The 134,914-nt window shown below is 58.6% G+C and overlaps 7 protein-coding genes and 2 long non-coding RNA genes across 20 annotated transcripts in view; 1 reads left to right on the forward strand and 8 right to left on the reverse strand.

The window, feature by feature from the left end:
* Nucleotides 1-550: 550 nt before the first annotated feature.
* On the reverse strand, nt 551-20,708 carry LIN28A (lin-28 homolog A). Its single transcript, XM_006270206.4, has 4 exons — nt 20,678-20,708; nt 19,638-19,822; nt 2,735-2,919; nt 551-879 (listed from the first exon to the last, which is right to left on the reverse strand). The coding sequence occupies exons 1-4, from the start codon at nt 20,706-20,708 to the stop codon at nt 666-668; spliced, it is 615 nt and encodes a 204-aa protein (XP_006270268.2). The 3' UTR covers nt 551-665.
* Nucleotides 20,709-34,642: 13,934 nt separating this feature from the next.
* On the reverse strand, nt 34,643-57,017 carry CRYBG2 (crystallin beta-gamma domain containing 2). The gene is made up of 22 exons (XM_059730320.1): nt 56,791-57,017; nt 55,770-55,857; nt 52,801-53,819; nt 44,998-48,115; nt 44,203-44,250; nt 43,993-44,111; nt 43,355-43,511; nt 41,777-41,916; nt 41,482-41,608; nt 41,207-41,242; nt 40,843-40,979; nt 40,533-40,659; nt 39,956-40,098; nt 39,569-39,695; nt 39,100-39,132; nt 38,728-38,840; nt 38,241-38,370; nt 37,935-38,074; nt 36,639-36,762; nt 36,201-36,359; nt 35,588-35,747; nt 34,643-35,173 (listed from the first exon to the last, which is right to left on the reverse strand). Exons 1-22 carry the CDS (start codon nt 57,015-57,017, stop codon nt 35,085-35,087), a joined length of 6,561 nt encoding a protein of 2,186 aa, XP_059586303.1. The 3' UTR covers nt 34,643-35,084.
* A 2,217-nt stretch (nt 57,018-59,234) lies between these two features.
* ZNF683 (zinc finger protein 683) lies at nt 59,235-64,799 on the reverse strand. The gene is made up of 5 exons (XM_019494886.2): nt 64,611-64,799; nt 62,620-62,863; nt 61,575-62,449; nt 61,005-61,133; nt 59,235-60,749 (listed from the first exon to the last, which is right to left on the reverse strand). The coding sequence occupies exons 1-5, from the start codon at nt 64,770-64,772 to the stop codon at nt 60,318-60,320; spliced, it is 1,842 nt and encodes a 613-aa protein (XP_019350431.1). The 5' UTR covers nt 64,773-64,799; the 3' UTR covers nt 59,235-60,317.
* A 20,757-nt stretch (nt 64,800-85,556) lies between these two features.
* On the reverse strand, nt 85,557-90,574 carry LOC106738326 (uncharacterized). Of its 3 annotated transcripts, none has more exons than XR_009462914.1 (3): nt 89,694-90,574; nt 88,948-89,103; nt 85,557-86,112 (listed from the first exon to the last, which is right to left on the reverse strand). It is a non-coding gene; the product is annotated as an uncharacterized LOC106738326 (long non-coding RNA). The 3 variants fall into 3 exon arrangements; XR_002092626.2 differs by having other exon boundaries at nt 88,948-89,106; nt 89,694-90,565; XR_009462913.1 differs by having other exon boundaries at nt 88,948-90,030.
* A 1,077-nt stretch (nt 90,575-91,651) lies between these two features.
* UBXN11 (UBX domain protein 11) lies at nt 91,652-106,526 on the forward strand. 3 transcript variants are annotated; one of them, XM_059729514.1, is made up of 14 exons: nt 91,652-91,968; nt 92,585-92,706; nt 93,953-94,060; nt 94,469-94,569; nt 95,037-95,091; nt 95,948-96,027; nt 97,669-97,783; nt 99,322-99,539; nt 99,921-99,998; nt 101,049-101,169; nt 102,217-102,320; nt 102,997-103,067; nt 103,848-103,994; nt 104,733-106,526. In XM_059729514.1, the coding sequence occupies exons 1-14, from the start codon at nt 91,904-91,906 to the stop codon at nt 104,890-104,892; spliced, it is 1,545 nt and encodes a 514-aa protein (XP_059585497.1). In that variant the 5' UTR covers nt 91,652-91,903; the 3' UTR covers nt 104,893-106,526. The 3 variants fall into 3 exon arrangements, with proteins under 3 accessions (XP_059585497.1, XP_019350435.1, XP_059585498.1); XM_019494890.2 differs by having other exon boundaries at nt 92,669-92,706; XM_059729515.1 differs by lacking the exons at nt 102,217-102,320; nt 102,997-103,067; nt 103,848-103,994; nt 104,733-106,526 and adding an exon at nt 101,410-102,210.
* On the reverse strand, nt 96,021-98,797 carry LOC109284973 (uncharacterized). The gene is made up of 3 exons (XR_002092627.2): nt 97,891-98,797; nt 97,460-97,694; nt 96,021-96,566 (listed from the first exon to the last, which is right to left on the reverse strand). It is a non-coding gene; the product is annotated as an uncharacterized LOC109284973 (long non-coding RNA).
* Nucleotides 106,524-107,715, reverse strand: SH3BGRL3 (SH3 domain binding glutamate rich protein like 3). The gene is made up of 3 exons (XM_006276786.4): nt 107,595-107,715; nt 107,344-107,511; nt 106,524-107,251 (listed from the first exon to the last, which is right to left on the reverse strand). The coding sequence occupies exons 1-3, from the start codon at nt 107,712-107,714 to the stop codon at nt 107,186-107,188; spliced, it is 354 nt and encodes a 117-aa protein (XP_006276848.2). The 5' UTR covers nt 107,715; the 3' UTR covers nt 106,524-107,185.
* A 147-nt stretch (nt 107,716-107,862) lies between these two features.
* CEP85 (centrosomal protein 85) lies at nt 107,863-123,618 on the reverse strand. 6 transcript variants are annotated; one of them, XM_014605649.3, is made up of 14 exons: nt 123,564-123,618; nt 122,753-122,825; nt 121,379-121,531; nt 117,408-118,141; nt 116,353-116,486; nt 115,379-115,496; nt 114,786-114,971; nt 113,279-113,431; nt 112,882-113,036; nt 112,297-112,417; nt 111,788-111,838; nt 111,375-111,482; nt 110,305-110,530; nt 107,863-109,994 (listed from the first exon to the last, which is right to left on the reverse strand). In XM_014605649.3, the coding sequence occupies exons 2-14, from the start codon at nt 122,805-122,807 to the stop codon at nt 109,831-109,833; spliced, it is 2,358 nt and encodes a 785-aa protein (XP_014461135.1). In that variant the 5' UTR covers nt 122,808-122,825; nt 123,564-123,618; the 3' UTR covers nt 107,863-109,830. The 6 variants fall into 6 exon arrangements, with proteins under 6 accessions (XP_014461135.1, XP_059585495.1, XP_019350432.1 ...); XM_059729512.1 differs by lacking the exon at nt 123,564-123,618 and adding an exon at nt 123,398-123,552; XM_019494887.2 differs by lacking the exon at nt 123,564-123,618 and adding an exon at nt 123,220-123,552.
* Nucleotides 123,619-127,804: 4,186 nt separating this feature from the next.
* CNKSR1 (connector enhancer of kinase suppressor of Ras 1) overlaps nt 127,805-134,914 on the reverse strand; it is an 18,475-nt gene continuing 11,365 nt past the window's right edge. For 2 of the 3 annotated variants that reach the window (XM_059729516.1, XM_059729518.1), the window contains 11 exons: nt 134,868-134,914; nt 134,086-134,249; nt 133,540-133,570; nt 132,868-133,040; nt 132,327-132,400; nt 131,277-131,348; nt 130,814-130,887; nt 130,413-130,477; nt 130,082-130,217; nt 129,417-129,625; nt 127,805-128,817 (listed from right to left, as the gene is read on the reverse strand). The exon at nt 134,868-134,914 is cut by the window's right edge and continues 81 nt beyond it. In XM_059729516.1, coding sequence (XP_059585499.1) covers nt 128,614-128,817; nt 129,417-129,625; nt 130,082-130,217; nt 130,413-130,477; nt 130,814-130,887; nt 131,277-131,348; nt 132,327-132,400; nt 132,868-133,040; nt 133,540-133,570; nt 134,086-134,249; nt 134,868-134,914 — 1,249 coding nt within the window. In that variant the 3' untranslated portion in view covers nt 127,805-128,613. The remainder of the gene's footprint in view (nt 128,818-129,416; nt 129,626-130,081; nt 130,218-130,412; nt 130,478-130,813; nt 130,888-131,276; nt 131,349-132,326; nt 132,401-132,867; nt 133,041-133,539; nt 133,571-134,085; nt 134,250-134,867) is intronic. The other variant, XM_059729517.1, reaches the window with a different exon arrangement.

Below are 134,914 nucleotides of genomic sequence, written 5' to 3' on the forward strand. Positions count from 1 at the left end.
AAGCCAAAGGTCGTAAAGCAGGAGCGGGTCTCAGCCTCTGCCACCACCCCTCCATCCAGCATGGAAAGCCTCAAAGGAAGAGGCGCTTCCCAAAGCCAGCTACGGTCAGAGGAGCAGCGTCCTGTGCTGCCGTGATTCCGAGGGGCTCGAGATGTCGGACGTTCCCCGGGAAAGCAGCAATGCAGAGCTGGATACTGGCAAGATCTACAAGGCTCACCCATGCCCAGCCCTGGAAAAGGTGGCGTGGCAGCTCTGGCTTACTGTGTATTAGTCCCTTCTGTGCTTCTCTGGTTCAGATGCTGCTGCTCTGCCTCCACAAAGGGTTCCCAAACCCTCCTGACCAGAGGGAGTAACTTGGAGTGGCTTTCAGTGAGGGGAGGTACAGGGTGATGGCGCTGCCTGCTCTCCCGCAAGGCATCTGGACAGAGGTTTCACAGGGCTCGGGAGAGGCTGGGATTTTGGAGCCAGCACCCCCCCTCTCTTCCCTCTGTCCCGATGCCAGCGCTGTCACCCCGCAGGCATCCCCTGCCCTTCCAAGCCGCTGCCCTCCTGCCCCATGTTCTTATCCCCAACCCCCTCGTGATGGCAGAGCCTGCTCACTGCGCTTGCTTTGAAGACTGATGCCATGTTGAAGCCTTTGGATCCTGGCGGAAGTCTCCCCCCCATCATTCCCTGGTTTCAGGAAGAAGGGGCGAGCTGTGCATTTCTTCCTCCTCCCGAAAATAGGCCGGCTTTCCCTGAGAGCTGGGCGACTGCTGGGCTTTGATGGGGCAGTTGGCGACCATGTGGGTGATGCTTTGGCAGAAGTGGCATTTCTTTGGCTGCGGAGGGAGCTTGCACTCTTTGGCATGATGGTCCAGCCCGCCACAGTTGTAGCATCTAGGATGAGAGCGAGATCCAGGGAGGGAATTAGTTGGATTGACTGTACCCAGCCGATGCCTTCCCCAGGGCCTCACCTCCACACGCTTTGGGGAAATGGGGAGAAGAAGGCGGTGGGAGAGAAGCAGCCCTATCACTGCTGTGACAAATCAGGAGCTACTTGGGACTTAATAGCATCGGTCAGGGACGGGAATACTGGAATTCCTGCTCCAGGAAGGCAGGAGACTGCTGTATTTTCCTCACATACAAGACACATTTTCCCCCAAAGACTGCTGCTAGAAATTGGAGTGTGCGTTATATACAAAAAGTCCCCAGGCAAAAGCAAAAGTAAAAGTAACATTTTGGAAGGAAAACAAAGAGCAGACTTTGCCCCAGAGCAGCAGCTACTTGGTCTCCTGCTATGAGGCAAGATTGCTTTTTTTCCTTCACTCTGCCTTTCAAAAACAGCAGGAGTATCGTATTCCCAGGTGTGTTGTACGTGAAACAGTATGGTCACCGCATAGCCCCCACCGCACACAGCGGCGTGGCTCCCTGCATTCACCGGGGAGCAGCAGACACGTAACAACACCATCTCCAGCCTGCCTCTATGGCAGTGACAGTGAAGGTGTGACGGGCTTCCCTCGCCTGAGTCCAGTGCAGCTAGCCCAGGTGAGGGTAGCAAGGGCAAGACGGCAGCCAGACCATAGCAGCAGCTCAGGGACCCAGCGTGGCCCAAGCTGACACCCACATTGCTGCCCCTTTGCAGGTCTGCCCACATCAAATCCTGCACCCTCCTGATCAAAACTACCACAGCCAGAAAGCTGGGGGGGAATGAAGGTTTTTTGTCTCAAATGCTTCAAATGGAGCTTCTTAGGGAGGCCACAAGGGGGTAGCCTTGCCGTGCCATGGCATCGCGGATGCAGTGGAAGAATATCCAAGGAAGCCCCTGGCAAGGCCCAGGCAGCAGGGACAGCAGGGTAGGGATGAAGCACTAACCGGAGCCTCGCCCCCAGGCTGCAGGGGAGACTTTGCTAGGATGTCCAGCCATTTCCTGAGCAGTCACAAGGAGGAGCTTGTACTAGAGAAGATGCCCCCCCAGCCCCCCACCGATCGGCTGCGTGGCTACAAGGCTCCATCTCAGGCGCAGAGAAAGGGAGCATCGGCCCATGCCATTCGGCCCTGGGTGTTTCTGACCTCTGGCCTTTCACTTCTGGTTTTCTGCCCTTTCCCCCGAAATCTGCATCTGCCACTCATTAAAGGCTGAAGGAAGCATCTTTCACAGAGGAAGGGCCGCTGCCCACCCCCGCCCCTGGGAGCCCCGTGGCAAGAGCCCTCCTGTCCCCAACGGCTCCACGGTGCTCAGCCTCACGCCTTCCCAGCTGTGTCCTCATGGCACGGCAGCCAGATGGGCTTTCTCCAGCCTGGCTCCTTTCTACCTTTTGTGGAGCAGGATGGGGTAACCTGCCCTTCTTTTCGAGGGTGGGGTTCCCCCCCCCCGGCAAAAGCAGATGCTTTGGCTCTGGGCGAACTGCCAGTCCTCTATCCCAGCTGTGTGGGTGCCAAAACCTGCATCGTTCCTTGTTCCTAAATGCATCCTGGGATGCATTTAGGAACAAGGAGGCCCTGAGTGACCCGAGGCAGGAGTGACCCTGGCAGGGTAGGTGGCACCTGGCATGGCAGCCTGGTGCTGGGGTGAGAAGGGAGTCAGCAGATCAGAGCTGAGTCCACAGAGAAGCTTTCGACGCCGTCTCCTCCCACCGCAGCAGCGAGCCCAGCCCCTCGCTGTCCCCACTCAGGCCTCCCACCCGTCTGCGGGCAGAGCCTGGGAGACGGGCCTGCGCACGGCACCTGGCCCCCATCCTTGCAGCCCTGGTACCTGTCTCCCTTGGATCTGCGTTTCTGGAGGTTCTTCCCCTTCGGTCTCCGCTCGCTCCCGATGCAGAAGACGCCGCCGGGGCCCGTCACGCGGATGGACTCCAGGCCTTTGGACGACTTCTTGAAGGTGAACTCCACGGCTTCTCCTTCCTTCAGGCTGCGGAAGCCCTCCATGTGCAGCTTGCTCTGCGGGCCAGAGAAGGGACAAGGCGTTTGGGGACCAGGAGACCCCCCAGTGCCCGCTTGGGAACTGCAGATGCATCCCAGCAAACATATGGGGGCATTCTCCTCCTCCCTCAGGTACACTGAGGCAGACAGGTGCAGATAGCGGAGCGTGACCCCCCCCCCAGAGAACAGCTGGCTGATCTGTTGGCCCAAAGAGACACTTGCCTGAATCTAAATGCCCCGGGTGTATGGGAAGGCTAGGAAAGGGGCCTCCGGGCTCTTACTCATTGCCCCTTTGGGCCTGCCCCCATCTGATGCAGTGCCCAGGCTCCGTCCAGGTCCCAGCGAACAAGGATGGAAGTCACAAGGCCTCCCCTGCCAGCAGCCAGGGCTCATCAGGTCTCAGAGCCCGAGCTGCCCATCTTGAGGCTGAGGATGGAGGCACAGCAGTGGTGTGGCGGACACGGAGGGATGCTGGGGCTGCCTAGGCTCTACTGCTCCGTGGAGTCTAGTTCCCAGGGCTGTCAGCATCAAAGCCTGGAGCCCTGGATAAATCTGGGTGCCCCCAGAGCCACACAGGACCTGCCAGCTTGGTAGACAAGGACCCACCAAAGCCTGCGCAGGCAAGAGCTGGAAGGAGATGCTTTCACTGCAAGTGAGGGACTCTGCGAGCCGAGCAGAGCTCCTGGCCCTTGCGCTCAATGCCTCTCCACACACTGCCCCTCCCTGGGGGAATTATGCCTGCAAGGTCCTGAGCACCCACGACCTCAGCTGGGTGCAGCTTGCAGGATTGGGACCCTAGCAGGAGGCCTATGGGGAAGCACTGAACAAGCATGTGTTGCCCCTCAGCACGGGGCTCCAGCGCTTTCTTTTGTGCCACGCGAGGTGGCCCATGGGACTCGGCTGCCTTGCTTTCTGAAACAAACCCGTGAGCGGAAGAGACGTGGTTGACACCCCCGCTCCGCTCCCCCACCACGGCGCTGCGCGGCAGCGTCTGCAGGAGTCAGGCCCTGTGTTTCCCTGAGCAGCTTCTCCGGGAACACAGCAATGCAAAGCCCTTTGCTGTCCCAATAAGCATTGGCAGGAATAGGGGGTGTAAACTAGTGGAGAGTGGATTTAGGTTAGATATTAGGAAGACATTTTTCACAGTAAGGGTGGCCAGGATCTGGAACGGGCTCCCAAGAGAGGTGGTGCTATCACCTAGCTTGGCGGTCTTCAAGAGGAGGATATAGTCACCTGGCTGGGGTCGTCTGACCTCAGTCCTCTTTCCTGCCAGGGGCAGGGGTTGGACACGATGATCCATTGTGGTCCCTTCCGACTCTACAATCTATGAATCTATGAATCTATGGCAGGATTTGTTAACCCCCTCCTCCCAGCTCTGAATTCAGTTTATCCCATTTGGGAATCCATCCCAAGTACTTTCTAGAGGCACCAACGGAAAGAAACCGGCCCGGATCACAGCGTGACCAAAGCGGCGCGAGTTGTTTTCACCCTGCTCCTCGAGCCAGTTTAATGACATGGCCATCAAACACCCACGAGACGCGCACACCGTTCGCCCAGGACGGTTCCACACTGGTTTGGAGATCAAACCCATCCTTTTTCCTAGGGACTCTGCGAATCACGAGATTGTTTCCCAACCGGCTGGAATCTGAAGAGACTCCGTTTCAGGGACCTGCGCAGCACTCCAGGCAAATGTAATACAGCGCAGAAATGCCCCATTCTGCTGCAGTAGGTTTCAGCCCTCCTGACACACCGGACCCAGGAGGCATTTTGGCTATAGACAGCCAGGCATTTCTGCGCCTTCCACCTCCGCAGCATCCAAGCCCCTGGCGTTCACCTTCCCGTACCCCTCCCACCAGCTGGTCCGGGCCAGAGAGATTAGCAGGCAACACAAAGCCACTGGTCTCGCAGAATCCAGCTGGGATGGGTTAGGTCTGGTTAGAGCCAGTGGGATCCGTTGGCCCGCCCGGGTCTGCTTTGTGGAGGGGAAGGGCGAGGAAAGAGTTAACTCGCAATCTGGCTGGGGTGGGCATTAAAACAATTTTCTTCTCTTTTAGCAACTCCCCTCCCCTGGCCCAGTGACATGCTGGGGATTTCCCTGCAGCCGCAGAGGCTCCAGCTCCCTGCCCATCTGGTCCACACGCTGCACTATTTTTTCTTCCCTTTCTTTTTTTTTTTTATGAATGGAGAATTCCCACCATTCATCTGTTACTCAGTAACCCGGGTCACGTGACCTCACACAGCCCATTCTTTGAAGCCTGCAGGAAAATGCCCAGATCTAGGCTTTCAGGGTGTGTGGTGTGCGTGCGGGGAGGGGGGGATTATATCTGTCCTTCTCCCCCCCCACGCCTTCAAGACCCCCCTCTCCACCTGATGGGAGGGTCCTGAATACAGCAGGATCAGGGGAGGGGGTGATGATGGATCCTGACGGATGGATGTTCCCAGCAGGACGCGAGTGTTTGTGGGGGGGAGGTCCGGGTGGGATTCAGAGCTGGCAGGAGGATCTCCAAGTTCAAAGGAGGACGCGGCGCTTCTCATCTCCCCATGCCAACAATATCGCCCCTTTCTCAGCGCTGCCCCCCGCTCCGCTCCCTCCTCACTGGGGGTGACGCTGGGGAACCCCCATGGCACTAAGCAGCCTGATCCATGGAGCATCCTCGGTCACGCGGCTCCAAGGAGAGCTGGGCCTGGCCCCCGCAGCCAGGTGCCTGCAGGGGTGGAGTGGGGCTGGCGAGCGGGCCGCTCAGCTCCATCCAGTTCATGGGGCTGCCATCTTAGAGGGGAGGTCCGGGCAGCAGAAACCAGCACGACAAACCCCACGGGCCCTCGGGGGCATGCACACGGTCTGCAGAGGCTTCCAATGCGCTGGTGTTCAGAGCGACAGCGGTGACGCAGCGCAGCCTCCCCCAGCCCCTTCCACATTCCCCCTGCCCCGAGCCTCGGGGCTTCGGGCCGATGGTGCGAGGGCCTTTGCTCCCCCACAAGCCCAGCTCCACGGATGGCCAGGGGCAGGGGTTCGCTTGGCCTATGTTACCAGGCCAGTGCCCCGCGGCAGAAACCCCCTCAGAAGCAATAGGGTGTCACCTCCCCCCCACGCTTCCAAAATATCCCTCACCCCTCTTTGCTCCTAAAATGTTTCCCCCCAGAGAGGTGAGAGAGGGGAAGGCCGGCGGGTGCCCCAGCGAGACTCCCTTTGCCTCGGCTGTCTCCAATGCCAGGGCTGTGGCGGTGCCCGTTCCTTTTAGAGTTAGCTGCATCGCGACGCTCTACATTCGGGGAGGGAAGGACACCCCTCGCTTCCTGTCCCAACCCATGCAGGGGCTGCGGCCGAGCAGATGCTCCACACCAGAAGCAGCCGCCTTTCCCTGCCAGGGGAGCCGACCTGTGCCAGCCTGCAACGATCACAAGGCGCCTCTGCCCGGCTGGGGCCGGAAGGTGCCAGGCAACTCTCTCGGGAGGCTCCCAGGACACCAGCGGGTTTACCTCTGCCCAGGTGCTCCAGGACAGAAGCTGATCAAGAGCTGGGGCCAGAAAGCTCGCCCCGTGTATCTGTTGCTTCCCAACACCCCTTCCCACACCGTTTCTGGGCGGTTGGCACTACAACACAGCGTGGCAAGGGGACTGCAGAGCCCACGGCAGGGAGGGGAACAGCCTCCCTCTCCGCAGGGATAGGAAAGATCCCACTGCTCCTCTGGTCAGAGGGCTCACCCCCAGCTTGGCCCCCCTGTGCCGAGGTGCACGGTGCACCTCCCTCCACCCCAGAGGTGGCTGCATTTCAGCAGCCGCCATGTGCTGCAGCAGAACCATGACATATTGCTATTTGTTTTCCGGGAGAGATAAGGAGACACCCCAACAAAAGGCCGAAGGAAACCCCTCTCCCTGGGGAGTTGGGGAGGGGGTGGGGGGCAGAGAAAGAAACCCGGGCAGGAGCCTAGCAGCTCTCCCCCTCTGCTCCCCCCCACCCAGGGCCTTTTGAAGTGAGCTGCTGAGAAGCTGGTGGTCCCCAGAGCCCCTCCCTCCCCCCTTCCCAAAACACACACATTGTTGGCATTCCTCTGTTATCAGATAGGTAATCAAACTGAAGCCCATTGAATTAGCTGCATACCTCCTGCATCTGAAAGGAAGAGGCCCAAAGCCCCCTCCCCCTCCGGCCCGCCCCACACCACACACAAAGCAGGAACATTCCCAGGCCTTCTCCACCCCCCCAAAAAAAGAGAGAGAGAAGAGGGGGGAAAGAGCAAGAGCCTAGAGAGATACTGGAAGGGGGGAGGGGAGGGGCTCTGCTTTTAGTCACCAAGGCTGGACACAGAGAACAAAGAGATGTCCCTGTCCACTGCTCCCCGGTCGAATTCCAGGAGTTCCAGGGTCTCCATGGGGGGAGGGCAGCTGGACTGGACACTGCGGATCTGCATGTGAAAGGCCGCGCTGCCCCCAGCTGCCCCGCAAGGGAGACAGCCCGCCGGAGCCAGCGCCGTTGCCATTTCCCCTCAAATCGTTTCTTGGCCTCCTGGGCTGAGACCAAGCGAACCCCAAAGCCTCTGGACGTAGGATGCCCGCCTGGATGTGGGGAGCATCCGAAGCCCCAGCTGGACGGGCCCAGGAGGAAGAGACTCGCCGGGTGGTAGTGCCGCACAGACGTGACGACTGAACTCTGCTCGGTCACGTTTTGGAACCAGTGTTGGGCTTTGCTCAGTTGAATTCAGAGCTGATCTGGCTTTGGACGAGATAGGGAAAAAAAATATCTCCTCAACTAGCTCCATGCTCCCCACTCTTCAACCCCCCATGCAGGTCTGGCGCAACACAGGCCCCCTGCACCCTGGTCTCCCCTGGACCAGGGCCACAAATCCAGCCCTTCGAGCCTGTTCCCCTGCTACATCCCCCAGCCCCTTCTTCCACAGCCTAGGGGAATGAACAACCCAAACCCGCCCCGATACATCCTGCCGGGAGAGTGCCAGGTGGCCTCCTCCCCTGGCACGGAGGGTTGAAGGGTGATGGTTTCCCTTCTACCTCTTTCTTTTTTTATAAATCTGGTGCCTTCAGAGGGTGTCCCAGCGCTGGTGACAGGGCACCAGTGCTCTGCTGTAGCCCTCGGTCAGGCTAACTCGGACATGGAGGCTGGCAGCATTAGACTTCAGAGTCAACGGGCGGGAGGGGGCCAGGGCTCAGGCTTGCCCAAGCTCCTGTCCCAGGCTCTGGGCAGATTCAGGCAGGTTTTGCCTCATTGTGTTTGTTTTACCACCTGAGCAGAAAGGCTGGGGGAGCAGGATCATTTCAGGGCCTCTGCGCTTCTAGGGCTAAGGACCTCTTGTCCTAGCGTGGCCCAACCCAAGCCCCAGTTGTCTCTGGACACATGGCCTGGCCTGCTTCTCCCCCCTGCACCCTGGGGGCAGCCCCCTGCTCCCTGCCCCGGGCTCTGATATACCCTCAAGTGCCCCCGTGGTCTCAGTCTCCCCTGCTTCTGTGCCCTGCCTGGGCACCCGTGTAACAAACTCTTCCACAGGCCAAGGACCTCAGCCCCACCACCTTGCATGGACCCGTTCGCTGCTCTCTCTGCCCTCCTACCCCCATTGCTCCTGTCTTCCTCACTCTGGGGAACAGGCACCCAGTTTTGTCCACCCTGTGTCTGCCCCCCGCCCGGGTCCCCTTCCTTGTAGGACATGCATTGCTCTTTGCAGCCTCCTTGTAGGCGCCTTCCCCCAGCAGTCGTCTCAGCTCCTGGGAGGGGAGACACGACCTGCCCTGCTCCTGCTTTCTCCCCAGCTGCATGCATTTCTAGTGGGACTCCCTTCCACAGCCAGCACCCTGCTCATGTCACTGGAAGGTCCCTTCTGGTGGGGGGGAAGCATCCTCTGCAGGTCCCAGCTGGGGTGGACATACTAAGACCAGCTGGGGGCTGAACAGTCCCCATGGCTTTCCCCACGCATTTTCAGCAGCGTCACCTGCCATCCCAGAGGGGTCCTTATTACCAAATGGTGCCCCCATGCTCTCCGTGAGGGCTGGGCTGCTCTGCGCAAAGAGCCCAACTAAGCAGAAGCTTCCCTCCCCTCCAAAGGAAAAGATTCCCTGAAGTTTTTCACTGTGGCAGAGAAACCTTCGTGAGCCAGGGCAGACTAACCCAGGAGCTGTTGCTTTCCAGCAGCGCAGGGTCCGGGCAGAGCCCCTTGGGTTGCAGACAAAGAGAAGAGGTGACTCCAATGGTCCCGAAGGCACAGATGTGGAGCCTGCCCCAGCTGGAGTGCGCTGGTCCTGGGACCAACCTACCACACGGCAAAATCACATGGGGAAGCCGGTCGCTTGGGCTCCACGGGGGGCTGCCCGGTGTCTGCAACCGCACAGCAGATCCCCCTTCACAGAGCACATCCTATGCACCCGTCTGGCAGAGCAGCCACGTGGAAACCACTTGGCACAGCAGGGATGGGACACGGATCCTCCCCAATGAGCTGGCGGAGAATCCCAACACCCTGGAAGCAGTGCGGGGCTCATGACACACGTGCTCTTGAGCAGCTCTGAGCGGTTCAGCAGGGCTCCGGGGTGTCTACACCCTGCTCCCCGAGGGGGTACAATGCAAGTCAGAAAGAGGGGATGGGTCAGGAGGCACGAAGGAGCAGAGAGGGGTGTGTTCAGGAGAGGGAGACACAGGCGCAGCATGGGATGGATACGGCAGCAGCTTTGTCCCAACCCAGGGTAGGGGACACTGCATGGAGGGACAGAGGAGAGGTTGGGGATGGGGGAGAGACAAGGGCCATGAGCCCAGCAGGAGGGAGCTGGCATCTGGTTTCAAAAGCTAAGGATGGCAGTTGTGAACCTGCCGTGGAGGGGAGGGAAGGTGCCCGACCCCCCACCTCTGCTCCCTCAAGAAACAGCAGCCCCTGCGTGCACAGCCCCGTGGCTCACGCACCCCCTGGCATTTATCTTGCGGAGGTGAGGTCCCCATCCCAAGAGCCTCCCCTCTCGGTCCCCCACAACAGCCCCACACCCCATCACGGGTGGCAGGAGGGCATCTCCGCTCCAGAAGCACCGGGCAGTTGCCTTCTTTGGAGCAGTTTGCCCAGTGGAAAGGCAGAGAGGGAGGCCTGCTCTTCCACAGCTCCTTTTGCCGGGGCTCTCGGATCCGATCCACAGAACACCCAAGAAGCAGGGTCTGGGGAAAGTGAAGGTAAGGGACTTGCCCGGGGCTGCAAAACAAGGCAGTGGCAGGGCTGGGAATTTGCTTCCAGAGCCCCCACCCTGTGCTCCGATCCAGCCAGCGGACAGAGATGCATTCAGGAGAGGCCTCTGAGCCCGGCTGAGGGTCATCTTTGTTCGCGGCCTCCCACCCAGGATACAGTGCTCTTGTCCCCCAAGGGCATGGAGCCAGCTCCACACAAGGGGACATTCTTGGCGGCACTGGTCAGCGAGTCGAGCCAGCCTTGCATCTGGAAGGGGCCTTTGGCAGATGCCCCGAGCCTGGGCTCCTCCAGGGTGCAACCTCAAGCTGCTTGGAAGCACGTGTCACACAAAGTAGCTGCGTTCTGCCTCGTGGGCTCAGCCACAGCTGCAAGAGAAGCCCCCGTGGAACTGAAACAAAGACATTTCCACAGGGTTTCGCATGCATTCGCATCCAGGGCTGCATTGCACTTTGCTGCTGGGCTGCGAGGGCCTGTGTTCCCCAAAATCTCCCTGTATGGCTGCAATGGCACCATTAGCTTGGCTCTAACGGGCCAGCTGTGCTGCCACAGGAAGGCTGGTCATGTTCTGGGTTTAAGTTCACCCTTGTTTCAGTGACAGCCTGTGCCTTGTTCAAAGCCCAGGCCAAACCCTTCCAATCCTGCCACCACAAAGAGGCACCAATGCTTCATGACTGTGGGTCATGACAGCTGGTCTTGGTGCTTGGGTATAGGAGATAATTCTTCCCCCCATACTTGGGAAGCATTTAGCAGGCCCAGTTCTCGGAGTGGGGGAGATCACCAGCAAAACCCACTGCGTGGGCAGGAGCAGGCATCTCTGGAGAAGGTGGGCACTTTTTCTGATTTCCCTGCAAAGTCTCATGAGTGATTTGTGCTCCCCAGATCCCACCCCATGCTCAGAGCCCCTCAGCCCATCCTCCCTGGGCACCCCCATACTCAGGGCATCCTCCCATGCTCCACTTGACTATGCACTGGCTGAGCCGTCCTCCTGCACTGGCCACACAGGCCGCAATGGACTGTGCTCGCCCGCGCCCGGAGAGGCCTTTCCTGGCCTCAGAGCAAGGCAGGGGACCAGAGCAGGACGGGGGGACCAGCACAACTGAGCTGCCCGGATCCCAGCCCAGCAGCAGGCTGATGGTTAGCCAGGTCTGTCACTTCTGTGCCTCAGTTTCCCCTTTTACAAACAAGGATAACGCCTCCCCCCTTTGCTGAACCACTGGGGGGGTGGGGAGGTGCCTTGGTAAAGAGCTGGGAGGACTCAAAGGTGAGGCTAGAGACAACAATCAAGCCGGGTCTCAAATCTAACATGGAGCCATTAGGGGACTGCAAAACCCACCAAGCTGCAACCATCTGTTAGCCGAGGCATTGCAAAGAGCCGTGCTAATAAAGCTTGCTGCCCACAGCTGCCAGCGCAGCCATCCACCCCATCCCAGCAAAACGGGCCCCGTGCTGGGCCCAGACATAGAGGCCCAGTTCATGGAGACGGGGTGTCACGGGTCTCTGCTGTAATAGGGGCAAGGGCTGTGCTCTGCACCCAGCAGTCACACAATCTGATGGTAGGTGAGAAGGGAACAGGACCCTGATCCTTATCGACACCCCTCTGTGCATCGTCCATCAAACCCTGGGTCCTACGTGGGTGGGATCTGAGAGCCATCTGACCTGCCCCCCATGCCAGAACCCACCAGGACAGCAGATGCCCCCTGTGGACAGGGTCACCGACCTCAACCTACTGAGCATGGAGGGAGCTGGCAAAGGCAAGGCAGAGGCCTGGGCTTGTGCCAGCAGGGGCCGGGAGGGCAAGAGGCCACATGGTGCAGCCAGCGAGTGGAGGTGGACAGCAAGCTGCTCGGCCCTGAGACAGGGTAGCTCCGGCAGGCCCTGGAGGGAGCTTGGCTGTGGGTCCCAGCTCAGTGGGGCAGTCGTAGTTGGAGTGGCAGGAGGGAGGGAAGGAGAGGTAAAGCAGGAGGAGGGGTAAAGCAGGACATCTTGGGGCACAGATTACACACGCACACACTCTGCAGGGAAGGGAGAGCAACATGGAGATGGATGGCCAGGAAGAAGGCTTTAAGAAAACCCACTCGAAGAAGGGCTTGGTGGAAAGGGAACGGACACAGTCAGGAGCGGGAAAGGGAATGAAATGCCCCTTTCAAGTCAGGGTTGAGGCTAGTCTGGAGTAGCCCAGCCTAAAATGAAAAGCCTCATGTTGAGACATCCCTGGAAGGGAGGAAAACAGATCCATGTGCTCAGTTGGCAGCTGGAGCCCAGTCGGTGACTGGAGTCCCTTGGTGCTACCCAACACACCTGGCACGTTTCAGAGATGGCTGGTCTCTACCATCCATGTCTGAGAGCAGATGAGATGATCATAGCATCTGTCCTGACCTCCTTGGTATCACAGGTCCTTATGACCCATCCAGATACCCCTACACCAAGTCCAAAGACCTAAGTCAGATTAATGCATCTCAGACTGGGGGTTTTGATGTTGTTAACCCAACGTCAAGCACTCAGACTGCACCAGAGAACAGGAAAGACCCAGAAACCACCTACACCCCAGATGTGTGCCACAGCAGGGAATCGGTTGGGTAAGACACACGCGGTCCCTGCCAGTCTGACCTGCCCCATCCTCAGGCTCACAAAGGAAGAGAGCAGGGAGGGCAAGGCCAGCTGGACCCCAGCTCCCACGTGCAGTGTAGGGGCCTCTCCAAAGCCTGCTCAGGGAAGAGCTGGGACACCCTGAAACCGTCTCCCAGCGAACCCTGGACACCGCATCCCCCAAGCAGACACATGCTCCAGTCGGGCGAGGTGGACCAAGCATCGTCAGCCTCACACAGACCCGATCTGCGTATGGGATAACCCCTCCGGCCTGGGACACTTGCCTTTTCATCCCCACCACCAGCTGCTGAAATTTGTCTTCCGTGGCTGCTTTTCCACTTCTCCAGTACCTCAGAGAGTACATCCCTTTGTCAGCCAGATGGATACCCCAGCCAACACAAAATCAGCAATACTCCCCCCTCCCCCCCAAACTGGTTAGAAGCAAGGGAAGGATAACCTCGCTCTTGAGAGCTGGGCCTTGCAGGGAAAGCATTTGAATTTGCTGATGCAGCCATGCAGATGGAGGGAACATTTGAATGAATAGAATTCCTGGCCTCTCCCTGAATCACTTGGCTAATTTCTCCATTGCTGGAGGGCATTTACAACTGGGGAGAGAGAGAGAGAAAGAGAAGCCTGCTTCCTCCTTGCTCATCTACACACAAACCAGGACAGAAATAACAACATCCTTTTCAGTTCTCACTGGAAGTTATTTTGGTTGCCAGGCTGCGTGTGGATGCTTATTTTGCAATAAGCATCTATTTTATTTAAATCCCGGGTTTGCCTGCCTGGAGAAGTTGTCCGGACTAGGTAGTCCAGAAAAAAATCCACATATAGATATTCCAGAAGAGCTGAAGGTATAGGGTGAAGAAGGGTGTTTGGGCCTGAATGCTTGCAAAGAACAGTTTTTCCAATTATTTAGTCGGGCTAATAAAAGATATCACATCTCCCCAAAAAACCTTGTCTGCCTGCGTCCTTAGACCAACACAGCTACAACCAACACTCCAGAAGAGCTGCGCATCTTAAACTTCCCAACCGACCATCTTCTAAAATAGCTTTCCCCATCTTCCCCTACTTTGTCTTTGCACTGACTCGAGCTAGATCTCTCTCCTGCTGAAATAAAGGCTCTTCAGCACATACAGATCTATTTCTTATTCACTCTGCCTTGAAATTCCCCTTGCGGGTGCTCTTATTCCCCAGCAAGGGTGCTCTCTTCCGTAGTTTTAACTTGCTTTTCAAAGAGGAGCTGCCTAATTGTTAATCAAAGGAGGGGGTGACTGCATTTTACAATCCCCCACCCCAACTGAAATCACATTCACTTAGGCTGTGGATAAGCTCCTAGGGTACAAGGGCACCAAAACCAAAAGCACAAGTTATTGTTGAATTAGCTCTTTCATCCACAGTTTGGGTCCAGACCTACCCCACTCATAAGTCACCATTTGAGAGCAAATTCATGGTGGAAACAGTAGCACATGGTGAAACCTGCTCTTCTGACCCAGAGGCCCAGTCTAGATTTCAAATGCAGCCAGGCTTTCCCAGGTTAGATGTGAGGCTTGCTTTCCCTGCAGCAGGGGAGAGATTTCCATTCATTTGGAGTCACTTTATCTTGGAGACGACTTAAGGGTGTTTTCTCTCTCCAAGCCCCAGGGTGGGGGAAGGGAGATGCCTGCAGTGATCAGTTAATCTTTAGACAGAGACAGGAGCTCAGAGCCCCTTTTTAAGTGTGCTGAGGGATGGGACAAGCCCGCTCTTTTTTCACACCAGGCAGTCTGAATCCAACCTGGGCTTTGGGGTTGCAGCATGCTCTCCGATTTACTCCTGCAAAACTGCACGGCTAGAGCTATCTTTATGCAGCCTTGTTCAGGTGGGAGGGTCAGTCCCCAGGTATAAATGGGGAGCAAATCCCGGTGGACTCTGCACAAGAGTTGGGCAGAAATTCACCTCTGAATTCAGATGCCTGATGGCGAACGGTCCTCTCCATGCACCAACCAAGGACTGCCCAAGGTGCAGAACCTCTCTGCATCCTCAGAGTCCTTAGGCGGACCGGAAAAGATGGAAAACCCTAGTGGTAAAACCTCCACAGGTTCACACAGCCTCCCACGCTCCTTTTCACTGGCCAGTGCCTGGCTCTCAGGGGTAGGGGGTCTCTCCCCTTTCTGGGCTGGCCATGGGGCAGCTGTACTGGATGTTAAAACTAGCGTGGCCTTTTAAAGTAACAGAGTGGGATTCATCTGAGTTGGGTTTAGCTCCTGGCCCTGCCAGGGCCCCCTGTGACCTGGGAGAAGTCACTCATCTCCCACTGGGCAGATCTAGCTGTTGAGGGCCTGGCACAAGGGAGCCCCAGTCTCTTGGGTTTCTGCCACTGTAATATGAACAATAGGAAGATGCGCAGAGCCTCACACACTCCAGCAGAGCTGCACCCTTTAGGGATTATAAAACCTGCAGGGGGAACTGTATCCAGGAGAGGCAGCTTTGAACTCAAGAGAGTTGAGCAGAGTGGCAGCAGGTCGGACTTTTATGTGAAGTGAGTGCAAGTGCATTAGCAGCTGGGCACTTCCTTAGCAATCGGAGACCCATCAGAGCAGTGTGTACATGCATGTACCCCTGTGTGCATGCACAGACAGACAGGCACACAGCCCTTACCAACCTCACCAGCTTTCACCAGGACTCGATTTGCTGTGGGCCTGACCCATTGGTTTGTCCACACTCTTTTTTTTTTATGTCAGGGAACAGTGTTTTAACCAAAGTGCTCTGGACCTGCCTGTTTCTAGTGCCCTCAAAGCCAACAAATGCAATGAAGTGTGATAAAAACCCATGGCCTTTCACTCTCCAGCAATGATAGCAGCTCTGGTCTCCAATGCAGAACTAAAAAGCCCAGCTTCCCTGGCTGAGATGCAGTCCATGGTTGCATCTATACCCAGAGATATGAGCAGAGATGTCCCTCTATTGCACTCTCATTGGGGGAAGCTGCTTTTACCACAGATATTGGCTGCAAACATCAAGCGCGCCCTTACCACCGGTTGTCATACTAGCAGTCCCACTGTGCCACACCCCAGTCTGGTTTCTACCAACTCCTTCCTCGTAGACTTGGAGCAGGTCACAAAGAGCATAGTTCTCCACGCGTATGGAGCAAAATTATCCTTTTAAAAGGGTGTTGGGAAAGGCAGGTGCGTTGGGTTGGGAAAGGCAAAACTGCATGTGGCTTCTGCCAGGACGGGCTTGTCACCAAGGGGCCAGGCTGGGACCCAGGAGAGCCTTATCTCTGCAGGGATGCCCTGCACCTTAGCTCAGTCCCTGCAGGACCTCCTCCATGTCACCAAAGCAGCACACCCCAGTCCAGCAAAGGTGTTCAGCTCTGTGGCTCTCTGCTGAAGGCACCACTCATTGTGTCAGCCACGGCACTTCCTTTTAATGGGAGCTTATGTTCCCTTCAGCCCGGGGGAGGAGGACGACGGGGGTTAATTCCTGGACCACACAGGGGCAACTTTTCACGTGTTTTTATATTATTCCATTGCTCAAAAGCCCCTTTTGTGGCTGTCTCTGCTGGCCTCTCAGTGATCCTCTGGGATCTACCCCATTCTTCCTGGCCATGCTGCTGATGGCTGGGCACATGCTGCTTGCAGTTTCCTCTGACAAAACACCCGGACCCAGTGATGCTGCTAGATGGGGATCCCCACAAACACATGGGCCACCTGCCTGCCCAGATGGGGTAAGCTTCGCAGCCTGTGGTGGAGCCCTCCTGATTTATGTCAGCTGGGGGAGCTGACCTTGCCAACTCTCAGCTCACTGCATCCTGGGGCGCATCCAACTCAGCTGCCCATGCTCAACACCCTGGCCCCCAAATCCATCTCCCGGGTCTAAAAAAACTCAAGAGTTTTTTTGAGCTAGGCAGCCCTGGTCCTCTCCTGTCCTGCCCACACCTTCCAGATGAGATAAAGGGGGTGGGGGGTGGGGGGGAGAAGACAAGGAGACTCTCACCCCCACCAGCAAGGACCATTCAAACCTGGTTCCTGTAATAAAGTGATTTAATAGATCTAAAGAGGCCAATTCCCTTCTTTCTCCCACAATTACTTCCTGTGGGTCATCATTCACATATGTAAATGGAGAGGGGAAGGAGTGGGTCATCAAGGGGGCTGCAGGCATTAACCCAGTGTCTGGTGTGGGGCATTGTGGAGGATGGAGATATCCCCCATGGCAGACACGTCCCACCCCCCATTCTCAACACCTCGCCAGACACCTCCGGGCTTGACTGTGTCCATTTGTCCACTTCCTCTGGAGACTTTGGTTTATGGCCCCCTCTCCTTTGACCCTGGGCACCATCTCTTTGTATCAAGGTCCCCACATGCTTGAGTTCAGCAAATGCAGCACCCAGAGGGCTACTAGCCACGAAGACCTGTATGCAGGGGACAGTGGCAGGCAATGCTCCCTTGACAGGGCTTCAGTGCATCTCCACCCTGTCCCAGAGACCGACTCCAGAGAAGGGAGGAGAATTTGCTGTCTCTCTCCCATTCAGACCTTGGCTTCTCAACTAGGGTAGCCAACAAGGCCCAGTCTCAATGACATTTTTGCAGGAAAAGGGGCAGCAGTGCTGAGACTGGGTTTCATTTCCCATGGACCAAGCTGCCTCACACCACCAACCTGGGGCTGGATTCAAATCAGGGATGTCCAGGTGAAAAGGTCCCTATTCCATTATCAGACCAAAGCCAGCTAGTCCCTAGGCAAGGACCTCCTCCACCCTAGAAGCAAATCTGGAGATGCCTTGTCCCTTTATCACACAGTAAAGCAGGAAGCTTGCAAGCTGAGAAGTTGCCATTTGAGCACCAGAGGTACCACTGACCCTCCTCTCCCGCAGGGCCAGACACACAGACAAGTGCCATGAACGAACTGGCCCCATCCCTTCCATCGAAATACAAGCCATTCATTACCTATCACAGCAGGGACTCAAACTCAGGGTTCCCCAGACCACATCCTGGGTGAATTAAGGAAGCTGGACGTCTAAGGCCTTTCTCTAGACAGTGGGTGGGGACAGTAACAGCGGGCAGAGACACCCTGGCTTGTTCTCTTTTTGTGCAGGAATGTTAGTGCCGGCAATCAGAAAACTAGACTGTCTGGGGGCCATAAATGCTGGGGAGAATGGAGGATTCCCACCCACAGACTCCATTACTCAGGGCTCACATTGAATTTCACACACCGCGCAGAGGCACAAAAGATTTGGCCATTTTCTCTAGCAGAGAACTTGGCTCCGTCCATCACTGGACACAGTGACCACTCTCGGTCATCAGGGCACCATGGTCCTGGAAAGTCCTTTTGGGCCAGAACCTGGTTCCCTGCATCCACAGACAGCCTTTTATCCAGAGAGTCCTAAACGGGTCCACTCCAGCCCCCCCATGTACCCAGTCACAAAGCCCCCCTGAGAACAAACCCAAGGACCCCCTGCAACAGGAGGCAGGGGAAGCAAGGGCATCGCCAGCAGAACGGTAAAGAAGTCTCTAGGTGTTCCCAGGTGAGCTGGGAATCCTCGGCCTCCAAATTCAGCTGATTTTATGGCCCACCAGCAGGACGGTAATTAGAACAAAAGGAGTTTCCTCTGTTTGTGCTGTGCTCAAGCGCTGCTTGCCCTCTCCCACAATAAGGGAATTCAGGTTCCCATCTTCTTTCCTTCCGGAGCTTGTATGTTCCATCAGTGTACTCCGGCCCCACCTGAAGGGACCAATTCTCTCCTGGAGCCAGTGCCTCTAATCCCATCTCTATTACATCTCATGCTTTCCACACACACTTGGTCAACTGCATGAAAACCCAGCCGCTGACCACCACAAATTTTGGGCAAGTCCTATACTGAGCCCTTCCAGCCACAGCCATCAGAGACCCCAGAAACAACTGTCCTCTGCAGCTCTCATTCCATTTGTACCGAGTGAAAACATGGGGGGATACCTCAGATCTCCCAGAGAAATTCACCTGGTCAATGCACATTAAATATCCACTGCCTGGAAACAGGGAGAGCATCATACCACAGGCATCGCCCTGGCTTTTCAATAAAGAGAACAAGCACATGTTTCTTTGATCCCATTCACACTGGGGGAATAAATCCATGTTTGCTACAAAAAACCCACACTCCATGCTTCATAGCTGCATAGCTTCATAGCTGCAGCCCTCTTGCTGGTCCATCCTGGCCAACTGACCTCATTCGACCTGTGCCCAGAGAGCCGCAGCAGCAGGTACGAGGCAAACCATCCTCGCCCCCAAGAGTGCCAGCACCCAACCTCTGGCTCTCCTCCAGAAGCAGTCAAGCAGAGCCCGGCTGGACCCTTTGCTCACTGCTAGTGGTCACTGCCCCACCACCCTGCCCAGTTCAGAAGCTGGATCCTGCAGAACGATGCAGGTTTTTAGCCCAGGTGGGCAGTGCTCACGCGTGCCCTTGCCTGCCAGGTGGTGGGTGGGTTGGTGCTTTGGGTTTTGTTTGACAGCTGGAGCCACCACCTGCTGTAAAGCCCCTGCCTCGGTGCCAACTGGGGTGGGCTTGGGTTTGACCCGTGTTAAGAGCAAGCCTGGGGCCCACAACCAGGGTCTTGGTTAAACCCCAGCTATGGATAAGGCATAACCAAGCACAGTGCCAAGGCCGGTGGAGTGGGGGGCATCCAGAGGCCTGCCAGGGTGGAGGCTGTCTTTGGAGGCAGGTGAAAGCTTTGTCCTTTGGCGGCTTCTGCTGCCAGCTCTCTGCCCCAGAGCCCTGGCTGCCTCTCCCGGCCGCCTGGGGCTTTGCCCCGCCGGCTGCAGCCCGCATCTGCCCGGCTCCGAGGGCTCCAGGTGGAGCATCACAGAGAGAGAAAGCAATCTCTCGGTAGCGGCTGAGGCAGCTCCGGCCGGGCTCCCTCCCTGCCCCCGCCCGGCTGGTCTGGGGGCCCCCAGGCCCTCCTTCCCAAGCGGCTCACCCTGCGCCGGGCTCCCCCGGCCCCCAGCCGAGCCCCGCGGGCAACCCCCGCGCCCTACCTGGTGCACGAAGACGTCCACGGGCGAGTCCAGCGCGGTGCCCTCCCTGCTGGTCATGGAGAGGAAGCCGAAGCCCATCCGCACGTTGAACCACTTGCAGATGCCGGAGCCGTGGAGCAGCTGGGGCTCATCCTCCGCCTGCGGGGAGTCTCCGGCCGGCTCCTCGCCGCCCTTGGCGCAGCCACCTGGGAACATGCGGCCCAAGCCCGCTGAGCCCGCGGCCCCGAGCCCCGCCGTCCCCTCCCCGGCCCGGGAGACCCTCGGCTGCACCCCCGTACTGTCCCAATCACCCCCCTTACTGGTCCCAGTTACCCGACCATTCTAGCCCCAATTACCCGTCCTTACTGGTCCCAGCTACCCGACCATACTGGCCCCAGTTACCCCTCCTTACCGGTCTCAGTTATCCCCTTCACTGGTCCCAATCATTCTGCCTTACTGGTCCCAGTTACCCCCCTTTACTGGTCCCAGTTACTCCCCCTTCAGAGTCCCAATCACCCCCCCCAGTCCTGGTTACCCAACTACAATGGTCCCAGTTGCCCCGTTTACTGGTCCCAATTACTCTCCCTTACTGGTCCCAGTTACCCCTCTTTCACAGCGCCGTGGGGGGCCTACTGCTCCCTCCAGGGGGGAGCACCCCGGGGAACCCCCCCAGGATCCAGCCTGGAGCCGGGGCCTGCTGGCAGAGGGGCAGAGGGAGCCGGGCCGAAGACCCCGGCCCCACTCCCGGGGATCCCGGCTCACGGGGATCCCATCGCGGGCGAGGAGGGGTGAGGGGGGTTCAGCTCTCCCCCCTCCCGTTGCAGGAAAGTTTTTGCCTTCTCTTTTTTGTGGCCTCTGGAGTTCCGCTGACCCCGGCCCAGGGACCCAGCACCGCCGCAGCCCCCGCCCGGTCCCGCTCTCCCATCCCGGACCCCCCCCGCCCCAGCTCCGCGCCCCCTCCCCCCAAAACCCCCAGACGGAGCGCACGGTGGGGCCGGGAACTCCTGCCCACCCCCCACCCCCAAAATAAACCCGCCTGTAAGAAATATTAGCGCTTTAACCTGCAAACTGCTGATTAGAAACAGACCCCATCCTGTCCCCACTGGCAGGCCCGCGTTGTGGCCGGGCGCCCTCCTCCCCTCGGCCCGGGCGGGTCACGGCAGCTCGGCCCCCGCCCCCCCCACCCCCAGCAAAAAAATAAATAAATAAATAAATAAAGCCAGGCCAAAAAGCAGCAGCAGCAGCGGCAGCAGCAGCAGCGGGAGAGGAGGGGAGAGGGGAGGTCGGCTACATCTTCACTCCAACAATGGCAGGGGGAGGGGGAGGGCCCAGGGGCTTTTCAAAGGATCCCAAATTCTAAGAGACAATGGGGAAGGCCGGAGCTCTGCCCCCCGCCTCGGCTACACCCCGGAGCTCTCCCCTCCCCGCGGGCGGGCTGGGGGCGGGAATCACCTTCTGCCATGCGGGCTGCTCTGGTCAGTTTCACCGCGCCCTGGTCAGTTTCACTACCCCCCCCCCCCGGGGCTGGACGCTGTATTGGGGGCTCCGCGACCCTCCCCCCCCTGGACACTCGGTGCTCCGGCCAGGGGAGGGGGGTTAGCGAGACCCCCCCTCCGCCTAACCAATCAGGGTTGGAAACCACCTGTCAAGCCTAAAAAAATGGATGACCCCCCCACGAAGGCACGGAGCTCGGGCACCCTCCCCCGGGCCCAGCTCCGCGCCTTAGGCCTCTCTGCTTCCCTGCCCTGCCCCGCGCCGGGACGGGGCGGGCTGTCCCGGGGGATGCAGCCCCGGAGCTCCGGGCCGGCTGTCCCGGTTTGGCGTGGCCCTCCCTGGCCGGCCCTCGCCCGCGAGCGGGTCCCGAGCCCGAGCGCCCCGACGGCGCCGAGAGCAGCCGCGGCCGCGTTTGAAAATAGCCCCTTGCGCGACGGCGCAGCGGAGCCAGGAGCAGCCGTGCCTCCCGGGCCCCCTGCGCGCACGCGGGCCCCGACCCGGCGGCACCTCGCCCGGGGAAGCCCGCGGGGGCAGCGGGCCGGCCGGGGGAGCTGGGAACGGGGCTGAGGCTGGCTCGCCCCCTCCCCTAGCCCGGCCCCGCGGGTCTGAGCCCGAGCTCCCCGGGGAGGGGCCGCGTGCCCGGGGGTCCCCCGGGGCTGGGGCGGGAGAGCTCGTGGCCCGGCCGGACAATGGCCGAACAGGCGGGCCGATCCCCCCCCCCATTTCCGGCGCTGGGCTGCAACCGGACAATGCCCGGGCACTCTTCCCCTGCGGCGCGGCGGGACTTTTAAAGGGGCCGCGCTGAGCCACCCCGGCCCTGCGGGGGGTCAGGGCCGGAGTCCCGCCCCCGTCCCCGGGAAGGTCCCGCTCCCGCCCGCCCAGAGCCCGGGAGATGCCCCAGCCCGGGCCCCCGAAGTCTGCGGCCCCTCCCGTGGGAACAGGAGCCCCCAAACCCCCCGCGCCCGGATCCGCGGACCCTCGCGGGCAGCGAGCTCAGGGCGGCCTCGAACCTGCTCCGGCCGCGGCTGGCGCTCCCGGGGGTCAGGGGGGCCCCGGCTGGGCTCTCCTCCCCCCGGGGCTCCGTTGCCATCAGGGGAAGCCCCCGGGGCACGGGGAGGGGAGGGGAGGGTGGGAGCAGCCCTGGCGGGGCAGGGGGCAGCCCACGGCGGGGAGGGCGATGCCCCTCTCCCTCCAGGCTGGGGGCGCAGGGCTGCCCCCTTCTCCCCGGGGCTAGGGAAGGGTGCATGGCGATGGGTCTTTCCCCGGCCGGGCCCGCAGCGCTGGGTCCCCCCGGCCGGGTCGCCGCTGGCCCCGGGCTCGCAGCCCCTTCCCCGGCCGGGCTCGGCCGAGTCCCGGCGCTGTCCAGGGTGCTGGCCGCGGGGCCGGCTGGCCGGCCGCTCTCCAAGGTGCTGACCGCGGCTGTGCGGGGCAGGGAGAAGCCGCCACGCCGGGGACCCGGTCTCCAGCGCCGGGTGAACCGTCCGTGCCCCGACCCGGTCCGGAGCCAGGAAAGCTGCTTAGCGGCGGGCGGGGCTGCTTCAATCCCAGGCAGTCGGCTCTGCACCAGCTGTTGGCTATCATCATCATCCTCTCTTTGAGGAATCAACCGCATCTTCCTTTAGGCTTAGCTGGTGTCTGGGGCTAGCAGCTGCCGGGGTGCCGAGCGCGTGGACTTGTCCCTGCTCTTGCTTGTGAATCTCTCTGATGCCCATCAAACACTCACCACGGGCGATTTTATTCGTGGGAAGTGATTCTTCCCCTCTAGTGGGCACTGGTGAGGCCACATCTGGAGTGTGTGGCCAGTTTTGGCCCCCACTGCAGAAGGGAAGTTGAGGTTAGATATTAGGTAAAACTCTCTGAGAGAAGGGCAGTAACACACTGGGACAGGCTCCCCAGAGAGGCGGTGCAGTCTCCAACCTTGGAGGTGTTTAAGACCTGGGTAGACAAAGCCTTGGCTGGGATGATGTAGTTGGGGCTGGTCCTGCTTTGAGCAGAGGTTGGACTAGTGCAACCTCCTGTGGCCCCTTCCAACACTCATTGTCTATAATTCTATTTTTTTCCCCGATTTCCTACTATCTTTGCTTATGGGGTTGACTATTATGGAAGGGGATGTAAATGGAAGCCAAAGGAAAGCTGGGGAGGGTCCAGTGAAGAAGGATTTGTTGCATATAGTTGTATTAATTGGCCATTGAGTTGTGTTCTCTCTGGAGGGACGGCAATAATTGGAGCTATTCATAACTGCTAATGAAGCTGTGCGATGTATGTGGAATGGGAGGCAAGAAGGCACCTTAGTTTGCAGAACACACACGGTCCATAAATAGGGGGACACCTTTCACTTCTCTAGCCCTGAAGCTGTTGCAAACATTCACACTCATCCCCCCAGAAGTAGCTACACAGATAATGGAAATGTTGCTCCGGAGAGCTGGTCCCACTGTCCCAGGCAGGACTCCAGGCTGTAGGATGACTCCAGGCCATTTCTGATGCACTAAACAAGGAAAACATCACACCAGGCAGGGGCTGTCTTATGTTGGGGGGGGGAGGGGCTAGACCTCTTCTTACTGAAGCTTCTCCAAATCCAGCTCAGGAGACACCATGCTCAGAGGGAGCACAGGGTCCTGGTCCAGAGCAGCCCTGGTACAAAGTGAACAGGGGTGGAATGGACTCCACGCTCTCTCCCCAGCAATACAAGGAACTGAGTAGGAGGATAGATCAGTGTGAGGTGCCAGTGGCCTGGGGACCTGGTATCTTGCTTCCTCACCCATCACTGCCTTGCCAAGGGAGGTGGCACATGACAATCTAAGACTCCATCTCAGCTGGGGCCATCTGTGTGGGACACAAAAGCATTAGAGTGAGAGATCAGGGACTGTACATGGGGGTTTGCCCTGGCAGCTTGGTAGGGACTTAACTCCAGAAGAGCCTGCAGTCACACCTCCACTCCTGACTCAGCCCTTACTGGCAGCTCCTGTTGCTCACTGATCAAGCCCTTCCTTAGCAGGGCTCATTCCTGGAATGCCCTTTAGTCATCTGGGGAGGGTAGCTCAGCCCAAGGCATTTCCAAGCCTCCCAGCTTCTCCTGTAAGGCAAACTAGCCATTGGCTTTGGCAGCAGCTACCAGGCCTCAGCCTCTCTCCAGGACCTGGCCCAGTTCTGCACAGTCCTCTTGGGACATGCTGTTTCCTGGAGGAGACACTGAGGACTGCTCTGTCTGTCCATTGATGGGCACCAATACACCAACTTACATAGGCGACACAGGAGCACTGACACCAGCAGAACCTCATTAGAAACCTTGGAGGGTGAAGTCCTCTTGATGTACAGCATCCGCACGGTTCCTCCCCTGCCTGGAACTCGCAACGGCAAACAAGACAGGTGCTTTACTGACTCAGAGCCTTGGAGGACCATCCAGAGGAGCCAGATGCATCTCCATATCAACTCACTCCCCAGCCTTTCTGCTGGCACTACTGACAAGGATGGAGTGCAAGTGAGAGAAGAGGATATTTGTCCTCTGGCAGCTTGAATAAACCCCACAAAAACCCACCTCAAGTAGCCCTCCCAACAGCCATTTTTGGTCACTCCTCACCTAAGCTCTGGGTGCGAGTCTCCCTCTCTCACCAGCAATCTCCCAAGGCAGCTGGTGCAGACACAAGTGACTCCTTTGCTTTCACCTCATGTGCAGTGGAACCAGTTCTGCTAGCAAGTCACCTTTAAAAACATAACAAGCTCAAGAGAGGCCAAAAGCAGTGAAACTGGTTCATTTGCTTTAATGGGCTTCAGGGTGATGCTGAGATCACCACCCACAGCACTGAATTCAGGAGTTATATAGCCCCTCACAACTGCCCTGTTGTGGGCATGAGTGTGGTCGGCCCCCTTTGGCAGATTGTACCTCGGTTTCCCTAAGGTTTGCCTGGTCACTCAGTGGCAGAGTTGGGAAGAGAGCCCCAGAGTTTTTTCTAGCTTCAGGCCAGCGCAGCCTGTTAGATAAGACACTGTTCGAGGGCCGAGTCCCACTGGGGTAAATCCAGAGTAACCCACCCATGGACTTCAAAGGACCTGCTCCAGATTAAGACCTGAGGACAGGGTCTGGAGAGAAAAAGTGCCAAGCTGACGTGAGGAAAGGAAGCCAATGGACACCTAAAATGCCGCTCTCCCTGTGAAGTGGGGGCTGAAGAAAAAGTAGATCAGCTTCCGCTGTTGGCAGTCACAGCAGATGGGGCATTTCTACTCCGCATCATGGCGATACAAGCACAGGCAACTACTGTATTCTCTTGCATACCACACGCCACAGGCTACAAACACACACCTTGTTTTTAAAAAGGCAGAATTAAGGCAGGGGAGATCTTTCCTTATAGTCAGTGACTGGGTAGCAGCAGCGAGCGAGCCGGTTCTGCTCCCCGTGGATTTTAGTGTTTCACCTGTAAGCTGGAGAACCAACCCTTACCATATTTCTTGCATATAATGTGCACTCAAATTTCCAGCAGCTGGTTTGTTTGGGTTTTTTTGGGAGGGGGTGGGGAGGGGCCAGGGAGGAGGAAAGGTTCTTGTATGTGAGACCATACAGCCCTGGCTGAGGAGGTTTCATTTGGATTTGCTCTGCCTACTAGGCTGAAAAGCCGAGGCGAGGTGAAGATCTCTTTAAACCCCCAATATGGAGTTCCCTTGTTGGGGCTCTGTCTTACTTCTCCCCAAAGGTCTGGGTGATTCGAGATCAGCACAGCCTGAACAACTCCTTCCCTCTGCCTGTGAGGACCATCTAGAGCCAGTGAATCCATCTAGGCCACCACTGTGGTTCTCCACACAGTCCACCACTTGTCCTCCAGAAGACAGGTACCTCTAACTAGTCTTGACTTCTCCGGGAGAATCCACCCCTCCTCCCATCAAGCCAACAGGACTCTCCAGCCCATGTTCAACCAACAGCTCCAAGCTACCCTTGGCCAGAGGGCCACAGACAGACTCAGACTCCCAGGAGAGTTGCTTCATTTGGGGATCAGAAACGCCAGAAGATCCCGTCCCCAAGAGGGAGAGGTCCCCGATGGCTGGATCACTCGTTCCCCTCTGGTGTGTCTCTGGTCATGAAGCAGCTACAAAGCTTTACTCAGAAACCTTCTTGGAGACGATGAAGCTCTATACATCTGCTCTCACCCCCCCCGGGTGAGATGGTTGGCAGAGAGGCCTTGGTAGCTGTGGCTCGTTTCAGGAAGGCCTTTATCCGGGTGAAGCCAAGCAGAAGGGGTTGGGTCGGGTTGGTTAGTGCCTCCAGGAGGGGAATGGTTCCTTCCCCACGCTCCCTTCCTCAGCCCTGCCCGCTGTCCTCCGTTACGTACCCCACTCCCCACTTTTTTGCGGTGTTTGTTCAGATCGCAGCACCTTGGGGGCTGGGGGGGCTGGAGCAGCAGGCGGACGGCGGCTCGGCCTCTTTAGGATAATATACCTTTCAGTGCACCAGCCTTCTCCCTCCTCTAGTTACCGTGGTGACCAGCCAGGCCAGAAGATGGAGTAAACAAAGCATGCTCATCCCCAGGCCTTGCCCTCCCCAGGCCCTTCCTCCCTCCCTCCCTCCCACCCTCTCTCTGCTGCTGGCCTTGGAGACATCGATACCCCGCCGTCCAAGCAACCAGCAAGCACCTCAGAGGAGACGGCAGCCACACCTCGCCTCCCCGCCTGCCCCATCACAGGCCTTTGAGCAGCAAGGGGCAGATGAAAGGGAGGAAGCCCCCTCTCCCCCCTGGACAAGGTCCGGCATCTGCTCTGCTCTGGGGAGGCTTATTCAGGGATCCCACAAGGAGAACCCTGCTGCTTCCCTTTGTCTCATCCCACCCCGTGGCTGGCCTCCCCTGCCGCCTCTCACCCGCTGGAGATGGGAACAGGAGCCACGCGGGCAGGCCACGAGGCATGACTCAAGCTAAACTCATCGGCAACGTGGCCAGTCTTGAGGAGGGCAGGAGTGGGGTAGCTGCCCTGGCACCCACAGCCCTGCTTTGCAGCTGCTTGGGTCAAGCCACACTGCCCTTTTGCAGAGGCTTGTGGGCTCATTAAGCCAGCATTAGGCCAAGAGGAAGGGATGGGATGTTCCAGAAACCCCCCGCAGTGTTACAGCGGAGGAGGGGGGACAACGGATTTCAACAACGTCTGTCCTTCTGCAAGGTCCAGGATGGTCTGGGGCCTCCCTGTCACATGGGATTGTGCAGAGCAGCACCTTCATGACTGCTGGGTGACCAGGTCCTGTAGGATGGCTGCTATAAGTGCATGGGTAATAGTAATAACACCGCCCTGAATCATGCTAGTGAAACACGTCCCATAGGAAGAAAAAAAAAGACGAGGAGTCAGCAGTTACATTTCCAATGTCTGGGTCCATCATGCTGGAGCAGGGGGAAGGAGGGAGGGAGGGGGCAGCACACAGCATTGCCTGGGCTGGGGACAACCATGGAAAGATGAGACGAAAGGCAATGGGGAAAAAAAATGAAGCCTTTGTTGAAGAAGGTCTGGCAAGGAGCGGCGCAGCCCGCTGCAGCAGGCACAGCTCTGCTCGGAGATGAGCTGGGGGTTGTGAGCACATCCAGACCTCCACAGGTGCACCCGGCCTCACACACACATCTGCTCATGCCCCCTTGCACCAACGCACCCACTTTCTTCCCTCCCAGCAGTGACAAACCAAGAGTGCAAACCTGCCGGTTCCCTGTGGTCTGGTTCCCACGGAGCGGCCAGCTTGCCATGCTCCGGATAGCCCGGAGGGCCAATAACCCACTTTTCCCACTGGGACACTGAGTGCATGGGCGTGCTAGCTACAGAGGCCTCCTTGGGCCATCTGTAGGCGCACCTGATGGCCAGAAGAAGGATTTGTCTTCTATGCTCGCTTTTGTACGTGTGCGTTGGACACGAGATCAATGTTTTCAAAAAGTCAGGGAGAAACTTTTCTTCCTCCCCCTCCGTGCAGCTCTCCTCACGCTCTCTGGAAAGAGGGAGTTTGCCTTCCCTCAAGAGAGGGACATTTGCAAGGGGTGAGAGGCCTCGTGTACCTTCCCTCCCATTTCTTCTGCCCCTTCTGGGAAAGAAAACAGCCGCGGTTCCAGACACCTTGGCCAAAGCAAGGCTGGCTGTCACACACCAATAGCCAGGCCCAGCTGGACATCACCCCCTGCACACAGGCGCTTGTGAGTATTTTCACGCTCAGGGCTGATGTAGCTACTCAGGTGGAGTTGTCGGCACAGCCCTGACAAAGGCTCGTCGCTGCTGGACCAGCTTCACGGCCAGGACAGGGTTGGCATCTGGCTTTGGCAGAAATGTATTAATGCCACCTCTCAGCTGGTTGTCCAGCCCGAGGATGGACCCTGGGGCAGAGGACTGAGGGGTCATCCCCTACCCCACAGGGAAGGCAGGAGACTCCCAAAGCTGCAGAGAAAGTGTCAGATTGGGTGGGAAGAAGACAGGGAAGAAATCACCCCGCTCACAATTAGTAATTGTGTGTCACATGGCGAGGCAGGGATGCTGAAATGCTAACTCTCCTGCCATCAGGCCTTGTGGAAGGCAACAGCAAAGCTCTCATGGACATCTGTGGGGCCCCAATCCTGCCTTATCCTTTCCAAGTTTCTCAGGGGCTGGGTCCTGATTTGAATCCTCCTCAGAGATCAACATCTTTTGAGCTTGCTGCAGCTTCGGCGTTAATCATCAAGCTACAGCATGTCAGGACGCACGCAGCCCCCAGCGGATACGGCCAAGCCCGGCCTGGTGTTGTATCGGGGTGTGCGGTGTATTTGTTTTCCTGGCCTGTTGAATGGCAAAGGCTGGAGGAAGGGGGCTCCTTCCTGTTCTTTCAGAGCCGGTCACCGCGCACTGCCCTGCTTCAAGCGGCTGGGGAGCAAAGCGGTCACTCTCGCAAATAATGGCTTCATTAGATTGAAAGAAGTGGACAGTGACCTCTTTGAAATGGACTTTGTGACCCCTGCCGACCTTTTGCCCTCACCCTGACAGCCTCTAAATCTTCCTCCCTGGGGCTCCTGGCAAGGTAAGGGCTGGGAAAGCCAATCCTGGATCTACCTGGCCTGAAGGACAGTCCTGATGCCATGCAGAGGCCTGGCGCCTGGCACCCACGGGGCACCATGTGCAGCAATGGTGCTAGTTACCAATAGCTGATGAGCTGGAGGGCATGTGCTGGCTCCTGGGAATTGCAGATGTAATGCTGGACTTCACAGCCTTTGGCTTTTGGGGGAAATCTCACCCTCAGCCCTGAGCAAAAGCTGTAATCACTTGCTAGACAGTTCAGTGTCCCATGTCCACCCGCTGGCTGGTCTCAGCCCAGATCCTAGCGGGGGTTTTTTGTACCAGAAGCTCCTTCCCTGCTGCAGGGCTTTAACTGGCATCTCTACAGCTGCCTTAGCAGAGAGGCCAAGGGCTGAGCACGGTTTACACGCCTCACCTCAAAGATGCAGCAGCTCCAGGCAGAGTTAGCGCCATCTTGGCAGGCGCCCAACTTGCCCAGCAATGGGGGGTGCAGAGAGGATCCTGGAGAGATGGATCGATAGCTCGGGAAGTAGGTGGGCAGAGAGGCGCTGGAGGCTCGCCAGCGCCCACAGCATGCAGTTGGCTTCCGTCACCAGCTTTCACCCCGCCGGCGCTCAGGGCACGACCTGGCCGAGGGGCGAGCGACTAAGCAGAGCAGGTACCGGACGAGTTGGGAAGCATCTGGGGTTCTCCCAGCATGACCAGCAGCAGGGCAGGCGGTGTCCCAGTGCCCTTAAAAATGAAGCACGTTGCCAACACGTTGCCAGCATGTTGCCAGCAAAACATCCTTGTGGAAACAGCGACAAGCCTGCTGCCTCATGCAGAGCTCCCCCAGGACAGCTGCTGGTCCCATCCTTCCCCCTCCTCCTCTGTGATGTTTGGGGAGAAGCTACACAAGCTCCAGGTGCATCAGACCCGGGTCAATGAAGACATGAGGGCAGTAAGGCCACTAGGGAGGGGTCTGGTCCATCAGATGGTCCTTCAAATGCAGCCTCCACTCTTCAGAGGTCCCTGGGCCAGTGGTCAGCCCTGGGCCTGGAGAACGTGATTTTCCAGCGTGCATAGGGCCAGCTGCTGAATCCATTAACATACCTGTCCCCACTGAACCACACGCATCACCGCTGCCCTGGCTATGCCTCACATGCCACATGTGGGCTTGGACATGCCTTACCCGTGGACACACGGCTGCATGGTTGTACACGTACCCACAGCAGCAAGCAGCACTACCTCCCCAGGGTCACACCCACGTGCGCTCAGGGGCCTCTCCAGCCATGCGCTGGTGCAGCTCAAGTCTGGCCTAGGCAGCCCGAGGCACATCCCCATGCTTCCACATACATAGATAGAGAGACACAACCAGATACACCTGCAGGCACCGAGGAGAGTGCCTCCCGCAGCTGGCTGCAGCCATCCTGGGCCCCCACACCCTGCAGCGCACACAATGACACACACACCCATGGCACCATGCAACCATGCCAGCCACACACTTCCATGTGCCCACACATGCAGCTGTGCACCCTCCTCCCACCCAGCGCTGTGATACGTGCTGCGGCTCAGTCACCCCTAGCTGCCCAAATCCAGACAACAGCACAGACCCCCCGTGTGCTCCCTTGCTGGCTATCACAGTGGCCGTCTTCATCCTAGCTAGGTCTCTGCCACAGTACAGACATGCAGCAAGCTCTTCCAGTGCCCTGGGCCAGGTTACAGTGCATTACAAGGGAACAGGGAAGCACTGTGGAGAAACTGAGGTCCTGGAGAAGCAACATGCCCAAGGCTACATGTTAGGTTAGTGGCAGAGTTCCTGACTCTGGGATGCAGCTCTCTGGGGCAGGAATTGGAAGAGCCACGGTTGGGAGCCAGGGGCAGACAGGCCTTGCCTGGTTTCTCTGCAGAGCTGTCCTGGCTGGGTCATCTTCGCCCTGCGCGGCCTCAGCCTTGCTCCCGCCCCACCAGCTCCAGCTTCTCCGGGCCCTGATCTTTCATGTGCACCGGTGACCTCTGGCTACAGAGAGATCGATAGCCGAGGCCACGGTCTCAGCCCCCTGCCCCCATCTGCCTGCAGCCCCGAGTGACCAGTGCGCTGGTCAGTAACTCTAATGAAGCCCAGCTGTGATTGAGGAACTGTCAGGTGGATGTCTCCTCCCATCACCCGGGAGCTGGGCTGGAGCTGATGCATTGATCTGCCAAGCACAGGTGTGTCTCCCAGAGCAGGCACTAAAGCAGGAGCCAGCCCCGCTGCAGGGCTCCCAGATACCCCCTGTGAGCCCATCCTTCCTCTCCTAGTCAGTCCAGGGACCCACGGGTTTGCCCACGCAAGAGTGAGGTGTCCCAGAGATGCCCAGGTCAACCCCTCCTTCGGATCAGTCAGGCACGTCCCCCCGGGACTCCAGCAGTATTGACTCTGCAATCGAACTGAGGAGGGGAGGGCCAAGGTAGGGAAGAGACCCAAGGAGAACTGGAAACCACATTCCCCATGGGGGCTGACGGAGGGTGAGAGGGAAGGACAGCTTCCCCACAGCCTACAAGGGGCAGGCTGGCAGGGGCGTCAGGTCCAAGCTCTGCGCACTGCCATCGCAGCCTGCTCTTCCTCTCATAAAGGCCTGTGGGCGGCGAGGGCAGATCGATTGATCGGCAGGAGAATGAGGATTGATCCGATTCCAGCCCCATGCATATGCCTGCTCCCCGGCTCACTGCAATCAATGGCTGGACCAGAGATGCCTCCCAGCACCCACTCTGCGCTGCCACCCCAGAGCCTGCCTGCCAGGCCCTGCCCTTCCTTCCTCCCATCCCAGGCCAGCTCAACCCAGATGGCCGGGGAGGGGAACATACACAGGGGTGGGTTTGCTGGGAGAAGCCTTGTCGGATCTCAGGACCGCAGAGGCCGGAGCAGCAGCCTAGCCAGGAGTGCTGGGGGTGGCGATCCTCTCTCCTGGGGAGTGGCAGGGCTCTGGGCTCAGTTGGAGAAGGCTCAGAGGCCTGCCGTCTCCTGCAAGGCAGGTGTCTGTGTGCATGGGAGGAATCAGCCCCAGCCCTCACACGGAGGCTGCATCCTTCATGCCCATCCTTGTGGGCACAAGCACCACCTCCTGCTCCACAGCTGCAAAATGACCTCAAGGCCCTGCCCTCCATCCATCCCCACAGGGCCCCTACTGCCCCTCTGGGAGGAGGAGCAATCAGCTAGTTCAGGGCTGTCCAGTTCGAAGGGTCCGGGGGCTGCCTTCCCCTCAGACCACACTAACAGGGGCCCTAGGGGCTGTATGCCCCCCACATTGCACCATGTGCCCCCACCCACTCTTTCCCATCAGTGCCCCATGTGCCCAAGTGCTTCAACTCACCCTTCGGTCTCCAGCCCCGAGCAGCCCTGCTGCTCCACGTGGTTCAGGGACCCAAGCTGCAGGCGCCCCTAGCCCTGAGCCTGCGCTTCCCCACGGCCTGGGGAAGGGGCAGCCGAAGGGAGTGGGGACCTGGAGCCACAGCTATTGCAGGTGGAGCAATGGGGGAAGCAAAGGCTAGGCAGGAACCCAGGGAACCATGCATTAACCCATTCCCAGGTCTCGAGCTGGACAGCCCTGAGCAAACCGGGAGCGGGTCTGGCCTCACCTGTGACTGCTCAGCTCCTTCTCTCCTCAGCTGAGGCAGATGCAGCGGCCATGAAAGCGCCGTGGGCTCAGCTGGGGAGGAGGTGGCTTGGTGCCGATGTGCTGGGAGAAGCCTGGGGGCCGCTGCAGCGCTGGGGAGGGGCAGATCCCGGCTGGGTCTTGGGGAGCCCCCAGAAAAGACCTGAGCTGCAACTGGCTCCTCTCCTGAGCTTGTGATGCTTCAAGGGCTCTTTGGTGCAGCCCTGAGCTGCTGAGATGGACCCCAAGGGGGGAAGAGACTTTGCTGATGGAGCCCCTGACCCTGTGGGGAGGGATGATGGGTGTCAGAGGGCTCAGGGATGGGGCAGTACCCCCCTCTCCATAGAGGGGAACTGTGTTTGCGCATGAGGATGTCTGCACCATGGCTCCAGCCCCCCAGGAAGATGGAGGGGTCATTGCTGGGATGCCCAGGTCTGACTGCTCCCTCTTCTCCCTTTCCACCAGCTCACACCTGCCCTCCAGCCTGCTGCTGGGCGAGGGGCTTTGACAGAGGCAGTCGCAGCCTTGAGTATATTCTCCTCCCTCCAGCCCTCCATGCCTGCTGCAAGGATCCTGCCCCAGCTTCTCTCTCGAGATGAGCAATGGCATGTCCTCCAACTCGGTCTGCAAGCATTAGTAGATGTCGCCAGGCCGAGGGTCTGCCCCCTCTGAAACAGGGATATAGTAGAGGAGCAAGGCTGCCTGCAGGCTTGTGAAGAGCTGAGTGTATAACTTGGATCTCCAGGTGCCAAGGCCTGTGTCTGTCCTGGAAGCCCCTGTGTGCTTGTTTCAGCTCCTGCTCTGGAGGGCAGGGCTCTGGCACCAAGGGAAGGGCAGACATGAGGCTGTATTAGCTGGCTTGGGAGCCTAAAGGAGGTCTCCAAGATGAATGTCTGGCAGCATGAAGGCTCTGCCCTAGCTTCGGCTGAGCTGCAGCCCATGTGCTCAGTGACCAGGGGGACCAAAGAGCCCTGCAAACTCTGCCCGAGCATTTCCAGGGCCCTGTGTGACCCCACTGCAATCCCCCCTCCATGCTAGAGGTGCACTGAGGTGGTGCAGGAAAGGTCTGGGGAAATGGGATCCTTTGGCATATGGTGCCCTTGAGCCTGCTGGAGGAGGGGCTGCGCCAGCTGCGGCAAACGCGGGCAGCTCGTGCCTAGCAGCGATGCTCTTCTGTGCATCAGGGAATGCCCCTGGGTCAGCTCCAGCTGGGCAGATCAAAGTCCACCGCAGGTCCGCAGGCAGCCCCGAACATCAGCTGGCACGTGGTGCGAGCTCATGCCTGTACGGCACGTTTTATGTGCCCAGAACAGCACGTATGTCGGGGCTGTAACAGCCCCGGTAGGTCATGCGGATCGCAGCACAGCTGCATCCGTCCAGGTTGCTCGGAGCAGCCCGGCGTGTTCGTCTTCGTGCCACACGAGGGAGCTGAGCACGCGCTGCCAGAGGCCCCGAAACGTTTCCCTGCGACTGGCAAACCTCGCTGGCTCTTTTGGGGCAGTGCCCATCTGTGGGTGTGTGTGTGGGGGGCGGGGGGTGTACTGTGGCCACTCCTGGCATCTGCCCAAGCTTTTGGGGTACGTGGGACCGAACCTCCAGGCAGGCTGTGGGGGAGCCCGATGGGGAGCCGGGTCTCTGGGTTTGCTTTAAAGGGGACCCCTTGGTCCTCTGGACAGGGCTGTTTGAGCCCGGCCAGCTCATTACACCTACGTCCTCTTTACTACTCCCCCCACCCCAAGCTTCTGGTGCTGGCCAAGGGAGCGTACCCAGCAGATCTGCACTGCAGCCATTGCAGCTCCCTGCTCTCCCGGGGGAGGCATCGGTCAGGCCCACAGCCTCCTCTGAGGAGGGGGCATCCTGCACGGCGTCCCCCTCCCGGGTCACGGCCTGCGGAGGGATGCAATAAGGATGCGAGCACGAGGCAGGCAGCAAAAATGGACCCCTCAGGCCACGGCTGGTGCTAGAAAAGGGTCCTCTCTTACACACACTCTTAAATACAGTCCCACGCAGATAAATACAGCCCCGGGGAGCAGCGAGGGAGGGGACTGTGTTCCAGTCCTCAGTCACATCAGGGCCCCGCACAAGGCTCCGGCGGAGAAGGCCTCCAGGAACCGGCCATTCCCCTGCATCCTCCGGGGAGGGCCAGGGGCCAGAAGCAGGACGAGCTCCAGCGGCAAGGAGTCCCTGGAGATGCTGAAGGGTCGAGCTGGAGCCGTCCCAGCCTGGTACAGTGGGGCACAGGGTCGGGAGACGTGCCCCCCAGGTGCATCTGGCAGGCCCCTGCTCCCCAGTCTGAAGAGCCCAGTGAGACCCCCTGAAGGGCTGGCAGGGTGCAGGGGGGTCAGGCATCTCCAACAGGGTCCGGCCCTCAGAGCACTTGCAGATCCCATCTCTGCGTGGGCCTCTCCTCAGCCACGTCCCAGAGGACGGCGTGGTCCCGGTCGTAGGACTGGCCCCCTGTGCGGAGAGAGGAGGACACTCACTTGGGGGAAGGGCGGGGAGGTTGTCCCTTCTCTCTCCTCCGTCCCGTCTCCCCGAGACCCACATGCCTCGTGGGGCTGGTTGCTGCTGCCAGGATGCGTCCCATGGCAGCTGGATGCCTATGCCTGGCTCACCCCTGTGCCCTCTCCTCTCACTCGTTTCCCACCAGGCAGGGAGGTCTCCCCAACCCCCCCAATCCCTACTCCTGCCATGGGGAGAAACAGCCTCCCCCGGTCCCAGCTGATGGGGACCTGGACCATGTGTGGGATCCCAGAGCCCCCCATGCTCCTGCCACATCCCTAGGGGGTTTGGGAGAGGGATTGAGTGCCCAAGAAGCCCCCAGGAGCCTGGAGCAGCATGGGCCCCAGTGCAGGCAGGCTCCACTCTCACCTTTCACATCCAGGATCCTGTCTTCAAACATCTGGCTCCAGATGCGCCCAGAGTCATCAATTCTCCAGGTCTGGCGGGGGATGCGGGTCTCAGACCACAGCACCACCTTGGCACCTTTTCCCACAGGGCCGATCACCTGAAGGCTCATGGTGGGGGCCACCTGCAAGCAGGCAGGGTCAAGGCCATCAGCCCCGGGCCATGCCAGGCGCAGAGTTGCAATGGGGAGGGAAGCTCCCACCAGGGCAAAAGCCAAGGGGCATCGCCTTGCCCATGTACCCCCGATAGCACTTGGTTGCCCTACCCCGTGGAGGAGGAGCACCCGCCACCCTGGAGCCCATGGGAGTCTCATGCTGCCAGGCCTGGCCAGAACCAGGGACCCGCTGCCACGTACCCACAGCAAGCCCCCAAACCATGCCTCCACCCATCTGCCCACAGAGGCTGGGGGTGGCTGAGGGCTACCCAGGGTTGTCACAGCCACACACACACACCAGTTCAGGCTGATGCTGGATCTGGGGGGCTTCTGCCTTGGACCCGAGATGCACCCACAGCCAGGACCATCTAGGGCCCTTGAAGTCCCTCCAAGACCCCGACGACCCTGCCTGTGAGCTCGGACCTGGTTTTTGAGGAGTCCCTCCTCGTAGTACCAGACGGTACTGCTCTGCTCGCCGAGGGCTGAGGTCACCACGCGCCCAGCTTTCATGTCCTCCACGTCATCCGGCACGGACAGGAAGAGCTCCAGCCCCTCATTTTTGAGCCGGAAGTAGATCCGCCGCTGGGAGGAGAGAAGTCAAGGTCCTCTGATGCCCATTGCTCCCCGAGGCCCCCCTCCTCCCCACGACAGGACGCAGTCCCTATCTGCGTGCCATAGGCCCTGTGCTGCTACGGATGGCTAGAGCGTCTCCAGAAAGGGCCCAGGTACCTTTAGAGACTCCAGGTAGACGAGGCCCAGGGGCGAGCTTCTGAGTGACCCACGACACAGGGCTCGACACACACAGGGCCCTGCAGGTGTGGACACCTGCTCCACAAGGCCAGGGAGGGGCTTGGCACTCACCTGCCGGATGGGATAGAGGGAGCCGACGTGCTGCAGCCCGCTGTACGTCAGCCAGTTGGTGATCTCCGTCACGTCCAGCAGCCACTGCCGGCCCCGGAAATCGCTGTGCTCACAGAGCACCCAGCTGGGAGCAGGGACGGGAAAGGGCGTGAGAAAAGACACGGAAACCCTCCAAGGCACCAGGCTGGGATCCAGGGACAGGGGTGGATCTGGGGGGCGCAGTAATGCTATTCGCACCCGCTTTGATGCCTGCTCTACTCAAAGTGTGAAACCAGCAGCATTTCTATCCAAGCAGTAGTGGGGGACTTCACGGCTCCCCATCATCTACCCTGTTTCTTCTAGACTCTCATTCCAAAGCTATTTGCCCATGTGAGTTAATGCTTCCACCCCTGAGTTCATGTTTTTAGCTAGAGTTTAGGGCCTTCTCTGCTTTTTCGATGGTTTAAAATGTTCTGTGAATCAAACCATCCTCTTTCCTGCCGTGCTGCCGTCTGTGAGCTGCTCCTGGTCACGGAGCTCCTATTTCACAGTCCTGGAGACTCTTTTTAACTCTAGCTGAAAACTGTAACTCGGGGTGGCAAACACTTCTGTGAAGCAGTGAGTGCAAGATGCTCAAGACGGCTCGGTTTTGTTTTACGAATCTGTTTTTCAGATCTGTTTGAACGATTACAAAACTAAAGACGCAACATTTTTTGAGTGTATTTGTCTAGTCTGGCGGCTGTTTTAATCCACAGGGTAGGATATAGCAAATGAATGCACTTTCCAATACATTTATATTGGCTTTTGCTTGGATCTTGAACTGAATGATGCAGCCCTAGGTTCGTAGCATATTGCTAAAGCTTCCAGGTCTTTTCTTCCTGGAGAAGGAGCACTGAGCTCTGAGTGGTGTTGCACTGCACTATCTGCACCCACCTTGGCAAAACCCTAGATCCGTCCATGCCTGGGGACCCCCAGCTTGCAGGTCCCTGGGCAGCAGTGAAGGCAAGCAGTTGGAGCTGGGGACTGGGAGTCTGGACACCAACTGTACCTGCTCTCAGCAGCCTGCCTCTGTAAAGCTGAGCCCTCTAGGAAGGGCCTTGCAGTGGCTTAAGGCAGGGGGGACATTATTCCGCTTGCAATTTGTAGCTGGCCTGATCTAGGGCTCGGAGCTGGGTTGCCTGAAGGGGCTGTGCCTGGCAGGTTTCCAGGAGCCCCCCTGGACCCGTGGCTTCTCAAGCCCCAGTTAGCTCATGGCCATGCACTCCCCTTCCTGCTGCCAGCCCCTCCAGAGGTCCCGGGGTGGGGGGGGTCACTCACATGCCACCTTTGATGCGCACAGACAGCACGTGGTTGTTGAAGCCCTCAGCCTGCAGGCTCCTCACCTCGCTGTTCAGCTCAATCTCCTTGCCTTCAAAGCACTCCAGGCCATGCAGGAAGATGGAGGGCTCGGAGAAGACCTGCAGGAGACGACAACCTTGGGGTTAGGGCCCGGGGCCAGCGAGGGGCCGCGGGAGTGCTGGGCGGCAGCTGGAGGGGGTGGCCCTGCAAGGCTTCTCCTGGGACTATGGGGTCTTGGTCATGCAAGGAGGTGGCTGCCCGGGGGTAGGCGCGGGGAATACGTACTAGAGGGACCTTCTTGAGGGACTGGACGGCCGCGGCAGAGATGCAGCCCATGGCGCTGAGAGACGGGTACTCGCCCTCGGACAGGACGTGCTGCTCTCCCTCGAAGTCCTGCCCGTCGTAGAGGATCCAGCTGGGGAGACAACGTGCACACGGGGATGACTCTGCTGCCAGTGCTGGAGGCCTGGCTGCAGCCCCTGCCCTCTCCCCAATCCCCCCACGACTCCACGTTCAGCCAGCAGGAAGGACTGGCCTGGCCCCACTCCAAACGCAGGCCCACCTCTCGCCTTCCCTTCCCCACTGCCGGCAAGTCTCCCCCTCCCGATCCGAAGTGCCCCAGCCCCTTCCCTACCCTGTGCCGCCCCTCAGGCCCCCTCGCCTCCCCTGAACTCTCCAGCCCCAGAGGCTGGAGCCCCCTGCACAGCTCCAGGGGGTCCCGGAGTCCCGAAGGCCTGGACCCCAGCTCAGCCCGGTGTAGGGACCTTGTTACCTGCCCCCGTGGACTCGGCAGGACTGGGGGGCAAAGGACTCAGGCAGGGCTCCCTGGTCATCCTCGAAGGAGATGTGATGGCCCAGGAAGTCGGGGTGCGAGAACAGCTGGATCTGTAGAGCATGGGGAGCAGGACGGAGTGAGCCACAGGATGGGGCCCGGGGAGGTGGGTCTGGGACAAAACAGCAGCAGGCGGTGGCCTCGATGCCCTTCCCCACCCAGCACAGCTGGCCAAGCCCAGCCTGGTCCAGCTGAGGCCGAACAGACCCATTGTACCAAGGTAGGAGAAGGGATGCCCGGGGGGCAGGTGTGCTAGAGGAGAGAGGGCGGATCACACGCACACTCCCACCCACCCACCCTCCTCCTACTCACCCTGGACACAAAGTGCAGGCTGTGCTCCCCAACCTGGAAGGAAACAAGTGGTGTCCATCAGTGTAACCCCTCCTGGGCCCTGCCCACCCCCCCTATCGCCCCAGCTGAGCTGGGCTGAGCACCTGCATCCCTCCCTTCTTGCCCCATGGGCATAAAATGGAGGGGAGTGGGGCACGGGGGGGCTACAGGCTGCCTTTGTGCTCACTGCATCCTGGGACTGTCTGGGACCAGTCTTGCCCTAAGCCTGCTCTTCTGGGCTTCTTGGGGCATGTGGGAAAAGGGAGGAAACCAGGGGCCTTGCTCCTCCAAAGACCCCAGCCTGTCTCTACAACCGCAGCCCAAGGGCAACTAGGGGAGGCAGGGCAGGGCCTTCCCGGGCCCTGTGGGGTCTGGACGGGGCATTTGACCCTGCAGGTGTCTCCCCAGAAGTCACCCGGGGCAGGTGAAGGGGGCAAGGTGGGGCTCTCACCTGGAGGACCGGCTGCACGGAGCCAATCTGGCAGTTGCTGGCTCCCCAGTCTTCACAGCTCCGATACACCCCTTTCTCCAGGACGTACTGCTCGCCAGAGAAGTTCGTGCCCTCGTAAGCCACCCACCTGGCCAGAGAGAGGGAGGAGGGCTGCTGAGACCACCCCCTGCCACCCGTGGGGGCACGTTCCTTCCTGACCCCAGGAGCGAGCTGCCTGGAAGCACGCGGCTTCCTACCCCGAGCCTGCGGCACCTAGAGCTCCCAAGGGGACCAAGCACGTGGCTACCTGCGTAGGGTCTGCCGTCGTCCTCACTCCTCTCTACTCTTCTCCACCGAAACACCCCCCCCATCTCCCTCCAATCCGTCCCCCGGCCCCACGGCACTCACACGCCGCTCAACACGTTGATGGACTGGGTTTTGCTTCCATAGCGAGCCAGCGACACGTCCGGCAGGGCTTCGCTCAGCTCCACACTGGGACCGTCCTCAAAGTCCATGGCCTCGAAAAGCACCAGTGCTGGGTCCAAGAAGTCCTGGGGGAGGGCAGGGACACGTCTGAGGCCGTCTGCTTGGTTCCCTCGTGGGAGGGTCATACGAGTGCCACATGGGCTCTTCACCCCCACCCCCAGCCCCTGCTACTGGACCATCCAGACTGACACTGGGAGACCCCCTTTTAGGGGCTGCTTCAAAGCCAGCCTGAGTAGTGGGAGCCCATCGCTGTCTGCATCCGATGTGTGATGAGTTGGGGGGGGGGGGGGGGTCCTGGCTTGGTTCCCATGTAGGACAGGGATCAAAATCCATGACACTCTGGCCAGAGAGCGCCAGGCCTGAGCTAGAGCCCCCGCAACTCGTGGCTGAGGCATGCAGCTTGCAATGCTGGGGCTGCCTGCCCCCCTAGGATAATCCAGCCTCATTCACCACCCCCACACAACTGGCACAAGGAGCACTGTGGCCCCCTCGCACTTACCGTCCGGATCACACGTAGCGACACGAGCTCCTTGCTGTAGCCTCCCCACTGCGTCCAGTCAGGGTATTCTCCTTCCTCCAGCAGGTACTGGTGACCCCGAAAGCCTGCCTTGCCATAGCCAACCCAGCTGGGACAGACAGGCAGACATGAGACATCCCACCAGGGAGCTCCTGGGGCATCTCCCCGTAGAGACGAGGCACCTCCCCGCTGAGAGCAGCTCAGGGCCCGCGGGGCTCCTAGAACGGCTCATCGCCCTCCACGGCTCTTGGCCATCACAGCCTGGACCCCCGCAGTGCCTCTGCCCACTCACCAGCCTCCCAGGATGCGCAAAGACCCCACCGTGGCCATGCCAGGGCCCTGGCCACCCTCCTGCTTCTTCAGGTCATAGACGTCTCGGCTCACTTGGCAGCTGTGGCCCTGGAAATGGGCCTTCTCGTAAACCACTGCCTGCAGAGGCATAAGAGATAGGTGGGGGTGAGGAGGACTGGGTCCGACTTGGGGCATGCCTGCCCTCCTCCAGCTGCTATAGCCGACGCTTCCCACAGTGGCACGGGGCCTATGCTCCCCTACGGCACATCCCATCAGGAACAACGGGAGCTGCAAGCGCTCAGCTTGCCCTCCTGCCCCATCCCTCTGGCACGATTTGCCTCTGGCTCTGGCCCCTTCCCTCTTACCTTGGGCTCTCCAGGTTTCTCCACCACGGGGCAGCCCTGAAACGAGAGGAAACCCACATGAGAGCCCAGAGACCTCCTCAACCCCAGGAAGGGAGAAGCTGAACTTGGAGGCGAGGCTGAATGCCAGCCTCAGGACCACAGGCTCTTGCAGCAAAGCCACGCTGAAGTTTATAGCCCTGTTGGGTATCTCCGAGATGACCCGTGGGAAGAAACTGGCACTCAGTTCATACTTTCCTGTCCTAGCAAGGGCACGGCGCCCCGGGAGTGACACTCACCAGTTTGAGAGGATGCATGGAGCAGATGGAAGGGTCCCTGGCGCCCCACGCTTTTAGGCTGGGGTAGCCGCCCGGCTCCAGGACGTAGGGGTCGTCGTCAAAGAAGGGCTTGGAGTAGATCAGCCACCTGCAGGGCATGGACAACATGGTTACACGCGCCCGGGCCTCGGCTGGGGTCAGAGCGTGCTGAGTGGGGCCCCTTGGCTTCGCCACCCTGAGCTGCATCCTTGTGAGACAGCCACGGACTGGTCACAACCCAAGGGACCCACCCACCCCCCCAGGCCCTGCATCTTACAGGCCCGAGTGGACTATGATGGAGGCAGCTGTCAAGGCCTTGCCCTGGGTCCGGGTGTCCTCTGAGGAATCCATGAACCTGGCTTTGGCGCCTTCCCCATTCTCTTTGCTGAACAAGTTGATCTCGGGGGTCCGGTAGTCCTGAAACAGGAGGCAGCAGCTTGTCAGACCCCAAGGAGCGACCCGCAGAGCGTATGCCGAGGGCTTGCCCAGGGAGACCCACGCCGGCCTCCTCCAAAGGACTGGTGAGATGCCGGGCTCTCCCCTCCTGCTCCAACAGGCCATGAAGACCAGCTTCCTCCGCCCGTTTTCACTCCTAAGAGAGCTTAGTGACACTGCAGATGCTTCTTCAGGCTCAGAGGAACAGCCTGACTCCAGGGGCAGATCCAGGGGGTGCAGAAGTGCCCTTGTCCCCCCGCCCCCTTCAATTCCTGTTCCAGCCAAAACTTGAAAACTGACCCCCCCAGAGAGGCAGCGGCATTTCTATCCAGGCAGCAGTGAAGCTTCGTGGCTCATCATCCTCTCCCTGATGCCTGTTCACTTCTCTTCACTTTGCAGCTGCTAATGACCCTCTTCCTTTGTAAGGGTCTTGATGTCGCACTACAAAGTCTGTCCTTCCTTCTGTCCCAGCAAGTGTTTCTCTTCCGTTTCACAACCCTGCAGACTGTCTTAACACCAGCTAAAAACCTCTGCTCAGCCGTGGTAATCTTAGCCCAGGTGTGGAAGCGACTGACACTCAAGTATTGGAGGCACTGTCAAGATGTTCAAGGCGGCTACATTTCATTTTATGAATCAGAATAAGAGGCACACATTTAACTGTAACAACTACAAGAGTAACAAAATCATCTCTTCTGCCTGGTTTTGCCTAGTTTGCTGTGTTTTTTTTTAAAACTCACTATATCAGTCTAGCAAATGAGTGCACCTTCCAATAAAGCTGTATTAGTTTTTGCCTTGATCTTGAACAGAATGGTATAGCCCTAGCCCCTACCATACTAGTAAAGCTTCTAGCTTCTCTTTAACCGGAGAAAGAATACACGTCGCATTGTATCTGAAGAGGTGTCCCACACCATGTGGACCCCCTTTTTCAAACTCCTAGATCCACCCCTGCCAGACTCTGCTTAATGAGAATCTGCCTAATGAGAACAGCCGTCGCTCCTGTCCTAGCAGGGGTGTTGTTACCAGCATTGCTGCATCTTTGCTCCCGCCCTCCGAACCTTGTCTGCTGAAAGCCACCTGCACTGCCACCCAGCCCATGCCTGTGCCAGCTGCTATGGTGGGCACTGAGCAACAGCTCTCCATCATCACCTGCTCTGGAAAGGTACCCGGAGCCTCTTGAGAAAGCACCAGCTCCTGAAGAGGCTGTGGCAGATGGCAGAAGGTGCCAGCCTGCCCACGCACACCTGGCAGGTGGGGGCAGAAGCTGGCTGCCTTCAGAGAAGGGTGGTAACTACCCTTCACTTGCCCCCTCATGGGGTGGGGGAGATAGGCCCGAGCTGCTGACTTGCAGGGGTGCTGGCCATGTCTTTGGTGGCCGCGAAAGGTCTTTGAGGGACCTGTCCCTGCCCAAGCTGGCACTCACCTGCACGACCCTCTTGAAGGAGCCGATACGGAAAGGCACGTTCTCGGGAGCCTCCCCGGCCCGCTGGTAGGCTGCCCAGGGGTTGCTGATCTCCACGTCCCCCTCGGCCAGCACGCACTTCCTCCCGTGGAACTGCGGCTTCTCGTACATCACCCAGCTGGAGGGAGCACAGAGAGAGAGGTCTGCTAGCGGGGGCCTCAGCAGGTCGCTGGCAGGACTCAGCCTCTGGCTGCGGGGGCCTTTGGCGCTGCCAGGGGTGCTCATCCCAAGCTTGCAGCCTCTGGTGCAAAGTGCTGCACAGTCCTTGCCATACGCGAGCCATCTGGAGAGGCAGTGCAGCAAGGATGCGCCGCTCCCTCTTGTACAAAGCGGGGAAACTGAGGCACGGCAAGACTCAGCGATTTGCCCGAGGGAGATCAGGGAACCGAACCCGTACACCCTGGATCCCAGGCTGTCCCCCTCCACTCTGGACAGACATCTGGGGAAGGGGGTTTGGGTTCAAACACCTGCCCTGAGCCCTCCAGGTCACGCCACGACCCTCAGCCCCTGACAGCGCGGCAGGGCTGGGGGCTGCTCTGTCCCTTAGGCCTTCAGAGCCAGCCCCAGCCCCTGCGTGCTCGCCCCGAGATCTCACTCACCCTCCTCGGATCACGCGGACAGAGATGGTGGGGGAGAGCTCCCAGGAGGTGGCATCCTGGACGTCCCCCCAGAGCTCTCGCTTCTGGCCCGTGAAGCCTGGCTCGGAGTAGAGGATGATCTGGAGGGAAAGGACACGAGTGAGAGGGTGCCATCACCAGTCTGCACGAGTCCCCTTGCCCCCCGGCCCCTCTCCGGCCCCATCTTGGTACCTTGCCAGGTCTCACATTGATCTTCTTGGAGGGTCTCATCTTTTTTTGCTATAGAAAAAGAGAAAGAGAAATCAGGCAAGACCCGCAGGCAGTGTGACCCGCTGCATAGCCTCCCAGCCTCTCCTCAGAGCTGCCGGCCTGGGGCTGTCCTTGCGACAGCCCCCCCGGGACCTCCTTGGCTTATCCATTCGCTCCCCTGCATCTCCGTCTGCCTGTCAGTCGGTAGCCTTGACAGGATTAGACCTGGCTGGTGCTGGGGGAGCATTGCTCTCTTAGTTAACCAGGCACTGGTGTGCAATTAGAGCAGCTCACCTCCCCACCCCCACGCCTGCCACTCAGTGTCCCTGGGCCTGCCTCAGTTTCCCTGGTGGCACTGGCTGTGAGCAGGAGTCCAGGACGGCCGTGTCCGTCTGTCCACATAGAGCTGCTCCCAGCAGGGCCCATGTGGGGGGCAGGGGACGATGCTCACTCCACCCCAGCGAGTGTCCCCCAAACCCAAGTGGGGTCTGGCCGGGCTCCCAGCAGCTGCCCATGGAGGGGTCTCAGTGCATAGACCTCATCTGCACTCCTGCAGCATTCACAGGGCTGGGGTCCCCTGGCCAAGCCCCGTCTCCTGCCACCCCCCAGATCCCAGCTTCCCAGATCTCCCCCCCCGCAGCAGAGAACAGGGACCCCCTGCCACACCAGGTCCTCAGTGCTTGACCTGGGAGCAGCTCTGCTGCCCAAGGAGACGGCGAGGGGAAGCCAAGCTGGCTCCTTGCTCAGCGCTTGGGGGTGCAGCCTGGATGGACTCACCTGCATTTCAGGGTGCTCGGGGTGTCGGAGAGGGGTGCTTTCTGGCTCAACCTCCCGGGAGGCTGGAGGCGTCTGGTCCGGGCTTTGCTCTGAGCCTGGGGCCTTCTCAGCACCTGGAGAGCCGACTTCCAGCACCTCCGGGGAGGGCTCGGAGGGCAGACGCTCGCCGGACTTTGGCCCGTTGGGCGGAGGCTGGTTCTGCTCAGTGGCCTGGAGCAGCGCCAGGTCAACCGGGCTGGGCGGGTTTCTGCTTTCTTGCTGCTTCTCCAGCTCCTTGGATGCGGAGGCGGCGGAGGCCCTGTAGCGGCTGTAGAGGACGCTGTTGTCCAGGCGGGAGTAGGGCTTGTTGTCCGTGGGTGCTGCCTTGTGCTCCAGGAAGTCTGAAACCAGCGCCATGCCTTTGAGGACGTTGGCCCTGAACAGAATGCTTTGATCCATTGTGATCCTGGGGACAGAGACCTTGGCCTTCTCGTCCCCCGGTGGCTGCTTCAGCTTCGCCAACAGAGACAGGTAGTCCTCCGCCGTCTCGGAGGACTGGTCTTCCCAGGAGTAAACCTTCCTGGGCTCCTCCTGGACTGGGGGCTTCTCGTCCTCACTGAGATACGGGTTCTGGATCTCTTCCTCCTCCTCCTCCTCCTCCATGCGCCCGCCAGCCGGCCCCTTCTCCTTGCGGCCGTCCCCTTCTGTCATTGCCCAGAGCTTGTTGAGGGCTTCTGGGAAGGGAACCTGGGACCTGGGCGTGATGTGGTCCTCGTGGATGGGTGGCAGGGCTCGGTTCATGCCCAGCGAGGAACGACGCGGCTGCTTATGCACCTTCAGGGGCTTCCGTATTTCTGAGGGCTCCATGTTACGGAGGGTGTCCACGAACAGCTCCATGTCGACAGCCAGCTCGGGGTCCTCATCCGCCACCTCGCTGGGACTCTCTGTGGCCTGGCTGGGACAAAAGGCCCCTGGGGAGGGAGTCATGCCCCGACGGCCCTCTTCCAGCCTCTCCCCCTGCTCCGTTGCCTCAGTGTGGGAGGCAGGCTCTTGGGCCCGCAGACACCCCTCCGTACCAGCGAAGAGAGCTGGAGCTTGGCTTTCTACAGAGCCTGCTGCCCTTTGGGGGGCTGTTAGCGGGGCTCCCTCGGCATCCGGGGCTCTGCAGCCTTCAGCCAGCCCCATGGAGCCAGAGCCAGCTGGGTCCAAGACACTGTCACTGCCCTTTTCCACCCGGGTGAAAATGCTGTTGCTGCCCTTTTCCACCCGGGTAGAGACTCTGTCGCTGCCATCGCTGCCCTTTTCCACGCAGGTGAAAATGCTGTCACTGCTGTCGCTGCCCTTTTCCACCCGGGTAGAGACTCTGTCATTGCCATCACTGCCCTTTTCCACACAAGTGAAAATGCTGTCACTGCTCTCACTGCCTTTTTCCACCCAGGTGAAAATGCTGTTGCTGCCCTTTTCCACCCGGGTAGAGACTCTGTTGCTGCCGTCACTGCCCTTTTCCACGCAGGTGAAAATACTATCACTGCTGTTGCTGCCCTTTTCCACGCAAGTGAAAATGCTGTCACTGCTGTCATTGCCCTTTTCCACCTTGGTGGAGATGCTGTCGCTGCCCTTTTCCACCCACGTAGAGACTCTGTCACTGCCGTCGCTGCCCTTTTCCACCTGGGTGAAAATGCTGTCGCTGCTGTCTCTGCTCTTTTCCACCTGGGTGGAGATGCTATCACTGCTGTCACTGTCCTTTTCCACCCGGGTGAAAATGCCGTTGCTGCCCATTTCCACCCGGGTGGAGATGCTGTCGCTGCCATCATCGCCCTTTTCCACCCGGGTAGAGACTCTGTCACTGCTCTTTTCCACCCGGGTGGAGGTGCTATCACTGCTGTCATTGCCCATTTCGACCTGGGTGAAAATGCTGTTGCTGCCGTCGCTGTCCTTTTCCACCCGGGTAGAGACTCTGTCGCTGCTCTTTTCCACCCGGGTGGAGGTGCTATCACTGCTGTCGTTGCCCTTTTCCACCAGGGTGAAAATGCTGTCGTTGCCATTGCTGCTGTCACTGCCCGTTTCCACCCGGCTGGAGATGCTGTCGCTGCCCGTTTCTGCCCCAGTGATGCCACCGTGCACAACGCCATCGGTCCAGGTTTCCCTCACGTGAGCACTCCCAGGCCGCATCACGCCATTGTCTCTCTGCAGTCCAGCAACAGCATCTGTGGCCACTGTCACGAGGCCTTCCCAGGAGGGCCTAGCATCTCCCAGGCCATTGGCACATGGCCACTGACCTTCTCTTTGGGGCCCAGTGAGAGAAATGCTGGTAGCGGGGCCGGGCACGTGGGGTCTCCCCTGCTGCGGCTCACTTACCTGGGGGCTGCCCAAGCCAGGCATAACCCCCCTTCTTCCTGACCTCAGCACGGTGACCATCCTGGCTTTGGGCAGGGCAATGCGTCTCTCAGACTGAAACGCGGTACTCAGGACCTGCCGTTGGCTCTGGGAGCCTGGCACGGCAGCGGGCACGGGGGCGTCTTGGGGGGCCTCCAGGGGCGAGGCTGGGCTGACAGGCCCCTGCAGGGGGGTCTCTCGGGGGGAACCCAGGGGCACAATGACGGCGTGAGTGCCGGGCACGTCACCGTCCCGCTGGAACCGGGGTACCGCGGGGCTGTCAGCCGCCGGCCGCTTCTGCTTCTGCACCGGTGAATAAATCTGTGAGAAGACTGGTCCGTGAGCAGCCGAGTCCGGCGGGCGGGCGATGGTGGGGGGTTTCCTCCTGTCCACCCTGGCGGGGGCAGGGGAGTCTGCGCTCTTCTGGCCGGCCAGCCCCTTCTCCCATGCCGCCAGCAGCTGGGAGACTCGCGAAGGGCTTTCCCCTCTGGCCCGGGGGCGGGCGACACCTTCCATGCTCCGCGACGCGAGAGCGATCTTGTGGAAGCGGGGGGCCGCCTGCGGCGTGGGCTGGTCGGGCAGTGCTTTCTTCCAGCTGAACGTGGCGCTCACGACCCCTGGGTCTGCCTTGGCGTGGGGTGCGGGGAAGCCACCGGCAACCTTGTCCGTGCAATGCTGGCTGGGATCAAGCCCTGCACTGGCCTCCCGCGGTCTGTCCGTCCGGGTCTTCTCGCCTTCCCCGCTTCTGCACGGCCGCCGGGAGCTGCAGGGCAGGGGAGAAGAAACACAAGCAGCAGTCAGCTCGGGAGGAAACCCAGAGCTTGCGGCAGAGTCCTTCATACCCCTTTACCGAGCCGCTGCACACTCACAGGCCCCCCTGCCCTGCCGTCCAACCTCTTCCTCCGTTTACTACCTACCCCAGTGCCACCACTCTGTGGAAGAGACGGCTCGAGCCCTTGGCCCGTGCTTTTAAGTGCCCGGGAATGCTACACGGTTCTTACTTTCTGCTGCATTTCAGGGGAGGCCTCACAGGGACGCGCTGGTTGTGGTAGGCCACTTTGGCTTAACGTGGCCACTTAACATCGACAGGTGTCTGTGCCGTGGTGCAAACACCCGGAGCCCAGCTGCTCTGCACCCGCCGAGGGAAACGTGCAGGAACCAGCTGCAGAGCTGTCACCTGGGAGGCAACCTGGCCCGTGGGACGTAGCCAAGCCTGCCCTACCTGGCGGAGCGAGAGGCCTGTAATCTTGGGGATGAGTCACCCGGCCTGGCTGAGCCGAGTCAGCAATGTTGCAAACAAACAAGTCAGAGAGCAAATGTGCCAAGAAACTCCTCTGCTCCGAGGAAGCTGCCTTTCCCTCCTGGGCTCGGTGCTGGGATGGGAAGGGGAGCTGGCCCTCTGGCCAGAGGGAGTTTCAGCCACATGCTGCCCAGGAAGAAGCGGGAACTTGGCCATCACCAAGCCAAACTCCACCACGCAAGCTCAGCTGTTCTCCGCTGGGGCTAACAAGTTGGTCAGAGTCATACAGAAGGGGCCTCCAGAGGTCATCTAGTCCAACCCCTGCCTAAGGGGGTACCATCCCTACCCAAACCAGCCCATACACCCATCACCCGAACCATGGTCCCATCAGTATTATTTCTGTGGGACCAGGGGTGCACTTGGCAGGTCACTAGGCTGGGTGAGACCAAGGCCCTTGGATGGTGGCTAGCGCCCAGCGCCTCCAAGGAAGGTGCGAGAACCCCAGTCCTATGCCCACCTGCTCCATCTGAGCTCATCATCAGAGACAAGCAAGGGGTTTTGGTGATATCTTTTATTGGCCTGACTGTAAAGCTGGGAGAGATCTTAGCTAAGATCTCCAAGAGCTTGTCTTCCCGGCACAAACACCCTTCTTCAGGCATGAGGAGAGTCACTTTGTGCCCCACATTTGTGTACGATCTCTCCTACCTCTAAGACGGTCCAAGCGAAGACACCACAAAACACACACCTCACTTCTCACATAGTCCCTAGACCATCCTGGCTACAAGACTCCAGCCCTACCCCATCACTACAAGTCCCGCCAGTCTTCAATAGTCAGCAACCGGCACCAGCCCTTCTCTGCCCCAAGCTGTGTGCTGTTAATTGTGGTAACCCAGGGCAGAATTATCCACTTGGATCTCATTCCAGCCATCATGAGTTCAAGGTGCTTGACAACTGCCAAGGAAGTGGGCCCAAGGAGGATGGTTATCCCAGCCCGGCGGAGACAACACCCTCCTGCAGGGAGACGCTGTTATTATGCAGCGTAGCTGCCATGCTACAGCTTTATTACAGCCTTCGGTTTATGAATAAGTGGCTGAGGGCACATCCCAGCCAGGTGCCTCCCGAGTGACGGGGCCGGAAGTTTTTATCCCGAGATGCAAATGGAGGAGATTTAAGAGCTATTCACGGTCACTGGGACAGGCTTGCCTCCGAGCACTTGTGCCCACGTGCTCCCTTTGCTCATGGCCAGCATCCTGGCATTTGCCCGAGTGCCCAGACTGGTACCTCCATCCCTGGATGCCTTTCTCCTCTCCAAGAACCATCCTCAGCCCTTTGCCCAAGGCAGGATTCAGGGATGCCCAAGTATCCTCAGTCCAGAGGGTACCTAGTGCTTGACCCTCTGCCCTGCTGCTCCCACCCCACATAACCCTGCCAGCCCTCCCCACGCTTGTCCCCATTCAGAGCTCCCTGCTGCACTCCTCCTAGCTCACGCAGGGCTTCAGGGATTTAGGAACAGCTCCCACATAGCATGGGAAGGAAGCAGAGCAGCACAATGAGCAGCTGGTGACAGACAAATAGCCTCATCACCTTAATCACCGCTGCCCTTCCTCTCTGCCTTGCCTCCAGGCCTGGCAGAGCTAACCCAGATGGCTGGGACATCAGGGCAGCAGCCTCCGCCCGCAGGGGCAGGGCGCGCCACTCCCTGTCCCCGTTCTGGCAAACACGTCCTCTGGTTCACTTCCCCCCGGACTTCCTGGGATGCTTCAGGCGAGGCGTTTCCAGCACACAGGGAAGTAGGGCACAAATCACAGCTGACCTGGGACACCGGGTACCGGTCCTGCCGCCCCCGCGCAGGGAGGCTGGACTCAAACAGCAGCAGGGGCAGAGAAGGGCTGCAAGTGTGATCAGGGGGACGGAGAGAAGCCAGGCAGAGCCACACCATCCCCGAGAACCACGCCAAGGAGGTCAACACAAGCGGGGAGGAAAAGCTATGGGAAGCACCGGTGCAAACTCACACCAGCCACGGATGCATTTAGGCTGGAAATCAGCAGAGGCACGTTTAGGCTGGGAAGCTGCAAGAGCCTTCCCTGGGTGCGATGGGGCCAACACCTAGTTCTCAGGGGAAGCCGGACGAGTTTGAAGTTAAGAGCAGGTTGGGCAAACCCTCGCCTGGGTGAGGCAGGGCTGCTCTTGCTTTGTGCTGGGGGCTGGATTCAGTGACCCCCCCCAGGGCCCTGCTAGCCCTGCTTTTCTATGACTGAGCTGGAGCAGGATTATGCGACACGGCTGCCTGTGTAGCGGGGACCTGGGTTAGGGACCAGCAAGATCCCTTCCAGTCTGTGTACCTGGGCTCCCGTTCTGGACACACTCACATTATCCACCCCCTCGCCGAGGCCTTGCAACCATTGCACTGACTTCACTAATCACTTCAGGAGCTGATGCAAAGAAGTCCGCAAAACCCTCTGTGCGAACACTGGGACTGCCAAGAGGGCTGGAGATCAACTCAGCTGAAGACTTGAGCCTGCCCCCCAGTCCACCCAGCTGGGTGATGAGCTTCCCTCCACCAAGAACAGGTGGGGAACTGGCTTGGCTTTAGCGAAGGCCCACGGCTGCCAAGGGAAGTCGCTGTCCCCGGGGGCTGGGCTGTCTCCAGAAAATGATACGAGGTGCCCAGCTTGCTTCTGCAGCTCAGCGCTGGCTGCCCAAGAGCTGCCATGCGTGCCCAGAGGATGCAGACAGAGCGGAGGGCACACTCCACCCCGGCCTGGCCCGATGGCACCAGCCGGGCCACTGCAGAACGTGGGGCTTGGTGCTACAACTTCCATGCGCTCCGCTACACGCCCTGCTGCCAGGGCAGGTGCCGTTCACCAAGCCTAGGACCGACTCTCCCCCCTGACTCACGCGTTAGCTGCACAAATCCGACAGCTCCCTGGCGACCTGCTCAGGAAGGACTTGCAGGCTGGGAATTCCCAGCTGCCAGCAGTGCAGCCGGCTCCTGCCCTGGCCTCGTTCAGAGGCTCTGAGGGACATGGAGGGGAGCCCCAGCTTCCTTGGTCTTATACCCCCAAGACCCTCAGTCTGCTTTCCCCAGGCCCCCGCTCTCTTGCTGAGCTGTGAGCCGCCCTAATCAACCCCCTTCAGAAAGACCCAAGACCACAAGCTCTCCGCTCGCCGGAGACGCCGGCACTGTGGAGGCTGCAGGTCTCCGAGGCAAGGAGCACCCGGGATGTGGACAAGGGGGGCAGATATCTCAAAGGCCTTTGGGCACCTGCTTCTTGCACATCTCAGGAGAGGCAGGGGCTGAAATCCCCTTCAAGGATCTAGCCTTGGAACATCAAGATCCACGGAAACCCGCGTCCCCCCGTCCCTTCAACAGGCCCCCGAAGGTGACCCCATTCAGTCACCGCTTACTTCTCCTTCCCCGTCTACCCCTGCACACGCTCAGCCAGCTGCACGTTTCAGGCGTGGTGCGTGCAGCCATCGGTGACCGAACGGGACGAGGGAAAGTGCTGCTGGCAACCTGGTCTCCTCCATGACGGAGGGGAGGTTTGTATCCCTGCTCCATTGGGCAAGGTGGGCAGAGCATGGGCTGCCATCCGCAGCCAGGGCAGGGCAGCGTGACCTTGGAAATGGGGCATATCCCCTCCTGCTCCCCCCGAAGGGCGGGCTGGGGCATTACGTGTGGCGGGAAGCCAGGGAAACTGAAAGCAGCAGAAGCCCGATGAGACGGAGCTCCTTTGCGGAGCAAGCCCCGCCAGCCCCTGTGCTAACCCTGCCATGCTTCTCCGTGCACGTCGCTGGGAGGCTCGATTCGGCTCCCACCCTGGCAGCACCGCCGCTTTCAGGGAGGTTTCCCCCACATTGGTCCCTGCAGGCCTGGGGCTGAATCCAGCCCGGGAAAGACCCCGCTCTGAAGTCAGGGGGCTCGTCTTCCTGCCTTCATGAATGAGCCGGGAAAGCTGGGCCTCTCCCTTTGTGCCCTATGACAGCAGGAAGCCCCGGGGACGTCTCTCTGGAGTCCGAATTCTCCACGGTCACATCCCGGCTGTGGCAGGGATTGCTCCGGAGTCAGACGCCTGCAGGAAGAAGCCTTCCCTGGCTCCGGTCCGTGCCCCAGCTTGTCTCTTCCCGCATCCCAGCCTGCCAACCTGGGCCGGCCCAGGCACAGCACCTGCTGCGTGCTGCTTCCAGAACCTGTTTTCCCCACGTACCTGCCGGCTGGGGATCCCGCGGCGAGGCCAGCTCTCCGCCCCGCTGCCGGGACGTCCCGCAAGCACGGCCGGCTCTGGTCTCTCTGGTCCTCTCTGTGTCCGTGCTGCGAGCCTTGCAGCGGTGTTACTGGGCACCCCGTGACTGGGCGGACCTGCCCGGTGGCCCTGGGAGTACCCACCCCTGGCAGCCCGCAGTTTTGGAATTCCTCGCACGCTGACAGCCGGGGAGCCGGTCGGGCTGGTTCCCCGGGACATTGTTGCTCATCGGTTGGCGACGACACAGCAGTCCCTGGAGGAGCGCCCACGTCTCCCGCTGCCTCGGGGGCTTCCGGGGACCCCCGCCCATCCTCGCACCGGCCGGGCGGGTGCTCAGCTCTGCTTGTCCCGCCGGCCTCGGCCAGGGTGATCAGGATCTTGTAGCAGATCTGGGGGGGCTCCTTGGCAGGGCAGGTCTCAGCCTCCAAAGTGGCGCCCGTTGGCTCTGCCGGGTGTTCGGTTTGGTCTCCTGCGGGGCCGGGGAGTGCATGGGTCTCTGCACCCATGCCTGCGCGCCCCTGGAAGATGCTCTCGGCTTGCTCTTCTACAGATGCCGAGGGATGGCTGGGCTGTTCCTGGACCACTGGAAGCATCTCAGGGCGGGCGGAGCTGGCCAAGGAGATGCTACTGTTGAAGTCCGAGTCTGCCCCAGAGCTGTCCTCGTCGTCGAACAACAGGAAGTCCCACGAGCTGAAGAAATCCACCGGGCTGTGCCTGGCCAGCTCCGAGACCCCCGCGTCCACGGGCCGAGCCGCAGCCTCCTGCTCTCTGCCCCGGGAGCACAGCTCCAGCCGGCCTGCCATGTCCACGTCGCTGCCGACGGCCGGCCTGGCCAGGCGCCCGAAGGGCCAGGCCTGACCCCCTGCCCTGGGGCCCGAGAGCTCCAGCTGGCTGCTGCGCCGTCTCCCCCAGGGCAGGCTGCCGAAGCGGCGCCGGAGGCCGTTCCTCCGCAGGTCCGACTCTGAGTAGCTGAGGGCGTGGGCCTGTGGGGAAGGAAGGAGAGGCTGTCAGGATCGTGGCCCAAGCCCCTTCCCAGCACATGCTGGCACCTGGAGTCACCTCCCAGCAGCTGAGTTTGATGAAAGCAATGCGGGGGAGACGCAGAGACCAGTGCCATCCCTAGCGGGGACCACTTTGACCTGGGCACGGAGAGGGGAAATCCCCCACCTAAGCCACGCAGCCCCCGACTCCCCCCCATTTGGGGACCAGAGGCGAATCCACCTGCGTTTCCTTAAACGGGGGTCTCTGCGTGGCTTTGGCTGCTGCATGGAGCCCTCCCCAGGGCCGGGCTGGGGTGCAGCCTGCAGGGAAAGGAGGAATGAGGAACCAGATAACAGCGGCAGGGCAAGAATGTCCCTCCCCACCCACCCCCTCCCTCTGCTTCTGGGCCACACCAGGAAGGCAGAAGAAAGGCCGACCCACAGGCAGGGGTGAGCAAGAGGCAGGGCCCTGCCAGTGGCTTCACATCACCCTCCAACACCAGCCAGGACACAGGGGAGGAGCCGGCCACGCTGGGGTCAGGGGAGAAAGTCCTTTCTCTGGGCCCTTGCATGACTCACAGAGTCTGGAGCATGGCACAGCCGGGTCTCGGCCCACCTGGTGCTGGCTTGGAGCTTGGCCCGTACATCACCAGACCCCGGGCGATGACCGAGACCCCCTCCGGCCCCCAAGACCCATCCCACACTCACTCGGGAGCTGGGACGCCGGCCTCTCTGGCTCTGTGCCCCATGCACCCGGCCTGAGTCTCCAGGTCCCAGGCTCAGGCACCGGAGCCGGGTGGGGGGACCAGAGGGAGCCATGGCCGGCCCCTGCCCCGTACCAGGCAGAGGGCCTCTCCGCCGCTCCGGCTGCAGCCTGGGGCAGGTGCCGCCCTAGGGACTCCACCCCTGGGGCCGCTGACGCAGCAGGAAGGAGCGGAGCCCTTAGATAACTGCTGGACAAGGCAGGGCAGCGCGTTTGGCACATACCGGAGATACCTCGCCGGGCTTCCCCGCCCGCCTGCCCTAGTAACGGGGGTGACTCATCCCGGGCACCTGCCAAAGCCCCGCGCGGCCCTGCCAGAGCAGACCCCGGGGTAGGCTCCTGTCCTGCAGCCGTCCCGGGCTCGTTCCCCACCCTGTAGATACCCCCGGTGTCCGTGCAATGGAGAAGCCAGTGGGACGGGCTGGAGCAGGGCACGACGCAGCCCTGCCAAAGGCAAGACCGGCTTGGATGGGAATGCCGAGCCCAGCTTCTAGAAACGCTCCCAGAGAGGCCGTGGGAGCTGGCCTGGGTCTAGAGGTGCCCGGTGCCTTGTTGCTCTCCTGTGTGGCCAGCAGGGGGCAGGCTCGCCCCACGGGAAACGCCCTGCTGCCCCTGCCCCGGGTCACCCGCGGGATACAGGGGACAAGAGATCCTGGGGCGAAGCAGGCCGGGGTCACGGGGCACCCCGGCTGTCAAAGCAGGGGGTGTCTGGCGAGCCTGGACTCCTGGGTTCGGTGCTGACCTGGGGGTCTCCTCCCCTGACTCGCGCCCCATAGCACTGCTGTGCGCCTGCCTTCCCAAAGGGGACACGGTCCTGGCAGGCACAGGGAGGAAGACGGGAGGCCCCCCAAGTCCCTGATTCGGGGAGCCAGCCGGGCAATTACAGCCCTCCCTGTGCCTCAGTTTCTCCACCTGCTGCTGGGGTCGGGGCCCCAGGGTGGGGCTCCGCGTGGGTGGAGCGGGGCCAGCTAGCAGGGCCAGGCCGTCACTCTGGACACGAAGCAGCTGCTTGCCGGGTCTCTCGTGTCAGATGCTGCCGCGCTTCCTGCCAGCGCGGTCGTGAATGGAAAGCCCTTCTCTTCGGGGCAGCTATAGGACAGCTCTGAGGTGCCTGGGGGGCCCGTATCATCGGAGCTGGCCCCATCCCAGGCTGAACAAAACAGCCACCCATGCCCTCGGGGTCCCCTCACCTTTGAGGACTTCTTCGGGGGCCTGCCGGGGACGGGGGGCTCCAGGCTGCGCCGCCCCCCAGCCACCCTCTTGTCCTGCTTGTCCGTCCTAGAGAGAAGCACAGAGTCAGGGAGGTGCTGGGGGCAGAAAGCTAGAGATCACGGGTCTGGGCATGGGGGATGCCCCTGCCTGGGGCTGAATCCCACCGGGGCACCCACACAGCCCAGATGCCAAGGCTGCACATGAGATGGGTCCTGCCACGTGCCTGGTGTCCGCGGAGCAGTTAGGGGAGCCACAGTGATCGTGTGTGGACCAGGGGCCAGGACCTGGGGCACAGCAGCGTACTACGGGATCGGTTGTAGGCACCCATGGAGCCCAGGTGTGTACGGCCCAGCTGCAGACGCCGTCCCCCTGGGGAAGGGCTGGGCAGCTCCTGGCTGTGCACGCAGAGAGGGGGGCGCAGACTGGCCCCTCCAGTGGAGCTGGACGGGCGGGGGCAGCTCCCACCTCCCCGCTGCCCGGGAATAGGTGTTGGGGACAGAGCCAGCCTCCGCCTGCCAGCCACCGCCATCACCTGCCAGCTCCAGGGCAGCTCCTGCTGGGCAGAGCGGGTGCGTGTGTGCATGCATGCATGTGTATGCACGTACACACGCATATATGAATATATGCCAAACGTCTGCGTATTTGCAAACACCCACGACAAACGTACTCATCACACCACAGGCCCCTTGACACGTGCTGACATGCCACACACACACACAAGTGCAATCATATGGGTGACATGCTATCACAACTCCACGTGGATGTCACATGTGTGCAAACACGCCTGGGTCACCATCGCACACACATGGGCATGTCAGTCGCACACCTCCTCCTTGCTCACAACACAACACGACTAGTCTGTGCACACGGGCACACTGTCCCAACCTCCCCATGCATCACGCGTGTGCAAACACTCCTGTCCCATGCGAGTGGCTATGCCCATCGCGCAGATGGGCAAATCCAGGCAACTCCCTCCCTGGTGCCCGGCCTGGGACTCACCTTGCCAAGGCCCTGGACTCCTTGCTGCCCTTCTGCTTCCTCCTGTCCTTCTCTCTGCCATCCTGGCAGGTGCCAGCGCAGACGGGACCATCCGTGCTGTCCTCCTGCCCCTGCAGATCCTTCAGGCTGCTCTCGCTTCTGGAGAAGAGCCAGGAGAGGCGTCTCCAGATGCCCCCTCTCTTGGCAGGGCGTGCATCCCGCGGCAGGGCCCTTGCTCGGAGGGACATGGGCGAGCCAGGAGCCCAGGTCCCTGCTATCCTACGTGGCTGGCCCCTCACGCCTCAGCCGGGAGCCGTCCCTTCTTGGCTCTGAAGCCCGACCCCGGCGGGGGATCCCGATGCAGCCGTGCCAGGCTGGGCACGGGGCTGTTTCCCGGAGCTGCTGCAAACCAGCCCGGTCACATGAGAGGGACCGCAGCCCGGAGTCAGGTGCGCAGCGAGGGAAGAGTAGCACAAAGGTGAACCTGGACTCAGGGAGAGGGGCAGGTGCGGGGACTCCCAGCACGGATCCAGGCACTGGCTGTTTATTTAGAGAGCAAACAGGGCGGCTCTCGGGAGCCTGGGCCCATGGGGAGAGGCTCGCCCAGGCGCTGGCGCAGACAACAGCAAACAGCCCCGGTGCCTGGGGGACGGAGCGTGCAGACAAGGGTCCGCCGGGAACCACGGCCTGGGGCCAGCACCTGCCCCGGGAGCTGGGGGCACCAGAGCCCCGACGAAGCCCTGAGCAGGGTCTCCAGGGCCGCTCGTGATAAAAGCACTTGCACGGGGAGATCCTTCATCTGCCACCGCAACGTGGGAGCCCAGGGGACAGGGGCTGGCAGGGCCACACCCCACAGCCCCCTTGCCCCAGGGCTCAGCTCCCTGCCCCAGCCAGCACCCCATCCGCAGCGCCCTCTGCCCCCAGCCTCCTGGGTCTTCTTTCAGCTCTGCCCTGGGCTATCTTCCCCCGGTCTGGCCTTGGTTGCACTTCTCACGCTCTCCATGAGGAGGGGCCAGGAGACCGCACAGGGAGCCCAAGCTCCCCGGTCTGCAATACGGGCAGCCAGGAGGTGCTGGCCGGCCCCAGGGCCCGTCTCTGGCAGGCAGGACTGGCCCCGATCCTGGACAGCCCCAGAGCAGGCCCAGGAGCTGCTCTGGGCTGCGCTGAGAAGGAAGCGACGCTAAAGGGGTGCCCGGGGAGCAGCCTTGCTCCTGCCAGGAAGAGGCGAGAGCCGCTGCCCTGTTGGCAATTGTGATCGCGGAGCTTATAGACAGTCGCCTGCCCCGGACGCTTCACCTGCCCCTACGATGCAGCCAGCCCGTAGCGCCGAGCGAAGGTGCTAGGGAGGCCAGGTCGTGGAGCATTAGGGCCCCGGCCCTTGCCCCAGCTCCACGTGCACGGACGCAGAGCGGGGAGGCGAGAGCTGGCGGCAGCTCCTTCCTCCATTCCTTCCCAGGGTAGCAGGGCCGACCCATGGGCCATGCCACAGCGGGAGATGACGAGAGCCAGCTGTGCCTCAGGAGCTTTCTGCCCCATGCCAGCCTGGGCCGGAGGGCCCGGGAGCCAGGGCTCCTGCACCCCCCTGCAGCTGAGCCTGGGACAGCCGGCAGCTCCTGCCCCAGCCGCCCCATCCTCTCTGCGCCCCTCGCACCTGGGCACGAGCTAGCAGCTCCCCTAACAGCAGCATCCCAGCTTCTGGGGGGAGGCCAAGGCTTGTGGCTGGGGTTAACAGCTCCCCCTGCCTCCAAAAGCCCTGGAGTGGGGGTCTCACACGGCTGACACCTCCAAATCTGCTGGCTGGACCTCAGGAGGAAACAGGAAGCCACAGTGCGAGCAAAGCTCATCCTCACTGACGTTGGTGCAGCCTCTCGCCCTTTCTGCATGGTTTCCTCACCAGCTCCAACCACGCTGCAAGGAAGGGCTCCCCCATTAAGTAAGGTCCCCTCCCCCCACGCCTCTGGGGGCAGGTGAACATCGTCAGCACATCCCTGGGCAGTCAGGGCCTTCACCAGCCACCTGCTTCCTCCTGGTGCTTGAGCCATGGGAGAATCCCCGTCAGGGTCCACGACAGGACACGCAGTGAGCTGCTCCGAACCTACCTAGCAGCGGGCAGCGGTGCACGGGGTCCCAGGACAGCCAGGGCCAGCACCGTTATCCTCACCTTCCTGGGGGCAAAGAAAGGGGCAGAGACTTGCCCCTGCTCCCCCAGGACATTATGGCAGAGCCCGTAGGGCAGTCCTGTGCAACTCTGGTGTACAGGAGCTGCCTGCCCTGCTAGCGGCTCTTGCCCTATTCCTCAGGGGAACGGGCGCAGGAGAAACCCGGGAATCCTAGCGCCGTGCACAGAGTTAGGGTAGACCCGCCAAGACACCACTGCGGTGCTGGGATCTCTCTTCCGCACAGACCATATCTCCCTACTCCGTACATCACACACGCCGGAGATGATACCAAGGCAGAAGGTTTTATTGAATCAGAGCATTGGAACAACAGCCCCCGGTCGGGGCAGGGGCAGGGGCAGGAGGGCTGGCTTTGGGCGAGAGGCTGGAGCCTGGCAAAGCTTCCTGCCAGCGTCCCGGGTGCAAGCAAGCACTGTGCTGACGGAGCCGGTTCCTGCCCTTGAAGGCGGACTTGCTACAGGGAATCTCGGTGGCCCACGTGAAGGGGACGATGAGGGGCGCTCGGGCCAGCAGCACGGGGGCATCAGGGAGGTGGGTGTAACAGGCTGTCGGGAGGGCACAGGGGTGTCGAGGCAGGACGCGCAATGGGCATCCCGGGCACAGAGACAGAAGAGCTGCGGAGAGCTGGCAGTGACGGGGGGCTGCCCTGGAAGCAGCTTCTCCAGCCCTTGAGCTAGGAGCTCTGGATGAGCCAGAGCCACGGCAGCTCAGGGGCGTGCAATGCATGGGCACACCGGGCCCCTCTCCCCACCCCGCCACATTGCCATCTTCCCAGGCCCGACTCCTCCACTCCACGCCTGTCTCGCACAAGGCAGGCAAAGGCTGGGCAGGGAGCATGTGTGCCTGGGCTCGCGCCAGCCCAGAGACCATCCCCCTCGAGGTGATGCCTGCCTGAAGCCGAGACCTTAAAGCTCTTTATGGACCAAGGCGGGCGCCCTGACTTGTACCGAGGGCAGCCCCCAGCTGCGGGGGCAAGGAGAGATTAAAGCTCTTTCTGTAGATTGGGGTGAATGCGCCTGTCACCCCCAGCCCCCTGGGGGCACAGGGCAGGGACCTGAAGCATCAAAACCATCCTGGGCCTGGTGGCACTTGGGGGGAGCTCACTGAAGACCCCCACCGAGGGTGGCAGAGGAGGCTGCTGGAGCCCCCTGGCACTGAGGCTGCTTTGGAGCTGGAAAGGGTTGGGGGCATCCCCAGCTGTTTTTGGTATCTCTATATAGGGCTGGGGCCACAGGGCCTCTCGCAGACTAGGGCAGAGCCCTAGGGCTGCCCCTGCCTCTGGCATCCATCTGCTGAGCCCTGTCCCCGGCTCTGAAGGGGGGCTGAGACTCCCCAGCCCTCCAAAGGAAGCAGTGAGGGAGTCCAGTGGGCTCAGGCCGGCTGCATGGGGGAGGCTTCCTGCTTGACGGGCAGCCCATAGCGGGGCAGGGGCAACAGGGCCGAGCCCGAGGCCTTGTCCATGAGGAGCAGCCCCGGAGTGCCCCTCTCTGCCCCCCTTTGGGGCAGACTGTCCGCCAGCCCCGCGGCCTGGCTGGCATCGGCCCGTTCACCCTCCAGGCCAAAGTCGTGGGTAGCGCCGGGCACCCGGGGGTGGCAGGCACGCTGGTGCAGCGCCAGGCTGAGCGGGTGCAGGTGAGGGCAGCGATGCCGGCGCTCCAGCTCGTGCAGGCGCCTGTGCAGCCGCAGGTGGACCTGCTGGGTGAAGCGGCCCGGGCACAGGGGGCACTGGTAGGGTTTCTCGCCCGAGTGCAGCCGCAGGTGTGTCTTGAGGTTGCTGGTGCTGCTGAAGCGCTTGTGGCAGACCTGGGAGGGGAAGCAGAGAGACACTTGTGACACGACTGCAGCAGCTCCTGGGTGCCTGTGCAATGCAGCCCGCTCCTAGCCACTCACCGAGGACTCTTGCTGGCCCCCAGGGCTTTGTCCTCACCCCTCCCCACCACCCCAACCACAGCTGGACGGTCTCGGCGCTCGCACCCACCCCCTTGATGTGACCCCAGTGGGCTGGAGGGAGTCCCCTTCCCCAGCCCCCAGGTGCAAGCAGGAGGGAGGCTCCCCTACCAGGCACTCGTGGGGCTTCTCGCCGGTGTGGACCAGCCGGTGCTTCTGCAGGTGAGCCAGCTGTGTGAAGCGCTTCTTGCAGATGGGGCACTGGAAAGGTCTTTCCCCGCTGTGCACACGCAGGTGGACCTGCTTGGGCCGGGCGGGAGGGCAGACACAGACGGACACGGGGAGGAGAGGGAAGGGCAGAGAGGGAAGACACTGGAGAGACGAGCCACGGAGCTTTGGAGCCAGGAGGGCCCTCCAGGCCACCCAAACACACTGTCCAGGGTAACAGCCCCCCACCTCTTCAGCCCCGAGAATCCCCCACCCCAGCAGGGAAGCGGGTGGCACGTGGCCATGTGGGTAGAAGGCGTGCGGAGGAGGTCTAGGATACTGCTCAATTGAAGGCAAAGCCTAAGAGGTGCTTTTCTTCCAAGCTCCCCCAAGCCCTTGAAAGAGAGGGAGCCCCATGTCGTGAACCCCCTGGGTTTGGGGAAACTGAGGCACAGCCACAGGGCACTGGCAGAGATCACCGAGCAGCTCCAAGTGGAGCCAGGAATTGAACACCGGTCTCCTAACTCCCGGTACCTTGAGGTTGGAGAGCTGTCCGAAGGTCTTGGCACAGATGTTGCACTCGTATTTGGGCCTGCTGCTCTGCTTCTTCGGGGGCAAGGCCCCGGGCCGGGGGGTCTTTGGCATGCTGAGGTTGACGGCGTCCAGCTGGAGGGCGAGCCGGGAGGTAGGTCTCTGTGGCTGTGCTTTGGAGCAGGGGGCAGTGTCCGCGCCGGGGTGCAGGCATGGCTGGAGCCTGGAGCCAGAGCCCAGGGCGAGGGAGCCCGGCTTCTGGAGCTGGGGGTCGTCCTGTTTGCCGAGGGGCGGCGGTGGGACAGTTCGGTGGGCTCCGGGGTATGGGACCAAGCCTTCCCGCAGGGCCTGGCCGTACCCCTGGGAAGGCAGCCCCAAGGGGGAGGTTTCCCCTGCCCTGCTCAGTGCGGGCAGTGGTGGGAAGGGCGAGGCGTGAGGCACCAGCAGCACCCGGGGGCAGTGGGCTAGGCTGGGGCTGCAGGCATAGAGGTACCCGGGGGGCCAGTACAGCGGGCAGGAGGGGGAGAGCCCACTGAGGTGCCGCTGCAGCTCCGGGCGCGGTGAGGTAGCTAGGCTGCAGGGGCAGAGGCCGAGGCCCGGCTGGCTCGGGGCGTTCCCGTTTCTTTGGCACGCAGAACCAGACGCCTCTCCAGCAGCATCGTGGGACAAGCTGAGCCCCGGGGGCCACGGCCAGACGGCACGGGAGACCTCCATTGTTCGGCTTCCCATGCCCCTGCCCAGCCCTTGGACATCTGTACGCTTGTCTTCCTCCTCCTCTTTTGTGTGCTTAGTGGTGAGGCTTTGGCAGTCTGGGGTGCCCGCCGATGCCGGCAGCTTCGAGCCTGGCTCTGGGCAGGGCGTGCCCACACCCTGGGGCTCTGCAGGGAAGAAGCAAGAACCCATTACTCCAGGCGCCTGGAGCAGGAGGGTGGGTAGGGGACAGCCCCCCACTGCTCCCTGCTGCCAGGCCTCTCCTGGCAGCTGCCCCACTGTGGCGATCAGATGCCAGGTGCCCGGGGGCAAACCTCTCCCCCCCGCCGCCCCTCACCGAGCTTTGCAGCCAGCGCCGGGCACTGCAGGCGCTGGGCGACCTCGCGCCCAGGCCACATGAGGAGTTCGGCGCCGGGCAGGATGGGTGCCAGGGCGTAGAAGCAGATGTTCCGGTCATGCTGGCAGGCCACCAGGTTCTGGGCGGCGGTGCCCGGGGCAGGGTTGATATAGCGCATCCAGTCACGGCAGCGCAGGTCGCGGGTGTCCAGGACGTGGTGGAGCTGCGCCCCCGGGGCGTAGACCTGCAGCGGGCAAAGGGAGAGAGCAGCACATGTTGTGAAGGCAGAAGCCCCGTGGCTCAGCTCAGCGACCCGCGGGGAGGAGAGCACAGAGCAGGGGACAGGAAGGGCCCGTCCCCATGTGGGAACACACCCCAGGAGTCCTGGCTCCCGGTCGCACCCAGCCCAACAGCCCCTGATTCGCATTCCCTAGATTCAGGGAAAGGACCCAGCCCCTTGCAGATGCAAAAGCAGAGCCCAGGTGTCCCGGCTCTGGCCGCAACTTTTGCCTTCAGGCAAGCAAGGACTGGCTGGGAGCCATGGAGCATCTGCAGCACGGGGCACCGGTTTAAACCCAGAGACCTCTAGGATCCCCTGGCCGGCCCAGCTCCCCCTGCCAGCTCTCCTGCAGGTGAGGTGAGCTCCCGGCTCCCACCTGGAGAGGAAAGCCGAGGGGGTGATGCAGCAGGAAAATCCCAGCCTGGGAATGCCCCTGCCCCTCTCTGTCTCTCACTTCCTCTGCAAGGGTTCCTTGGAACCAGCCCCTCCTTCCTCCCCCGGCCCCGTCTTCCTCCAAATCTCCCTTCTTCCCAGCAGCTACTCCCAGCCCCCTCCATTTATGGTGGGCAGAGAGGAACGGAAGCCCTTCCCTGCGAGGGGGCATGGGCAGGGCTTGCTCTGGGCACAGCAGGCTTTGCTTCCACGGGGCACCAGCACCCGGGGACCTGTGCCCCTGCCTCTGCACCTGTGCCACAGCTGGGGGTTGCTGTCAGGGGAGCAAATGCCTTCTGTGTCCCCCACCTGCCCTGGCATCTATGGGCGCCTGCCCCAAGATATCCAGGCTACCTGGGGAGGGGGGTCATGGGCTAAGGCTGCTGCCCACCCCCTCAACCCCCTGCCACCGCTGCCTGCCTCGCTCTCAGGCTTTGAGGGGAGGAAGCGGAGCCCAGAGACTGTCACTTGGTGCAGACCACACCGGAGGCTGCCCTGCCCTGCTGGGAGCTCATGGCAGCCAGGAGGCTGTCACAGCCCAGCCTGGGCCTGGGTGCCGCAGTCTCTCGCCGCAGGAAGCCGAGGGCTGGGAGCAAGCGTTTGCCTGCCTGCCTGGCCCTGCTGATGGTGTGAGATAGGTGCGGGCGCTCGAGCGCGTGGGACAGGCATGCAGGGCTGATGGTGTGCGATACCAGCACGCACCGGATGTGGCAGCATGCATGCATGTGTGTGTCCCTGGGCACATGGCTGTTGTGTGTCAGCGGGCAGGCTGGGCTCTAAGCATCTCTGTGCTTGGGGGGGGAGCGGCCACCTGGGTCTTTTAATAAGCAGGTGCAGGAATGCATGAATGCACATGTGTGCATGCATGTGCATGCGTGTGCACACGTATGTGCCCATGCATGCAGCACATGTGAGTATGTACATGCACCTGTATGCAAGTATGCATGTGCCTACGTGTGCCCGTTTGTATGTGTGTGCATGCATGTGAGTGCATGACTGCATATGCGTGTTTGGCACTTGGGCAAGAGGGGGCACACAGACCTCCCTCCATGTGAGCAGGCACGTGTGTGAGTGTGCAAAAGCTTGCCAGTGGGAGCACACAACTATGCCTGCATGCGCATAAATGTAGCTGCATGTGAACCCACAGGGGGATGCATGGGTGAGCCTGCAAGCGTGCATGCAGGCGCGTATTTGAACACACACGCACAATTGCCCCTCCCCTGGTGGGGCAAAGCCCTTGAGGGCCCCCAGCAGCCCCCACCTGCTGCCCAGCACCCACCTCACTGGTGTGGCTGCGCGGGAAGGCCAGGGTCCGGCCCAGGGAGGCCTGCGTTCGTGGGAGGTGGGGTCGGGCAGGTGGCTGGTCCTTCACGACGTAGGTGCATCGCGCCTCCAAGTCCGCATCCCTCCAGCGCGGCACGGGGCTGGTCTCTCCCCTCATTGCCGGCCCTTCACTCCGGCCACAGCATGGGGGAGCCTGGTGGGAGAGGGGCAAGAGCATCCTGTTAGCAACCAGCTCCGGGCATGGCCCAGGCTCCCATCCAACCCTGCAGAATGCCCCATGCCCTCTCCCCCTCCCTGTCTGGGCAACAGTCCCAAAGGGACACCCCGAGACGGATCTCAGCGCAGAGGCTGCGGAGAACAGGCAGCGCGGGACAGCCTGCAGCAGACACTCAGGCTCCGGGAAAAGCTGTTTGCATCGGGACGAATGCAAGGGGCCTGATTCGCCGCTGCCAGGCTGTCCTGTGTCCACAGTAGCCGGCAGACGGGCTTCAACTGGTGTCCGCAGCCCCACACCTCTAAACGTTTCTGGCTCAATTCATCCTTCGCGCCCCTTCCCCGCGGCTCCATCTGCCCTGCGTCTGTGCCCCTTTCCCCGCCCAGGTCCCAGTCACGCTCTCCTACAACGAGCCCCGATGTCTTAGTGCGGACATGGAGGTGGGGAGCGGGGCTTTCCTTCCCTGTCAACACCCGGCATTGCTATCCCGGCTCTGACTCCCAGGGAAATCTGGGATGCAGCCAGTGCCCAGTCTGGTGGGTGCAAAGCATGGCTGTGGAGGGACGGCGCTGGCTGTAGGGGCAGGGGGTGGTGCAGGCGGGGGCAGAGAGGGGGACCTGGGGGCAAGCATAGACCCAGCACCCTCCCTGCGGAAAGCCTGGCATGGCCCATTGGGATGCCCCATGGCCCCTGGAGAGATGCACCATGCAACCAGGGGCAGGAGTCTTCTCCCAAGCGGGCACCAGTTCCCATCACAGAGCGCCTAGCCCCTTCCCAGCTGACCTGGCAGGGCGGGGGCGGTGGCAGCTGAGACCCCGACGCCATGCCAGCCCCGAGCCCACCAAGGCAGCACGTCGCACTTACGTGGTGGTGTCACCTCCTCCGCTGCCCCATGCAGCCACAGGCAGCCCTTGCCAACTGGGCCATGCCTCCTCCCTCTGCCGTCCCTCCCCAACTCCTCTGCAGCCGCCCAGGTCCCCGGCGGGGCACGCAGCCCCGGGGCCAGGAGCGCAGCCAGGCGCCCGCATGCTGACAGCCTGTTTAAGGGACACGCGTGGTCCCCAGGCGTCACGTGCCAGGGATTACACGGGGATTAGCCAATCGCATGCCGGGAGATGGCCCCTCTTTCACCCCGGCCAGAAAAAGGGAGGCCAGATGGAGGATTTAGTTGCCCTCCTGTTCAGAGGAAAGCCATCCTGGGGGGTCCTGCCCTACTTTGTGGGGCCTCGGGTTCAGCCTTCGCCCTCAGTGCAGGAGGGTCTGGCCTCCCCTGGGGGACAGTAGCCCAAGAGGGTGGGTTTGTGGGTCCCTTGAGCCCGCCCCACATGCCATGCCCCGCAAGGAGGGGGCTGCCAGGTTGCACTGCTCCCGGCGACCCCAAAGCCAGGCCCCACCAGCTGCAGGTTCCCAGGGCATGTTCATCCGGGTGGCATCAAGGCCGTGGAGCTGGGGGGGTCTGCATGGAGCTGCACCACCGTCCTGCAGCAGACGCCTCAGGCAAGAGCAGGACGCGCTGCCTCTGTGCCAGCCCGAGAGCCCTGGTCTGCAGCTGACAGAAATCCTGCTCCCAGACCTGGCAAGGGCTGCATCTTCCTCCAGCTCAGGCAGGAGCCGGCGTGCCCGGGCTGGGTGCCAGGGCTCCCCAGAAGCTCTGTCGAGAGGGCTGGCATCCAGCCCAGGCTGGGCAGCTTCCCACGATGCAGCTCTTCCCCCAAACACACCTGCAGGACTCTTGGCGGGTCAGGCACGCCGGGCTAACCCCCGCTGCAGGAGAGCGCAGGCCTGCGAGAGAGCGTGCGACACGTGCTGCGTGTGCGTGGGGTGCGACACGGAGCGAGGGGCCCGTGCCAGGGCTGCAGCAAACCACTGGGAGCGCGGCACCCCTTTGATGTGGTGAGCCTTAGGGAACCCCGCCACCAAGTCAGACAGATGCTCCCGGGCTCTCCAGAGCCGCGTCCTCCTGCCCGGGCTTTCATGGGCTGCATACGTGACACCACACCCAGCCGGCTGGGCTGGGCGAGGGCAGGAAACCTCTGATCTGAGCCTGTGGTTCTACCTGCGGGCTGGTACCGTGAATAACAGCAGCCCTGGGCACACCCTGGCCCCTTCCACCGAGCGAGCCCTTGACCAAAACAGATTCGCAAGGCCTCGCATTAGCCCTGGGGCTGTCAGAGCCATGGGGAAACTGAGGCCCGGCAGGGAGAAGTGACTTGCCGGGGTCTGCACAGTCACCCAGCTAATGATGCCAAAATCAGACAGATGGGTCTGCATTAAGGGAGCAAGAAAGAAGAGTGTTTCCAGTCATGCCCCCAGCCCTGGAGATCCTGCAGGCCTGTCCAGTGGAGGATCCCGGGGACATGAATGTTTTCCGCAGCGCTGGAGGAATCCAGGGAAGGGGAAAACATTCCCCAGGGAAGGAGCATTCACAAGCCCCCATGGCTTGAAAACCAGGCCCAGTGTTTTGCTCCAGGCAGCGAGGAGAACTGAACCCCAATGATGGAGACATCATCACAGACAGCTGGCCCAGCCACGACCCCCTGCTACAGGCACTGGGGAAACCATCTCCCCCCTTGCATTAGCCAACAAACTGGCCCTTTCCCCACAGCAGAGATGTGCGTGCACCCACATGGGGCGATTGCTGGACACCGAGCACCTGACAGGCACAAAGCCGACCACGATCCAAGAGACCCTCTGAGGAGGGCAGTGGTTGGGGGTACAGGTATGGAGATGGGGCGCGCGGGTGTGCGGTTACGCGGTGAGGACTGTGTAACGGGCTTTTAGTGTGCTTTGATCTGCCAAGCGAACCACAAAGGCCACTTGGCAGAGTGTTCCAGGTAAAGTTTATATCTATCGATCGATCAATCGATAGATAGATAGAATTTTTTTTTTGCAAAAATGAGAGAGAGTGAGAGAGAGGAGCCATATGTTCTCTGCTGAAGCCTAGTGCAAGCCCAAAGCAAGGTTACTTGATTCATTTATGGCTGGAAGACAAGCCCAAAGAGCCTGGCTGGGTGGCCGTGAAGCACCGGCAGGGCAGGCGCCAGCTGTGGAACGAAGCAGCTCGTGTGCCAGGCTGGGTCTGAGCTGAACTTGCCCTTGTAACTTAGTATGAGCAAATGTAATAGGTAGAGTGTAGATATATATAACCTCACATATAGAGAGACATATGTAGAGAGCCCCCCAAGGCAGGGAGAAAGGAGGGACCTTGGCTAGCATTGCATACATCGCTTCCCGAGCAAAAGCAGCCAGAGCTGCAAATGTCTGAGGATGCATCTGTGTCTAGACGAGGGGCTTTGCAAGGGTAGAACGATCATTGAAAACACAGCCCGGCCTGGCTGATGTGATCTGTGGGAGCAGACCTGGCCTTAAACTGGTTTTAGAGGCACGTACAGTGGATTTAAGTCCCACTCTTGCAATAGGCTCCTCTGCACACCTGCTGCAGTCCACGGGCAGGGCCGGACACCGGCGTGGGCGAACCAGGTGGCCACCCGGGGCCTGGACAGAAAGGGGGCCTGAAAATGGTCATTTTTTTCCCCATTGTCTGATTATTATTATCAGTATCTCTGGCGAAGGGGGGCCGGATACTAAAAGTTCACTGGGGCCGCCAGGAGCCCAGGTACGGTGCAGTCCATGGGGAAGGCCCTCCAAGAGGATTCGCCCCAGTGTTAGAGCCTCTACTCTGCTCTGCATACTGCCAGGCATGTCTGGCTTGATCCAGGTGGGAGGCATAAGTAAATCTCCTGCCACCCCTGCATCGGTTCAGCGTGCTCTAAGCTGTGTCTCGGTGTCCTCGTGTCCCGCCAACGAGGAAAATGTTACCGAAATAGCAAACAACCCCCTCAGCCAAAGACCGCCCAAGCCCCAAACACGCTGGCTTCCCAATCCTGTGACGGTGACTACACGACAAGAGCACGGTGACCTTTTACCACGAAGCAGGTTTTCAAACTCCAAGCGCTGAGAAGCAGTAGTCAAGGCACAAGTGTCACCCCACCCATTTAATAAACAACCGTGTTATTTTAGCAGAAATAAAGCCATGCCTGCTGCATCCTGCTGCCTTCGCGAGAACAATGATCAATATATACTGCTTGCAAAAAAAAAAAAAGTCTTTGTTAAAGCATCGACCAGAGCAGGCAAAACTTGGCCTGTGGGCCGGACGGACACTGCTGCCAGAAGCCGGGAGGAGGAGACGGCTGTACAAGCTGTAGGATCGTCCAGTGCCTGCCTGATAAGGCTAGAACAACCCCCCCAGGCCAGGGTGTGCAACAAGCCCGTGGTACAGGACGGTTTGAGATGTTCAAGACACAAATGGCGTGCAATGCATAATTTGTTCTGATCACTGTATAAAAGGAGGGTTGGAAAGCCTGGGAACTCTGCAGCCGCCTAGAGAAGCCCACGTGGTGTCGTGCCGACAACCTTGGCACAGGCGCAAAAGCCTTAACTCCTGCTCCCTAACCAAAATGTGTTAGAGCTGTGCTTGTGGACCATGAATCGTCACCACCGACCCGAGCCTGCGGTTGTTCATAGATACCAGATTGGTGTTGGCACGTCCTGGCTGCCACTTTGTCAGCACCGCGGCTCCCGAGACGTCAGCACTGGCAGCACATGCATAATACCGACCGGGACACTAGTGATGCCAACCCCCGAGTTGGCAAGTGGCAAACTGCCCTCTCATAAGGTCGCAACTGGGGATGGTATAGCATTGCTAAGGCACCCCCACCTCCCTTCCCTATTAATTCCCTCACAGCTTAACGAGTTATGGATGCGCCGGGGACCGGACAACAGCAGTTCAGAGAGTTTAAGACAAACAGGGCTCAATATGCCTCCCAGGCTCTCGAGATAGAAGATGCTCCACAAAATATGTCTGAGCAGCAAAGCTGGGGAGCGTCCAGCTGATACGGACACATCAGCGACACATCCCCCAGACTCCAGCGCAAGCCCACAGACATCCCAGAGCCGAACACGAATTGCTCCCATTCAACCACTGCTTCAACGGGCTGGTTTCAGACGGGCTGGGTATAACCAGTTCTTAGTTTCAGCAATATTTCCTATCTTCCAGTTGAGGAATACCGCTCATCCCTGCCCTCGGGAGGGTGTCTGGAGCGCATCCCCTACCAATACAGTTTTGCTCTCAAGAAACCCCGGGTCTTTCCCAAAGCGTTCTCTGATCGCGGATCAGCGACGCTCATGTTAGCTAACACGCTTTCTCGCTTAGCAGCATCCTTTAAAAGAAAGCATTTCCCCTCCCCCCGATGAAGTTCGAGTGATGGCTGCACTCTAATGAAGCACCAATTTCATTAGCGATGATAAGATCGCAGGTTTTCTTATTACAAAGCCAGCATCAGATTTAGCCTGTTCTTAACCACTCGTTTCCTTTGAAGGGCTCCAAGTTTTGCAAACGATGTGAGAGGTGATCCTCAAGCTGTCACTTAGAAACCTTCACTGGTTTCTATTAAAAAAAGGGATTCTTTTTCTTTTTGTGTGTGTGGGGGGGGGCGGTGGGGGATTGTTTTGTTTTTGGAGAGAAATGGAGCTGAGCCGCGCTGGGGGACAGTGCCATCCCAGACTGGCACGCTGCCACTGATCCTCCTCTTTATAACAGCCCAGTTGGGAAGCCCGGGTCTGAGCCACCCCGGGGCTTTGGGAGCAGACCCAGAGGTTGTGTCCGGACCAGCCGGTATCAAGTGTGGACATCCCCAGCCCGTCGGGCCACCAGGCAGATGCCTGCAGGGGAGCTTGAAAGGCAGACAGAGGCAGAGAGAAAAGCAAAACAGGCAGAGAGAAAAGTAAGTGAGATTTGCCCCCTCTCCCTTTGCCCCCCTACCCTGGCCTGGAAGGAGGGGACCAAAAGGAGAAGTCTCCCCCTGGCAGCGTTGCCTACCTGGCTGGGGCAGCGGCTCCGGTCTCTGGCTGGGGCGCCTCGCAACTGCTATGATTCAGCGGCGGCGCTGGAACCGAGTTCATTGACAGGAAGCCTCTGTCGTTCGGGGCCCTTGCTAAATTTGGAGAGGCGAAGCACAACCACCTCTGCACTCACCACAGCACGGAGGAGGAGGAGGAGAGAGCTGGGTGCTCGCTAATAAGTACCGACCAGAGCCGGGGGGCTCTATGCCACTCTCCTGGGCACGCTGGACCCTGCCCTGCCTCTCAGGAGCCCCTTCCCTGCCTCGACAGTGCTGCCAGCCGGGTCTGCCCTGGACTCATCTCCCATGCCCAGGCCCTGCTTTGTGGCTTCAAGCAGGGGGAGCAGATAGGAGCCCGATTCTCAACCAGCTGCAGCCTCCGACGGCTTTGTGTGGACACCAGGTCCCCCCCGCGAGACTTCGTGCTCAGACACGGGGCCCCCACTTGACATTTCTGGCCTCAGAGCCAGCGGTCAGGTGGCCCTGGTGGCCCCGGTCAACCGGGGGGGCTGATGTGGGCCAGGCGGTTTGGTTCACGCCCCGTGGCGTGGTTTGCCAGCTCCCACAGCTGGCAGGGAGGAAGGACGAAGTCACCATCGGGTCCGTGCTAGGGAAAAGTTGGCTTTGGGCTCTTGCCTTCTCAGCAGAGTCTGACAAGAAACAGCCTCCAAGCCCTGAGCAACCCCGTGAGTCACATCCTCTGTGGAGAGCCGTTCTCAGAGGCCAGGGGATAATTCAGAAGATGGGAGGACGCGGGCGAGGGGGTGATGCCAGGAACCCTGGAGAGAAAGGGCGTGAGTTCGAAGCGGCTGCTACCCGTGACAGCAGGCGCCCAGCTGGGTTGGCGCAGGGAAGCGGGGCGGCGACGTAGGTTCAGTTCAGCGAAGTGGCTCCCAGGCTTCTCAGGAAGGGAGGATGTGGCACCGGGGGCTGAGCTGCTGGAGCCCACGCTATTCCTAGAAAGCCCTGCAGCTCGGCCGGGTGTACCCACATTCACCGGGGAGCTGGCAGCCCCTGATCCCCAGAGAGCGGGGGCTCGGGGGGCCGCAGCACAGCACCCCAGAGCCTGGCACGTCGCAGAAGGGACGTGGGTTTCCCTGCACCCTCGGCTCTGGGAGCCGTGGGAAGTCAGCTGCCCTGTCTCTGGCTCTGCCCTTGGGCACAGGGAGGATGATGCTTCTTGGGGGCAGCCTTCCAGGTCTCTCACCTGCTCTGGGCTCCCCCCAGACGAAACACACCCAGTTCCCGGCAGCTGTCCCCTCCCGGCATCACCTGCTCTGCCCATGCAGCTCAGAGCGGGTAAGTGTGGCTCTGCGGCAGGGGTGTCCCCCCCCGGGAAGCGGGGTTTTGTCTTGTCCCATAATCTGGGTGCCGTGATGGGGAATGCGGGCCAGGCGGCAGCCTCACACGCCTCCCCCGGGTCACTCCCCGTGACCATCGTCAGCCTCCTTTCCAGGCTTACAAAATGCAGGAGTCATCTGAATGCCCCCAGAGCTCCCAGTTTCCCCCGGGTCACTGTGTTGCAGGAGTACGGACACGGCCCCTGCCTGCTCTCTGCCTGCAGCCTCGCACCGTGGCCTGGGCGCACACCGGGCAGCCAGCTGCTGCGTGACTGCTGGTGACGGCCAGGACAGCCCGGAGCCGAGCCCCCCCTCGCCCAGGGCACAGCTGAGCCCGTGACGTCCAGCCGGGGCTGTGGGACCACGGGAGCCGCAGTGCCCGATGCTGCCCGGCCCCGAGGTTGGGCAGCAGGCTGCTCCGTGGTCCACCCCAGGGGGTGAGGGTGGCCAGAAGAGCCCGGCGCCAGAGAGCGCATGCCCGCAGGCTGGCGAGGGCGGAGGCGCTGAGCAGAGTAGCGAGGGCATGAGTCTGGCAGCTGCGGTGGGGAGGGAAGGGGAGATGCCCCCTGGACTGGATTGCATCGGAGACTTTGGGAGTGAGGCCGTGTCGGCAGGAGCAGGAGGGCCGGGGGCAGGCACTAGTGAGCGGGGAAGTCTGGAAAGGTCTCACACCTGAGCTGGCAGTGAGAGGACAGGTCTCTGTCCCTCCCGCCTGGCCCCTGCTCCTTGCCTGACCCAGCAGATGAGATTTTTCCCCCTATAATTTTCCCTGTGGTCCACTGACCTAAATCCCTTCTAATCCCACACCCAATCCTTCCCCTGTAATCACCTTCCATGTATGCCACCAGGCACTAATCCGGCTCTGGCCCCCAGCTGGAGCCCATCTCTCTCCCACTCCCCCCCCAGACCAAACAGAAGTCCCCAGGGAAGTGGGGACAGGATCTCTGCTAATGCCTCATTAAGACCAATTAGCCACTTAGTATCTGGAACAAAGAGGGAGTCGATGCAGCAGGGAGTGAGGGGTGCGGAGATACAGGCCTGCACCAGGGGTCTGCATGTGCACATGCACATACGTACGCCGGGGCTGCTTGCATGGCGTGATTCCCCAGCAAGGCAGAGCGAGGGCCTGAGGACTGGCTGCTGCGGGAATGAGATGCCCCAGGACTGCCCCACACCATCCCAGACCGCAGCTCCCTGCAACAGGATCCCTCCTCCTCTCCCCCACACAGCGCAGGGCCTGTGCCCCGGAGCAAGGGACAGGGGCTAGGGCTGGGATCCACTCCCACCTCTGCTGCTGACTCCTAGTGCAAGACGTAGCTCCCAGAAAGCTCCATTTCCCGGGGGGGTTGCTGCCTGGAAAACCTGGGCCCTGCATGAATGGCAGCAGTGGAAGGTACCTCGCTTGCCACCCGGGGCCACTGGAGCCCTCCCCATTGACAGAGCAGGCGCAGGAGTGGCAGCCCCCCGCCATGCCCCCTCGCTGGGTCTCAGCCTTTGCTGAAAGCCACGCTGGCAGGGCCTGGCGGGTCATTTCCCATGGCCCCGTCCACCCTCAGCTCCCAGCGACAAAGGGGAGGATCCATTTCTGGCGATGCCAGGAGTCCCAGGTGCTCTGCCCACCCCAGCACCACCCATCCCAATGCGGTGCCCTTGGAAAGGAAACCAAAGCTCCCGAGGTTCCCTGCTTCCGCTACCGCGGACCCACACAGCTTCAGCAACACAGCAGCTGCAACAGCCTCAGCCAACCAGGCCAGCCCTGGTCCAGCTACACCTTACATATATTATACAATTAACTGCTTAATCGTGCAAAAAATTTAGACTGGCCAAGCATGCAAAGTGAGACCGGCCACGAGTGCAACGTAATTAGCACACAATTAACGGGGTAATCGTGCAATAAATGTAGACTGCCCACGTGTGCAAAGCAACGATCACTTCATAAAAATGACTCTCCGGCTATAGAGGGCCAATCAGGTACAAAGTTAGCATTTAAACACGTGTAACACCTTTCTAGCTGGTTTCTATGCTGCTCTAATTTGAGGGTGCAGCAGGTGAAGAGTGTCGTGGCAGAGGTTATCGTTTAGAGATGCGCCCTAAGGACGTGGGAGATAGTCCCTTGGGGGGAGCAGCTAGGCAGTAAGTTGACAGAGGCTAAGGGTGTGCAGAGGTTACTGTCTGCTGCCCAACTAAAGGGTATTGTTCAGCTCTCCTCCTTTGTTGCAGGCCCGTATTCACCGAACCCGGTGATCACCACAAAGGGCACTGCACAAGCCAGCACAGACAGGGATGCTTTGTGGGTCTCTCCCTTGCAGCAAGGCAGGGGGCTGGAGAGGTCCTGTCTGAATGCAGCCCCTGCTGTTCCTCCGGAGGGGCCCAGGGCCAACCGAGTCCCCAGACTACCTCGAGATCCGCAGTTTCCCCCTGCCTCTGCACGGTCACAGGCAGGCCATGGGGCTGCCCCTGTTACCCTAGGGCATTTAGGGGTGCTAATCCTGGTTCAAACCCGTGCCCCTGCGGTGAGAATCGCCCCCCTGCTCTCCCCAGCTGGGATCGAGCATCAAGCGATCAGGGCTTCTGCTGGCTTTCGATGGTCTTCCCAGTTACGACTGTGAAATAGCACCAGTGGGCATGGTTTAGCACAAGCCCACGGCCAGTTTGCACGAGAGGCCTCTTGTGCAACCCTGCATCCGGCTTCTCATGGGAGCGAGCTTGCAAAATGCCACTTGGCTTAATGACGCTCCTGCTCCTTCAAGGGAAACTTCTGCCTTGGGCTTGCACAAGAGGAGAGGCGGGCGGAGGGGGCGCAGGCCTCTGGGCACAGCTGGCAGCTTCCAGGGGAAGGATGAAGGGCAGCAGCTCACACTGGCGACCTCACAGGGACAGTGAATGGGCTAACGCCTGGGACAGCATCACACAGGAGGTGCCAACTAGGACTGGTGCCAACTAATCAGAAACGAGCCACTTGGAGAATGTAGCAGGCAGAGATGGTCCAGGAGGTTTCTGCTGCTCTCCCCTGCCCTTGCCCAGGGCGCTCAGGGGTGTCTCTGCGAGTGTAGGGAGGAATGGCAACCTGCCCATTGCATCTCCTCCTGGAGGCAGGGGAGCCCCCGGCACATGGGATTGTACCCCCTGGAAATGCCTCTCCCCTAGACTGGATTCGATCCGTCATGACCTGCCCCCCTTGACGCCCCACATTCCCTCGTCACCACTTACCGAGGCTTCGGAGCGGCCAAGCACCCAGGAAGTTCACTCTTTCCAAGGTCTGGAGGGAAATAAAACCCTTGCAAACTCCCCCGAGGCAGGATCTCTCCCTCTTCGGATCGCGCGGGGCCGAGCACCGGGCAGCACAGACACCCCACAGGGCCCAGGGGGTCTCTTTGAAGAGGGGAGGGAGCTGGTGGCCCCACCTCCAGGCAGGAGGAGGGTGTCCTCCTTCCCCAGCTGGGAGAGGCGTGATCCTGTGGTCAGCTTTCTAGCTTCCTCCCTTCCTCCCGGCTATTTGTAATCAGTTGCTTTTGATTTGTCATCTTCTTCAGAGAAAGGAAACTGCATCCGACTCCGGGCCAACTACGGGGCTTTCGCAGAAGGGACCTGCCGAGCCATCACCAGGAAACAGCCTCAGCAGCTGGGCTCAGAGCTTTTGGGAAATCAGAGGCTAAATCGAGCAGGCCCCACCCCCAGGTTCGATGCAGACCGGGCCGTATACCCGGCTGCACATCCCACTGGTGTCAGGCGCTCACAAGGCCACTGTGCCCCAGTCCCTCACGTGCGCATCACTGATCCTAGTCCATTTGACAGGTGGGGAAACTGAGGCACCAACTAGATACAGGCCATATTCTCGGGGGTATCCTGGCACATTAAAAAGGCACCGAGTTGGATTTTTGGAAAGCATCGGAGCCCAAATCCAGGCCAGGCCATGAATCATGGCATGGCCCTGCTATCCTCTGCTCCTCTCTTCGGGCACCTCTTTATTTTCCCAGCCACAGGCGGAAGGCAGAGATCCATGGCTGCTCCCAGGGCATTTCTAGCAGGAAGTGCCCGACACCTCCTGTGATCGCCTTTCCTGCCCGCACAGATCCAGCTGCAGGATCGTGGCCCTGCCCCAGAGCCTCCGACCCTTTGGGGATTTTATCTGATCTTACGTCACCCGAGGGACAGCAGCAGACGGCAATGGGCTGTCAGGAGACCACACTACAGCCCCTCATACCTGCAGAGAACAGCATGACAACCCAAGCAAAGCCTCTCTGTCCTTGGGGAACAAAGGCGGAAGTCTGGGCATTGGCGCGGACAAGGTACAAGGAGTCCAGTCCTCCTGGGCCTGGGGTGCAACTCCGGCCAGGCCCAGCTGACTGCAAGGGTGGGAGGAAAGGCTCAGGGGACTGTCAGTGCTCTTCTTATTTCCATGCCGTGCCGCTGAGTTTTGTTATGTCATCTAGGGGGTTTAGGCACACCGGCCCCATTGGACTCCAGAGGAGGTTTTGTGCCCCTACAGCACTTGGAAAATCTCGGCCCCAAGAGATTTGGGGCTCATGAGCACCCCTAAGCCCCGGGCCTTGCCGGGGTCCTGCAGTGGGGAGTTCTGCGGGTTCTCGCCCAGTCCGTTTAATGGGGTTTCGCTGCATCCAGTTTGCCAGACTGGGGGCTGCTCGGGTGCCCTTAGTGCCAGGTTCCCTGGGAGGCGGAAGATGCCTCGTTGTCTCTCTCTCTACTGGTTGTTCCAGCCCCCTCCTCATCTCACCCTCCATCCCTTGCCTGGCAGCGGCAGAGATCCCCGACGCTTTACATCCCTTTTGCTAGATTGCTATCGTCCAGTGTCTGGCCCAGGCCCAGAAGGTGAGCGGCTCACACCCAGGCCAGGAGGGCCAAGCCTTCCCACTGAAAGCGGGTCTGAGGGTGCCAGGTGTGGGGAGAGGGTCATGGGGAGAAAGGGGCAGAGATGCGAGACGAGCAGGAAGCCCCCCGTTAGCTCGCTGAGCCGAGCCGGGCACGGCTGCCTGGCTTCTCGAGCGCCGCGCGGGTCGCCAGCCCCGCCACGTGGAAAACAACAGCTGCCGATTTCACGGCCGAGCGGGTTTCTGGGTTAGCCAGGACACGGGCGCCTCCGCCGTCTCGTCAGGGCCCCATTTCATTACCAGAATCCCCCGGCTACACGATTCCCCCAGCACACAGCGCCTGACCGCACGTTAGGCTTAGGCCGTGTTAATCGGGTGCCAGGACCAGGCTCTGGGGGAAGCCCTTCACTGAGCCCCCCTTCTGCAGACCCCAGGAGCCACGGGGAAGCCTGTGCAGGTGGGACGGCCCGTCTGCCCCGCTCCTGCAGACCGGGGATGGCTGCTCCCCGCCTCCCTTACCTGCCGGACACCTCGTTGCAAAGCTTCAGCCTCATCCCGAACCCTTGGGGGTCTCAGGATAGGTTCAGGCTCAGTTGGTGCTGGGGGCACCAGTGTGTCGGGAGGCTCGTTGGATCATCCCCCCACACTGGTTGCCATGCCCTGATGCACCCAAGCACTTCACACCACCCCGGTCCCTCCCTAGCCCTTACCCAGCAGCTTCTTCTTGAGAACAAAGATCAACAGAAATGGGCCCATGCCTTTCTCTCCCGAAAAGCTTGCAATTAAAGAATTGTTTTTTGCAAAATTCTCGTTGGTCTAATAAAAGAGATCATCTCTACTACGAGTGAGCCCTGATTGCCTTTCTCCCTTGAACGTGTTTCTCGGCTTCCTTTTCCCCCCAGCTGTGCAGCTCTCGTCTCTCCAGGTTTCTCCTGGAAGATGCAACAAAAGGCTGAGAAAGTTTCGTGCAAGTGAAAACCTGAAACCTGGGGCATGGAGAAAGGGCTTTTTGACCAGGCTCTTTGGTGTCACGGACTTCACCGCCATCCACGGCAAGGGCCTGGCCAGGCTCGGGGAGGAAAGCTGCCTCTGGGAAAGTGCACACACTCTCACCTAGTAGGCCAGGAGCGAAGAAAGTCCCTGGTCTTTTCCTTGGAGCTCCTTGGCAAGACTTCCAGCAACAACTGAGAAGGCAAAACTGGGTCTTTCTGACCAGCCAGGGGAAAATCCTGCACTTTCTTTATATATCATCAAAAACACAAAATAGAAACCAAAAGGAAAGGGGATGAGCCCTCTGCCTTCGGTCGGTCACGTGTGGAGGGAACGAGGAGACAACTTATCAGAAAGGTCTGATCGGGGCTTATTTTTAAGTTAAAAAAAAGAGGGCTCAGGTCCCAACAGCAGAACCTGGATTTCAAGCCCTGCGCTGCCTGGACCCAGGGGTCTGCATTCAGGTCGTGGCAGAGAAGCCGTAGGGTTGCAGGAGCGGAGTCAACCTTCCCCCAAGGCTGAGTCATGTAGCGCCAGTCACATGGGGTTTGTGGCTGTGAAGAGCCAGAAGAGGCGATGCGGGCTTTCTCCCTCGTCCCCGAGAAGGAAGTTCTGCAGTGGAGGGAATGATGCTTTCCCGTCACAGAAGCATCCCCCCATCGCCCTGTACCACGCGGGGGGACCGCAGCTTGCCTTGCCAATGAAGCCCCTACCTACAGACACCGGGGGACACTGGATTTACCCCTGGCCCTGGGAAGTGGCCCTGGCTGGGGATGCGTTCCCAGTTCCTGGCTCTTGCTGTGCTCTCATCCCCCAGGTTTAAGGAGCTCTTGTTCTTGGGGCCTGACCTTAGCACATCCTCCAAATCAGTGCAGGTCCCTAGGACATGCCAGGACCAAGACAGACAGTAATGCTGCCTCCCAGCCCCTCTGTCCCAGCAAATGCCTGAGCCTGGGATGCAAGTCAGCACGGCGAACCCGGGTCTAGTGCCCGGCCAGCTCTAACCCCCCGGGGAAGCTGACTAGGAGGGGAAAGAGGTGCCGACGCTTTCCTCCTGAGCGAAGCTGCCCCTTGAAGGCACGTCAGAGCCAGGCCCCTCACCAAAGCCCTTCGTAAGCTGCCAAAAACCGACAACTGGGGCTTTCGGCCACGTCACCCGGCCTCACCCAGCCTGCGCTTTGTTTTCCTTCCCCGGTGGTGTCGTGACACTGACTGTACCGGCGGGGGAGGCTGAGAGGGCGGCTGCCCCGCAGGCCCATGCGTGCGCAGGCGAGTGTGAGCGCGAGTGCGAGTGGGTGGGTGAAACTGGCTGGATGAGCCCACGTGGCTGCCGCGAGGAACTGAGACTCCCTGCCTCAGCTGTTATGGGAGAGCGAGCCAGCGCCCAGCCGAGAAAATGAGAGGTCAGGAGCCAGAAGTCAGTCGGATCCACTGACTGGACGCAGCCCTAAACGTGTCTCGGTCCGTGCCACGAGGGCCACAGCCTTGCTCTGTTTCTGGCCCCGCCGCAGCCAGCCTCTCGGCTCCCCAGGGCACTCACACCCCTGCCTTTCCCAGCAAGGAAATCAAACTTCGCTGGAATCTGCCTCCTCCTAGGAGCCCAGCACAGGGCAGAGGGGAGGGAGGACAAAGGCCGGTGGAGAAACTAGTGCCAGGGAAGAGATGCTCACAGGTCACCTCTCCTGCGGGGCAGCGACGGCTTGGAGCAAGCTTTACACTGGTCTGCGTGTGTCTGCAGCACACAAACGCACGTCGGTGCAGCTCTTTTCCCAGGCCCCAGCCCTTGGGGCCGGGTTTGGCTGGCAGCTGCGGAGGGCAGGGCTGTTTGCAATGCAGCCCGCTCTGTACACAGGCTTTGGGCGCGGTGGATGGTGGGAGGGCACCGGCACGGGATGGGGGTGGTTTTACTGCCAGAGACAGTGGCGTGAGAAAGCGAGCATCCCTCCGTCCGTGGGCACGCGCCAGGGCCAGGCGAGGGGAGGCTTCAGCCCAGCTCCCACTTCCCCTCCGTTCAGCTGAGAACGCCTCGCTCGAGGGGACGGGAAGAGGCAGGCGGGATGCGAAGAGAAAGGGAAACCAGAAGGAGAGGGGCCGAGAGAAGGATGAGGGGAAATGGGGCTTTGGTGGGGGCAGGTGTGCAGGGGCGGGGGCACTGCCGGACGGGAAAAGCTAGCCGCACGCGTAGAAAACTCCCAGGGCTTCTCCCAGCTTCACACTTCTGCACTTTCATTACGGGGGGAAACAGGAACAGAGGCCGCAGCCCCGCAATGACCACTGGGTTCAGAGACGGACACTACTGCTTGGGCGACAACCCCGGTGCGGCAAGACTGGGGTCACAGCTGCGGGCGTGCGAGGGCCCCTTCGTCCCTGAAGCTCCTGGTTCAAATCTGGCTCAGGCCGTGTTCCCCCAGCCCCTTCGATGACTCCGACCCCCCTTGGGGTGCACTGTCCTGTAGGTCCCTGCTCACAGCCTTGGCTTGGGCAAGGCTTAGAAAGGCCGGGAGAGCAGTGCCCACGGGATAGGGAGGATTGATGGCACACTGCCACGGCAATAGGCCCTGCCAACACAACCCCAGCGAGCAGAGAAAGTACGTGGCTGTAAGCCTGTAAGACTGGTGCATCGAGGGTGGGGGCTGCATCCCTCTCGTGGAGATGAAGCTGGGGAGAGAAGGAAAAGGGGGTCTCCAAGAAGGGGAGTGGGACCTCATGGGGCCCCTCCTGCCCAGGGAAAGGCAGGGGCTGGGGGGGCAGAGCCAGCCAACACGGAGGGAGATGCACGCATGAGAACCACTGTGGGAAATCACCACTTCCTCCCCAGAGCACTTCAAAGGAAAGCAGCCTCCGCGCTCCCCTGCCCCCAAGACGCAGGCTGCGCCCCAGGCCAGAAGGACAGCTCTCCCCCAAAATAAGACCATCCGCCCACCCCAGGGGACATCGGAGCCTCTGCCGGTGCCCGTGACCCATGGCATCGCCAGCAACATCTGGCAGCAGCCCTGCTCGCAGCACCCGGGGCAAGAGCAGAGCTCAGATCAGGACTCCCCGTCTCACGCCGATGAGCTGGTTCTGGCTTCCCGGCTTCCCCCTGCCAGACTGCAAAGAGCGCAGGGCTTGCTGGTTTCCAGAGGCACCGTGCAGTGCTTGGGAGGCAAGGCGCACGCATCCCCCCTGCAGCCATGGGGCAGCAGGCAGACAGCCCCCTCCCCACCTGCCCAGCCAAGAGCATCCCCGAGTCCTGCGGGGCAGGAATCCAGCAGTGAAAGGGTCACAGCCCCCCCCCAGCCCTGTGTTTCTGCTCCCCCCCCGTGAGTCATTTGGGGCTTACCAAGCAGCTGGCTGGGCAGCAGTCCCCTGCACCCAGCCTGCAGCAGCTTGGTGGTTGACACCTTTGGTGCAGCCTGCACTCAGCTCCTTCTCGCTCTGCGACTTCCCCGGGGGCTGAGGAAAGACATCTAGGTGAAAAGGTAGCAGAAAAGCCTTTGGTCCAGAAGACAAAAATAAAGCCTTCCACCTACTTCACACCTGCCCTGGCAGCAGGCGATGGCTCGAGATAGACAGCAGCAGCTTGAGGGGCTGCAAAAACCACGGGGCTGGGGACCAGAGCAGCAGTGTCCCCACCGGAGAAGCTGAGTCAGAGGGGTTGGGGTGAAGCACCCCGAGGTGCCTCCAGGCCAGGGGGGGAAGGAGAGGGTCCCCCACCCCTCCGTGCAGCTGGCAAGGAGCTGGGGACAAAGCCTTCAGGACCAGCGTGGTCACAGCGTGGCAGAGAAAAGAGAAGCCAACAGAGATGCGTGGTAGGCTAGCTTCCAGGGCAGCGTCACCCCCGAATCCGGCAACCGGAGCCAGCCCGGGAGGAAGCAGCCTAGAGCGCCTGCCAGCCCCATCTCCCCGCTTTGGAGACGCATGATGCTCAGCCCTGGCTTCCAGCTAGAGCTCTGCCCCCCAGCAGCCCAGCCCCTCTTCCTCTGCGGGGGCGGCGCTGGGGTCCCAGACAGGATCCCTGCAGGCTTCCCCTCCCGCACCTGGCCTCCCCAGAGCGCGTGCAGCCCCTCCGACAAAGGGTCCCTCTGTGCATCCCTCTGCTTTGAAGACAATGCAGAGCTGGGACTGGAGATCTCCCCTCTCGGGGAAGGGGCAATCCCCCGGCTCCAGAAAGAGACCCCGGCTGCCCAGCTCGGTGATGGAGTCCTGGGGCTGGGCTGGGAGGGAGAGGACACCAGGGGGGAAGCCATCTCACCCCCCACCCGAGAGGGACCATCAGGCACCCAGTCAGGGTGGGGATAAAATCAGGGTCCTGGTCTTTAGGACAAGTCTTAGTAGATCTGGAGCCCTCTGTGCCTTCAGAGCCAGCACCCCCGAGACCTCGGCTGGCTACGCGGGCTGTGCACGAGCAGCAGGAGTCTGCACTCGCAGCCCAGGCCTGCCTGGCTTTGCGCGCAGCCTCCACTTTCACTCAGGGCCCCATGCGGCACCTGGGTCCTGTGGTTTCTCTCCCCAGGGTTTCTCACTGACAGCAGCGCCTCCTCCGCGCAGCAGAGACGGGGTGGGGGCGGGCAAATAAAGCCAACTGCTTCTTGGCAAGAGGCTGTTGCTGCTGGCTGCGGCATGGGGGCGCATCGGAAACACCGCAGGCCACCCCTCACTTTTCTCAATTCTCTCTCGGGGGTTTCCAGGAAGGGCCCCAGCAGCTTAACATAAACCGTGGGGTTTATAAGAAAAGGCTCGGGAGCCCGGGGTCAGATCAGCCACACCAGTGACACAAACAACCACAGGCCCAAAGGTGTGTCATGGGAGGATCGGTCCCAGGCCACAGGTCTGTTGGGCTGGCACGGGGGTAGTGACCGCAGGGGGGTGAGAGCCCCAGCTGATGAGAGCAGTGCATCTGGACGAGGACAAAGAGAATAGGGTCCCGATCCCTGGCGCGGGGCTCCTAACTCAGCAGAGATACTCCTGCGTAGTGGTAAGGACCAAGTGGTGGGTGGTTTTGCTTAAATGGGCAGGCGGGGGCCAGGGGCTGCATCAGAGTTTGTGAGCCGAATTACCAGGTGAGGAGGGAGATCCAGGGACAGAGGCCACAGCCCAGGTCAGGGTCAGGAATCACATGCCAAGCACGCGCATCCAAGGAGTAGTCCACAGGGTGAAGTCCAAGAAAAGCCATGCAGGATCAGGAACCAGGAGACTTGCCAGAACAGATCAGAGGATCAGGACTCCTGGGTGGCCTGAGCGTCTGCTCCCATGGCTGGGGCTAAATGGAGAGGCGGCGCTCCCAGCAGGCAATCAGGAAGCCAGCAGGTTAATTAGCAGGGATGGAGCTGGAGGCTCCAGGCAGGTGTGGCTTCTTGGCAATTCACCCAGGCTAGGCTGATTGGGGTCCCTGACACCTAGTAGAGCTCACAGCGCTCGGACACATTGCAGTCACCCTTTCATAGGCTGGGGAAACTGAGGCATGCGGTGGGGAGGGTCACTCAGCAGGCCAGCACCAGAGCAGGGAACAGGACCTGGGTGTAATGCTTTAAGCACTGGACCATGCTGCCCGTGCATAACTCCAACCACACACGCTCCCTTTCCGGAACAGGGTCCCTCCAAGCTACGGCAAAGAAGCAGCCGTGGTTTCCACTGTGGAAGCATCCCAAGGAGAGACCGAAGGGTTAGAAACGCAGGGTCCTGGGGGGGCTACAGCGGCGGCTGGAAGGACAGGAGACGCTGATGGAGGAAATGGGGCTGCAGTGTGAACTCATAGGCAAGTGGAGCCCTCCCCTGGCGAGAATTCAGGCTCACAGTCAGCCGCGCCGTCCTCCACCCGCGCTCCTTTGTGACGCTAGAGGCCACTGCTGGTCCACGGGTGCTACAGTGGGTGCCAGGAAGGCAGCGCAGCCTAGGGGCACCGTGGGCTGGGGAGACTCCTTCCCTTTACTCCCTGCAGGGTTGACCTGCTGGGGCGGTGGATTCCCACAGCTGGGTTTGCAAGAGGCTGGGGACTTGTGCGGCTGACGCTAGCATCCGAGCAGCGTGAGCGCCCATGGGGGCAAGCAAACCTCATGCTTGCTGCTGGGGTTGGGGAGGAATTTTCCCAGAGCTGCAACAACCGTATTGGTGCTGAGGATTTGAGGTATGTGTTTGCCTGCTTTCCACTGCTGCTGGGACCCCCAGCCACCCTGAGACACTAGTATAAATCAGAAGGCCTCTCCTGAGGCTGAGGGGACTACAATGATTTACCCCGACAGGGAGTTTGGCTCCGAAGCCTTGCACATCCAAAGGGACCAGAGTGCAGTGCCCAGCACGCAGCTGAGCAGTGGGGCTCATGTCTGTCCCCGTGATGCTGAAAGCAGGCCTGAAATCCTTGCTGTGCTGCTTCAAAGCTGACCCACTGCACTAGCGAGCAAGGTCTTCCTAATGCAGAGCTGGGCAAAATGCAGCCCAGGGGCCAGATGCAGCCTGCCAGGCCATTCTATCTGGCCCGCGGGGCCCCCCCAAATTAAGAAAATTAATATTTATCTGCCCCTGGATGCCTGTCATGCGGCCCTCAATGGCTTGCCAAAACTCAGTAAGCAACCCTCCATTTAAAATAATTGCCCACCCCTGTGACCTAATGCCTTGCTGAGGGACCTGGAACCCGGTTCCCAGTTCAGAGCACAGAGTCCGCGTGCACAACAGCTAATGCAGTGAGCCGGCTTGTGGCGAGGCCTGGGCAGACACCAGAGGGGACAGCCTGAGGGGTCAAGACCCTCCGTAACGGCAGTGTCAAGCCCAGGACACAGCCTTGCCCGTCATGTGCACCCCAGATGTCCCACAACTAACCCAATGCCGAGGCTCCGAACCTTTCAGGGGCCCCAGATGCTGTCGGGGAACCCCCCACCCCCAGCGTTCACGTGGCTTGAGGTGTTTTGCAGCAGCTTTTCACACCTCTGTCCACTGGCAGTGCACCGGCTGGGGCCTGGAGAGTGCACGTCCCGCTGAGGATGAGCCCAGGCTGCAGCCGAGCCCTGCTGGCCCAGGGGTTTGGCTGTGCAGGGGGTCCCGGCCTGTCTTTCAGTTCTGTAGGATGAGCTGCCTTCCATTCCCTGGCTTTGGGCTCCATGCCAGGGCTCAGGACAGCTTTACACCCCACCTTTGTATGGCTTGAACTAGCCCATTTCACAGATGCCCTTTGTGGGCCTGGGGTTAATTCCAGAGAACCCAAATCAGGGACACTTTGGGGCCCCAAGGCCAGGGCAGCCCTGCAGAGTGGGGGACATGGAGGAGGCTGCAGCTCTCAATGGCATTTTGGTTTCTGATCTGAGAGGGCAGCTGTGAGGCACTGGCTGGGGGCCTGGTTTGTGCACAAAGTCCTACGAGGTTAGTTAAATGGGTGCAAAAACCCCCACATGCAGAGTTTGCTTGAAGCTTGTCTCACCCCTGGCTTAGCTCGAGTCAGGCCTGAGCTGCAACTGGCTTCAAACCAAGGCAGGAACGGCCACACTGGGGCTGACACTTGTGTAACTCAGTCAGTTTTAAACCTGACCTTGGGCTGGGGCAGCCTGTGCCTCTGGTCCTTCAGTCCCAACCCTGCCTCCCTCCCTCTCCCCAGCTCTGACATCCCTGCACTTGGAAGTGCTGCTCCCTGCCCTCCCGGGCCCGTGTCCCTACAGGGGTTTGACTCAGTGACAAGAAAGGGGCAGTGCAAACTCAGGCTGGGTGTCTCTTGAGGGTACAGGTACCCCCGAAGCATTTATTTCTCAAAGCATTGGGTGCATTTCCAGGACACAGGTCTCTGGCTGCAATGGCTGGGCCTGGCACAGACAATACACGTGCCAGCCCACTACAGAACACAGCCTGGCGGCCCGCCGTCTGTCCCCCCACTGCGAGGAGGTTCATTCTGTCCGGGACTGCGGTCAGGCAAGCGTCCTGCAGTCAGGCAAGCATCCCTGCTGCAAACAGCTCAGGTGGGAAACGAGGCAGGAAGCGGATGGCCAAGGAGGCTGAGTGGAGGGAGGCGGTGGCAGGGAGCAGATGCGCTGGCTGGGCAAATGGCAGCGAAGCTTCCAGGAGAGGCTGCAAACTGCAGTGGTGGGTGGGTGGAGGGGACTGGATGCATCTCGGGACCGGAAGGTCAGGCTCTCACTCAGCGGGCTCGGAGGAAGTGCACCGCCATCAGCGCAAATGCCAGGAGCAGGGGCGCTGCTGCAGAGCAGGGTGCAGCCAGGTTTGTCTTAGGGGTACCTGGGGCTTTGGTAGTCACACCTTCAACCTAAAAAAGTAAAGAAAAAGGCTGTTAGGGGAAAGCACCAGCATGGGGAAGGCCAAAAGGGACTTCCTCAGGCCAGCCACCCATCAGTTGAACATGGGGCTGTCCAGGGGTGAGGAAGGGAGGGGGTATGGCTTGAGTTGGGACATGTACTGGTCAAAGGACCTGTGGTAATGGAGGCTCCCCTCCCTGCTGTTTCACAACCCCTATCCAACTCGCCCGCCCAATGCTCGTGTGAAGCGGGCACAGAAGCACCATTCTCCTTTCTTCTTCATCCTCCATGCGACACAGGATGGGTGGACCATTCTCCTGGGAGGAGGCTTGGAGAAGGGGAGCAACTCTGTGGCCCGGAGAGTATTAGACCCGAGGCCTTCTTCCACCCCAGCCATAGGCTCAGGTCCCTAGGCCGTGCTGTCTGGCTTGTACAGCTCCCTCGGAGCCCAGGACTGTTCTGGCACCAACCCTAGCCGAGCCATGCAGAGCACAGAGGGCCGCTCTTCCTCTTCTGTAGATGCTTGCTGAGCCCCAGCTGCGCTGCTCTGATCCGGAAGGGCCGTGGTTGGCAGGGGTCTTGAGCCAGACACAGAACTTCGCATACTGCACCTGTTATCATTTTGCACAGCTGCTTCTAGAGGAACCAGTGCTGAGCAAGGAGGAAATCCAAAAGGAGAAGTGGGGGAGACCATCCCAGAGCCTTCCAATGCTGCCCTGTTATCACCTCAGCATATCACACACAAGGCTTTCCACCTTATCGCACACGCTCATGCTCTGAGGACAGGCGGCTTCTGCTTTCAGAGCAGTTTCTCTGGGCAGCTTCTTTTGCTTTCTGAGAAGCTTCTCCAGCTGGTGCAAGTCTGAAGCCAGTCAACAGATATGCTGGAAGGGAACTGGGTTTCCACCAATGCAACCGAGCAGAATTCATCTCCTCTGTTCCCCGTTTGGTTATAGGGCTGCCAGCCGAGATGAGAGCACAGAGAGAGGAGCCCAGCAGGACCCAGGAGGAAGCTGCTGACACGAGGGTACGACTGCAGATCCCTGTTAGACCCACCCAAGATAGAGCTGACTTCCTGAGAACCCCAGGGCTCGGTCCTCGGGCCTGCACTGCTTAACATCTTCATCAGCGACTTGGACGAGGGGGTGGAAAGCACGCTGTCCAAGTTTGCTGATGACACTAAGATGTGGGGCGAGGTGGACACACTTGAAGGGAGAGAGAGGTCTGGGCCCCTGGCACTTAGGGCATGTTCACCCTGTGTGGTCAGGAACTGGTCTAGGCACCAAGACAAGGGATGGAAACACAGAGAAACTTCATCATTTGCTCTGTGTCAATGCAGGACATCTGGGGCAGACCGGGGAGTGGAACTCTGGGCTCCTGCATCCCAGGTCAGTGCCCAGACCAATGGGCTAGTTCCAGCTTGGACTAGCTTAGCTCCAAGGAGCCCTCGTTTGACCCCAGCATTCATTCCTGCCCATGGCAGGGGGTCGGACTTGATGATCTGCTCAGGTCCCTTCTGACCCTACGAACTATGAAACTATGAATCGTGGACAAAGACTCCTTTGCATTAGGTACAGACACACAACAGAAGACAGTTGTCCTGCCACCAAGACCTGCCAACCTAAGACCAGGCAGATGGGATATTATAAAGCAGCTCATCACCCCGACTGGGCATGGAGTCTCAGCACCCCAGCAGCACGGTTGCTACCCAGGGTGTGGGCAATGGAGAAAGGAGAGTTTCACGAGGGAGCTGCAGGAGAGCAGTGCAGTGGCTTCACAGATGGGTATGAGCAGCTCCGCCCCGGTATAACAGGAAAGACCACGAAAGCACTCAAAGGCATGAATAATTAAGGAGGGGGTGATGGAGCTGGCATTGGGGCAGCTGCTGAATGAGAGCTGCTCAGGGGGCAGGGAGAGGCTTTGAAAGTGAAGACAAGCTGAGGGTCTGTTCCATTCACCTGCCCCCCGCTAGGCGCACCTACAAGAGTCCCTTCAAATTTCCAGTGGCTCGAAGGCCATTGGGGGAGTCCCCCATCAAAGTCAATTAGCCACCACCTAAATACCTTCCACTGCCCAGCCCTTGCGCCCATTCCCCTCCTAAAAGTCTGCGTGGAAAAACGTGCCTTGTATCCTGCCGGAAGAGGTAAGAAGTCTGGTCTCTGGCAGGCCAACACTTAATCTAATTACTGGCACTAACGGGGAAGGCAGTGAGCAGAGAGATGAAACCACAGGTGAGTGACACCGGGTTGTTCAGCCTGCCGAGCCGTAGGAGTGAGAGCTCTTGTTTTGATATGTACAACGCACCGAATCCTGCAAAGCCTGCAACGTCGCATCTGAGCTGCTTGGCCCTGTTGCTGGCTTCCAAATAACTGTAACCACACAGGAAAGCGTGCGCACTTTTCTTAGTGAGAACCGTTGCTCTGCACTGCGTGGTGGGAAAAAAGCGAAAAAACCCAAAAAACCCAATTCCAACCCGAATGCTTGGCTGAGAACAGGACGGATGCATTAGTCCCCAGAGCAGGTCACAAATAAACTGCTCAAGGCGGGAGATGCTCTTGCTGGCAAAATGCTTCCAGAGGGCAGGGCTGAGGGGACACCTGTGACACAGCGACAGAGCGGGGCTCGAGACAAGCGACAAAAATGACAGTCCGACACCAGGGTGAGAAGAAGCTATAAAATAGATTGAATTAGACTACGCTACAGGATAACTTCAAAGCAGGCAGGAAAGGAAGGTGCTGTGGACCCCACCCTGCACCTGAGCTCATGGAGGTGGCTCGTGTGTTGCTAATGCAGATGTGGTGGAGGGGAGGTGCGGGCTCCCCCAGCACCACGCGGGCTGCTCTTACCATGCAGAGAGACATGAGGTTCATGAGGAGGAGGGTGCCGACCAGAACAGCCTTTACGTTGTTCATTCTTCTCTGGGTCTCGGATGCGACTTGACTCGTGCGTGGAAGCTGTCCCCTCTGCTCCTCTCAGAACAGAGGCAGCAACTCTTATGTTGCCTGCTAGAGAAGGGAAGAAAGAGCTCACCAATCACGTGTGGGCTTGCTGATCTAGGTCACGCCTGCCCATCCGGGGTGTTGGTGGGACATGTGTTCAAATGTGGCAGGACCTCCAGTGCTGAAGGGACCTGGAGTATCTAAAATCATTTGCTCGAAAGCCCCTGCTAATGTCCCAGCTTCTCGGCGTGAGCCGTGCACCTCCAGCCCTTGGTGGTGACCAGGGTGGGCATGAAGGAGGCTCATGTGCAGAGCCCTAGACTGCAATTCGGGGCTGGGGAAGGGGCTGGCAGTGCTCTGGGCTAGGGTTTGTTATCGGGGGAAGGCTTGTTGCTGAAGGGTGTAGTGGTGTGTTTATCCTCCGAGGGGTTTGTAACGAGGCTCCTGGGATCTGGAGGCTTGGATTGACTCCTGAGAAGAGAGGCAGGAGGACATGGCAGCCAGGGTGGGCCTTCCAGGTTCTCCACCGTGGTCCCATGCCACCAGCCCTCTCAGCTCCCTAGTTTCCAGGAAGCCCTGGTCCCCCCAGAGCACAGGGCCGGGGGGGCTGACACTCCTCTGGTCTGGTGTGAAAAGGAGCGGGTGAACATTACCAGCGGTTTCTCTGCCCTCGCCCACGCCTTCTCCTCAGGATGTCGAAACTCAAAGCAAAAACACCCCAGCTCGCCACGTCCCACTTGGCTCCGAGTGTAATGAAGTCACTGAGTTTCTCACAGGTTCCAGCTAAAGCCATGAACGAGGCCAAGCTCCCTGGAAAGCTGGCCCAGGTTCACTGGGAAGCACGTGAACATCCGCCAAACTTTGGACTGAATTTCCGGCTCATAACAAAGCTCCTTAGTTTCCACTCGAGAGCGAGAGGCGAACTCGAGCTGCAACGCTCAGATTTCAGCTCCGAGCCCATGAAAATCGAGGTGTGCTTTCAGCAGAAAGGAGGATTTAGGGCCTCGCTAAGCTTATCTGAGCACAGGCATCGCCACAAGAGGGGTCGGACCCGACCAGCTGGAGCGTCCCGTCCCGTCCCGTCCCCTCAGCCTCCTCTCCCCAGCTAAGGGGGCTTCGTTTTGCGCTCGCTTCCGTGCCGAGCCGCGCTCGCTGGGCCAGAAAGCAGCAGCCGGCGCCAAGATTGCTGCACCGCCTCATTTACATGGTACTTTCGGATGATTTCTGCAAGGGAAGCATCAAAGTGAAAGTCTTCTGGGTGGAAAGCTGCAGGCCATAAAAGGAGCGAAGCTCGGAGCCCTTCACCCCCCAAACGGGGTCAACGGTCGTTGGGTTGGGGGTTTTTTTTAGCTTTCCCCACACAAAAGGAAACGCCGTCGCCCCAGACCGGAGCGAGACGAGAGGAAGAAACCAAAGGACGGAAAGGAGAGAGAGAGAAACAATGAGAAAACAGGAGACCGGGCCTCTCGCGGGCGAAGGCAAAAGCCAAAGCGCACAGGGCTGGGCCGGGCCGGGCCGACCACAGCAGCGCTCCTTCTTCTGCTTTTTCAGCGGAGGAGGGCGAGAAAAAGAGGCGGGCTCCTCACAGAAACGAAACTCCGGAGGCGACGAAACCCGGGGCCAGGCGCAGCCCACAGGCCGGGCCCCGCTACAGGTTTCGGGACCCCACGCTCGCCCCTGGGGACACACACGGCCCGGCCCGGCCCCGGCCCCGCTCCCCCCGGGCCGCACGGCCCAGCCAGGGGCCGCAGGGCACGAGGCCGGGCCTGGCCGCGCTGCATGACGGGAGCCTCCCAGCCATGTGAGCGCCTCTCAGCCAATCCCCGCGCCCGGGCGGTCACCCGGGCAACCGCCTGTCAACAACATGGCGGCGCCGGGCCGCGGGGGTCGGTCCCAAGCGCCGCCGCAGGCCTGGGGCTGCGGCCGCTGACGTCACTGCCGCGCGCGGCGACGCTCCCTGCCAGCACTGCAGCGGTAGGGGGATGCCTCGTGACCCCACAGCCGCGCAGGGTGATGCTTTCTGATGTCACTACTGTGGCACCGTGGTGCCTCGTGAGGTCACTGCTTTGATGGTGATGCTTCTGACATCACTGCTGTGGCACGGTGATGCCTCATGAGGTCACTGCTTTGATGGCGATGCTTCTGACGTCACTGCTGTGGCACGGTGGTGCCTCGCGATGTCGCCGCCTGTCCTGGCGACGCTTCCCGATGTCACCGCTGGCAGAGTGACGCCTCGCGAGGTCACCGCGTTGCGCGGTGATGCCGCCTGATGCAACTGCAGCCGCGCAGGGCGAGCGCGTGGAGCTCGCGCTGCCCGGGAGGGTCCCGTGAGGTCAGCGCGGCACGGCGCAGCGCGGCGATACCTGGCGATGTCACGGTCTGCGATGACATGCCGAGGGCTGGGTGGAGCGCGCTGGCTTCTGGAGGCAAAGTCCCCGCGGCGCTTTGCTTTGTGCCGACCGACAACGGGCAGCCGTCGTGCCGGAGCTCGCCCCCCGGGGCAGCCTGCGCCCACTGTCCAGGACGGCTGCATCCACGTGCCCGGCCTCCATTCGCACCGTCCCACCGGACCCAGAGATCACAGCAGGAATGGCCTGGCTGGGACCTGCAGCCTCCGCCAGGCTCCTGCTTTGTCTGAACGACGCCGGGTCACGCTCGAGACTCCCCCCGCGCCCGCCCGCCCGGCACGACCCCTCTCCCCGTCCCCGCGCGGGATGACAGATCGCTTCCTAGGTCCGCCGGCTGCCTCATGGTTTCTCTCTCTCGCGTCCAGGCACTCTGCTGCTCTCCATCCCATCCCGCAGCCCGGAGGCGTCGCCTCGCCTTCGTTCCCCGGGATCTAGGGCGGACCGAGTTGTAAGCCATGACGTCCCCTCTCTCCTCCCTGGGAAAGCATCGCAGAGTCCCGCTGCAGCTCCAGAGTCCGGGGTAAATGAGGCGTTACCTTTGCTGTACGCAGCGTGGGGGCTATTGTTTCTTTTGCAGTTTCCATCCTGAGCGCTTCTCTTAAACGTGATAATCGGGGCATGAGGGATGAGTGCCTCCCGGCCAACAGATTCTCTCGTAATACACTTCACAGTCGCGGGCTGCATGGTATAAACATTTTTGAGGCCTTCCTCTGCCCTTGACCTTCAGGGTGCTGAATCAGTGCCTGCTGGAATCAGGAGCAGTTAAGGATTCTCCAGCCTAGTCAGCATTTTACAGAAGAAGGCCCTACAACCCAGGGCTGATAAGAATAGTATCTTAGCTAGTTAACGGCAGGGAAAATCCTGGGATCCTTCATGCTGCTACAGGAGGTATGTGACACGCAGCCTGGTGCATTGCGCCTCTTACCTTCCCCTTTCTGTAGCCTGAAGCAGCTAACCCTGGTGGCAAGCAGCAGTTTCAACTCCTAAGCTGCCCTGCCTTTGCTGGCTGTGTGAACACACTCATAGCAGAGGGGAAAAAAAGCGAAGTGGGCTGCTTGGGTTTGGATCAGTGCCACAAAAGGATAAGCGCGCGTAGGCAGTTGTATTGTACCAACACATTTCATTGTAATTTCCAGGGCTGTTACCTCTAAGCCAGATCACACAACAGATCATTCAGCTGCCTGCTCTGTTTGTACGAGATCCCCTCTTTATTCTTGCAGGAAAAAACCTGAGCCAGCTAAACAGAGTGCCTGCAGTGGTGAGTTAAGATCTTATTATCTTTGAATCCTAGAAAATGAGGGTGGGAAGGGACCTCAGGAGATCACACCTAGTCCAACCCTTGCTCAAAGCAGGACCAGCCCCAAGATCCTGTGCACTAATCTCTATTTTTTCTAGTTGCCACCCCCTTTTTTCTCTCCCCTTCCCACGTGCTGCTGCTCAGAGCGATGTGTGGTTTCCATGTCCTTGCAAGCTTTAGAACAATTTAGATCTCTCCAGTGATTACTAGCTCTTAATTAGGCTGTGTCATCATATTGCCCTTTCCCAGTGCTAATACTTTTCTTCATGTCCCTCCTTGAAACTCACTTCTGTGCAGCTCCTAAGTGATGATCCTTGTCCATGTAATGCTATTGGCAGTTTGTTACTAAAACTGGGCCCCGCCATTTACCTCCTTCAGTCTATCTGCACCTCCCCTCCACCCAACAAAAAGATGCTTTGCCTTGGCATCACAGTCTCTACCCCAGTACAGTTTGGTGTTTGATCTTCATTTAGACTAAAGGCTTCTTGGGGCCAAGGCAGCAGGCAGGCTAAATTGCTCCCAGCTGGATTCTGACCCCTTTGCTTCAGACTGTAATCTAGATCCCTGTCTTCTGACAGCCAGCTCCTGGCTTGTGGCTTTAGTTTGGTGATCGCCCACTTCCTGGTCCCTTACAGCTACAGCTGACTGCTCCAGACCACCTGTCCTGGACCCACTTTTCTTGTGGCTCTGTTGCGATGACCACCTGTATTTCAGTCCCTGTTTCTCATCGTCTGATTCATAGCTTCCTTCCTGACCTTGTCTGCTTCTGATGCCCTGGGTTATGACCTTCTGGGTGAAGCCCTGTCCACCCGCATCCTGCTCTTCCAACAGAACCATATTTTCCTTTGGCTCTTGGACTGTAGTGAGCAGTACGGTACAGGATGCCTGGTTAAATCCTGATGCTCGCACCTTTGAGAGCATTTGCCTGGGGTGAGTTGGGGGTCACACCACTTTCCCTAAGCTTCTCTTTCCCTAATGACAAGGCATGCTTGCCAGTACATGCTGGGTCAGACCTATGGTCCATTGAACCCAGTATCCCAGCACCAACGGTGGCAGGGGTGAATGCTTTAGAGGAAAAGAATTGTACCGGGTACCTATAGAATGATCTATCCCCTATTTCCTGGCATCCGAGGAGTTTAGAGAAGGTGCATTTAAAGATCTGACCTAACTTTTTCTTGCTTTCTTCCTTTGCCTTTTTTCTTCTCAGAGGATGAAGCCGCATTGCTGAATGACATCCTGCCTCCTAGGACAAATGATGCCTTGCCAAGTGAATCCCCTTCCTGTTCAAAGGGAAGAGCAAAAGCGAGCAAAAGTGGTAATGATGCACCTCACGGGACAAGAGTCACTGAGCCATAAGGTAGTGCTTGCATGTGGCTCACCCAGTGACAGTCCTTGGACTCAACACTCATGCCCAGAGTGATTAGTCCTCGATTCATATGCCCAGATGTGACAGTCTGGGCATATGACGTAACAGATGTCCCAGGAACACACACACACACACACAGTGCCTGCTCCAAAGGCCATATATGCACCAATCATGGCCACAGAAGGATTCACGCACAGCACTTACAGGGAATCCATTCATGCAGCCTGAATGGCAAATCGGTTCTTTTACTGAACCTTCAACTCATGTAATGGGCACTGGGTGATCATAAGGGCACTTTTTGGTTGAATTATTCAGAATTAAGATTTTTTGGATGCTATGTTAGACTTCTGCTTTCAGGGGAAGCTCCTACTGACATGGAACTCATGTCCACCATGATGCAGAAAATTATTAAGTTGGAACAAAAAGTTAGGAGCCAAGCCCAAGAACTCCAGCTGAAGGTAAAATTGCCAGCCCGGTTGTTCACGGTGTAAGCCACAATAGGCAGGACCACGTTTGGGTCTAGTTTGGACTAAGGCAGTATAATCTGTAGACAAGGCTTTTGTTCTAAGTACAGAAAGCATCCACCGCAGAAGCACAACTGCTGCCTTGTCAATGCGGTTTGGAGGGCGGCGAGGCACTAGAGTGTTGAACCTGCTGTGATCCTGTGTAAAAATGAACCGCAATGACTGAATTTGCTAATGTCAGTGACTCTTCTGCTGTGGATGTTTCTTTTCTTCTCTTCATTTTACAAGATCCAAATGGATCAGAAAGCAGAGAGTCTCCCTGCAGCAAACTCCCCCAGTAGCTAAGGCCCAGCTGCCATTATTGAAGCTGTCGGGTAAACTGCATCTCCAGCAGTTAGAAGGTTCTACTGCAGACCTTCTAACCAAGGTCATGGCTCTGTCTTTCTGTCCCACATCTGCAGGACAGGAAGATTGCTGATCTCCAGGGGAAGGTGAAGGTCCTTCAAAAAGGGAAAGGTAAGATCCAAGTTCATGCCTGCATCTGCTGCTGAACTGAAAGCTGCAGTTTGCTGGCGCAGCGCTCCCTCCCTCTCACCCTGACCTGCTTTTGCTGCAGCAATGCATTCTGGCAGTAAGACAGTTTCAATGCTATTTCACTGCTTAAAAGTGGTCAGAAGAACAAACATGCCAGGCTTCAGATTTAAAGTGACCGAAGAAGCCAGCTGTAGGTTTACTGAAAACCTCAAAGGATCTTCCTGCTTCAGAAGAGTCCCTTGTCCCACGGGTCGCTTTCTTCACCTCATGCTCTTTGCAGTTTTTTGGGATTCAGCAGTCATCTTTAGCTGAGCCCAGATGCCTTTTTCTGCAAGAACATGACACCCTTGTAAATCAGCATCGAGGGCACAATCTACTCAGGAAGCAGAGAAGAAAAATATTTTGTCAAACCACAAGCAAGGTTTATAAACATTGTTATATGTTGTTGCACCCATTCAACACAGCCTAACTGATCCTGTTTCACTGTGCGGCTTGCCGATGTCTGAGTAGGTTCCCAGATATGGGACTGGGTCAGTCAAGCCACCTTCAGTGTATCACTGTATGCAGCACCAATCATGCCAGAACACCCCAACTCTTACCCTAAATGCCTGCCAAGCAAGTCATTTAGTCTGTGCATCTCATCATCTGTGACCCAGCTGGAACAGTCAGGGGACAGGCAAGTAGGCAAAGAGGTCCCACTCGGCTTCTGTGCTTCACAGACTCGTTCAGCTGTGGCCTAGTTAGGTGGGACATTACTGACATTAATGATCTCTGTCCTTCTCTGAGGCTTATTGTAGCAAAAAGGAGGAATCTCAGGTCTCTTTCTCTCTTTCCCCAGAGGACTCCCCTGAGCCAAGCCAAGTAGAGAAGCTGGAGGTGATGTGCCTTCAGCTGCAGCGTCAAGTCTGGGAAATGGAGGTGAGGCCCCCTGACCTCTCCCCTCTCCTTCTAGGATTTGGGTGTTAATAGTCTTTCATGCCAAAGAAGTTTGGTTCTTATTAAACCACCAGCGTAATTATCACCAACTGTTGGTGCCTGTCTGGGTACAGAGAAGACAAGTGGAAACACCTTTAATCCATTTCCTAGCCCCCTGGCCACTCCTCTCCTCTTTTCACATTTTCAAGCCATTTTGACATTTGCTTTAACAATCATAAAACAAAGAGCTTGGCAGTCCTAACCATGCCTTGCTTCCTGAAGCAGCCTGGGAGGCTTCACAGCCAGCTCAAAAACAGATTTCAGAGATTTTAAGGTAAGAGCATCTTGCCTGACCTCCTCTACCTCACTGGCCATTACATCTCACTCGGTTATTCTGGTAGTGAGCCCAATTACTTGGGTTCAAATAAAGCCCCGCTCCCAGAAAGGCATCCAGCTGTGATGTGAAGATCTCACAAGTACAGGGAGCCCTTCACTCACCTGTAAGGATGGATCGCAGCAGCTCACAGTGATGCTGCCCAGATCTAGGACAGAAAGCAAAGAACAATTACTTAATCAAGCAGAAGCCCTGGGAATGGTGAATAATACAAGTACTACTTTGTGTATTGACTCCCTTCACCCAGGGCTCCCATAATGCTTTACAGAAGCAGATCAGCATTGCCCCTATTTTGCAGCTGGGAAAGCATCACTGAGAGGGTGAGCAAGCTGCTTGAGACCAGACCACAAGTCTAGCTCTTGATACATGATCAGCCATTCAATGCGAAACTTCAGCACACTTCTCTATAATACCTGTTTCTGACTGTGAAAGCTACATCTCGCGTCAGCATCTGTGTACCCTGGTGATCAGAGCAGAGTACTAGGACTCAGGACCCCTGCCTTCTCTCCCTAGTGCTGTTACTGATCTGGCTTTGTGAGCTAGTTTCTTGGCTACCTATACTTTTCCTTTCCAGTCTGTGCAGTGGAGGCACCAAACCTGACCTTGCTCACAGGGTCGATCAGTGAATGTTTGGGATGTTCTTTGAAGGCCTAGCGAGGAAGGAGCTAAGTAACTACAGATCATTGAGGCACCCCTGCTCAGTGACATACATTTCAGTAACTTTCATATGCACCTGCTTGGGCCTCCTCCGGTCTTTTCCTATTGATATACATAGCTGCATTTTTGTTTCCATTCCTTCTTTTGCTCTCCCAAGTGACCTGCCTGGCTTAGGAGAAGCCAAGTCCTTGCAGTGATCAGAGGCTTGGGAGACTAGGTCCTGTCTTATACGTCCAAAGCATTCACAAATAAATGACTCCAACCACAAGTGTGGGAAAGAGTGCTGCCGGACAGAATATACTGTCCACATAAAGTAAGACTATACGTACATTGGCAGATTCAACAGAAAGTAACTTGCAGATTCAAAACGTTCACGTAGCTTACCCCTGGTCCACACAGTCCAATTCATACAGCTTTGTACGCTCTATGCCACTGTTCTTGCTCCATCAGGATGTCTGTTACAAGGTCAAATGCTCCCACTGGGAAGTACCTACTTCCACCTCCACTGTTGGCAGCGTATCCTCCAGGTTCCCAGCGTTTAATAGTGCCATGGTGCTCAAACTAGCCCATCCTCTTTTCTGTCCCCACTGCAGCGATTTTTGAATGACTACGGATTGATCTGGGTTGGAGAGAAGAACGAGGAGCTGGAAGATTTGGAATCATCAGGGAAGGAGGCCAGTTGGCCATCGAGGGTTTTCTGGAAGCCAGGTAAAGCCACAGTGCCCTCATTTCAGGCAGACAACCCGCCCATCACAAAACACTCAGAAAAGGCACAAAATTCTCCAGTATGGTCAAATAGGGAATCACAGACTTACCAGTCAGCCAGGCTCCTGTCACAAAACTTCTCTGGAACTGTCACAGGCTGTTGTGCCAAGGCTAGTGCAGAAGTCAGGCTGTGGGCTGTTGGTGGTAAGATGTGGCAGCACCTTACAGCAAGGGCAAAGATGCTCAGTGAGCAGGTGGCCTGATAGAGAGATGAAAGAAGCTTAGCTGTCAAGATAAAGCTGGGTGCAGGTTGAGTCAGATAGCTCCTTAAAAGACTTGGGTGCTCAAGTCCTTGCCTGCTGCGATTATGATTTCCCCATGGAAATGCTGAGATCCCCCTACTACTTTGTTTCAAGCGAGAGGAGACTGCGCATCATAGCCCAAAGGGGCCCCAGAACACATGTATTTTATAAACCCTGGTGGAAACAATCTGGAGGAAAGTTTTTCATAGCTGCTGGCTTGGGATTTCCCTGAATGTCAGCTTGATTCTGATCTCACATAACCCGACATAACTGGGTGTGAGAATCAGGCTTTTTGCAGAATAGAATAGAAGTACTTTAATATAAATGCAACAACTCATCCATGCTCTCAGATCCCATCAAAATGCCTTTTCTCTTCCCTTGAGCACCTGCATGATCAGTTCTGTTGGGAGCAAGTAACACCGTGTTGACTCCTGTAGTATTTGGTGCTGGGAAGTGGCAAGGCTGCTTGTCACAACTACGTTACGTAAGGGAGATGGTATCTGAAGAGCAGCAGGTGTGAAGCAGAACCTCTGTGAGCTAGCATGTCACTTTATTTGGTCCTATTTATAGTTTTCTCTCATTGAGACTGGGATTCTTTTTACTATTGAGCATCTTGTGAAAAAAGCAGAACAGAAAAGGTGGCCTCTTCTCTGCCTTTGTCACTGCTCTCACTTCCTCTTCTAGCTTCCTTCTCCCCACCCTTATCTTCACACCCCCACCACTCCCCCGCAACTTGGTGTCCCCTCCTCCCATCCTCCTCTTCAGCAATCCAGGAGGTAGGGCAGGCTGTGCAGGCAACAGGCTGGAGGGATTGCATGTAGTCAGGCAGCTGGGCTTCCATTGGCTTTTCCTCTGTGAGCTAGGGCTGTGCAATTTGAGCGCAGGTGGTCAGCTAGATCAGTGGGTCTTGTACAGCACCGAGTGAGGGGACAACACTGAAGTGTAAAAGCAATTTAGGGTGAAAATGGCCTCTGAGAAGAGCAGGCTGTGTCACAGCCTGGCTACAAACGAGCTCTGCTGCCAAGGGACTGATTCTCCTGCCTTCCTTTGCTGCTCTATGCCCCCTTGCCAAGTGGCTGATAGAGGCTGCCATGGCATCCTGCTCATTCACTTTGCAACGCCGTGACTGAACAAAGTGGGTTGGGAAGGAGCCGGGCCCAGGGCTCAGACATGTGGGCACCGAGCTCGAGCTCAGTGCTCGTCTTCCCCCCTTCGCTACCTCTGCTCTCCTTGCTGCAGGCGACTCGACTGCCCCAAAACCCCCGATTGATTTTGATCTAATTTTGGAAAACCTGAAGGATTTAAATGTGCTGGCAGGGGAGGGCGTGTCTCAGATCCAGCACACGGCGGGAGGCGCCAGACTGAGGGAGCCCGAATCGGTGTCTCTCACTTTCTATAAGAACGGGATAGTGATGTTCAATGGACCCTTCCGGTCATACGAGGAGCCATCCACACAGGTACAGATGAATCCCTAGAGATGGCCCCCATCCTGCCGGTCCAGAGTGCCTTCAGCAAGTGCTGGGGGAGGGTGATGGGCAAACGTAGAGCTTGCTCCGTCGCTCTCCATCCCATCTCACGCCCTCCATAGGCACTTGGTGAGGACTGATGGCTGTTGGGGGGCTCCTAGTTTCTCCCCATCTGAGTTCTTGTGGAGCTTGTTGCAAACACCATGGCTATTCTGTGCCAGTGCAGCACATAGCCCAGTCCCACAGGCATAGGCCTAAGCACTGGGGGGTTTCTTTTTGAAACTGCAGCCTCTTAGTTTTCATTCTAAGAGAGAGTGAGAGCCCTGGAGGGGTAGAAATACTGGGCTCTGAGGCCTTCCTGCTTGGTTTCAGCAATGCCTGCGGGATATCCTGGATGGCTACTTCCCCTCCGAGTTACAGGCACGCTACCCGGCTGGCGTGCCATTCCAGGTAAGACAAGCAGCTTCCTCGGGAGCAACACCCTCTAGGCAAGCAGCCCTGAAGAGGGAGGCTGGTCGCACTAGCCCAGCCCCACGAAGCTTTCTCGCAGCAAATTTGCTATGATGTTTTCACACCCACGCTGCTGAGCAGCTGGGCCCCAAGGCGAGGCCTGGGAACACACCTGCTCCCCTCGCTACAGGAAACATCCGTGACACCGAGTGCTCAGCCTGCTTCAGTGAATCTTGGGTTAAAAAGAGGTAGAAAGCAGGAAGAACTGGGGGAGCAGCTTTGGGTGCTTAGAAAGCTGCACAGGATACCATCCCTCAGACCGTCTCATTGACACGTCTATAATTAGGCAGGCCATTCCGGAAGCCAGGCCACTTTGGTGCAAGGTGGTTCACTCAAAGCCACCATGTTTGGCAACTGCAGCAGTCACGAGTCAGGTGTTGGGCAATGGCTACAGAAAGTGCTCTTCCACTTTCCCTCCCAGTGAAGGGCTGCTTTCTGCAACGGAGGAAGTGGCTTATGGGGAACAGGTCGCTGCTGGCTGGGTTCAAGGCAGTTAGCAAATGCGTGCAAGGCTGGAGGCCTGCTGTGCTCTAGCGCAGATCTGTACTGCAGCCAGAAGAGGGATTGCAGTGGCTTGGACCTCAGCACAGCAGGCTTCCAGTGCGCTTGTGCAGCCCATGTGTCACCGCACTTCTACTGTTACTTATCCTGGCTTAAATCTAGCTGGGACAAGTGTGCCCCCATCCGGTCCCCTGGCTCACATCTGCTGCAGTATATGTTTGTTGAGAGTCAAGAGGCACCATGAAGCTGCTGACTTGAGGGGAGACAGGTCTGAATTCATATGGCTGGAGGGGCTGAATTGAGCCTATGTGGTTTCCTGACCCAAGGTGTCTGTGGCTGCCCCCAACTTCAAAGCCGCTACCGCCTCCAGGTTTTTTTTACATCCTGTTTTGTTACCATGGCTGAAGGCTTTGTTGTGATCTGATGCAGCACGAGCAGGGACTTGCTGGTGTCTGGGGTTGCTCATGGCCTCTGGCATTCATTCGACAGGTCACCGACAAAAGAGACATTTTATTCCGGGATAGACAGCTTCCAGAGAGCTTCCCTGGCCAGGGCCAGAGAGTTGGGCATGCAAAGCCAAGTGAAGTCCAGGAGACCAGTGAGATCCCAGGTGAGTCTTCAACTGTGTCTTCTGTGCCCTGAAAATGCCACAGTGCTCCCAGAAAGGAGAAGCAAGCCCAGCTGATAAGCAGCTGTGGGTGAGGGTCTCGGAGCGGTACAGCTCAGGGCAGTCTCCCAGTGAGGGAAGAAACAAATGTTTTTAAAACATTTCAAGAGCAACGTCACAAAAATGCTCAGGTTTTCCTAGAACACACCCGAAACCCACATCCTTCCCTTGTCACACCCACAGCTCATTCCTCAGCAGAGCTTCTGCCCCCATCCTGCCAGAGAGCTGTTCAGGGTTCAGTCCTATTGCACATCACACATGGAGGTGAGCATCTTCTTGCCTGGGTGCCAGCATCCTCTTTGCCACTCCAGATGCGACACGGTGCCTCTGTTCCTTGGTGGGGGCAGGCCTGGTCTGTAGGACCAGGCCACGTGTTCCTGCTTTTCCTTCTGGATTCGAGAAATCTGTTCCAAGAGTCACTAAAACAGCCCGCAGGGACCGACAATTCAGCTGTTCTGGTGAGGTCTTGGTATATCTGGTCAGGGGTGTTTTTTCCAGCCCCATTTTCTATGTTCACATCCTCCCCAGTGGTGGCACGTAGTGCATCATGTATGATATATTCCCAGCCAGCTGCATACAGCCTACAGCCATATAACCTGTGCACGCGCGAGTCTCATGTATATTGCCGTTTAACACACAGGCTGTGAGGGGTTGTTGATTTGGGTCGTTTGCCACTTCGCAAAACAGCTCTTTCCCAGGCACGATTGCAATGAGCCCACGTCACAGGTAATTCTATGTTGCCCGAGGTGGTACAATACAATCAGGACTCCCATCTCCATTGCCGGCAAGGCCTCTCTTCCCCGACGTGACTGTAGCTGGATGGGGTTTAACTCGTGTCACTGGTTCTTCTCAGAGCAGAGGATGGTTCAGTGTGGACTTGAGGGTTCAGCCAACATGGAGATGTTCCCACTCAACTTCCAGCTCCGACAAACTCTTCTGTCCAGACATCCCCACCTCCCTCTGGAGCACGCAACTTCCTCTCTCCTGCAGGTCCCAAGCTCTCGCTGGAACAGTTCCTGAACAAACTTCCCAGGTCCGTGATCCGGGATGGACACGTGATTGATGTGCGAGGGTCCATCAAAGCAACACTGCAGGTATGATGGATGCCCTGGTGTGTCCAGGCAGGAGCGCATGCTTGATGCCACAGACCATGCATTGCATCAATGTGACAGCATCAGCCTTGGGCCCTGTCCTCTGAATGGCCTCCACCTTGTGCAACTTCCCAGTGTTAGAAGAGGCTTCGCTAGAGGGCACCAGACACCCTTTCACCTGCCCCACAAGCCCTTTCCAAAGCCACATCACACCTGCCAAGTGAAACGCTGAGCTGCTGTCTCAGGGGTCAGATCTAATCCCCAACACCTTCCCCATAAAGGAAGCAAGTCCCTGCCCCAGACAAACTGTGCTCTTACTCTTTATTTCAACCAGCCCCTTTGAAGGCTGTTTTATTGGCTTAAAAATCAAGTGTCAGACTAGAAGAAGCTCCAGCCCCAGCTCACAGGGGTTTATTAAGTAATTATGGCAGTGCTCCAAAGTCATAATTAACCTTTACCAAAAAGCCCAGCTTGCCTCACCAGGTGTGGTGAGCATGGAGGCCCCGAGGAATGTGAAGGGCATGGATACAGCAGCAATACGGGGCTGGGTAAGCTTGAGCCATTGGTTTTGATCAGGGGAGAGAGAGCCTGGCTCTGAGCTGCGGCAGGGAACGAGGGAGCTGCCCCTGATATCTTAAGCCAGGATGATGGTACCTAATGCTCACGCTTTCCCTTTCAGGGGTCTGAGGGGTCATGTGCCAGCGACGTGATCCTGGTGGAAACGCCTGCTCTCACAGCAGCGAAGGAGAGGTGAGGGCTCTCTCCATCTGTATGACCAGGGCTCTCGCAGGCTCCTGGTCTGTCCACGTGTGTGCCATGGGGTCCTGCAGGGAAGCTCCGTAGGGGTTGGACCTTGCTCCTCTTCGCTGCTTTATAATGGGTAAAGAGGATGGGAGAGCTGGGCCTTCAGGGCTGCTGCTGCCTGTTTGCTCCTTGAGAAACAACCACCAGGCCAAGCCCAGCCTTCCTGGCTTTGAGAGGCTGCACAGTTACTAATGACAAGCCCTGGCTCTGGAGTTGCGTAGCAAACACTGGCAAAACTCAAGGAAGTTGAAACTCTGCAGTTGCTTCCAGTACTGGGCTGCTACATGCTGGCCCTCAGACTTGCCCCCGGGACTGAGCTGAACACGGGGAATGCTGTTCCACCCACGTGCCTCATCTCGCTGCACTGACGTGCCTGGGCTGGCCCAGACCTGACTGCAGAGATCTTGGGTTCAAGCCACAAGCACAGAGCAGCCTTGCCCCAGGCAGCTCATCCCCTCACAAAGCAGCAAAAAGGGCTCTGGGCTGTTGTGCAGGTCACCTTCAAAATAGCCGAGCCCAGGTGTGGGTGGTCAGGGATTCCAGCCCCTCTGCTGCCCATAGCCATCAGGAAGCCTGGACTGTCTCCCAGCAGCTCCCTGTTTCCCTTGGTCACTCAGTGGGTTTGATGGCCTGTTCTGCCTGGCCCGCTTCACCCCAGGTAGCCACGTGGCTCCGTGCCGCTGCAGAACCACTGTTCTCTAGCTCACTGACGTGTCTGGCTTGCAGGCTGAAGGCAGAGGACCCAGACCAGCCTCCTGTGTCCAGCATCTGTACGCTCCGGGTCAGGTCGGAGAGCGGGGAGCAGTCGTACCTTGTAAAGATGCTGTTCACAGAGACCATTGGAGATCTGCGCCGGCACCTCGCTCAGAGCCGGTGAGTGGTGCCAACCTCCAGGAGGGAATTTGGTCCCTTGGCTCTGTTTCCCTGCTCACAGGACCCAAGCCTGTACGGTACTATGGGGAATTGAACCTACTCGGCGTTTCCCTGGCAGCCCTGAGGGCACTGGGATCAGCCCAAGGGCACTGGGATCGGCCCCAGAGATTGGTCACTGGGGTCTGATTAAGCTCCCCCATCTCCAGGGAGCTGACGCTTCAGTGGATTCTCCTTCCACTAGACCCTTCTTGCTCACTTGTCCTGCCCCTGGTTCTGGACACAGGTCTGGCATTGCCATTTCTCCCTGCCCTGCCCCTCTGCAACCCTCCCCAAGGCACCACTGCCCCCTTGCCCTGGGCACCCCCAGTTATCCACATGCTGGCATGGACCAATGCTGTGGTCTGCCTGCTGGCGTGGGGGGACAGCTGCCCACCCTGGGCCCAGATGCTCGTTAGCTCTCAGCCCCTTTAGTTACAAGCCTGGTCAGAGCTGTCTTGCTGCTTATGTCCTTCACCAAGCAGCTCCAGCTGGGCCATCTTCCGCCTCTCCCTTCCCTGCCCCGTGTCTGTCCTGCCTCATGAGCTCAGAGCTGCCACCAGCTGCAGTGGCCGCCTGGGGCCTGGCCTGAAAGCCGCCTCCTGCCCGGCTGTGCCTCCAGTACACTCGCCCTGCTTGTGCATCACCCCATAAGACCCCTGGGAGCTGGCTCACAGGAAGGCTAATGCTATTCTCTCCTAGGCACGGCAGCTCCAGCTCGTACGAGATCGTCAGCACCTTTCCCCCACGGGTGTACACAGATGACGCCCTCACCCTGCAGCAGTGCGGCCTCACCCCTGCCGCCTCGCTCCTGCTGCGGGAAAGCAGCCCAGGTGGCCAGGCAAGACAGGGCTGCAGCTAGGCGAGCCCAACCAGGCTGCACTGCCAAGCGCTGTGCTGTCCTCCCCACCCCGCTCCCTTCTCCAGCCGGGCTCGGCTGGCTTTGGCAAGAGGAAGGAGCAGCCTTGTACCACGGGCTAAGTGGCTGCCTCTCCCTGCGCAGGTGGGAAGGCTGGGCTGTCCTACCTTGGGTTCACTGCTGAGCTACTTCCTGGAAGGGAGGCTGGGTTGTGGGGAGAGACCTCCAGGGGCACAGCCCTGCTGAGAGACCTGGGACAAACCCACGCACTGCCAGCCTAAGCTCACCCTTTGGTACACGAGTGCCTGTCCCAGCCAGCCCGGTACCCGGTGGGATTCAGATCTGCGTGTCGTCCAGGTACAGCTCTGGTTCCTCGTCACCTCTGCTGCGGGTCACACGAGCTGTTCACCTTCAGACGATGCCATGGCACGGACCCCTGCCTGCTGCTGCCTGCGTCAGGGCCCTGCTGGGCCCATCGCAGCCCTCTCAGTGGCAAACATTTGCCTAGTGAGCAGGAGTGAAATGCTGCAAGGCCAGCCTCTGTCTCCCACCAGTGCCTGAAATGCTTTGTTCTGGGGTCAGCGGAGTTAAAGCCGGACTGAGCCAAAGCAAGCCGGACTGAGCCAAAGCAAGCCAGCCCTGAGCCAAACCCAGCCCCCTCCAGCTACAAGGGCCCAGAGCTGTGTTTCCTGTACACGAGCCCTTCCTTCCTTCCTATATGGGGCCTATTAAAGTCACCGCAGTTACCAGGCTGCAGGGCTGAGCCAGGTGCTCACAGCCCCGAGCACTATCCCCAGCCTCAGGAACCTGGTGACCCAAAACCCTTTCAATGCAGGCCTGAGCCAGAGCGACGAGCCAGTCCCTGCACCTACTGGCCCATCAGTCTGCACCACGTGCGAGATCCAGCTCCCCTGCACCTTCCCCATGCAGAGCCATCTCGCCCCCCACGGCAATCCCAGCCCCACACACCTCTTCCCTGGCCACATCCCGTGTCCTGCTCCTGCATGCTGCGCTCTGCACCCCACGCGGCAGTGCCCCTTGTCCTGCACTCGCTCTAGCACGCCGCACCCTCTGATCTCAGCCACTTTGGAAAGGCTTCCTGTCCATTAACTTTCACCCAGCACTTAGGGACATGGTGCCAAGTCGGGCAGCCTCAGGCAGCTTCTCCAAGCCACTCAGCACAGCTGGCTGAGAGCCTGGGAGGTGGCCAGCAGCCTGGGCTTGCAGCTAGCTAGGGAAGAGCAAAGAACCGTCCCAGCTCTGCCCGCAACGAGGACAGGAAAGTAGATGACACACCTCCTCCAGCTTAGGCCACAACACAAGCCCCCTCCACCTTGCAGGGTGATAAAAGGGATCCCAAGGTGGTTTTTGCTCACGTCATGTCCCTGCCATCATGACCGTTAAGGGCCGCACGCATTTGAGAGGGGTCAAACAGCCTCCCTGGGAGCTGCCAATGGATCCCAGCTCTTAAGACCCGCACTGGACACCTGCCGACAGCAGCGAGCGGAAGCATCAAGGTCTCCGTGCCAGGCTGCCGCAGTGAGCTGGGAGCGACTCAGAATTGCTAAGCAGGGCGATGTCGAACCTCGAGCCAAAATAAAGAGACCCTGGACAGGCCGGCCGGGAGCCGCAGGAAAGGTTTAGTCACGTTTTAATAGCGTCTCGGAAGACAACACCAGTTATAAACTTGCTTTTTTTTTGGCAGGAGAACAAAATGCACTTGGTCCAGATTGCGGAGGAAAAAAAAAAAAAGCAAGCTGCCCTGGCACGGCCAGAAAGGCTGGAGGAACAACTTACCAGGGCAGCCCGGAGCCAGGGGTGACCCTGGGGAGCTGCAGCATCACATCACGTGGGTACAGGAATGTGCTAATGGAACCGCGCGGTTCTCGAAACGCCGGGTCCGGCCTCGCCACCCGCTCGCGGCATCCCCCGAGACCCCGCTCCCACCCCGCGGGCCAGGAGCAGCTCCGACCCCAGCTTTGTGCAGTGCTTCTGCATGGAGGCGAAGCTGCCCAAGGGCAGCCGGGCTACCAGGGAGGAATGAAAGGAAGCGAGGCAGCAGCTTTGCATTTGCTGGACTAGAACGCAAGAGGTAAGGGGCCACCCTCGGCCCTCCCCTTCGCGAGGCGAGGCGAGGCGAGGGGCCGGGGCCCGGGGCAGCCCTGCTGTCAGCGAGGCACCAGAAGCTGCGCGGAGCCCGGGTGCGTTCGAAGCATTGGCGCTTCGCCGGGTCCCTCGGGTGCGCCGCGGGGAAGGAGAGGGGTGGTCCCGAGGGGAGGGCGGGCAGGAGGGGGGCTCAGGCCAGCTTCAGGAACTGCTGCAGGGTGTTCTGCTCCACCGCTTCCACGAAGCCCTCGTAGTCCTGCGGGCGGGACAAGGAGAGGTGGCTCAGCCGGGCGGGGCGGGGGCAGAGCCGCGCTCCCCCTCGGGGCCGGGCCGGGCCGGGCAGCTCACCCCGCAGTACTGGTCCCCGTTGACGATCTGGGGCGGGATGGCCTTGGGGTCGCCCGCCTTGGCCCGCATCTCCTCCCGCAGCGCGTTGTCCTGGGAGATGTCCACCAGCTCGTACTTGATGTTCTTCCCGTCCAGGATCCGTATCACCTCGCTCTGCTGCGACTTGATCTGCAACACAGCGCGGCCCGGGGCTCAGCCCCTGCCCGCCCGGCCGCCCGCCCGGCCCCGGCCCCGGCCCGCCCCGCACTCACCTCCCGCGACCCGGTCACCGAGGTGCTGTACAGCTTGAGGCAGCTCATGGTGCGGGGCGGCCGGGCACTGCTGCGGGCTGGGTCGGGCGGAGGCTGCTTCCTCCCGGCGCCGCCCCGCATGTGACTGCGGGCGCCAATGGGGCGGCCCGGCCCGGCCCGGCTCCTCCCGCCGGGGCATGCGGCTCGGCTCCCCGCCCGCCCCGCCCCGCCCCGCCCCGCCGGGGCTCCGGCTCCGGCTCCGGGTCGGCGCAAGCAGCGGCACAGCGCGGGGGGAACAAAGCGCCTTTATTGTGTAGGCAAAACCCTCCGTACAAAGTCCCGGGCCCGGGGGCCTCGGCGCGTGCTTTATTTCCAATTCAAATATAAAACGTGGTAAAGGGGCAATAAACCGGACCTTTCTTCCCTGCCAGGCCTGTGCACCAGGAAGGAGCGGGCCGTGCCAGCCGCGGGGGTCTACCCCCGCCTTGGCCCCCACGGGCGAGCGCGAGAGAGGACAAGCTGCTCCGGCCTCGCCCTGCCCGCACCTCCGCTCCCCGCGTGTACCCACCGCAGGGGACAAGAGAACAAGGGAAGGGGGGAGGCTAAGAAAAATCAGGCCTGAAATGCAGGCTACTTGGCTGCCAACTGGCAAGAGGAAGCTGCTGCTTCCTGCCCACCGCCGTTCCTCCCAGAACGGACTTCGAGAAAGACACGCAGCCGGGTCGGCAAGGAACCGGGCTGCAGGCACCGGGGCAAGGGGCTGGAGCTGCCCCCAAAAGCACTTCTGCAGGAACTGCACAAGGAACGGGGCCAGCCTGCGAGACCCGCGAGCGAGCCGCCCACCACACCCCGACACGCTTCCTATGCGCTAGGCACAAATGAGTCAGAGATGACACACAAATGGTGCCGTTTCCACACGCTGGGGGGGAGGGGGTGCCCAGATTTTGAAAAACAGCATTTGGTCTTACTGAAGTTCAACAAGGGGATCAGGAAGAGCGTCTCTGCCAGGGGGGCTCACCCCAGAGAGATGGACGCAAACCTACAGCAACAGCACGCTGCCGAGGGGCACCAGGTTTGTGGGGTTTTTTAAACGAAAAACAAGGAGGTGACATCTCAGCTTTGGATCCAAGAAGAAAGCTAGGCCTCCCCGTGGTGCCTCTCAACTGAAAACACTCCAGCTTCCAAGTTCTCCTTACGAGTCAGGAAGCTGACGAAATGAAAAAGTGGCAAAGAGATTTAAATACAACCCATTTAACAACAGGGAGGGGGGAGATCTCTGACCAGGGGGAAATGTAGGATTGCACAGGTGAGAGAGATCATGGCTTTGGGGGGAAAAAAAAAAAATCTCTGTTCAGATCCTGCACAACTGTACACCGAGGACATCCCCTGGGGCAGCTGTGCAATGAAAATGGCAGCCTGGCTGCGAGCCAGGGCATCTGCCGCCCTGCAACAGTGCTCCTTGCCCAGACGGGCTGTCCTGCCAGACAGGTCCCACGTATCCAGGACTGCTTTATGGCTACAAAAGAGCCAACAGACCAATTCCTCCCCTCACCAGCACGTGCATTAGGCATGAAAAAGCAGGTTGTGGGCAGGAAGTCTCTCTAGAGGACTAAAGGCACTTCAAGCAGTAATCCCCTTCCTCCGCAGTCTGAATGTGCATCTGCATTCAGGATGCTCCCAAAGGGGGATCAGATCCTAAGGCCTCAGAAGGTACAATCAAGCAGAGGAGCATGGTCAGAAACCAGCGTTAGCCTCACAGCGCTTGATCCTGCTGAAAACATCAGCTCCCTAAACCTGAGCAATACAGGCCTCAGTACACAAATGACTACAAGGCCAAAACTGGGTATGCAGGAGTCTCAGATAAGCCTGTAGCACCATGGTACGATGGTGTTACGGGTGTATCGCCCCAGACTCCTGAATACCTGTGCGAGGCTAGTGCTTCCGCCAGGCATTGGCTTGGAGAGTTTATTAGAAAAGGACAGACAGGCCAGGGGCCAGCTTGAAGCCAATGGCAGAAGCAAAAGCTCTGCAAGAATCTAATGAACACAGACCCTGAACAGATCCGGCTGGCCAAACAGCACCCGAATACTCTTGGCAACAGAATCCCTGACTTCTTGTGAGTGACCCCCACAGCTGTACCCAAGCAGGGGGATGCTAAGGTGCCAATACGTTTTTCCACTGCAGGAGTGCTGAAGTCTCCTGGGATTTTCAAGTCATGTCCAGCTGTTCCCGTCTCATGCTGGGGAAAGCTCGTCTCTCACTGTGTGATGCAGTTGTCTCCCATATCCTGAGCGTATCTGTCCGATATCGCTGTCCTTAGGTCCTCAATCTCTCTGTGCAGCTGCTTTACCTCCGTCAGTGTTTTTGTAAGTCCATCTGGGCTCAGCAAGTCTGCCTTCTCCTTGGCCGAGCACTGCACAGCTACAAAGTTAGAAGATTAACACACATCAGACATGCCGCTCCAAGCAGAGGTCACGCACATTAGTGAATAAGCCACTTCACCCCAAATAATACAGCCCTATTTTAGACCCAATTAGATCCAGGAAGCCAAACTCCTTAAAGCAGGTGGCAGAATAGAAAAACCAAATCCAGAGACAGGTTGGCTTCTAAGGCCCTGCAGAGGTCAGAAACCTGGTGAAGAGAAGCTACTCTCTATATGAGCAAACTATTACATGCCAGCCCAGCACAAGCAGTGAAGGCCTCTCTGAGCTTCAGCCCCGTGTGTACTTACTGTGAATGCCCAGGAGCAGGGAAAGGTTGGGATCCTTGCCCTGTGCCCTCTGAGTGACAATGCTGAAGACAGACTGCAAGTCCTGCAGGCAGCTGGTCAGCTCGCTGTGCAACTCGTGGGCGAGATGGGCGGTCTCCCTGGGGAGTGGCTGGCCCAGCTCTGCTTGCCGAAGTCGTTCCTGCAACGTCAGATTCTTTTCGATCAGGTCCTGGTTCTGCACCGAAAGCTGCACAAACGAGCGCACGGTTAGATCAGCTGTAACAACAGCATTTGGTTGCACGCAGATGTCAGGCTCCCTGGTGGCCTCCCACTGCACAGAGCATTCCTCTGCACAGCCCAGCCCAAGAGGGGAAAGTCAAGACTTGTATTTTCAGGTATCATCCAGGTACACAACAGAGTCAGTGTGAGATCTGGCTCTGGGCATTTTACTCTGGGAATGCTTCTAGCCCTGGGAGCAGGGACTTGTGCACTCAGCAGTCATCTTTTTTGCTGATAGCAGTGTTGGAGACCAAATAATATTAGAATCCAGACAAGGGACTTGAGCCATTCAAGTCTGGTTACAGATCGGTACAACTGAGGCTCAAACTGTATCATACTCAGTTTTTAAGACAGAAACTACTCATATAGGATACAGAAAAGGTAACCACAAGTCAGGCACACAGTGCCTCATCCCCCTCACTGCATGGATGACAGAGTGGAGGCTTCCAGAGGATGGAACCCCCACCTGAACTCCATTCTCTCAGGAATCACTGTGCGCCTCTGCATCCCTTAAAGCTGAGATACAACCTTGAATCTTTTCAGCTGGGCCTGTGAAGCTCTAACTGGCAGTAGTGGCAAAAGGCTCCTTTGCTGCACCCTGCTGGCCAAATCAAAGCAACTCTGCAGCCAGATTTACAGGGTTGTGAAAGCGGGGAGACAGGCAGACGTGGGTGAAACCAGGAGGGGAACCCTGCTCAACAGCAGTAACAGGACACTGGCAAGCTGCACTGCAAGTGGAAGTGCCCACCGCTGGTTAAGAGCCTGGCTCTTAGACACTTCATTGTTCATGCCCCCACAGCTCCAATTCTGACCTCCTTCACAGCTGTGCGTAGCTGCTGCAGTGCATTCTCTCGCTGCATCGCTTCCTCTTTCAGAGCTTGGCTGGTTCCTTCTTCCTGGGCCACCTGGTTCTCTAGGCTCTGGAACAAGCCACAAGAGACAAGTTAGTCCAGTGCTGCTCAACCTCTGGCCTATGAAACCATGTCATGTGGCCCATGAGGATCTCCCTTTCTCTGGAAACTGCAGGGAGCCGTGGCAGTTAACACTGTGGCAGCTCCCACAGGGACAGACAACATGGCCCATGCATCTGAACCAGCTGCGCCTAAAGACTGACCCACACCACTCATCTGGCCTGAAGCCCAGAAAAGTTGGGCACCGATTAACTAGTCCAGCAGAGCTGATAGCAGATACTTGCATTTGCAGTCTGTCAGCATGAAATGCTCACCTTGACTTGGGAAGACAACTGCTCCATCTTCTTCTGCTGCTTGTCCATAATCTGCAATCAGAGGCAGAGGCATTAGGGACATTTAAAGAGCAAGTTTGTATGTTCAGCTCATCAATCTCCCTTGGGATTTTTGCTTTGTCTAACAGCTCAATCTTGCTCTTTAACCAAGCTGTACTTCAAGTGCTATTACTCCCGGATGGAAGACACCCTTAGAAGTATCAGTTAGGAACCCAGAGGTTGCATTCTTTTGCTCTTCCCCTCCTCCAGATGCCTCCCCTCCCTGTGATGTTCAGGTGAATGCTGTAGCACTGCATTGTTATCATACCAACGGCAGCTATCAAAACCCTCCCAGCACAGCATGCCAAGAGCTGCTAGATCAGTGCGCTTGGAAGCACATGCTCAGCGTTAAGCAGAAAGAAGCTTAACCACTGATGTGACAATGGAAGGGAGGAGGAATCCGAGTCGACACAGAGCAATGCTGCCACTGTCTTGCTGGCAGGCTGCATTACCTTCCTGAGTCGATCGCATTCTTTCTGCAGAGAATCCGATTCTCCTTGTTGTTTCTCCACCTCCTGAACTGAAGTTCCCCTCTCTGCACTTGTCATGCACTGCTGCACCTTGTCCTGCAAGCTGCCACAAACAGCGCGTTGAGCAGATGGACAGAGAACAAGAGAGTCAACAGGACTTGGGACTGGAACAGAGACAGGAGGGGAAGCAGTGGGCAAAAAGCTTCTCCTTACCCTGTCCTCCTTGGGACTTTTGGGAACCTCCATGTGGGGAGGAAGATAGGTCATCCCCCAAGATACAGCTAATCCACCCCACTCTGTGCCAAAGCTCTCAGTCATTCTGCTGCAGTTTGTGAGATGCAGGCACCTGCTTGGCAGCAGCTGGAACACGTACCTTGGGGCAATCCCAAGCCATGGCAGATTAAGGAGTCACACCAAGGGCAATCTCCAGAGAATCAATAAGTGCCCAGGGCACAGCTCTGCTGCAGTGGGGAGAGGCACCTGACTCACTGCTCCCCGAAAACAGGGGTCTGGCATGACTGGCCCTTGCTGTTAAGCAGGATCCATCTCCCTCACTGGAGGATTTACCTGTGCACAGTGGAAAGCAGCTCCAGCTCCTTGCGCTTCTGGGCCTCGATCTGTGCCTCCTGCTCCCTGCATGTAGCACGGACATCTCCAAGCTCTCTCTCCAACGCTGCCACCGTGTCTTGTAGAGCAGCAATCTTCAGCTCCGACTCCTTTAGCTGCAGCAGAGAGCACCACTCAACAATTCCAGCTATTTTGCTATATACACCATGTCAGGGCTCAGCTAATGACTAGCTGGGATTGTTACTACCCGTTTGCAGCCTAGATCAGGACGCTTTTTCCGAAAGGCCAGTTTGCACTTCTGCTTGGCTAAACACCTGGATGGGGTTTTGCAGCAGTAAACGAGAGCTCACACCTAATTCAGACCGGCACCTTGAGTATCCCAGGCACACTGTCTTACCTGCTGATTCTGCTTCTGATGATCCTCCAAGGTTGGCAGATCAGCCAGATACCGCTCGAGGGTCTCGATCCTCTGTTGCCTCTCCCGGTTTTGCTCAGACTCCTTCTGGCATTTCTTTTTCAGGCCATTAATATGTCTGTCTCTCCCTTTTACCTGCGAGGGGAAAAAATTGAAAGCGTGGCTTGCTTAGGCTATGATTCCCTGTGCATCCACAGCCGCCTCCTCTGTTTGTCCCACTATCATTAAGATACTTGACCGAGAAGAAAAGCTGTTAAGATGGGACACTTGCCCCCCGAAAATGTCTTGTTTCACGTGTCGCCCCGAGGTAGTGAAACACCCTAGGAGTTCAGAAACAATCAAATCTGCTGCTAGAGTAAGGAGCTGCTCTGTGCTCCAATTAGAAACCCCCTATTGTATCTCTTCTAGATTATGAAGTAGCTAAGTGCCATCTTGGCCCTTACAGGGGCTGCGTACAGTTGAAGCTACAATTACAAAGATACAGTTATGCACCACAGGACATAGCCCTCAGACTTCTGGCACACAGTTGGCAAGCCTCTTAGCATTGCAGTGTGGGAGGGCTCTTGCCCCCCATCTTCAACAAGCTCTTTTCAAGTCACCCCAAGAACTTCAGGAAGTGCCACATGTATTGAAGAGACATCTATCAAGGCAGCATAGCAAGCTTTCCCATCCACGGCCAGCCCCGTGGTTTTCTTAAGTCTACTTAGCACAAGCAACAGATTTGCCTACAACTTGCTTCTCCAACTGTAAAAAGACAGGATCATTGCATTCGATAGGAAATGAGAGAGAGAAGCCCCTTCAACTGCTGCGAGGAGAAAAGAGGAAAAGCCTGTTCTATTCTGTGGGTGCAATTAAATCAACATTAACTACGTTGAAACTGTTTGCTCAGTGGGGAGTGAAGTTCCAGGAGTATAAGCCATCGATCAGACTTTACCTTGAGCAGAGGAAGAGATTTTGTGCCCAGGGAGGGCATCCAAACTATTTGTTGTACAAACCCTTGAACACTCCATGGTGAAGCCTTAGTCATATGGATTTATGAGCAAAACCGAGTAACTAGCAATAGCTCTAGAGAAGTCTTTCAGCCTTTGCCTCAGTTCTGCCTCCCAACAGACAGGAAGTGCCCATGGGTACATCGATTGATCAGTCACCCTCTACTTGAGACACGGCAGATTGGAAGGCTCTACAGAGTCAGGTTGGTGAAGTGCTCTGAGATGCTAGGAGAGGGCTCAGAAGTGCCAAGAGCTCTACGCTGCAAGCAAGCAGGAACAGGCAAAGCTACAGCAACTGGATGTTACAGAGAACAACCGGGTTGGAGGTTTTACTTTGCACCTTTTCCAAAAAGAAGCCAATGCAACTGACAGTCTGCAGGTTCCCTTTGGTTGGGGCCACAAAGTGTCCAAAGAGCAAAGGAGGCCACAAATACCACCCTGATAACAAAGAGCTCTCATCAGCCCAACCACTGCACCAGCATTTCCAGTGGGATTCATACCCGCTCTTCCTGCTTCTTTACTTCCTCTGCATGCTTCTGTACCGTCTCCTTCATCGTCTCCCGAATACGCCTTGTATCCAACTCGGAAGCAGCCAGCTTTCTCTCCAGTTCGATCTTTTCTTTATTAAGGGAATCCATCTTCTCAGTGAACTGTGCCCGCAGGAAAGTGTTTTCCCGCTGCAGCTCCTGGAAACAGAAGACAACCTGTCACTGATGTCAAGGCTCCTTGCTGCAAGCCAGACCCACCTGTTACACAAGATGGCCATTCCCAGAGCAGCCGTTCCAGCTCTCCAAGAGATTCATCAGCTCTTCATCATTTTATACACCTGCCCTATCACCAGGCACACTGCAGGCTGATGGCGTTATGCTACTAATGCAGGCAGCTACCACTTAAATTTTTTTCTGTGGTTCCAGAAGTCCGGAGTCCCTTACCACCTTCTGAATAAACAGGAGATGAACGAAGACAGACAGACCCCAAAGGAGGGACTTTCCTGCAAGCCCCTCTGGCTTAGGAAGGCCTTACTGAATCAGAACTGAAGCCAGTGAATTCAGAGCATGCTGTTTTCAGCTCTTCCCTCGCTGTTCCCACCTACCTGCAGCCTCAATAAGCAAATGTCTCCGTAGGGGGTAGAACAGCCAAGCAGAGCACTGTGAACCTGCAGCTCGCTCTCTCGAACCTTCTGCTCCAGCTGGGAGATGTGTTGCCTCTGCCTAGCAAAATAAAAATCAGATCTGATGAACGACCCCTTCGCCAAACTACCCCTTACTGGTAACAGAGGGAATAATGCATGTCGGCTGCCGTGAATGATTTGCCATCAAAACACAGTGCCGATTACTGCCTTTGTTGTCAGTGGGTAGAGAACACCATTTGGGATTGTGCCTGGTTTTGCCTCTTGGATGGTAAAAACCCCCCACACACAAATATTCTCGTGAGAAAAGTCTGATCCTTGCTGATTTCACACTAAAATTCAAGTCTCCCCTGCCTGGAGGACTCTATTGACTGGAGAAGTAACTGATGAAAAGGACCAAGACTCAAGCTGACTAAGTGAGCAGGGAAGGGATTTTCAGTCCAAATGCTTAAGCTCTGGTTTCACTAGTGCCTATTCCAGCATTAACAGCCAAAATTTGGGAAGAGCAGACCTATGGTCAAGCCTCCCCAGAGCCACATCATGTAAAGTGAGACTAAAATGAACATCCCTTATACACCTGAGAGTCCTCCAGCTGAGCTGAGAAGAGTACCCTTGATATTCAGAATATTCTGAATGCAAATGGGCAGGTTAAAGGCTAAAAATCTTCTACCTTTTTGACCACCACCAAGTAGGGAAAAGGCTTACAAACACAGATCATCTTTAACTTGACAAATAGATTCAGCTTGAGAGGATCTTCAGAAAAAACCTGCAGTCTCTACTTCAGTAACCACCTGTTCTTGGCTTGTAAAACATTATCTTCCATGCAATAATTCCAAAACCTCAAGGGAGGGAAATAGATTTCTTCAGTTTGTTCCTAGCAAACCTCAGGAACGTTTCTCTACTTTTCTTTTTTCACTCCCTCCTGCAACTTGTCCTACCTGTCAATGAGGAGCTCTTTCTCCTTGAGTAGATTGTCATTGGCACTCAGGATACTGACCCACTGGGCTGGATCGACCGAATGCAGCGGCGTGGGATACATTGAGGAATGGTTGCAAGCAACTCCATTTTGTAACTGAAAGGGGACACAAATGAAGAGGGAAAGGCTTAGGTTTCAGTGAGGTAATTGCAACACCGCTCAGACCGTGTACACCGTGTGCTTGTCTGCATGCCAGTACACAACTATTTCAGGCTGCGTCCAAGCTCTGGGAACAAATAAAACTCTGGGTGGGTTTGGGCAGAGTTTATTGAACCGTTTTAGATCACTGTATGTTATTGGTCAAAGCCAATGGTTTGTCATTCCATCCCCTACAGCTGCGCAATAAACAGATGGCTCCCCACAGCCATGGGATGGGGAGCGGGGGTGAGAATTAAAAAAAAAAAAAAAAAAAAAAAAATCAATCAATAATTGTAATAAGGCTATGGACAAATGTATCGGTTAGCCACTTTAAAAGGCATCAGCTCTTACATGTACCCACCCCATCTGCACAGGCTGCAGCCATGCAAGTGAGACAAACAGCTATAACCAACTCCGTTTCATTCAGGGTTTAAATTGCAACAGATTTACTGTGCTTTTATGGCTGCAGAAGCAGGGAAGCAGTAGTTGCATCATAACAGCTTGTGTCAGTATCTTTTGATATCAATCATGTGTTATGTCTGTCTACATCTTAGCTTTAGATATTGGGCGAGACTCTTGTCAGCTGGCATACCGACTACCACCACTTTCTGCCCACGTACGCTCTTTGGCAAAGGAGGATCACTGCCTTATTCGAGCCTGCGGAGCGCTGCAGACAAACAGAGCAGCTACATAATGTTGAAGCAGTGTGAAAACTTACGCTGACACATTCAGCGTACACCGGTAACTGAAGGGATGTGTTAGTATAGAGAGGAGATAGAGGCATGAGATGTCTCCCCTTGACCCCAGCAGCCAGAAACTGTGGTCACTTCACACATTCTTGTAAGAAAGACGGAGGGATTTATACACACATCTCCCTACCTGCATCTGTTCTACGCGCACTCTGATGTTGTCCAGCTGATGCTTCCAAGTGCCAAGGTCACAAACCCTCTCATGCGGATGCCACGTGCAAGGTTCTTGCCTCCACGCTTGTGCCTGAGGAGCGCCTGGCTTTGAAAAGATGTTACTGGGCTGAAGTCCTACTGGCGTGGCTCTGCTCCCACGAGGCCATGTCCCGTTGCGGGGCTCACAGACTCCACTAGCCCCAGGTGCAGTTTGCGTCTCTGGTAGCACTTTATAAGGCTCCTTTGCTGCATCGGCGGCAGCGGTGCTTGGATTGCATTTCTGGAACTTGCGGTGAGGATCAGAGCACAGATTATCCATCCAAAGAGACCGGTTAAGGGTGAACTCAAGGGCAGGCATGTCAAATTTCCGATTATCTTCTGCTCTCATGTGCTCAGCATGGGGAAGCCAGGACTGCTCAAAACTGTTTTCCCCGGAAGTCCCATAGAGCTGCAGGAGCTCCCTGGGTGGCCCTTGAGACAATTTTACAGCATGAGGGTCTCCGTTTCTTGTCAGCCCTGCATTTTCAGTGGAGGATGCTGACAGAGCTGGTTTCGATGATAACGGCACCTTCTGCAAAGAGTTTGGCTCTCCTGCGGAGCAGAACTTGGAAGGCGACATGCCCAATGTGGAAGGCATGACATGGGCTGTGGGGATGGTCACTTGGGTTTTAATGGGCTGGAATGAGGTGCTGCCACTGGAAGTGCAGAAGTCTAGGGGGGGAAAAAAGAATAACCTGATAGTTGTAACAAACATCACAAAAAGAAGCAGCCACCATTGCTAGTGGTTCCACAGTTATTTCAACCCATCCAGGAGCAGGAGCTCACACCCAGGGCACATCTGCCTCTCTCAGCATTACAGATTTCAGGAGCCTGCTATTTTCCTGTTACAATGCCTCACAAAGGGCCAATCCGAACTAGCAGTTATCCAATATCATTGCTCCTTTATTGCAGAATCCTACGAATGAATTCCTCCGTCTGCTCATTTACACACCAGTCCCCAAGAGGTAAAAAAAAGGCTGAAACTTACTGGCAAATTGAGCACGGAGACCTTGATTACACTGTGCTCACCCCACAGCACAGCACAGCAGTTCTCAAAAGCAACCAAAAGCAAACAGGAGCCTTCGCTAAGCCTGCAATAAGCTTAAGGTTCAAGTGCCGCCGAACACTACAGCACCAAGCACCTGACCTTAAGAACTCTCCTGGGACATGGCAGCAGAACTAGCCTTTCCCCGGGGGTGCAGTGTCACGGCCCTGCCCCTCCAGCTGTACGAAATGAAAGCGAGCAGAGAACACCAAGGGTGCAAATCTGTCCTGTCACACAGCCACCAAACCTGCCTACATGGAAAGGAAAAGTTATTCTTAGAAAGTATCAGGTTTCAATAGAGCAGAGCAGGGGCTCAGGCAGGCAAACGCTAAAACAACTTGTTTTACCCTGTTGATCTTTCCCTGGTCCTCTGGGATTTGGACACCACAGTACCAAGGTCAGGCTTTCCCCAGAGGGACCTGTTTGTTTTCTCCATGGCTTTTGCTCCGGGTTAATCCCCATGTGATATTTCTCCCACCCAGCTTGAGGGCAATTAGCTCATTCTCACATGCTCATATCAAGAAAACACTACTACGAGAAGGAATAAAAAAGGCACAGTTTTAGTACCACTAGAATGAGGATCTATGCAAGACAACATTGAAAGTCTCAAGCTGCATAAAACCTGTTGCTAGGAAGGAACACCAACACATGGGCAGAGGGGGGGGAAATCTCTGCACACAAAAGGCTTGGCCTAAAGTTTCCTCAAGAGAGGAAATCTCCATCCAGACAGACGAGAAAACATTTACTTTCAGATAAACAGACAGAGTCGGGGCCAGTTTCTTCTCTCAAATCCCCTAGCTTACTTGCAACATCCTCACCTAGAACTACTGCAGTTCCACCCACTAGCCCGAGGAATATGCAAAGCATAAGGCTCTGACAGCCTTGTTCGGGTCATCACAGTGGCATTTCTAACACGTGTACCGACTTGTGAAAGTCAGTTTGGTCTAGCCAACTAGCAGCATGACCAGCTCAAGCAGGGCTTATAGAAGCAGGGATGCAGCATAATAAACATACAAGAAAGCAGTCTACCAAGTACAATTGCCACTCCAGTCCGCTCGGAGCACAGCTGGGAGTGTCACTGCTCTGAGAAATGCTAGCAGGTGAACTTCAAGGTGCCATTTAATAACACTAACTCAAAACACATGTTTAAGAAACCTTTTGCTTGGTCTCTGACATTGTTGAGAAGCCCAGAAAGTTTCCAGTAGTACAAGACATCTCAAGAAGGGGGGGGAAAAAAAAGGGTAAGGAGTATAGTACAGTAAACGCCCCTCTTCTGCACCTGGAAGGAGCTGCTAGTTCATCGGTAGTGTCTTAGGTTAACCTTGCTACAGAGAACCTCAAGGTCTTATTTTTACACTGTCAAATTGCCAAAGCCTAAGTGCCTTACTCCCAATAACACCAGCCTGCTGGCTCATGTTGGCTGACCCAGAGTCAGTCCTTAGGGTTCCTGAAACAAAGGCTGGCTTGATGGCCAGCCCCACCCTGGAATGCAATAAGAACTAGTGAACAACCTAGGATGAACGTGCCAAGTCTTAAGGAGTTAGGAATAGATTGTAAACACCCTCGATTTTCAGTATCTCCTCCACTAGGAAGTTGACAAAACAGTCAAGGAAGGTAGAGGACAGATTAAAATAGGAATGCATCAACGTGCAAGATTTGATATCTTCCACGTTACAGGGGTGTTGTGAGAAATGTGTCCCCACGAGTAATAGGGTATTTTTCTCCTTAACAGATTTTCCAGTCTCACCCCTTTACCATGCAAGAGAAAGGAATGACATTTAGTGATGAGTTAGTTTGTGACTGCATGCATTATTCCTTGATCCATCCAGAAAGGCGCATGTTTTTCAGGAGGGTTTTGGAATCGTGCGCCCTACCTGCCATCCCTTCTTCAGCTGGTCTGACCAGGCAATCGAAAGCGTATAAAAGCTATTTAGTTTCTACTCACTAGCAAACCTGCAGCAGTGGGACAAAGAGAAGTGCCCCTAGGATCAGTGGCAGACAAGGTTCCTTGGGTGAATTTGATATCTTTTATTAGACCAACCCAAATAGTTGGAGAATAGTTATTAAGCAGGCTTTCGGGTTCAAAAACCCTTCGGCAGGCTGAGGAGGTTTCAGCAGTTGGTGTGTGCTCTTCCTGGATCAGTAACACTTCATACCTCCCCTACAAGGCAGGGAGCCTCATCAAGCAACATGGTGCAGTGAAAACCGAGTCACACAAGGAGGGGACTAAAAACAGATTCCCTCATAGCTGTAAGGCAGGAACAGTTGTTCTTTTCTGCTGAAAGCGCAACACTTTTACGTTGTTCTTGGCCTGGAAGAAAAGCCGACGATCAGACTAGACGCTGTATGAAAAGGGACACTGTGGAAACGCATCCCATGACACAGTTCTGAAGCGTCAAGTCCAAGGATCACTGGGGATGGTTCCACCAGTGCTTCCTTGTTCTGTTGATATAGCACAAGTCTGCCTCCAAATGCACACAATAGAACTGTTGTAAAAAAAGCGCTCACAAGTTAATAACTTTCGTGCTGGACTCTATTTTTATTTTGGGCAGCTAAACTCGTTTTCATTGCCAAGCTCAGTATTATAGCTGGAAATAAAAGAATTTTGGCTAAGCACATATGAAGCTTTAGGTAACAAGCTTCTTTATATGATCTCACATCTTTTCGGTGATAAAATGAATGGCTTAATATAAGAACATAAAACACACCAGCATTATTCCTGCAGTGTTTGGTTTGTCCCTCTGTTTCACACTCCAGGGTTTGGGTGCAACATGGAAGTTCTTGGTATTTACTTTGTAAGGAGAAAAAAAGACCCCAAAAGACATCCTGCAATTTTATTGCAAGGACCCAATATTCACACTCACCCTCTGTGCTGTCTGAACAGGAGGTTCCGATTGCCGTGTCCCCACTGTCAGCCGTGCTTGAACAGCGCCCAAAGTGACTCTGGAACTTTGCAGACAGAGTTGGGGTTTTCCAGTCAGTCTCCAGGGAACAACTCTTCTGACCTGTGCTGGAGTCTGCAGAGAGGGACCATGAGTATCGCTGCTCTTCAGAGAGCTACCTATTGCTATTGCCCAAGGAGAGCCATCTGCTGTCTCTACTGCTTGCTAGTCTCCCCCAAAGAGTAATCCTCAACCTGTTTCACCTGCTCGGTTACTTGCCAGAGAAGAGACAAAGCCTGAAAGAAGGATGGCTTGGCGACTGATTTCAGAAGCGAGATCTATGTTTGCTTAACAAGATAGGAGACAGGGAATGATAGACACTTATTAGACCAAAATGCTTATCTATCCCTGCCAGGATAGGGCAAGGAATTATTCAATTTCAAAAGTAGCATTACAATTTATTAAAAAGAAGCTGAATTTGTTATAAAATCATTTTCTCAATCAGAGCCAAAAACATCTTGCCAGGACTCTGCCCAGGACCGCTCACAAGTCCTCTCAGAGTACAGCATAAACCAGGGCGTCCCAACCCCCAGGCCACGGCCCGGTCCCAGGCTGCGAAGGGTCGGCTGCTGGACCAGAAGCCCGGAAGCGACCGGCACATTGTGGACCGGCAGCCAATTGTTTTTTATACTGAGTATAAAAAAGGGTTGGCTGCCCGGCATGCCGGTCCGCAGCCACTTCTGGTCTATGGTCCGCTGGTCCGCAGCATAACAAGGTTGGGAACCCCTGACATAAACTACTTCCGCCCACCTCCTTGCTGGCTAGAGTGGAATCGTTACCCGTTTGACTCATCTGAGCAATTGCCGCTCGTGAAAACTTTCCAGGTAGAAAAGAACCTAGCAGCAGCCACCAAGGAACTAGATCGAGCCACTTAGCGGCGGAAGATAAGGACGCAACGCACAGCTCTCAAATCGCACCGGTCAGCTTGTTGGTGCAACTCCAAGCTTGCTCTGGTGCTTTAGCAACAGCGCAGCGCGCCGAGCGACAGCAGCTGCACACAGAAGCAGAGACGACACGGGTGACGGCGTAAAGCAGCACTGCTACGAACGCTTCCTGCTCCCCGCCGTCTGCTTCCAGAGACGTTTCCACGTGCCCAAGCGACGGCCCGTCCCTGGACACTCGTACAACCGTCTGGTTTTGCAGACGCAGGACACGACCAGCTCCAGAAGCTTTTTAAGACCTGATTTTTCATAAAAAGCTTTTGCTAACTCAGGTCTCTTTGGGGATTCCCATCCCCTCGGGAAGAGCCTACCGACGAGACGCGGAGTGCCGGGTTTTAAGGGCCGCGGGGCGTACCTGGCGGGCTGGCTCGCTGGAACCTCCGGTCCGGGCGTTTCTCAAGAGCGGCCATCGCAGCGACCCTGGTTCGCTGCAGGAGGAACAAGCAAAGAGAACCAGGTTTAAATTAGATTTCCCTCCGGCTAGCAGAGCATAAATACGACGGCTGGATTTCCCTGGGAGAAAGTTACGGGCGTTTTATCAGCATCCTTTCTCCAGGGCAGAGCGGCTGACGGGCTCGTCCAGCCGGCCCCGAGCTCCCCGCGCTACATCTATTACGCAATTAGCCGGCCAACGGCGTGCTAAATCAAGACACGCGCAAAGTGATTATCACATGATCAACCAGTTAATCGTGCAACACGTGTAGACAGGCCGCACGTGCCAAGCAATCCCCACGCCATCGACACGGCTACCCGTGAACGACGACACGGTGGTTATCCAGCTACAAAAGGAGCCGAGCGAGCACCGGAGAAACAACTCCATGCCTGGTTTCCGTCCCGGTGCGACCCGGACACGCGGCAGGGCCCCCAGACGACACGTTACACGTCGTGTCACGCCAGCGGTTGTCACCCTGCGGTCCGGGGGGCGCGCACACGCCTCACGGGTCCGCGAACGATGGCAAGGAAAACGAAGGGCTCGCTCGCGGGGTACGTTTCCACCCACAATAACGACGGCTGTAAGAAGGGCTGCCCCCCAACCGGTAACGCGCTGCCGCTGCGCTCGAGGGCGGGGCGCTGAAATCGGAGCGCTTCCCGCAGAGCCGCGCCACGTGTGCACGCCCCGCACGGTTAAACCGCGAGCCGGACACCTCGGGCCTCCCCGCGCTCACCCCCGCCTGGCGTCTCGCGCCGCGACCGTTACAGGCGCCAGGGGGAGGGGCGCGCCGCGCTCGCGGGCCCCGCCCCCGCGCCGCGCTCAGCCTATCCGGAGCGCCGGACCCGCCCCCGCTCCCTCCCCATTGGTCCGCAGGAAGGAGTCACGGCCCAAGCCCCGCCCAAGAGCCCCGTCCCTCCCGGGCGCGTGGGAAGGACGGGAACTGTCTCTTCTCGCGATCCGTAGGGAGGACTTGGGGGGGTCCAGTTCATGGCCCCGCCCACCCAGGGGAGGCCACGCCCTCTCCACCTCGTCCTCGCCCTGCAGCCCCGCGGGGGGACGTGGAGCGTAACCCTTTGGGTGCCGGAGGGGAGCCGTGTGTGCGTGTGACGTCATCCGTGGGCGTGACACGTGTCCATGGGCGTGATACATCTGAGACATGGGTGTGATAGGTGTGTGTCACGTGTGGTCCATGGGTGCGATGCATGATACAGATGTGCGCGATGTCCATGCGACGTGATCACTCCTCTGTCACACAGCATCGTGCACACCCAGGTGGCACGCGTCACAGATATCACACACGTACCATAGGTATCACGCCTGTGGATCACACGCGTAGCACGTGGGTGTGATACCTGTGTGTTGGGTGATCCCTGGGCGTGATACGTGTGATCCATGCAGTGCGATGCGTGATACACGGGCGTGATATGTGCGTGGCGTGACACACGGGGGTGCACAATGCTGTTTGATAGGTGTGTGATGGCATCGCGTGTACATTGCGCACATCTGTGTCACATCACCCATATATGTATATGCTACAGATCACGCGCACATACATCCCATCGGGGTGTGATAGGTGTCCGTGATGTGATCCATGTGTGTGCAATGCACATGTGATATCATGAATTTCGTGAGTGGAGGTATACTTCAGGCTCGTTGCCCGTCTACACCTTAACGAGAGAGAAGCCGGCCCAGGGCCGCCGACTGCTCCCACAGGCCCTGGAGCTGGTGCCGGTGCTGTAACCAGCTGCTTGAAACAACTCCGAGAAAGCTACCAGGTTCCCTGATTAAAAACCATTTCCACCGGTCTGTGGAGGGTTTAATTAATGCTTAATTAACGCTTACATTGCTCTTTGCTGAATAGCTTCAACCTCACCATTAGCCCCGCGCCGAGATGAACGGGCTCGTCGACACCAACAGACCTGGCCCCGGCACAGAGAAGCCGATTCAACCCTGGAGTCGGCGGGCGCGGAGCCACCTACGGCTCGGGGAAGTTCTCCGCTGGGGATCCGACGGAGGCAACAGCAGCAGCATCTCCCCGCCGAGGTGGATAAAGCCGCAGGACAGGAGCTTCCTGTGTCCAGACTGTCATTTCTGGGCTGCCAAAGGAAGGAGACTTTATTTTCCCCCTGAAAGCCACGGAGGCAGGAGGACTCTGCTGACGATTTCCTTGTGATCAGACGGATGAATCCCATCCGCTCCGCGGTGCCTGAAAATAGCCGGCGGTGCTGCCCAGACGGGCGGTGACATGATCTCTGCTCTGAGCGGAGAATTTGAGGTGGGCAAAAAAACCCCCAAGCACCTGAACTGTCTGGTGCCAAAGCCCAGCCCCAGTGGGGCACCGGCTGTTTCTCTAAGTGCCCGGCCGAGCGTCGTGTTGCACAGCGACGCGCTGGGCAGAACCTGCCAGTCGTCGGTGCCCCGCACGCCGGAGGGTCCCAGCCCCGTGCCTTCACGTCTGGCCGAGCCGAGACCTCTGCTTCTGCGCGGGCAGCGAACCGGGGGGTTCAAATGGGAGTCAGTCCTTTGGTCAGTCCTGCAGAGCCCACACAGCCATGGCAGAGCAACCTAGATGGTGCCATCCTGCGAGCAGCTGGCTTGGCTTGGCTTGGCTAGCAGTGGTGGACTGAGCATAACAGGCTGCCTTCATCCTCCTGCCAGGGCACTACAGTCTGCCTCAATACAGCACCTAGCCCGGTGCCTGCTGGACAAGGCCTAGAGTGCCCAGCCCTGCCGAGCCCTCCCCGCCCTTCCTACAGCCAGCTGAAGAGTTTTTTTTAATAAAAATATATATCTTATACATATATATGTGTGTCACACACACACCTTCTAGTTACTGTTCGTTACCTCCTTAACCCACCCAAAGAAAACCCATGCACCCATTGCAATACATGCACCTGTGCACCTGTCTGCAAGGCATTGCTTCCCTTCGTACAGCCAGCTGAAGTTTGGCTACTAGCTCCATGAGGAGAGAGACACGGGGGTTCGAGCCATGGGAGGGGACAAGGGGAAAGGGTGGAAACCAGAGGTCTTGCACTGCTCTGGGCAGGGGTGATGGATGCAGCATAGACCTCGTTGCTCCCCACCTCCCTGTGGGTCAGCCTAGGCCTGCCCGTGGGGCTGGGGAGGGGAGAGAGAGTCTTATCCGAACCTTAGTAATTAGAGCCTTTCGTTATGTCTGGCCACGCACCGGGCCCAGAATAGACCACGGGTCGGCATTAAAGGGTAACCAGGCCAGCTGGGGGAGGTCACTTTGTCCAGGATGTTTAACGGGGTAGGTGCTAAATGCAAGGCAGGACACGCACCGCCAGCTGTTCGTGGCCCAGGGAGGGGAACGGCGAGGTGAAGTTGTAACTAGCAGAGCTCCCTGCCCCAGAGCCAGAGCTCCTGGAGAGGTCTCATAGCTCGCCCAACTTCATCCACCACGGAGCACCTCTGCTGTCCCTTTCCCAGGCTGGGCCATGCTCTACGGAAGAGCTGCAGGGTGGAGGATGGTGACCACCTCCATGGTGCTGGGGCTGGCGGTGGCTCCCATGGGCTGGGTCATGACGCTGGCCGCCACAGTGACCCCTCGGTGGAGGGAGTTCTCAGCAAGACCCGGCTTCCCCCGGGACGTGTCCTTCAGTGACGGGCTCTTGGAGAGCCGTTTGGAGGTGGCAGCCGTGCCGTGCCGTGCCGTGCCGTGCCGTGCCGTGCCGTGCCGGACAAGGCGGCCGTCTCCTGGCCCATGCATATGCTGAGAGCAATGACGGTCCTCTCAGTGCTCGCCGGCGCTCTGAGCTGCTCCATCGCCAATGCTGGGGTACGCTGGAGGACTCGCCCCCCGGATCCTCGCCTCACGGGCACTGCTGGACTCCTGCTGGTCCTCCGTGGGGCCACTGATCTGTGCGCTGTCTCCTACATGGCATATCGCGTGCTAGACAATATTGCCAGCCCGCAGACCCCCGCTGCTGACAAACTCCACATGGGGCCCTGCCTCTACCTGGGCTGGACTGGAGGAGGGTTGGAGATCCTCACCAGCCTCTGCCTGGCTGTTAATTGCCCAAGGAAGCGGGAGTGAGCCAGCAGCCGCCCCGTATGAAGTGGGTTACCGAGACGGGACCTCCCACCCAGCCATCCGGGAGGTCATGGGCTGGTTTCTTCCATGCTGTTCCCTTTCCACCTCTCTCCTTTGGCACCAAACGCCTGCAGGGAGCATTGTATTCGGTGCCCTGCGGCCGCAGGGTGAAAACTCATCCAGATGTGCGGCGCTGGGATGCGGCTGCCCATTTCCAACCCCTGAGAACAGGTCTGGGCAGGAAGAAGGGAGGCTCTGGCGCTCCAGGGCTGTTTCCCTGCAAAATAAATTCATGAACCTGAAATGAGCTGATATTTAAGCTGTTCTGCCGGCTTCCAGTCTTTCTCCATCCTGTGGGTTTGTGTGTCCCCATCTCCCCCCCTCCCCCTCCCAGGTTGCTAGAGAAGCCCCTGGCATGCGGGGTGGCCACAGCTTGGGGACTAGGGAGAGAGGTTTCCAGCTGTTGCACATCTGTAATGGGCTGGGAGGAGCTGAAGCAGGCAGAAACCCACTGATTTATGTATAAGCCATATCTGTAACCTGGAGGGCAACGAGCACAGGTTATGGGACTCTGGTCAGAGCCCCTCTGTATTGCCTTCCCCCCACCAGCCTATTTTGAGAGCAATCTTCCCCAGAGCATCCTGCCACAGGACCTCTCTGAACTCCTCCTTTTGCCCCTGAGCTGAGGTTGCTCAACTGTTGCAGGGCGAGCCCAGGCCCTAGAGAGACAGGGAAGAGCCAACTGAGACCGCAGGGGTGGAGAAAGGCTGCTGCAGAAAGGGATGAGGCAGCAGGAGAAGGGGACCAAATGGTTTTCCAAGTACATTTGGCGCCCTGCAGAAGAAGGGGGTTGGGTCCTGATGGCTAGGTGCTCAGAGAAGCCAGTGTCCACCATGAACTGCACAGCAAAGCTGGAGAGATATGTAAAAACAGGCAGAGATTTTATTTCAATGTATTGGCAGGGCTGGAGCAGCACCAGCTGGGGTTTGAGCAGAGCCAGGTGACGCTCAAGGTGCGGCTCAGTCTCTGTCCTCCCCGAGCACTCTGCGCAAGCGGATGCAAAGCCGCTCCATCCCATCCCCTGCTCGTAGCTGGGCAAAATGAGGCACAACACAACTGAAGGACTTGCCCAAGGGCATAAACAAAAATCAGTGGTGGGGCTGGGACACAAATACACCCGTCTACAGCCATCGGCGACAGCAAAGGTGGGGTTCGGCCACAGGACCCGGCCGGGGCCCTTGGGTGCATCCACCTTCTCCCTGGGATGTCACGCCGGGGCTTGGTTCACCCAAAGCTTCTGCAGTGTTGAGGGGAAGAGAGCCCCTGGAGCCAAGATGGGTCCGTGCTCCAGCCCGAGGGCTCCACAGCCCCGTTCAACCCGGCCGACACATTCGTACACGCTCCTTTCCCTGGCGCTCCAGAATTACAAGCGCCCAACATCCTTTCTGTGACTGCACAGGGGCCTTGAAGAAGCAAATCCTCTATCAACCAACCCAGCACCTGGGAGTCATTCTGGGGATCCCTCCCAGAGCCCCCAGACTGGCGAGGCAGGCTCCAGGGTGATGCCTGCTCTGGGCGGAGGACTCAAAAAGCCCACGCCGTGCTCCAGGCCAACAAATGCAGCACCAGCAAGAGGGAGAGCAGCTTCTTCGTGGGCTGGATGCAAGGCAAGGTCTGCAGGCGGTTCCTGAAAGGGCTGGCATCACCCCGGATCTGCCCAGTGTCCGTGTTAGGGGGTTGCTGCAGCAGCGGCTTCCTGCGAGCTGGGTTCGTCACTGAGCTGGACTTCAGTGCCTTCATCCTGGCCAAGCCTGTGTGCCTGGATCTCCTGGTAGACCTCCTGGTGCTCGTCCTTCCAGGTCTGGAACTTCTCCGAGGTCAGCGCCGCGTCGCCCAGGAGCTGGTCCAGGACCTGCAGCTCGGCTTCTTTTGCCTGCAGAGGGGAAAGCGCATTCCCCACAGCTCGGTGCTCACGCCTGGATACGGTCCAGCCCACACCCCACGGGCTGGATGGGCGAAGAACCTCTCTCGGCCTTCCCAGCCCCTATCCCTGCTGCGCTCCTGGCCCCCCGGCACAGACCAGGTCCTACCCGATGGATAAGCTGCTACTAGAGGCAGACGTGCCGAGTAAGGCTGGAAGGAGTCATAATGAGTCATGAACAGCCAAGACAGCTTGCTCAGTTTTAGGGGTGCCTTTCACATAGAAATTAAGATGCAGTAAAGGCCTAGTGCCATTTGACTGAGGACAATGCTGCCTGTATAGCCCACGGGCCTCCTTCAATGGCTTAAACCTTATTAAAGAGCTCTTCTTGCCCAGGACACAGGGACAGATTACCAAGAGTGGCGCTGGACTCTCAGCCAAAGGGGGATGAAGTGTAGGTTAGGGGGACATGGGGGATGGCCGAGACCAGGACGCTCCTGCCTTGAGCAGGGGGCCGGGCTCGGTGACTCCTCAAGGTCCCTCCCGGCCCCATGTCTCTGCGATCCTAAGGGTGCTGTGAACTGCCCAGCCCCTGCCCCAGCCCCGCTGACCTTGAGCGTGCTCTGCAGAGCCCGGATCAGGTGCACCTTCTCGTTGATGTGGGGGTTGGCGTTGCGCTTGATGAAGGACCGGCGGTACTGCTCGTGGGTGAGGAACTGCTGCCGGCCAATCAGCGACACACCGCCTTGCTTCAGACACTCGATCAGGGACTCCAGGTCTTCATTAGCAGCATCTGCGCTGGGTGCAGAGGGGGAAGCCCCTGCCCTCCCAACACACACACAGGAGATAAGCTCCACAGCAGCGCAGAGGGACTCGGGGGGGGGGGGGGGGGGTCAGGACCCGCTTTTGGGACAGATCCTCATGAGCATCAGCGCAGGAGGCAGCTGCTCTGCGTTCCTGAGGATGCCAGCCTCCACGAGGCCAGACACGGCCCATGCTGTGCCAGGCTCATGCCAGACAGTCCAACAGCAAACAGCTGGCAAACCCAGGCTGGACTCTGGGAAGGACCAAGTTGAACTTGGGGGATAGAGCAGGGAGGACAGGGTCCCAGTAACAGAGAAGCCCTAATGCAGCCCCCCTCCCCATGCACCCCAGGCACCACAGGCAACTGGAGCATTAAAGGTGGCTGGAGAGAAAAGACTGGCCAGTAAGGGGTGATGGGGACCCCAAGCCAGAGCAATGGTCAGCACTAGGTGGGTGGAGCGGCTGGACTTACCCAGGGGGGAGCGGGGTGCGGTGCTGCTGGGGCTGCCCAGAGGGCTCCCCGCCAGCCTGGGGGAGCTGCTGCTGCTCCACACTGCTGGGAGGGGCTGGGGTCTCTCCGTGGTGCGCTGCAGCTCCCGGCGCTTTGGCTGCAGAAGAAGACGATGCCCTATTGCCGCCGAGTGGGGCAGCAAGGAGGCTCCCATCCCAAGGAGCCCGGGGAAGGCTGAAGCCCTTGCACCCCAAAACCCTCGCAACAGAAAAAGGCAACAGCCCTGCACAAAGGGGGGTGCCCCCCAGCTCTGTCCCCCTAACAGTGACACTGTCCTGCTGCTGGCACTCACTGGCTCAGAGCTGGGCCTGGGGGAGTCATCGTCGGGGTCCTCAGCCTCCGTCTCGCTGTAGCAGTCTGGTAAGGGAGACAGAGAGGGATCAGCCAGCCCGGGGCCAAGAACATGTCACCCTTCTCTTGCCCCTTCTCCTGGGGTTGAAAGGGTTAAGCCTCACCCCACTGGGGCCATCCCCAGTGGACAGCTGCTTTCCACAACGGGGGCAGTGGGCAGAGCCTCGTGGCACCCAGATCTGGGATCTAACCACTGGACCTCATTGCTTCTCATCCACCACTGATGCCGGAGGGAGTCTGGCCACAGATGCCTGGTGGGGGTGAGGTCCAGGCCGGGAAGGGGAGGGCTGCCAGGCAGATGGGGAGCGGGAAAGGGCCCATCCTGACCCACCAGGCTCCTACCTTCCTCTCTGTGCGGTAGCGACTGGTGAGCCAGGTTGTATTTGGTCTTGGCGGCTATCAGACGACTCACCCACCTAGGAAGGCGAGCGGAGCGGTTACTCTCCCAGCCTGCAGATACCCCCTCCCAGCAGCCCCTCGGGGGGCAGGGAAGCCAGCTCTGCACCATGCGCCCCTGCCCGGCCTTCCTACGGGCAACTGGGGAGCAAGTGCGCAACCCCTCTTCTACCCTCACAACCCGACCCACCCAAACCCCTGTCCTACAGCCGCCGGGCAGTGCTGCGGGGCTGCCAACAGGACATTGCAGACACTAGCCGGAGCTGCAGCCTGCAAGCCAGAGCACGTTCAGCGCCTGCCCTGGAGCCCCGTCCGCAGTCACGTCCAGGCGATCTCTGCAGATCACCGCTGGGTATCGCCCAACCGCTGAGCAGGGAAAAGCCTGGCTCTGCCCCACCTGGTTACTCACATGCTCAGGTCTGACAGGGTCTCGGCCGCAAACACAAAGGGCTTGTACTTCTCGTGGGACAGCTGGAAGACACTGGAAGCACAAAATGCAGCCGTTTCCTCCACCATCCTGCCAGGACCACCCCAAAGCACCCCCTGCCCTCCCACCATATCTGGGCTCCATCACAATGTGCCCAGCATGTGCCCACCCCGTGCCTGCTCCTCGTTCCACTCCAAGTTCAGCTCTCCCTCCATAGTCACCCAACTGAGGCAAGGACCAGCGCTTGCCCAGCTACGTGGCAGTCCTGAAACGCCCAGACAGCACCTTTGGCTGGGATGGGAGTCCTTGATCACCCCCCAGCGGAGGGTCCGGCCCCATCGCTCCACTCCAGGGGCAGATCCCGATGGCGCAGCCACACCCCACTTTGATTCCTGCTGCACCCACAGTTTAAAACTAAGTGCCTGGCAGGGGCCGCAGCATTTCATTCAGGCAGCAGTGAGGGACTTCACAGCTCATCATCATCTACCCAATTCCTTCTAAACTCTTCATCCCGCAGGCGTTAAGGACCCCCTCTGCTTCGTAATAGCACTGATATTCCACGAATCGGGCTGCCCTTTCTTCCGCCGTTCTGCTGTCTGCGAGCTGATCCTGGTCACAGAGCTCCTATCTCACAGACCTGCCGGCTGCTTTTACCCTCGTTCCAATAAAGTTATACTTGTTTTTGTTCCGATCTTAAACTAAATAGTGGAGCCCACGGGCCCTGGTATATTAGTGAAGCTTCTAGTTTCTTTCTATCTGAAGAAAAATCCGTGTTGCTGTATATGGGGAGGGTGCACCTCACCACATGCACCTCCCTTTTCAACACCCTGGGTCCACCCATGCTTAGCTCCTGCTGGAGAAACTGGGCTTGGAGTATATCCAGGAGTGGGGCTTCTGCTATAGCTTGGCACAAACTGCAGCCATGTCACCAGTGCCAGCGACTGAGAGGTGCCACCCACGCTCCTTGCCAGGTGGAGGTTTGTCCCCAGCAAACCAGGCCTCTTGCCCCCCAACCAGGCCTCCCCAACTCACTATTTTTTTTTCAGCTCCCTCGTGCTTTCCAAGTTGTAAGTGGCCACATTGATCAGGCCCGCAGCTTTCTCGTCCTGTGAGGAGGATACAACAGATGCATCAGGCACGGCTTTGCCCACTGTCGTTTGCGGGAAGAAGCAAGATCTGTTGAGCTGCGGGATGCTGCATGGATCTCCACAGCCACGGGCCATCAAAGACTCAAGTGTTCAAGGACTGTCACAGCGTCCTCAAGATGGGGGCGGTGGAGCCAGAGGAACAGGACGTAGGGGGCAAGAATTGCTTGTCAAGGCTGCTGCAATATGCACCTCTTCCCAAGCCTGTTATATTTGCTCCCTGCTCTCGATGGGTCACCTCTAAGCACGTGCCACCAAGTCACTTGTGTCTATGGCCCAAGTGGGACTGCCGGGGGGGGGGGGACTGCAGCCAGGAACATAAATGCCCCCCAAGCTGCCTGCGGGTCCGGGCATCCCATGAGGTCAGGGCACAGGGAGCTGTAACTCATCTCTCCGTGCCCCTGCCTCCAGCACCAGGCCCGACTCACCTGGGGGTGGTTGTACCAGTAGAGTGCATGGCCCTTGAGCACGAACCAGCACCGCTTCCACTTCTGGGCCATGAAGCCTGCGTGGTCCTTCTTCTTCAGGAGCCAGCCGTCACAGTCCACCCGGCCCAGGTCCCGGCACGAGACCCGCCGGCGGCTCAGCCTGGTCGCCACTCCTGCGCATGGGAGGGAGAGGGCAGCGTCTAGGATGGGGCTACCTGGTCAGCTGGCTCAGTGGCTATGTAGGAAGGTCATCATTTGGGGAGGGGCAGGGGGGATGGGATGGGGCTTGTGTGACCACCCTGCCATCAATGCTCCAGTCACGTGCAACAGGAAAAGGTAATCAGTTTGCTAGTCCTCAGCCTAGTCCCTGTGGGGACACGGGCCCTATTTCAAGATCCACTCCCAGACTGTCCCAGATGGGAGCCCCGAGCTGGGAGAAGGGGAAAGAGCTGCGGTACTCTGAGCAGGGTCTTCCAGCCAGACAGGGCACTGGGGAATCCCAGCCCTTGCCCTCCCTTTCCCTGCTCCTGGCCACGTAGCTCAGACCCAGGCAGGCCCCAGGACACAGCTCAGCGTGGCAGGCAGGGGGGAGAAGCCCAGTCTCCTGGTCACGCTGGAGCCTGGGAAGGTATCTCCCCCTCCAGCCCCCGTGGGGAGGACGGCGCCACTCACCTTTCTGCTTGCGGCGACCCTCCGGGCTGCCCTGCGGGGGACAGAGGGGACATGTGGGTAGATGCACCTTGGCCATGAAAGGCACCTTCAAGGTATCTGTGCCGCAGACCCGGGCAGGGGGGCAGCAGGGCTCTCCCCAGCACTGGCCTCTTGCTCAAGAGTATCTGGAAACCCACCCCAAAGGGACAGGACAGGACAGGACTCCTGCTCCAGCCTGCCTCAGTCGCCCTGCAGCGGTGAGCTCCACCGGCTAGATGCCTCTCGCACAGCCCCCTTTCCCGACATCTCCCTCAGAGACACCTGCCACTGCATGGACAGGCTTGTATTTCTCAGTGGAGCTGCTTTGTCTCAGAGCTGGGACCAGAGGCTCCACTTCTCCACCTGTCCGCACACTGCTCCTGGGCTCGTCCCAGGGCACCTGGCCCCAAGGCCTTTGGCAGCTCGGGCCCAGCATCTCAGCCCCTCAGCAGACCCGAGGGCAGGGTCCCCCTGCACGCTCCTTTGGCCTTCTCTCCCCAAAGAAACCAAGAGCCTCTCCGCTCTCACCTGGCTTGGCTTGTCAGAGGGTTCGAGGCCCGGACTCCTGCCTCCACTCCTGTTCCCTGGGGATCCAGGTGGCCCCAGGTCCAGGGCCAAAGTGCTGGGTCTGGCTGGGGAGAGGGGACCCTCCGGGTCCGTCCCCACAGCTGTGCTCTCTGCCACAGATGTTCCTGCAAAGACAAAGCCGTCAAGACAGAGCCAGGCAGCTCCTGGGAGATCGTGCTGGGGCAATGGGCCAGGTTACCTGCTCAGGGAAGCTGGCATGGCACCAGAGCCTGCACTATAAAGCATGGGCCATTGACCCCAGGGCTCCAGGCCAGAGCGCCAGAGGTGGAGAACATCAGCCATGCTGAATTGCTCCAATCTGAGCACGTGTCCCCACCCTCCTTTCCCATTAGGACCCCACCACGGGGGACACCCGTGGGGCATGCCCCCCCGCCCCACACAGCATAGGGTCTTCCCAGAGCCCCTGGGCCAGCTCCAGCTTTGCAAGACAGGCATGAAATGGAGCCTGGAGCTTGGGGGGCTTTGCCAAGTGCCCCACGGTGCGGTACGTCGCACCAGCCGAGTCAGACAGGAGCAGCATCCCCATCCCCATCCCGGGTGCAGCTCCCACCGGCCCCGTCGCTACCTACGTCAGTGGCACAACGCAGGCCCGGCAGGGACGAGCCGAGTCGGCCGCGGGCTCTGCCCAGCAGTTGCCTCGTTGCCGCGTGCAGGGTACTGCAGGTGGTGAACCCCAACAGGGGAAGCCTTTGATCCAGCCCGGAGCGGCGCCTTGTTCCTACCTTCCTCACCTGGGCCCCCGACAAGGTCCCCTGCGTCCTCTTCCGGG

Source organism: Alligator mississippiensis, chromosome 6, assembly GCF_030867095.1.
Source record: "Alligator mississippiensis isolate rAllMis1 chromosome 6, rAllMis1, whole genome shotgun sequence".
NCBI lineage: Eukaryota > Metazoa > Chordata > Crocodylia > Alligatoridae > Alligator > Alligator mississippiensis.

Excerpts from the sequence above, each read along its gene's own strand:
- LIN28A (XM_006270206.4), bottom strand. The coding sequence starts at position 20,708 with ATGGGGTCTGTTTCTAATCAGCAGTTTGCAG. Across the intron at positions 19,823-20,677 it reads TTCTAATCAGCAGTTTGCAG|GTGGCTGCGCCAAGGGCGGC; the intron begins GTTAAAGCGCTA and ends GCATGTTCCCAG. Across the intron at positions 880-2,734 it reads CGCAGATCCAAGGGAGACAG|ATGCTACAACTGTGGCGGGC; the intron begins GTACCAGGGCTG and ends CTCTCATCCTAG.
- CRYBG2 (XM_059730320.1), bottom strand. The coding sequence starts at position 57,017 with ATGTCCCTCCGAGCAAGGGCCCTGCCGCGGGATGCACGCCCTGCCAAG. Across the intron at positions 41,609-41,776 it reads ATCATAGTCCACTCGGGCCT|GTGGCTGATCTACTCCAAGC; the intron begins GTAAGATGCAGG and ends CATGCCCTGCAG. Across the intron at positions 35,174-35,587 it reads CAGGATCCTGGATGTGAAAG|GGGGCCAGTCCTACGACCGG; the intron begins GTGAGAGTGGAG and ends CTCTCCGCACAG.
- ZNF683 (XM_019494886.2), bottom strand. The coding sequence starts at position 64,772 with ATGAGGGGAGAGACCAGCCCCGTGCCGCGCTGGAGGGATGCGGACTTG. Across the intron at positions 62,450-62,619 it reads GGCGCTGGCTGCAAAGCTCG|AGCCCCAGGGTGTGGGCACG; the intron begins GTGAGGGGCGGC and ends TCTTCCCTGCAG. Across the intron at positions 60,750-61,004 it reads AGAAGCCCCACGAGTGCCTG|GTCTGCCACAAGCGCTTCAG; the intron begins GTAGGGGAGCCT and ends TTCCCCTCCCAG.
- UBXN11 (XM_059729514.1), top strand. The coding sequence starts at position 91,904 with ATGACGTCCCCTCTCTCCTCCCTGGGAAAGCATCGCAGAGTCCCGCTG. Across the intron at positions 94,570-95,036 it reads CCCAAGAACTCCAGCTGAAG|GACAGGAAGATTGCTGATCT; the intron begins GTAAAATTGCCA and ends CCACATCTGCAG. Across the intron at positions 103,068-103,847 it reads CTCACAGCAGCGAAGGAGAG|GCTGAAGGCAGAGGACCCAG; the intron begins GTGAGGGCTCTC and ends TCTGGCTTGCAG.
- SH3BGRL3 (XM_006276786.4), bottom strand. The coding sequence starts at position 107,714 with ATGCGGGGCGGCGCCGGGAGGAAGCAGCCTCCGCCCGACCCAGCCCGC. Across the intron at positions 107,512-107,594 it reads CGGTGACCGGGTCGCGGGAG|ATCAAGTCGCAGCAGAGCGA; the intron begins GTGAGTGCGGGG and ends GCTGTGTTGCAG. Across the intron at positions 107,252-107,343 it reads ACGGGGACCAGTACTGCGGG|GACTACGAGGGCTTCGTGGA; the intron begins GTGAGCTGCCCG and ends TCCCGCCCGCAG.
- CEP85 (XM_014605649.3), bottom strand. The coding sequence starts at position 122,807 with ATGGCCGCTCTTGAGAAACGCCCGGACCGGAGGTTCCAGCGAGCCAGC. Across the intron at positions 116,487-117,407 it reads TGCGCGTAGAACAGATGCAG|TTACAAAATGGAGTTGCTTG; the intron begins GTAGGGAGATGT and ends GTCCCCTTTCAG. Across the intron at positions 113,037-113,278 it reads ATCAGAAGCAGAATCAGCAG|CTAAAGGAGTCGGAGCTGAA; the intron begins GTAAGACAGTGT and ends TCTCTGCTGCAG.